Raw genomic sequence first — 144,179 nt, forward strand, 5'->3', positions numbered from 1 at the left:
AAGTCAAGGCAACTTTTTTCTCTGTCTTATTGCTCTTCTAAAAGTAATGCATTTTTGTTGAGGGAGTGTACAACAAATGACAATACACTGTCATTAAATTACACAGAGAGACAGAACTGTTCTTTTCACAGCAGAGAAGATTACGGAGAAATAGTGATCTGTAAATAACTGTGGCCCCAGCATTAATCCTATGGAACACCACAGATTGCCGTCCTGAAGATGGCCCCTTTTCCCCATTGGTTATCCAGTCCTCCATCCATGCTAATATACCAGTTCCATCATCATGGGCTCTTGTCTTATTATGAAGCATAATGTGTGGCATCTTATCAAATACCTTCTGAAATCCAAATATATTACATCCACTGCTTCTCCTTTATTTCTATCTGTCAATTCTGAAGAAGGGTAATTGAATCTGAAATGTCAACTTTCTCTAAACAGATGCTGCCAGACCTGCTGAGTTTTTTCAGCAGTTTCTAAATTTGCAAGTGCAATCCCTTACACTTCTGAAGAATAGTCCTTTCAGAATCTAAACATTAACTCTGTTTCTCTCTCCACAGTTACTACCATACCTACTGCGTTCCTTCAGCATTTTCTGTGTTTGTTTACATTTACTAAGTAAAACTTGTTTGAAAAGTGAATATACATTAAAAAGCATGTATCCGTGAGGTGCTTCATAGAATCTCTACAGTGTGGAAGCTGGCCATTTGGCCCATACCAACCCTCCAAACAGCATCCACCCAGACCCAATCCCCTATCCTATCCCTGTATTTCCAATGGCTAGTCCACCTATTCTACACATTCCTGGACACTTTGGCACGAGCAATCCACCTAACCTGCACATCTTTGGACTGTGGGACAAATGCGAAGCACCTGGAGGAAACCTAAACAGACATGGGGAGAACATGCAAACTCCACACAGCCAGTTGCCTGAGGGTGGAATCGAAACCAGTTTCCTGTCACTGTGGCTCAGTGGTTAGAACTGCTACCTCACAGCATTAGGGTCCCAAGTTCGATTCCAGCCTTGGGTGACGTCTGTGTGGAGTTTGCACATTCTCCCTGTGTCTGCGTGGGCTTCCTCCCACGATCCAAAAGATGTGCAGGTCAGGTGAATTGGCCATGCTAAATTATCCATAGTGTTAGGTGGATCAGTCAGAGGGAAATGGGTCTGGATGGGTTACTCTTTGGAGGGTCAGTGTGGACTTGTTGGGCCAAAGAGCCTGTTTCCACACTGTAGGGAATCTTATCTAATATTAAAAAAATCGCTAATCCTGGCTGAGACAATTTAACTACATACAGACAATGAATTGAATCTGGAACTTGCCAGGATTGCAAAGCTCACTATCTTACTGGAATTTGCGATTATCCACTGAGGCATTAGGGAAGCTTTTAAATCATGTCGTTTTGTAACACATCGATAGATTTGTTAAAGAATATAGAATAGATATTGAAAACCACATTATTGCATTTTTAGTTTACAAATACACAATTTATGTAAATTCATTTTAACCTTTACACTGGATTTAATATTGTTGTAATAGAATATTTCTAAATATGGTACAGAGTTAGTAATGTAAAGCTACAGAACATGAAACAATCCTTCATATACCTAGAAGCAACAAACAATCTTCACATCCAAAATACACTGGATGAAATATCTGAGTGAACTGAATAACCAACGGACTAACTTTATTCCTCTTACATTTTTGGCATTTGATAAATTTATTGTGAACAGCAGTCTGAATTATATGAATACACAATGTTATCTAACTTCCCACGCACCGTGGGAAAAATAATATGCTTCAAATAAAGTCTGTTTCTCACCCAGCAAGCGCAATTTACTAATAGTTCCAAGAAAGGTATACACATATTCCACTTTTTGTGTTACAAAGATAACATTGGACTTTGCTGCAAAACGGTAAGCTGATTTTGCTCATATTTAAAGATACCTTACAAAAGCAACAAGGAGTTTCAAAATATCACATTATTCAAATTATAATTGGTTACAATTATAAGTATAAACCTATCAATAAATAACACAAATTATTTGCCAGTTAATGTAATTCTTAAACAAAGGGTTGTTTTTCAATCTGTATAGTTTATTTCAGCCACTATTGTTCATCACTCAACTTGTACCAGGGTACGTTTGGGCACTGACAGTACTGAGGAGAATAAGATAAGTATTGTGTACTATGATCTCTAAGTTTAAAGGACAGTAATAGCATTGAATTTCTTCCTGTTAAATTACACAACTGGAGAACAGGAACCACATTTAAGATGAAATCAATTCAACAGAGTAAATGTTTGAAAAAGAATGAAATTATTGATTTATAACTATGTTTGGGTAGGTGGCTTGCATTAGTGAAACAATATGTTTGAAATCAATTTTGCAATGGGCAAGGTGTTAAAAGAGGTTTAGAAAGTTCAAGGTATTTGAAAGCTGAGAAAAAGTTAGCACAAGTAAATTTAGAAGGTTTATGGAAGGTAAAGTTGCTTTCGAACAAAACAAAGACAATAATCATATAGGATATTTCAAAGTTTATTGAATAGCATTAGTTTCAAACTAAAAAATGCATAATATGATATCAGAGCAATACATACAATTTATTCAAGGTAAGCTGAAGTCAGGGAAACAAGATGGCCACAATGATGGCTCAGGCAGCACTGCTGTCTCACAGCACCAGGGACCTGGGTTCAATTTTAACGTTAGGTGACTGTCTGTGGAGTTTGCATGTTTTGTCTACCTACATGGGTTTCTGCTGGGTGCTCTGGTTTCCTCCCACAGTCCAAATATAGTCCTCCCACAGGTTAAGTGTGTACTCTATGCTAAGTTGCCCCATAGTGTCCTGGGATGTGTAGGGTAGGTGGATTGGCCATACTAAATATAGAGATAGCATGGATGGTTAGGTCTAGATGGAATGGTCTCACAGGATCGGTGCAGTCTCTGGGCTAAGGGCCTCTCCCTGCACTGTAGGGATTATATAACTACAATTGTAAACCCGAGATTAAATCAAGCCAACACAGAAGAAAGTAAAACTACCTAATCTGAAGCTTTCGTAATGGTGTTATGAACACTTGAAGCCCATCAGTCATAGACTGAACACAATCTGTGAATTTATTACCACTATTTCCATATTACAATGTATGTTGAATGTTCATTTGTTGTGTTGCAATTAAATGAAATCCAGATAGTGCCAATACTGAAGTTGCTGCAAGATATTCAGCATGTTTAGCTTTACTATACCCAATGGTACAGAACCTCTGATGGTGTCAGCCACATAAATACGACCAAAAGAAAAGTGATACATCTCTACATTTAGCTCATTCTTTGATGCGAACTGAAAGAAGACTTCAATGGCTGTTCACCGTGTTATATTGAGGTCTTGCTTTGCTCAGCCTGATTCTGGATTTTACGTTACTCCATCAAGCAAGGAAGCAAATTAAGTCCCTGTCACCACTGCAATTACAGACGAACCTTGAATATCCAAAGGACATGGGCGGGAAGTACTTTGTTCAGCTAATCGAATTTCAGAGAATGGACTGCATTGTTCAACTGATCATCGGGACCTTGCAATCTTGCTGGATAATCTGGTAATCGGATATTCGAATGCCTGATAATCGAGGTTCCTCTGTAAATCAGTGGTGGGCTGGCCTGAAGGGACCATCTTCTGATAAGCCAATTGAAATTCTTTATGTGGGCAATTAGTAACCACTTAAGGACCTTATCCCACCACTGATAGGATTAAACCATTAATGGGAGAAGCCTACAGCAGGACAGCCATCCTGGAAGGTTTCCTCACTATAGGCTGGTGGTGGCATAACCAACGCCTGGGTCCATCGGGAGGGTCCCCAGGGTGAAATCCTATCTCCCTAGGTGCCATCAACCCTGAGACCTCAGCTGCCACCCACCCTAAGGTATACCAGATTCCCTTCTTGCTCTCAAAATACAGCACCCACGCACTTACAAGTTCTCCATCCTTTTTTCCAAATGCTCAGAAAGGTCATATCAATCACTGACATCTCCTTTAGCACCGGTGTTGTACCGGTACTGGTCAGTGCTCACTGTGGCATGCCCACATTTGAGAGCTCTCAGTCTCTGATTGTGGGAGTCAGCCCCATCAACTGATTTTTTAGCTGGGGTGTGGAGATCATGGCACATAACATTATAAACTTATATTTAACTAAGACATATCAAAGGAAAACATATGATATATAATATATGCAAACTAGCTAGAGTGAATGACATTGGCTGTTGGTCATGACAATTTCTGTATAAGATATTTGCAATGTATCAGAGGTTCTGGAACCTCTGCTCTTTGTGATTTTTACAAAAGACTTGGATGAGAAAGTGGAAGGGTGGGTTAGTAGGTTTGCTGATGATACGAAGGTTGGTGGAGTTGTGGATAGTGTGGAGAGCTGTTGTAGGTTGCGATGGGACATTGACAGGATGCAGTCCTGAGCTGAGAAGTGCCAGATGGAGGTCAACCTGGAAAAGTGTGAAGTGATTCACTTTGGAAGGTTGGATTTGAATATAGAATACAGGGTTAAAGGCAGGATTCTTGGCAGTGTGGAGGAACAGAGGGATCTTGGGGTCCACGTCCATAGGTCCCTCAAAGTTGCCACCCATGTTGATTGGGTTGTTAAGAAGGCATATGGTTTGTTGGCTTTCATTAGCAGGGGGATGGAGTTTAAGAACTGCAAGGTTATGCTGCAGCTCTATATAGCCCCAGTTGGACTATACTTGGAATATTGTGCTTGGTTCTGGTCACCTTATTACAAGGAAAATGTGGAAACTTTAGAGAGGGTGCACAGGAGATTTACCAGGCACCTCCTGGACTGGGGGGCATGTCTTTTGAAGAAAGGGAGCTAGGGTTTTTCCCATTGGAGTGAAGAATGATGAGTGGTGACTTTATAGAGGTGATCAAGATGTTGAAAGGCATAGATAGAGTGGATAGCCAGAGACCTTTTTCCCAGGACAGAAATGTCTATTACGAGGAGGCATAATTTTAATGTGATTGGAGGAAGGTTTGAGGAGATGTCAGAGATGGGTCTTTATGCCGAATGTGGTGGGTGCATGGCATGGACTGCCAGCAGTGGGACAGGCAGCATCCAAGGAGCAGGAGAATCGATGTTTCAGGCATAAGCCCTTCTTCAAGCTTATGCCTGAAACATCGATTCTCCTGCTCCTTGGATGCTGCCTGACCTGCTGCGCTTTTCCAGCAACACATTTTTCAGCTCTGATCTCCAGCATTTTCAGTCCTCACTTTCTCCTGCCAGCAGTGGGAGTAGAGCCAGATACATTCGGGATATTGAAGCGACTCTTAGATAGGCACATGGGAGATACTTCAATGCAGGATATGTATGTTAGTCTGATCTTAGAGTAGGATAAAAGACCAGCACAGGCCAAAGAACCTGAAGGAAATCAGTGTTAGTAAGAAAGTAGTGCTGTGGGAATTAATAAGATTTAGGGCTGACAAATTAATAAGGTTTAGGGCTGGATAATCTACTGCTGAATATTTAAAGAAGGGGCTCTGGAAATACTGGACACAGGGAAAATTCTAGAGTTTATATAAAAGTTTACTCTAACAACAGACCACCTGGGAAGCATTAGCATGATTAGACAAAGGCAGCATGATTTATGAAAGGCACGTTATCCTGAACAAAGAAGATAAGATAAAAAAGAACCAATAGATGTTGTGCATGTAGATTTTCAGAAGGTTTTTTTGATAGGGTCTCAGATAAAAAGTTAATAGGTAAATTTGAAGCACATGAAATAGATGGTAATATACCGAGATGGGTCAACATTTGTTGACCGACAGAAAAAGGAAAATTCAAATAAATAGATCCTACTCCAGGATATGGGTAGTCACTAGTGGGGTCAGTGCAAGGATCAGTGCTGTGCCACAGCTATTCACAACATATATAAATCACTGAGATGAGGTAAGTAAATGTAACATTTTTAAGTTTGCTAACAACACAAAGTTGAGCAGGATTGTGAGTTGTGTGGAGGATACATGGGGGCATTAAGGTGATTTAGACAAGTAGATTGAGCGGGTGAACACATCGCAGATGCAATTCAATGTAGTTAAATGTGAAGTTGTCTCAGCTCCAGGACATCTCAGCAGGAGTTCCTCAGGATAGTGGCCTAGGTCCAACCATCTTCAGCTGCTTTATCAATGATCCTCCTTCTATAATAAGGGCAGAATGGGATGTTCCTTTCCTAGTGATTGCACAAAGTTCAGCACAATCATGCTTCCTCAGATAATGAAGCAGTCCAAATGCAGCAAGATCTGGATAACATCCAGGTTTGGACTGCCAACTGGCAAGTAACATTCACACTACACAATGACAATTTCCAAAAAGAGACAATTTAATCATCACCCTTGTCGTACATTACTATCACTGAATTCCCCCCCCCCCTCCACGTTATCATCCATGGGGTTACCATTGACGAGAAACTCAACTGGACTTGTCACATAAACAGGGTGGCTACAAGAGCACATCAGAGGCTAGGTATACTATGGCAAGTAATTCACCTCCTGATTCCCAAAACCTCTCCACTATCTACAAGGCACAAGAGAGTGATATGACGGAATACTCCCCACTTGCCTGGATGGATGCAGCTCCAACAACATTCAAGAAATGTGACAGCATCTTGGTCAAAGCAGCCTGTTTGACTGGCGCCACAATCAGAAGCATCCAATCCCTCCACCACTGATGCTCAGTACTATCTACAAAGTGCATTGCAGAAATTCACGAATGATCTTTCGACAGCACCTTCCAAAGCCACAACCACTTCCATCTGGAGAAGCAATGTCAGTAAATAAATAGGAACACCACCACCCGCAAGTTCCCCTCCAAGCCGCTAACCATTCCTTCACTGGCACTGGGTCAAAATCCTGTAATTCTCTCCCTAAGGGTATTGTTGGTCAACCAATAGCATGTGGTCTGCAGTGGTTTAAGAAGTTTATCATCACCTGGTCAAGGCAACTAGGGACAGCAATAAATGCTGGCCAGCCAGCCACGCCCACATCCCAGGAGTGAACGCAAAAATAAGTTATACACTGGTGTGAAGATAGGAAAGGAAGAGTATTATTTAAATTTTGATCTACTGGGAAATGAAGATATATTAAGTGAATTGGGTGTCCATGTTCACGAGTCAACTGAAGTAGATGGGCTGGTGCATCAAGCAATTAGGAAGGCATATGGTATATTGGCCTTCATTGCAAGACGATCTGAGCTCAGAGGTAGGGATATGTTACTGCAATTAAACATGACCTTGGTGAGACCTCATCTGGTGTATTGCGTGCAATTTTGGTTTCTTTACCTACCTGGCCCAGATAAAGTGCAGCTGAGATTCACAAAGATAATACCAGGGATAATAGGAGTGTCCTATGAAAGACAGGTTGGTTTGACTGGGCCTGTCTTCACTAGAGTTAAGAAGAATGAGAAGGGATCTGTTTGAAACATACTGAATTTGAACAAGGCTGGACAGACTAGATGAGGGAGCAAGTTTCCCTCTTTTCCCTGTCTAGAACCAGGGATGTAATCTCAGAATGCTGTGTCGGCCAGAGATCAGGAAACATTATTTACTTCAAGCATATTGAACATATGGATTTCTCTATCCCTGAAGCTTGTGGAGACCAAATCCTTGAGTATATTCAAGAAGAGATAGGGTTTTTTTTAGATACTATAAGTTTCTTGCAGTATGGGGAGAATGTGGAAATATGGCATTGAGATAGAGGATCAACCATGATGATATTGAAAAGTGGAACATGGCTATAAGGTCAAATGCTGAAAATGTGTTGCTGGAAAAGCGCAGCAGGTCAGGCAGCATCCAAGGAACAGGAGAATCGACGTTTTGGGCATAAGCCCTTCTTCAGGAATCTGATCTCCAGCATCTGCAGTCCTCACTTTCTCCTATAAGGTCAAATGGCCTACTGGTTTTAGTTTCCATGTTCAATTGTTCAAAAGGGCGACAATCTGTTCATCAAGTTACAACACTGTTTTAGTCAGAACTTTGAAATAATGAAGCAGATCAACAGCAGAGGAGGAAATAAAAGGAAGCAAAAACAGAAGTTTTTGTAAAAGCTCAGCAGGTCTGGCAGTATCTGTGAAGAAAAATCAGAGTTAACATTTTGGGTCCAATGCTTAGATCAGAGTGGTGCTAGAAAAGCATAGCAGATGTTTCCGGCAAAAGCCCTTCATCAGGAATAGAGGCAGAGAGCCTCCAGGGTGGAGAGGTAAATGGGGTTGGGGAGAAGGTATCAAAGAGTACAATAGGTGAATGGGGGTGGGGATGGAGGTGATAGGTCAGAGAGGAGGGTGGGGGAAGGTAGCAAAGAGCACAATAGGTGAATGGGGGTGGGGATGGAGGTGATAGGTCAGAGAGGAGGGTGGGGGAAGGTAGCAAAGAGTACAATAGGTGAATGGGGGTGGGGATGGAGGTGATAGGTCAGAGAGGAGGGTGGGAGAAGGTAGCAAAGAGTACAGTAGGTGATGGAGGTGATAGGTCAGAGGGGAGGGTGGAGCGGATAGGTGGGAAGGGGGATTAGCAGGTAGGTCAAGTCATGAGGACAGTGCTGTCAGTACATGGTTGAAGAGCTTCGGGGCAGAGGAGATGACCAGAGGGTTGCAGTGAGAGAGACACTCACTGAGATTCTTGTGGAGGGAGGAGGAGAACTTCTTCAAGGTAGGCATCCTTGCAAGAGGTTTGTGCATTGCTACATTGAAACCAGCGTATGATTAAATTATTAGTAAGTGACTACAGTTTGTTTCCTCCCTCACTTGAATCTACTAACTCGTTTTGAAGGTTGACTCCCCAGCTCTCAGATATTTCTTCCAACTGACAATTTTTCATTTTTAAAATTAAATATGAATATTGGTGAACTTTGACCATTGACAGGAATCTAGCCTAAATCTATTCTTCCCAGTAGCTACTAAAGCTAGATAAAAGCTTTAAAAAGATCAGAGGCTCTAACCCAGGCTGATATCCATTTCCTTAAAGTTTATTTCCACCAGCTGTCCTATGCTAATTTCTATTTTGGCAGAAATAAATTAAGCACAGAGAAGGAATGGAATTAGGGACTTGTCAACTTTCCACTTATCCGCTGAGGCATTGGGAAAGCTTTTTTAAGAAGTGCAGTTTTATAGACTAATACATATTGTACCTCAATAAGTATATTTGGCATAGAATTCAGACTAAGTCCTGCAAATACATTTTGGTTACACTGTGCAGTTAGTAGTCAATCTTTACCGTTTTCAATTGTTATGGATTTTTTAGAAAGGAGTCAGCTGTGACCTGTCCTGCGTGGGTTTCCTCCAAGTGCTCAGGTTTCCTCCCACAGTCCAAAAATGTGCAGGTCAGGTGGATTGGCCGTGCTAAATTGCCCATAGGTTAGGTGCGTTAGTCAGAGGGAAATGGGTCTGGATGGGTTACTCTTCGGAGGGTTGGTGTGGACTTATTGGGCCGAAGGGCCTGTTTCCATACTGTAGGGAACCTAATCTAATCTAATCTGGGACAGTTATTATTATGTAGAAGTCTGCAAAGAATTAATAATTTAAAACTACAGTTAATGAACTCATGTCTTACGTATAGAGAATCACCATATATGAAGTACACCATATATGAAATACATCAAATGAAACGACCAGTGAACTGAATAGCCAATACATTAATTTTATTTCCAATACATTTTTCTCATCTAAAAATGTTAACAGAACAATGTACTATTGTTTTTAAGTAGATCTCAAAAATTTGAATACATATTATCTTATTTAGCTGATGTGGAAAAAAATAAACTTAGCTTATCACAGCTCTTCATATTTTAGATAAAACAAGTTGATTCTTGTTATTTGGAATAAACTAAGTAATACAAATGTCCTTCACAAACCTTTTTAAGTTGCAGTGAGGATGGTGGACTTTATCTTTGCAAAACAATATACATTAATTCAAAATTAAAGGCATAGTACAATTGGAAGTAGAAATTGTAACTTGGCAGCAATTAATATATAACAATAATACATATCCATTGTAAATAGTCATTCAGTCATAGTCATACAGCATGAAAACAGGCCCTTTGGTCCAACCAATCCATGCTGACTATTTTCCCAAATTAAACAGGTCTCATCTGCCAGTGCTTGGCCTATATCACTCCAAACCTTTCCTATTCATGAACGTATCCAAATATGTTTTAAATATTTCACTGGCAGTTCACTCAACACACAAACCACTGTCTGTGTAAAAAAATGTTGCCCATTGTGTCCTTTTTAAAACTTCCTCCCCTAATCTTAAAAAATGCCCCCTAGTTTTGAACTCCCCCATCCCAGGGAAAAGACGCTTGTCATTCATCTCATCTATGCTCCTCATGATTTTATAAACTTCCTCAACCTCCTATGCTCCAGTGAAAAAAGTTCCATTCTTTCCAGTCAGTTTCTATAACTTAAACCCTCCATTCCTGGCAACATCCTCATAAAACTTTTCTGAACCTGAATAATATGCTACCTATAATAGGGCCTTCAGAACTGCACACAGTACTCCGGAAGAGGCCTCACCAATGTCCTGCATAACCTCAGCATGATATCCCCACTCCTATACTCAAAGGTTTCAGCTGGGAAGGCAAGCTTGCTAAATGCCTCCTTAACCACCTTGTCTACATATGATGTACATTTCAACAAATTATGTACCTGATCCCCTAGGTCTCTCTCTGTTCTACAACACTATCTGGGGCCACACCATTAATTCTATAAGTCCTGCCCTTGTTTGTATTACCAAAAGCAATACCTCACATTTATCCAACTTCAGGTCCTCCTGCTTCCTCCTCCTCCTCCTCAACCCATTGACCATTTGATCCAGATCTCTTTGTAATCTTAGATAACCTTTTTTACTGTCTACTGTACCACCAATTTTGTTGTCATCTGCAAACTTAATAACCTTGCTTCCAAAATTCTTATCCAAAACATTTATATAAATAACAAGCAAAAGTTGACCCAATACCGATCCCTGTGGAACACTGCTGGTCACAGGTGTCCAGTCCAAAAAATAAACTTCCACCACTACCCTCTGTCTCCTAACATAAAGCCAACTTTGTATCCAACTAGCAAACCTACACTGAATCCCATGTGATCTAACTTTACTAATTAGTCTATCATGTGGAACCTTGTCAAAGACTTAACTAAAATCTGAGTAAACAATGTCTACCACTCTGCCCTCATCAATCACTTTGGTTGTTTCCTCAAAACACTTACACAGACAAAACGATCTGAATTTCATAGTGCAGAATATACTTACTTAACGTATGCATTTGATAGTGCTAATACTGTTTGGAATTGTTAACCACAAGGGTATGAAAAAGGGATTTTTTTTGTGATAGTTTATGGGCTACTTTCATGAGACATAAATCTGTTATTCTTATGAGAATGTGCTATTATTTGGAGGAAGATCCTGTGTTCTTTACTGGGGTTGCGCTCGATATAATTGGAAGATGGGCTCTATTGTTATGATGCAGAAATAAGTTGTGATAGTTACAGGGAAAGATAATAATTAATGTAGCTGCTGTGACATTTATGTGAGATATGATGGGATATTTGTTGAAGATTATGTTGATCATAATGTAATTGTGTCTGTGATAATCTTTGGCATTTATGTTGAGATTTTAGTGGGGCTTTTATGATATTTATGAGGTTTCTTCCAGAATATTTATGAGGCAATTGGTATTATATTAATGTTTGTGCAATGATATTCATTGAAGTCATGTTGTGATATTTAAGGGCCAAGTGTTAGGACATTCACTGGACTGTATGATAGTATTTAAGGTGGATACGCTGTTTTATATATTGAAGCTTATGCTGGGTTATGTTTGGAAATGCTTTGCAATGCTGACAGAGACATCCTTGGCTAGTTAAGATTTATGTTGTAAGATTTATGGTAGTTATAATGTAAAATTTATTAAGATTTGTGTTATGATTTTGAAGGAAATGTTCTGAGATATTAATGGAAATGTGCTCTGTTACTTCTGGTGAACATGTTATGATATGCCTCACAACATATGTGTTTGTTATTTATGAGACAAATCAATATTTGTGCAGATACATTTATACATGACATTCTGGAATATTAATGGATTTTTTAATGCTGCTTGATATTTGCAAAAGATTGCTAACATTTTGGAACATCTGTAGTTTTATGCTTTGGCTTTTATGCAGAATATGCTGGCAGCATTAAGATGGATACACAATACAATTTATTGGAGTTTGTATCGATACATTTTATAGGTTCTTTTTTCTAGGACATGTGAAGAGTATGTGCTTTGATATTTATGGGATCCATACTGGCTTAATTGATGTTTATACTGGGCGTGCTGTGATATTGTTGTGATTGTACATGAAAGGCTGAGCGCAGAATAGGAGTGTGGTCTGACCCTTATGTAAATTATGTTGACATGGTTATTGGTATTTTTGTTCCAATATTTTGGGAGTTAGCATTGTGATAAATTTGTAAATTGTACTTTTCTATTTATCTGATTACCTCAATGGCATTACAGACCTATATAAAAATAACAAGTTATAAAAATGCATGATTTTTTAAACTTACACTCCCAGTGATACCACCATTAGGCTGGTCATGGTTATCTATCCATTTAAAACTGTGTTAATTGTACCAAGAAGTAGTTAGTAGTCAGGAAATATTCCTACAGTGACTCATTGAAAGTGATACCCATTTGTTCTACACCCATCTCCTTTTACTTTGAAAACACTTTTGACAATTCTGTTTCCACCATTACTGTTGGTAGAACAATCGGCATTGTTGCTGCAAATGCTCAAAGCATTTGCTTCATTCTTTTGGTGACAATATTCATTTTAAATGGATGGAAAACTGTTAGATATCTCTATTAATAGCACAATTGTAGAGAATATTTTATCAGTTAAAAAATAGTTAAAAAAAAATAATGTTTTTCTCTAAGTTAGTCTTTAATACAAGGTTAATGCAGTAAACTACAATACCCATACTGATGGTAGCATTATTTTGGCACATGTACTTAATTAATAATTAGTCTTTGATATAACTGAGCATGTTATTCAATTATACCAAAGCCACAATGAAAAGCTTTAATTCCAATGGACTGCAGTTGTTCTAGAAGGTACTTCTCTATCAATGTCACAAGGGATGGGCAATAACTGAAAACTTGGCCAATATTAAAAATCACACAAACCAAGTTATGGTCCAGCAGGTTTAATTGGAAGCACTAGCTTTCGGAACGCTGCTCCTTCATCAGGTGGTTGTGGAGGAGCAGCGCTCCGAAAGCTAGTGCTTCCAATTAAACATGTTGGACTATAACCTGGTGTTGTGTGATTTTTAACTTTGTACACCCCAGTTGTACATCTCCAAATCCTGGCCAACATTGTTTATATCACACAAATGAATGGGAAGACAAATGTAAATTTCAAGCAAAGTATAGTTAAGTAAGATTATGCATTCATCCACTACTGCTAGCCAATCCTACTGTATCAAGTGACTTTTGAAACATCTCAAAGTGTTTCTGTTCTCTATCTTACTCAAAAGAACATTTATTTCCAAGAAACCATAAATTACTTTGATATTGATACTGAAATTGATTTTCACCAGTTTGTATGCCCGCCCCTTGACATTAATTTGAACTAAGCTGAAAGCTAAGTTGAAAGTGTTGCAAATTCATATATTTCTGATACTTAAAATTAAAAGCATTGATACACATTTAACATGTCAAGTACGATCAAATTACAAGTAAGCATTTTACTATATACACTTAGATTGAGCCATATGTTTACCCACAGGTTCAAAACAAAGATTTCCATTCCAAAATTTTACAATGTTCCTTTTCATTCATATTGGTCATGTTTCAGCAACTGCTTGTAAACTTTTCTGTTTGCCTCAGGGGAGGCCACTTTATTGAGTGGCAATTTATAAATAGCTTTGTTGTTACTGGTAATCAGCAGAAACACGAGTGCGGAAAGGCAGAAAGGCCAAGTTCCTGCAGGTAATCCAAACTGGAAAATAACATAAAAGTAGTGTTACAACAGTAGAACAACGAAAGCACATTACAAAGGCATCAGTAAGATTTTGTCCGTTATCGGGTCAAAGCAACAGTGACAGAAATGATCCATTTATGATATTTTTTGGCAATGATTAAGGGACAAATGTTTGTGAGGTTTTGATCTGCTCTTCTTCTTCTTCGAAAAAAATGTCAGGCAGGCATTGGTTTAGCATCTTATCCGAAAGACAGAATTTCCAATAATGCAGCTCTCCTTCACTTCAATACATGGCACAGTGGAATAGATTCACAAAAAGGGAGAGCAGGATTGGCCTCAGAGATGGCTCTTAACAAATAACGCAAATTTATGGTTTCCTTATGTGAACTAGCAGAATGGACAGAATTACTGGTGAGAAGAGGGCATTTTCTGGAATGCACAGGAGCTGTGGTGAGGTCCCACTGTTATTTAGAGGTCCCAACTATGGAGAGTGTGGTCCTGACCATGGTGAGGTTGGGATACAATGATGGTCAGGGGCTCAAACATGGAAATTGTTCAAAGCAAGTGGTGAGCTGAATCTGCCTGGTGCTCACCCTTGTTTCCTTGGCCAATTTGTCTGTCATTGAACTTGTTGTCAAGTTTGGTAAGATGAGAGGTTCAATATTAATAGGGTAAGTTGGGCTGTTAACAAGAAGTTTAACAAACAATAATTGGCAACTTGCCAGTACTTTGCATGAATCTTGCCACGCTGAAAAGCATAAAAGATCATGTGAGCTGTTCCTGATGTCAAATTGAGCCTCACAGCATTTATAGCTTGATACTGCCACACATCTCACCATTGACCATGTCTCTGACTCCTATAAAATTCTGCCCAATTAATCAATTAGTTCTCTGCCCTTTCTCTATTTCTCATTATAAATTCTCCTGGTTTTGCATTTAATGGACCTACATTTGCCTTAGCCAAACCTTTTCTTTTTATATATCCATAGAAGCTTTTACAGTTCATTTTTATGCTTTTTGTGAGATTGCACTCATTTTGTCCCTTTCTTAATCCTCCTTTGCATATTCTGAAAATCTCTCAACCCCAGATTTCCTACTAATTCTGACAACGTTTTGAGCATTTTCATTCAATCTTATACAATCCTTACCTTTGTTAACCACGGTTAACTGACCTTCCCTGAGTTTTTGCAGCTTAAAAGAAACATAGTTGCTGTAAGCCATGTTCTTCAAAGAAAATGCAATGCGAATGTATAGTCAAGCCTCTTAATGCATTTTCCATTCCACATCAGCCAACTTGTGCTTCATAATTTCCCTTATTCAAATTTAACACCCTTGCTTCAGAATGAACTATTTCACTTTAAGACATGATGTAAAATTCTATTGTACTGTGCTCACATGTCCCTAAAGGTTCTTTTACAACACGATTGTTAATAAATCCTTTTTTACTATATAATTTTAGTTCTAAAATAGCCTGTCCTTTGGTCAGCATCGCAACATACTGTTCGAAGAAACCATCGGTAAGAAACCCATCCTCCATGGTTTTAGTGCTCAATTGGTTATCCTTGATTTCACCCATGATTACTGTGGTGCCCATGCTAGATACTTCTCTCATCTCCTGATTAACACCATGATCCACACTATCACTAGCCTATAAATGATTCCAACAAATGAACACTGCTTTTTGCTGTTTTTTAGCTACACTCAAACAGATTTCACATATTATTCTTCTGATCTGCAATCCTTCCTTACTAATATACTAATCCCTTCCCTTACTCTCTGTGGGTTGTCACCTTGTTGTGGTGGAGAAGCTTATGTGGTCCTGAGATCTTGTGAGCGATGCCACCTGGAGCTATGTTCCTGGTAGGGTCACATGGCGGTAAGGACAAAGGTGAGGTCCCTAAAAAAGAACAATCCAACCAAGACCTCAATGGTGGTTTGAACTCAACGGCTGTGAAGGTGGATAAAACCTGCAGCAAATCCATCAGCTCCGATCATCATGGTCTCCATGTAATTGGAATCAGTTGGTTGATTTGTGAAGTATTGTGTGCTTCTTGGAGTGCAACATCAAGTACATGTTAAACAAACACCTGCATAGGCATCTTCGCTCTGTGGGCTACTTCTTCAAGTCTTTTGGTGATCAGGGGAGGGCGATGGAAGCAGGCAATGTGATGGCTGGAAGCTCCTAGTTAAGAACCAGCACAAAAGTGGTGAATACTTGATTCAGTCACTCAACCTTTGGATAGAAGCTGGAAAGTTGTTTGGTAGCAGTATTCAGGTCTGAGCAGCCTTATTTAGGATCCCCTCTGCTCACCCTGAACTTGGAGAGGGCTAGAAAAGGTATCCTACAATAGTCTGCTTTACCCCACCCTGTATGGAAAACCACGTCCGGAGGGTTCACCATTATGCGGTCGAAAAACATCGAGAAGTGAAACTATGAAATTTGGAACCTGGAATATACGAACTCTGATGGATAACCAAACCCAGACTAGCCAGAGAGGAGAACTGCCTTTGTTGCCCAGGAACTCCAAAAATTCAACTTTGACATCTTTGCTCTGAGTGAGACCTGCAGAGCTGGAGAAGGGCAACCAAAAGAAGAGCAAAGTTAATGCACCTTTTTCTGGAAAGGACTTGATCCTGAACAACTGAGGATCCATGGAGTAGGTTTTGCCATCTGAAACAGCCTACTTCAGAAGCTGACAGAGAAACTGCTGGGAATCAATGAACGTCTCATGGCTCTGCGAATCCAGCTCATCAAGAACCAACATGACACCGCCATCAGCGCCTATGCTCCAACTCTGGATGCTGAAGATGAAGTAAAGGAGAACTTCTACGCCCAACTTGATGACGTCCTTTTCTCTTTCCCAACAATGACAAGATCATTCACTTGGGAGACTTCAGTGCCAGAGTTGGAAAAGATCATAGGCTCTGGCCTCGAATAATAGACAGGGAAGGAGTTGACAAGGTCAATGCCAATGGAACACTCTTCCTCACCAAAGGTGTTGAACACAATCTGGTGATTACAAACACCCTACTTCACCAGAAAAACAGGCATAAAGTCTCCTGGCAGAATCCAGGCTCCAAACACTGGCACCTCATCGACTATATCATCGTATGATCTCGGGACCAACAAGATAACAAGAGCTGTTACTGGTGCCATTGAGTGCTGGGCAGACCATCGATTCATCTCATCCACCATGAGAATGAAGATTCAGCCCAAAAGGAAACACCAACATCAGAACACTATCAAGAAGTTCAATGTTGTCATCCTGTAAGACATCAACCATGTACAGAAGTTCCAACAAAATCTTCAAGAACTAATGCCTCAACATGTCCCACCATCCATAGAAGAACAATGGAATCAATTGAAGAACACTATCATCACCTCCTGCAAAGAAACAATTGGATTCAAGATGAAAAAAAATCAGGATTGGATCAATGATAATGACAAACTACTCCAACAACGTATCGATGAAAAGAGAAAAGCTTTCATCACCTTACAAGATCACCAGCAATCAGATACTAAAAGGAAACACTAACAGGAATGCAAGGCTGCAAGCCAGAGGAGCATCTGAAATCTGAAAAACCAATGGTGGAGGAAGAAAGCTCAGGAAATCCAACAACTAGTGGACACCAACCACACTCGAGGCTTCTTCAATGCAAATAAAGCTATTTTTGGCCTATCCACTCACAGTCAAGCCCCTTTCAAAAGCAAAGATAGTTCAACCATCCTGAAGAGCAATGCTGACATCAATTCTAGATGGAGGGAGCACTTTTAAATCTTCTAAATCAAACTGTCCCATTTGACAGGAATGTGATCAACAAAATACCAAAACAGTCCGTTGATGACTCCCCTAAGCAAAATACCAACTCTTGAAGAAGTCAAGGAAGCCATCAAAACCTTGAAAAACAACAAGGCAGTTGGACTCAATGGAATACCAGCCAAGGTCTACAAAATTGGAGGTAACCTGCTTCATTACCAACTGCATCAACTTCTCATCAAGATCTGGATAAATGAAGATGTACCAGCAGACCTCAGAGACTCAGTTTCCGCATTCAAATCGACCACCTTTCCTTTTGTAGGTGGTAACGATTACTATCATGGAATTTCCCTGTTAGTAACAGCCAGAAAGATCCTCATCTGTTTCACGAACAATCGGCTCAAGCCTTTAAAAAGAAGATCCTTCCGGTTTTAGATCATCACGTGGAATGATCAGCATGATCTTCACTGTGCAACAACTACAAGAACAATGTTGTGAACAACTTCAACCTTTGTATATGGCATTCATTGACCTCACCAAAGCCTTTGACTCGATATCAAGGCAACTCCTATGGGATGTCCTATCCCATGGGTGTCCGGAAAAGTACATTTGAATCCTAAGACTCCTCCATGATGGCATGATTGCCACAGTTATGGTCAGCAACACTTACTGTGAGCCTTTTCAAGTCAGATCAGGAGTAAAACAGGGATGCGTGATTGTCCCAATTTTGTTCAACATTTTTACTCCAACAAGAGGGAAGTTGGGAGAGATTTGCAGCATCTCCAGAGGGAGAGAGTACAGCTCCAGTGGGTGGAATAGCCCCCCAGCCCCTGTGCTCTGTGATACTGCCCCATTCACAATGAATGATGAAGCTCATCCCAGGACAGAGAGGGGACAATCCCATCACTTACCTCACAATGGGGCCTGGCTGATTGACGGCAGCTCAAGACCAATAAGGATGTGGTGCTGCAGCGCATGGGAGAGAATGAAAGGTGGAGCCAGAAGGATGACACGTGACCGTGTTGATGCCAGCTTTGCACCAATAGCAGGAGAGATGGTGTGGTCCTCCAGCCAGTAGAAGTGATGACCAGCAGGATGACACATGACCATGAGCTGTGCAGGTGCAGTGTAGCTGTGAGGAGGGTATCAGTGAGAATAAAGGGAGTGGGAGAGACAGCAGAGACTGGGAGAGAAGTGCAGTTAGAGTGGACTGGGAGGGTTTATCAACACACAGAGTAGGCTTCTAAACCTGAATGGAAGCTCCCACATAAGAAAAACCAAAAGAACTATAGATGGGCAGCACTGTGGCTCAGTAGTTAGCACTGCTGTCTCACAGCACCAGGGACCCAGGTTCGATTCCCACCTTGGGTAACTGACTGTGTGGAGTTTGCACATTCTCCCCGTGTCTGCGTGGGTTTCCTCCAGGTGCTCCGGTTTCTCCCTACAATCCAAAGATATGCAGGTTAGGGGAACTGGCCATGCTAAATTGCCCGTTGTGTTAGGTGCATTAGTCAGAGGGAAATGGGTCTGGGTGGGTTACTCTTCGGAGGGTCGGTGTGGACTGGTTGGGTCGAAGGGCCTGTTTCCACACTCTGGGGAATCTAATCATCCACATCATCAAGGACGACCCAGGAACTGAAAAAGTCTACAGAACAAATGGCAGACTTTTCAATCTTGCCTGTCTTAAGTCCAAAAACAAGACACCTATTCCAATACGCAGATGACAACAGTGTTGCAGCTCTCTCAGAAAATTACCTACAACAGATTCTGACTGCATACACAAAACTTTGGACTTACCATCATTTCCAGAAACACTAAGATCATCTATCAACCATCACCAACTGAGACTAATCGGATAGAACCATCAATTCAATTTGGTGAAACAGCCCTGGAAAATGTAGACCGCTTTCTGTATCTCGGAAGTCACCTCTCCTCCAATGTTGACCATAATGACAAGATCCAACATTGTCTTAAATGAGCAGGAACAGCTTTTGGATGTCTCCAGACATAAGTCTTTCATGGTCATGATATTGGGACAGACATTAAAATGTTAATGTACAAAACGTGGTGATCCCAATGCTCCTGTTTGCATCAGAAACGTGGACAACATATCGACAACATCTGAAGGCATTTGAAACGTTCTCTCAATGCTGCCTTTGAAACATCTTGAATATCAGCTGGGAAGATAGGAGAACCAACGGCAGCGTGCTGAATGAAGCAAAAACAACAAGCATTGAAGCCTACGTCATCAAGAACCAACTAAGATGGAGCAGTCATGTTGTTCGGATGAAAGATGAACGTCTGCCGAAACAAATCTTCTACTCCCAGCTCAAAGAATGCAAATATAAAAGAGGCGGACAACAGAAGAAATTCAAAGATGTTTTAAAAGCCAACATGAAGAAATGTAACAAGGATATCAATAATTGGGAAACCAATGCCAAGGACAGGAAACTCTGGCAAACCATCACCTGAGAAGGAACAGCAACATTTGAAGCCAACAGATGTGCAGAACTAGAAGAAAAGAGAAGAAAATGGAAAGCGAGGCAGCAACATCCAAAGCCTGAGCTGCCATCTGGAAATACTTGTCCTGAATGCAGAAGACTTTTCAAAGCCAAGATTGGACGCATAAGCCACCTGAGAGCCCATAAGTAGATCAAAGGAATGAAGACCATCATCCTTGACCTTGAGGGATAACCACGACCATGATGATGACCCTTCCCTTATTATTAGTGCAACTTCACCTTCCTTTTCTTCTTGTCTGCCCTTCCTACAAGATGATATCCTTGAATGTTCCTAGTCCTAGTAACTGTGCAGCATGTTTTCGTCATGACAATTAGAACATACCCATTTGCCTTTACTTGTGACTTTAGATCATCTGCCTGGTTTTGTATGCATTATGCTGCATGCACTCAGGTAGCAAGGCTTTAACTTTGTAATTTTGACAGCATTTCACATCTGAACCATACTTGATGCTTGGGTTTGTTTCTTCTGTCTTCTAGTCCCCCCAGCAGGTGTTCTATTTCCTGTTACCAACTTTACTTCCTTCCAATTTTGGCTATCTTTCAGGTTCCCAACCTCCTGACAAGCTAGAATAAACTTGAGTGTTGTTGAAGCTGCAACCACTGAGGCAAATGGAGAGTATCATATAAATCAGTTAAATAATTCTCATTTTGGGAAAGGCCAAATATACTAAGCTAAGATTTAATTTAATAAAATAATACATTACAAACAGCTGCATGAAGATAAATAAATTCCTGAACAATGAGAAAAACCAAAATCAAGGGTTTGAGAGTTCAGAACAAATATGCTTCTACAGAATAAAAGTTACAGTTTCCTGGATGTCAAGGTATTTCCAAGGTAGGATAAAAAGGAAGTTTAAATTCGATATTGGAGCTAAAATGCCTCCAAAAAGCTTAGAAGAGCACAGAAAGTGTAGGGGTGGAAACTAAAACATCTTGTATATAGTACACACTACTGCTATTGAACATTGATTGTGCAGAGAATGGATGTTTGTAGATGTGATGCCAATGAAGTGGGCTGCTTTGTCCTGGATGGTGTCAAGCTTTTTGAGTGTTGTTGGAGGTGCACCCATCTAGGCAAGTGGGGAGTATTCCATCACATTCCTGACTTGTGCCTTATGGATGATGGATAGGCTTTGTGGAGTCAAGAGATAAGTTATTCAGTATTCCTAGCATCTGACCTACTCTTATAACAACTCTATTTATGTGACAAGTCCAGCTGAGCTTCTGGTCAAGGGTAACCCCAAGGATATTGATCGTGATGTATTCGGTGATGATAACACCCTTGTGCCTGTCGGCCTGATTTATCCTTTCCCGTTAGGACATGTATTGGATATTTGGCTACTAAAGCAATTGGTTGTTTTAGTTTATTTAACCAGTGCTTTTTTGAAAGCAATCAGTTGTAAATCTCGAATGCAGGCCGATGGGAAAAGAACATCCCAGATGTCCTCCTTCTTCAAACACCGCAATTACCCCTCCCACACGGTTGACATTTCCCTCCAGCACATCTCCTCCACTTTCTGCCATGTTTGAGCCCCAATTCTGTCCAACTGCAACAAGGACAGAAACCTCCTGGTCCTCACCTTCCACCCCACCAACCTCCCGATACACCACATTTCCGCCCCTACATACAGACCCCACCACCAGGGATATATTTCCCTCCTCACCCCACTTGCGTTCAGTAGAGGCTACTCCCTCCATGATTCCATTGTTAAGTCCATGCCCCACCCTGCACCACCAACCAATCCACTCTCCATTCCTGGCACCTTCCCCTGCCACCACAAAAAGTGAAAAACCTGTGCCCTCACCTAACCCCCACCTCTGTCCAAGGCCCCAAAGGATCCTTCCACATCCAACAGAGATTTACCTGCACTTCCACACACGTCATCTACTGTGTCCATTGCTCCCTATGTGGTCTTCTCTACATTGGGGAGAAAGGACACCAACTTACGGGACGTTTCAAAGAACATCTCTGGGACACACGCACTAAGTACCCCACTGCCCTGTGGCTGAACTTTAACTCCCCTTCCCATAACGCCAAGGACATGCAAGTCCCGGGCCTCCTCCACCACCAAACTCTAGCCACGTGATGCCTGAAGGAATTACGCTTCATCTTCTGCCTTGGGATCCTCCAACCACACTGGTTCAATGTGGATCTCATCAGTTTCCTCATTTGCCCTCCCCTCTCCTTATCCCAGATCCAACCTTCCAACTCAGCACCAGCCTCTTGACTGTCCTACCTGTCTATTTTCCTTCCCACCTATCCACTCCACCCTCCTCTCTACCTATCACCTTCACCCCATCTTCATCTACCTATCACATTCCCAGCTACCTCCTCCCAGCCCCATCCCCTCCCATTTATCTCTCAGCCCCCTTGGGCCAGTCCCTCATTCCTGATGAAGAGCTTATGCTCGAATCGTCAACTCTCCTGCTCCTTGGATGCTGCCCAACCAGCTGTGCATTTGCAGTACCACACTCTTCGACTATGGGAAAAGATGGTTAGTTACAGCTTACTCTCCAAAATATGCTGTAGGTACTTGACAATCTCTTTGTGAAGCTGAGAACATCGAATACAGGTTTCTGATCCCTCAGGTAGATTGACTAGTTTTGTAAACATGAGTTTTAGAGAAGGGATAGGAATGTACATCATGTATGAAATATAGAACTGTTTATGATTCTCCAAATCTACTTGTACAGTGACAGCCCAAAGGCATTCACATTCAGCCAAATTAGTTGCTGAAAGTGAAATTACAGTGTAGACAAGCAGGAAGCTGGGGGAACACAGCAAGCCAGGCAGCATCAGGAGGTGGAGAGGTTGACATTTCGGATATAACCCTTCAGGAATAGAGCTCCAGTCCTGAAGAAGGATTATACTTGAAATATCGACTTCTCCACCTCCTGATGCTACCTGGCTTACTGCGTTCCTCCAGCCTCCTGCTTGTCTACTTCCAGCATCTGCAGTTTTTTTTTGTCTCTAAGAAAGTGAAGTTACAGCAGGATAAAGATAAAGGTTTGGAAATAAAAGTTATGCAGTAGAAAAATATCAGGCTCAATTAGCACTGGAGATTAATACAGCATTTAACTTACAGAAATTAACCAGAAGTTATAATGTGATGTTCGGAACCTCCTCTTGAGGGAGAGGGAATCCACTCACACAAATGCAAAGTTTAAATTTACCTTCAAATCAATATTAAACTCTTAATGTAACCTGCCCAGGAAACTGACATTTTACATTTAGTTTGATTTTATTTTCATTCAAAATAAAGTTGTTATCCAGTGGGTGTCCAAACTAATTTTTGTTAGTTTGTGCTGTATAGACCAAGTTAATATTCTACCCCTATGTTACATCCTTTTATGTAAGAACTCATTGAATGCCTTTTGGATATCTTCGTATACTATATCAACTGGCTTCCCATCATTAGAACCTCTCGAAACTTTGCAAATATGATTTCTGTTTCACAAATCATAAAACAATTTTCGAAGTATATTGCTAAGATTTGCTTAAAAATGGATTCTAATATATATTCAAAGACTGATGTTAGTTAATGTTTTGAGTCCAGTGACTCTTTCTCAGAACTGAAGGAGGGTCACTCTGATTTCTCTGTACCGATGCTGCCAGACTTGCTGAGCTTTTCCAGTAACTTCTGCTTTTGTTTCTGATTTGCAGCATCCACAATTCTTTTGGTTTTTTTTACTGACATTAGTTTGACTGATCTATAGTTCCTTGTTTTCTCATCCCTCTTGTCTTGAATCGTAATGTCACATTAGTTAACTTCCAATTTGTCGAGACGATACTAGAATTTGGGAATCTTTCAAAAGACAAGACCAATGTAACCACTTATTCTGAAATTACTTCTCTTTAATCCTGGAATATAGGCCATCAGTTCCTGGAAATTTGTCAGCTTTTCATATGTTTCACTGATACTTTTCTTTTGTTGATATAGATTATTTTGTTATTAACTCTTTGTAATTAGTCCTTTATTAATAACTTGCATTATCTATGAAAACTTTTCAGCTCTAGGTTTTCAGAACAGGTCCCCAAAGCATGCTCCATCCTTAAAAATTGTACTTTGGATTGTCTTGGTTTTTAAGAGGATTGGATTTACAAACGCAGACAAAGTAAATGCCACCTGGTAGTCAGTTATTTTAATTTCTTGTGTGTAAACTCCAAACTAATACCAAAGTAAGAGAGCTTTCCAGGAAATTCAGGCAAAATTTAGCATGAAAACTCACTTTCATAGGATCTCTAAAGTGGCCCATTTTGCCCATCGAGTCCATGCTGACCCTCTGAAGAGCATCCCAGCCAGACCCACCCATTTACCCTATCCCTGTAGCCCTACATTTCCCATGGCTAATCCACTTTGCTCACACATCCCTGGACACTATGGGACAATTTAGTTTGGTCAATCCATCTAACCTGTACAAACTTTGACTGTAAGAGGACATCAGAGCACCTGGATGAAACCTCGGAGAATGTGCAAACTCCACACAGACAGCTGTTCGAGAGTGGAATCAAACCTGGATCTCTGGTACTTTGAGGCTGGAGTGCTAACTACTGAGCCATTGTGCCACCCCATTTTGGAGATAAAGATTCTGAATAAAATGCAGGAAGTACTAACCTTCTAACTTTATAGGAAACACTGCTTTCTTAAAGTGCATCAAAAGTTTTATATTTTGTGATAGCAACTTACCACAGACATCATGTTCATCAGTGCTTCTCCTAAGTACGCACAGAACATTGCTATTGGACAAAATTGGAAAAAGATATTCAGTAAGAATGAGGGACAATGACTAGTTTTCTTTAATTAGTGTTAAATTACTGCATTACATTGAAGAGGACTTCAATATCTAATATTTCTTACTTTGAAACAATTTGTCATGTGGTTCTTGTTTAAAATGTCAAGATGAGTCAATGGGACTGTATTTTACATGGGGACATACTACTCCTTCATTCTACGCCTGTTAGAAAAGTTGTTCTCAAACCAAGGAGCTTTAGAAAAGGTTGTCCTGCTACAGGTGTTATACTACAGGTGGGCTTACCGGGTAAAGGCAAGTATTTCTCCCCCTCTGTGGAAGGAATATCTGCCCTTTAGAGCTGTCAAAAAATCAGATTGGCTGACAGTTCTTGCAGTTGCAAGCAGTGCCAGAACATAGTAATGGGCACTGTAGGAAAGAATACAGTATGGATCCTGGCAAAAGATAAATTGGGCATTTTTGGGCATTGGAGGATCAACCACCCTGGAGAGGAGCTTCATTGGCTGGGGTTCACAGGTTTTGAAAGCTAGACAGGGAGGCACAAAGGATGAACTTATGATATGATCCCCGATGTGCACAGGGCACTCACTGAACAATGCCCTCTCCTTTCTTTCTGCTTTTTCACCAGCTTTGGTGAAAATATGGCTTACCAATGTTGCACATCTTCCATTTCCCAATTAATTGGTCTTAAGTATCTCAAGAGGCTTAAAGGCATGGTGGTTAGCACCTTACTTACCTGTCACACTTTACACCATCCCCAAGAAAAAAACACCCCCATGGGGTGGCTGCAGAATTCAGACTGTGGTGAAAAGTCAAGTGGCCAAAATTGTATTGGTGCTAAGAAACCAAATTATTTACATCTTGTAAGTTGATAATAATCATTTGTTGCTAAATTAATAATAAGTTGGATGCATTATTTTATACTTATAGAAATCTCCAAAACATTTGTGATCAAATTTGCATTAATTCTGCAAAAACATTCTTTACATACAGACTTCTCAGTTATTCTTTCATCAAGTACTTTAATAGGACTACAGCTTCTCACACTGGAAAAAGCTACATAAAATGTCCATATGTAAAAACAGGCTGAGGAATACAAGTATGAATTTTATAAAGAATCTAGCCAGTGACTTGATTATAGTCATAGAAAATGAAAGTCTGGGAATTGTTTCTTTCCTGGCTTGAATCAAGCAAAAGTAACTGCATAAAAACATTTAATTTTTTTAAAATGATAGATTGCTGCTTTTAAATAATGCTATTTCTGATTGAATTCTACATATCTGCCATCATTCTATGAAAGCTATAAATGACTGGACTGTCCCTCTTCACGTTCTCACATTAAACTGCTGACCATCCAATCCTCTTTTCTGGATGCTATACCAACTGACATTGCTAATAGTTCTCTGTCTTCACATATTTACTGTCTCCATTTCAAACCTGCCACCATCACCCCCTGCTCAAAGATCCCTGTCTTCAACTCTCTGGTTTCGCAAATACCATTCCATCCCAGGTGGCATGGTGGCTCTGTGGTTAGCACTGCTGCCACACAATGCTAGGAACCTGGATTCGATTCCAACCGGTCTGTATCGAGTCCGTGTCTATGAGAGTTTTTCCTGGGTGCTCTTGTTTACTTCTGTAGTCCAAGGATGTACAGTTCAGGTGGATTGGCCATGCTTAAAAAAATTGCCTCATTGTGTGCAGGCTAAGTGGATTAGCCATGGTTGGTTGATGTGAGGTTATGGGGTTAGGGTGGGATGCTCTTCAGAGGGTTAGCGCAGAGTCAGTGGGCTGAATGGGCCCTGTCTACACTGTAGGGATTCTACAGTCTACCTCCAACTTCCTTTTCTTCTCCAATGTAGATTAACATTTATTAACCCTCAAATTCATGCCTATTCCCCCACAATTACAGGTTAGCTGGAATGGAACTGATGGATGGTCAGGTTAATGGTAGAATGCTTAATGCTGGATTCTCAATATAACACTATCACAATCAAACGGATTTGAGTTGGCCAAGATGCATCCAGAGCAGTCAGGGTATCACAAATCACACATAATTTGGAGGTCTCTGATGCAATGTTACAATTATCTCCTAATGCTATTTTTGCTATGAAACTGTTTAAGATTCGCTCATTGTTTTGCTTACAACTTATTTTGAAGATAGAAGTTGCAGTTACTGAGAGAAAATGACAGCTGAGTCTTTTTTCCTCATAAAAATTTGTGAGTAGCTAACACGTTTAATGAAAAATCATACTAACAAAACCTTTTCATGTTGCTAAATTCATTATAAATGGTTATATTTAAATACAGTTTTTCCATCATATTACAAATCTTGATATAAAAATGTTCAGAAAATGACATATGGACACTATAAGTGTGCCAGCACACATCAGAGCTTTAGTATTATTGATAATATGTACCACACATTACTGCCAAGAGGTGGGTCTGCCAAGTAAGGGCATAGAACATTCCTCCCACTGCAACACAGGCCAGAACACAGTTGTAGCTCCATAATCCGTCATAGATTTTCTGGAATGGTGAACCCAGAGATAATCCTAAAAGCAAGTGACAAAACAAATTAAGTAACCGCTCAATCTCTTAATGGAAGCTATTTTCAATTTGCTTCTGTACAAATTTGCTTGTTATGTTGTTATCACAGTAAAATAACAAACCAATGGATACCATATTGCACATCTAGTTTCCTCTTTTTGTAGGGCACAAATCTAAGGAATTTTGTGGAGCATCACAGAAGACATTCAGAAGGGAGATGATGGTATAATGGGATTGTTGCTGGACTGGAAACCCAGATTAAAATTCTACAGGTCTAGGTTCAAATCTTACCAGAGCAGATGATGGAATTTAAATTCAATACGAATCAGAAATTAAAAATCTGCTGATGACCACAAAATGATTGTTGTCAAAACCTAAATGTACCAATGCCCTTCATAGAAGGAAACTACTGGCCTTCAGCAATTTGTCTGACTTTTAACTGCACCTCCAAAATGGCTTTGTAAGCCACTCTGTTGAATCATCTGCTAAAAAGTCTAAGGGAAGAAATGAATGTGGATGGACCACTTGGCATATATTAAGGCAAACACAGTCCTGTCGATCTTGAAAAGTCACCTTATCAACATCTGGAGGTGAGTGCCAAACTTGGGAGAACTTTCTCATAGACTGACATAGTCGCAGTTATGGTACCACAACTTACATGCAATATTCCTGTTCCACAGGCATTATAGATTGAGCAGAAGTGATGGCATAGTGGCATACAGTAAGGAGGGAGTTGCCCTAGGATCCATCAACTGAATCAATTGGCTCTGGATCCCATGACATCCCATGCCATCAGATAAACCATTCCAATTACCATGTACTATCTGATGAATCAGTACCCCTCCATGTTGAACAGCATTTGAAGGAAGCACTGAGGGTGTCAAGAGTACAGAATGTACTACAGATGTTGACTTCAATATTTACCACAAACAGTGATTACACATTATTACTGACTGAACTGGTCAAGTCTGAAAGGATGCAGCTATTAGATTGCATTATAACAGGTAGTGAGGAAACCAAGAAGAGGAAAAAGTGAGCTTGACCTCAGCTTCACCAATCTGCCTGCCTCAGATGCATTTGTCCATGACAGACTCAATATTAGTGACCGCCACACAGTCATTGTGGAGAAACGTCCCATCCTCACATTGAGAATACACTCCATGTATGACATTATCACTGTGCTAAATTGAATAGACTTTGAACAGGTCTAGCAACTCAAAACTCGGCATCCATGAGATGTTGTGGACCATCATCAGCAGCATAATTTTACTCCTACACAATCTACAACTTCATGGTCCAGTATATCCCTAACTCTATTATTATCATCAAGCCAACAAACCTGGCTCAATGAAGTATGCAAAAAAGGCTTGCAAGGAGCAGCATCAGGTGTATCTAAAAAGAAGCTATCAATCCAATGAAGCTAGAACACATGGCTCAGCAACTATACAACCAACAGATGCAGTCTGGACACATCTGGTTGTGGTGATGGGCAGTTAAACAATTCACTGGTTTGGAGAAGCCTCTACAAATGTCCATATTGTCAATAATGGAGGAGCCCAGTATGTCAGTGCAATAGATAAGGCCTTAGCTTTGGCAACAATCTTCAGCTGGAATTGCTGATTGGATGATCCATTTTGACCTCTACAAACATGCTCAGAATTATAGATGATAGTCTTCAGACAATTTGATTCACTCTATGTCATATTAAGCTGGAAACACTGGATTGTGCAAAGACTAAGGGTCCAGACAACATTCCAGAAACAGTATGCTCCAGAACTTGTGCGGCTAGCCAAGCTGTTCCAGTACAGTTATAATACTAGCATTTATCCATCACGTGGAAAATTGCCCTATACAGATAAAACAGGACAAATCCAACCTTGCCAAGTATTATATTAGTCTACTCTTAATGATCAGTAAAGTGATGGGGAAGGCATCATCAACAGTTACTGACACACAGTTTGGGATTCTGCCAGGACCACTGAGATATTGACTTCATGACAGTCTTTGTTCAAACACAGAAAAAAACCCAGCTGAATTGCTGAGGTGAGGTGACAGTATCTTCTCCTGACATCAAAACCGCATTTGACCCAGTGTGGCATCAAGAAGTCTAAGCAATAGGAGTCAATAGGAATCAGAAAAATACACAGAGTCATATCCAGCACAAAGAAAAATGGTTGTGATTGTGGGAGATCAATCATCTCAATTCCAGGAATAGCTCAAGGTAATGTACAAAATCCAACCACCTTCAGTTGTTTCACCAATAGTGGTGCCAACATTGTAAGGCCAGAAATGGTGACATTCTCTGCAGAGAGCACAATATTCAGTATCATTCACAATTCCTCAGATATTGAAGTAGTCCATGTACAAATGCAGCAAGAATTGGGCAATATTCAGGTTGGTGTGGCAAACAGTATCAATTCTATTCTAATGCAGCATTAGCATTGTGTCGCTATTTTTACCGTTTGGGCTGCTTTGGTTCACAAAGGCAGCTCACCTCCTCCTTTTCAAGGATAACTCGGGATGGGCAGTAAATGATAGCCCATCTGGTGACACATACGTCCAAGAATACTTTTTAAAAAATGCTGGGGTTCATTGTTCTGGCAGCCATTTCCGATGTGCCTCTTCACCTTTAGCATTTGAAGGGAGGTGATGGACTAGTGGTATTATAGCTAGGCTATTAGTCCAGAAACTCAACCAATGTTCTGGGGACCTGAGTTTGAGTCTTGACAGGGAAGAAGGCGGAATATGAATTCAATAAAAAAATCTGGAATTAGGAATCTACTGATGACCTTGAAACCATTGTAAATTGTCAGAAAAACCCATCTGGCTCTCTCCTTCAAGGAAAGAAATCTTCCATCCTCACCTGCTCTGGAATACTCATGGAATCATTCCTTACAGACAATGTCCCAGACACCACTATCACCATCCCTGGATATGGCCTGACCCATCGGCAGGACAGACTTAGCAGAGGTGGTGGCACAATGGTATACACTAGTCTTCCAGTGCAAGATCGTGGCAGAGTAAGAGGTTCCAGCCGGAGCTCCCCTGCTTTGCCTTCTTTTTTTCTTCTCTTTTCTGTAGTTTTACTCCCCTCACCCACCCCAACTTCTTAAACTTATCTGGAGGGAATAGAGAATGGAGCAGGTGAGCCCGAGTCCAGGCCGACATGGGAGACACGTGGGAGACAATGGCGGTGTGGGAGACAATGGCGGTGTGGGAGACGAGTCCTGGAGGCGGGTCGCGGGCCAGAGCCTGGCGCGTGATGCAGTCTGAACCTAGGTTGGTCTGCGAGACGAGTACTGGAGGTGAGTCATGGGCCGGAGCCCAGCACAGGAGGTAGTCTGAGTCCAAGCAAGCCTGGGGAGATGAATCCTGGTGATAGGTCCGGGCTAGAGATCTGCACAAGGAGGCAGTGAGGCCTCGAGTTCTGAGATCCGGCAGGCATGGATTCAGTGAAAAGGACTGCAATTGGAGTACTTTTAAAAAATACTTTTATTTTTATTCTGAACTTTGAGTAATTTGAGTACTTTTAAAAACTTTGTATTTCTACACTAGACTGTACTTTTCTCCCCACTCTTTCAATTCTGTAACAATTAGGTATCTGTACCTAGGTACCCTGTACCTAAGATGTTAACAATGTTAACATTGCAAAATTTTCACAGCACTCATTCAATTGCACGTAACAATAAAGGTTATTCTATTCTACAGATGTGAGGGGGTTGCTGTGGGTATCCTTAGCATTGACTCTGGACTCATGAAGTTTCATAGCTTCAGATTACACTCAGGCACAGAAGCCTCCTGTTGATTATCATGTACTGTCTTTCCTCTGCTGATAAGCCAGGAATCCTCCATGTTAATCAATACTTAGAGGAAGTTCTGAGGACAGCAAGAGTATAAAGTGTACTCTGGGTAAGGATTCTGATGCTCACTACCAAGAATGGCTTGGCAGCAGCACTATTGTTTGAACTGGTCAGGCCCTAAAGAACATAATTGTTAGACTAGGAACGTGGCAGGTTGTTATGGAAGCAAAAGAGGGAAAAATGTGCTTACCAATCTACAAGCTACAGATACATCTATCTATGATGGCATCAGTAAGAATGATCATTGCACAGTCCTTGTGGAAATGAAGTCCACCCCTTCACATTGAGAATAACCTCCATTGTGTTACATGGCATTATCACCATGTTGAATGGGGCAAACTTTGAATTGATGTAGCAATTCAAAACTGGGCATCCATGAGATGCTGTGGGCCATCAACAGCAGCAAAATTGTATTCCAACACAATCTGAACCTCATGGCCCAGTATATTCCCCCACTCAACCATTTCCATCAAACCTGGGGATCATCCCTGGTTCACTGGAAAGTGAAGGAGGGCATGCCAGAAGCAGCACCAGGCATACTTAAAAATGAGGTATCAACCTGGTGAAGCCAGCAAACAGGACTACTTGCATGGCAAACAGCACGAGCAGCAAGTGATAGACAGAGCTAAGCGATCTTTCAACCAGTAGGTCAGATCTACGTACTGAGATCTGCCACATTTGCCTGGAAATGATGGTGGACAATTAAACAATTCAAAGGAGTAGGAGGCTCCACAAATATAATCACCCTCAATGATAGAAGGGCCAATGCATCTTCAGCCAGAGGTGTCAAATGGATCATCCATCTCAGCCTGCTCCAGCAGTCCCCAATATTACAGGTACTGGTCTTCAGCCAATTTGATTCACTCCACATGATATCAAGGAACAGTTGGAGTGACTAAATACTCCAAAGGCTATGGTCTCTAACAATAATCCAGCACTGAAGACGTATGTTCCAGAAATTACCACAACCCTAAACCAAGTTGTTGCAGTACTATTACAACACTAAACTCTACCTGACAATGTGGAAAAGTGCCTCGGTATGTCATGTACACAAAAACAGGACAAATCCAACCAAGCCGATGACTAACTCAGTCCATACTAAATCATCGGTAAATTGATGGGAGGCACCATCAACAATGCTATCAAACAGCATTTCCTTGGCAATAACCTGCTCATTGATGCCTAGTTTGGGCTCTGCCAGGGCCAGTCACCTCCTGACCTCATTACAGCCGTGGTTCAAACATGGATGAAAGCAATAAATTCCAGAAGTCAGGTAAGAGTGTTGGCCCTTGAAATTAAGGCTGCTTTAGGCTGAATGCGACATCAAGGAGCCCTAGCAAAACTGGAAACAGTGGGAATCAGGGGACAAATTCTTTGCTGGTTGGAGTCATATCCCGCACATACGAAGGATGATTGTGGTTGTTAGAGGGCAGTCATCACAACCCCAGGACATCTCTGCAGGAGGTCGTCAAGGCAGTGTCCTAGGCCCAACCATCAATAGCTGCTTCACCAAAGATTGATCCTAAATCATAAGGTCAGAAGTGGGAATGTTTGCCAATGATTGCACAATGTTCAGCACAATTTGTGACTCCTGAGATACTGAAGCTGTCCATGCTCAAATGCAACAAGGTCTGGAAAATATCCAGGCTTGGGCTGACAAGCGACAAGTAACAATTGCAACACACAAATGCTAGGCAATGGCCATCTCAAATAATGACAAATCTAACTGCTACCTTTGATATCCAATGTGTTACCATCAATGAATTCCTCACCACCTCCATACTGTGGGTTTCATTGACCAGAAACTCGACTAGACTTGCCATATAAATACAATGGCTATCAGGGTAGGTCAAAGGCGAGTAACTCATCTCCTGACTTGCCAAAGCCTATCCACCATTTCCAAGGCACAAGTCAGGAGTTTAATGGCATACTTGCCTTGCCTGGAGAGATACAGCTCCAACAACACTCAGGAAGCTTGAAACCATCCAGAACAAAGCAGCCCATTTGATTGGCACCACATCTACATACATCCACTACCTCCACGACCGACACTCTGTTGCAGCATTGTGTACTATCTACAAGATACACTGCAGAAATTCACCGAAGATCCTTCACCAGCATCTTCCAAATCCACAATTACTTATATCTTGAAGGACAAGGACAGCAGATGCAAGGGAACTCTTCCAACTACAAGTTCCCCTCCCAGCCATTCACCATCCCAACTTGATAATGTACTACCATTCCTTCACTGTTGCAGGGTCAAAGTCATGGAATTGCTTCCTAAGAGCATTGTGGACATGGATGACAGTTCAAGATGACAGCTCATGACCACCCTCTCAAGGACAACCAGGGATGGGCAAACACCCATGTCCCAAGAGTGAATAAAAAAATCCTGACACCATGAGGTATTATCTTGTGTGGCAATCTTTATTGTCGCACCTTATCTGATGCCATTTGCAAATTCAAATACTCTACATCAACTGGTTCCTTCTTATCCGTCGTGCTTGTTACATTCTCAGACAAACTTTTGCAAATTTGTCAAACTTTATTTTTCTTTCATTCTATCATGTTAGTTTTGCTTGATTAAGTCTTGCTATTACCTGCTTAATATTGTATTTGAGCATTTCTCCTATGATAGATGTTAGACTAACTGGCAGCCTTCCTGATGAAGTGCTTGTGCCCGAAATGTCGATTTTCCTGATCCTCGGATGCTGCCTGATCTGCTGTGCTTTTACAGCACCACACTCTAGCATCTGTGGTCCTCATTTTCACCTAACTGGTTGATAGCTTCCTACTCTTGATTTCTCTCCATTTTTGATAAGAACAGATGTTATTCGCATGTAGAACTTACTGGAAAATGAGCAATGCATGCACTATCATTCCAGCCACTTCCACTAAGATCATGGGATGCAGGCCATTAGGTCCAAATGACTTGTTAGTGTTTACTCCTATTATTTTTCCCAGTACATTTTCCTCTTGTGAACACGATTATTTTAAGATCTTCTCTCTCTTTTGCCTTGAGATTTTCTGCTGTCTCATCTTTTGACCTATTCTCCCATTTTATTTTAGAAAATTCTGCTTTCACACTCTTGCAGTTGCCTTTGCTTTTAAGACACTAGTTTCAGACTGAAACTTCCAGCCCTCAATTTGAATGTGAAATTCTATAACGTCTTGATTCCTCTTGCCCGTAGAATCCTTTATCATGTGGTTTTCAAATACTATTGTCTCATTACACATTACCTGGTCTAAATTAGTCTGCTCCATGAATGGTTACCGAACAAATTAATCCACAAAACAGTCCCAGATATTGGACTGGAAAATCACTAAGTAAGGCAAAAGACGGGAAATTATAAGCTGATTAGCCTGACCTCAGTGGTTGGTAAGATTTTGGAGTCCATTGTGAAGTATTAGATTTCTGAATACATGGAAGTGCATGGTAAAATAGAGCAAAGTCAGCATGGCTTCATCATCAGCATACCTGACAAATCTGTTAGAATTCTTGGAGGAAATAATGAGCAGGTTAGACCAAGGAGAGACAATGGATGTTATCTATCTGGACTTCTGGAAGGCCTTTGATAAGGTCACACAAGAGGCTACTGAGTAAGATAATGACCCATGCTGTTAGAGGCAGGTTCTAGCATGGATAGAAGATTGGCTGTCTGGCAGAAGGCGGAGAGTGGGGATAAAAGGGTTCTTCTCAGGATGGAAGCTAGTGACTAGTAGTGTTCCATAAGGGTCAGTGTTAAGACCACAATTTTCCACTTTGTACATTAATGATCTGGATGAAGCAACTTGGGCATCCAGGCTAAGTTTGCAGATGATACAAAGATAGGTGGAGGGAGAATTAGTATTGAGAAGGTGGGGAGGCTGCAGAAAGATTTAGATAGGTTAGGAGAGTGGACAAAGATGTGGCAGATGAACTACAATGTGGGAACTTGTGAGGTCATGCACTTTGCTAGAAAGAATAGAGGCATGGACTATTTTCAAAATGAGAAGGAATTCAGAAATCGAAAGTGCAAAGGGATTTGCGAGTCCTGGTCCAGGTTTCTCTTAAGGTAAACTTGCAGGTTGAGTCAGTAGTAGGCAGGCAAATACAATGTGGTCATTCATCTTGAAAGGACTAGAATATAAAAGCAGAATGTACTTCTGAGGCTTTATAAAGCTCTGGTCAGACCACATTTAGAGTATTGTGAGCAATTTTGGGCCCTATACCTCAGGAAGGATGTACCGATTCTGGAGAGGGCCCATATGAGATTCAGAAGAATGATTCCAGGAAAGAAAGGCTTAACATTTGAGGAATGTTTGAAGATTCTGGAACTGTACTTGATAGAGTTTAGAAGGATGAGGAGAGACCTGATTGAAGCTTACAGAATATTGAACTGCCTGGGCAGAGTGGATGTTGGGAAGATTTTTCCATTGGCAGGAGAGATCTGAGGGCACAGCTTTAGTGTAAGGGGAAGAACGGAGATAAGGAGAAACATCTTCAGCCAGAGTGGTGAATTTGTGGAATTCATTGGCACAGAAGACTGAGGAGGCCAGGTCATTGCGTATATTTAAAATGGAGATAGATAAGTTCTTGATTGCCAAGTGGATCAAAGCTGACTGGGAGAAAGCGGTAAAATGGGGTTGAAAAGGCTATTAGCCATGATTGAATGGTACAGCAGACTCACTGGGTGGAATGGCCTAGTTTGTGCTTCCATGTCTTATGGTCTAATGGCCTTATATAGACTCCTCCTCAAGCTTACTTCTGTTAATTTGATTAAATCAGTCTACACGAAAGTTAAAAACTTCCAAAATTATTGCAGTACTTTTCTTACATTTTAAAAAAATATGTTTTCACTTAATTATGATCAGAAGACCTTCAAACTACCTCCATCTATCAATATTTATTTTGCTGGTTATTTCCACCTAAACTAACTCACATTTTCATCCTTCAGCCCAGAGTATTTTTTTCACAAATATGCAAATCTCATCTTTTAGTAACAAAGCTAAACCACCCCACTTTTCTTTCTTCCTACCCTTCCACGTTTTGCCTTGGGACCCTTCAACCACATGGCATCAACATCAACTTCACTAGTTTCCAAATCTCCCTTCCCCCCCACCTCATCCTAGATCCAACCCTCCAACTCAGCACCACACTCTTGAATTGTCCTACCAGTTCATCCGCTCCACCCTCTCCACCGACCTATCACAATTACCCCCTGCCTGTATCCAACTATATTCCTCCAGCCACACCCCCCACCCCCCACCCTCCATTTATCTCTCAGCTCCCCTTCCCCTCCACATTCCTGATGAAGGGCTTACGCCCGAAATGTCAACTCTCCTGCTCCTCTGATGCTGCCTGACCTGCTGTGCTTTTCCAGCAACACACTTTTTGACTCTATTCTTCCGAAATGTAAAATATGAGAATATTCAAGTTCCATTTTGCAACCATGTTTCTGGGATGACTGTCCAATTATAGTCATCTATTGCTATTTCTGTTATCAAATCAGTTGTCTTATTGTGAATATAGCAAACATTCAAGAAAAGAACCCTTAATTCTGTCTTTGATTTTTTTTAACAGTATAACCTTTTTCTCTGGAGTATTATTATGTGACGCACGGTGTATGGTTAATATGTATTTTAATACCATTCATTTTAGAATTAGGAGTTTGAACTTGTGGAATGTCAGATTTAGCAGGTGTGTATATTAGATTACATTATTAGATTACATTACAGTGTGGAAACAGGCCCTTCGGCCCAACAAGTCCAAACCGACCCATCGAAGCGTAACCCACCCATACCCCTACATTTACCCCTAACCTAACACTACGGGCAATTTAGCATGGCCAATTCACCTGACCTGCACATCTTTGGACTGTGGGAGGAAACCGGAGCACCCGGAGGAAACCCACGCAGACACGGGGAGAACGTGCAAACTCCACACAGTCAGTCGCCTGAGGCGGGAATTGAACCCAGGTCTCAGGCGCTGTGAGGCAGCAGTGCTAACCACTGTGCCACCGTGCAGCCCACAAGGATATGAAAGAGTTTACTGATGAATTTATAAATATTTCTGGAGTCAGTGACTTAATGTAGAGGCAACAGGATGGTGCTGATGGGAGATTTTAATTTTCCCAACATTGACTGGGATACACTTAGTGTCAGAGTTCTGGATGGGGCAGAATTTGTAAGGTGCGTCCAGGAGAGTTTTCTAGAGCAGTATGTCAATAGTCCGACGAGGGAAGGGGCCATATTGGACCTGGTGTAGGGGAATAAGCCAGGCCAGGTGGTCGAAGTTGTAGTGGAGGACTTTTTTGGGAACAGTGACCACAATTCTGTTAGTTTTAGAATACTCGTAGATAAAGATGAGAGTGGTCCTAAGGGAAGAGTACTAAACTGGGCCAAGGCCATTTATATCAAAGTTAGGTAGGAGCTGGGAAATGTAGATTGGACACAGCTATTGGAAGGGAAGTCCACATTAGATATGCGGGTGGCTTTCAAAGGTAGGTTAAAGACAGTGCAGGATAGGTATGTCCCATTGAAAGCAAAGGATAGGAAAGGCAAGATTTGTGAATCGTGGATGACAGGAGAAATCATACGACTAGCCAAGAGGAAGGAAAGCGCACATAAGGTCCAGGCAGCTAAGAACAGAACGGGCCCTGGAGGAATATCGGGAAAGTAGGACCAGTCTTAAACGAGGAATCAAGTAGGCTAAAAGGGGTCATGAAATAGCTTTAGCAAGCACAATTAAGGAGAATCCCAAAGCCTTTTCTTTGTAGCAGTGTTCACTGAGGAGAGGGACGTGATGAATGTTGAGATTAGAGATAGAAGTTTGATTGCTCTGGATCATGTTGACATAAGTAGGGAAGATGTGTTGGGTAAGCTAGAGGTTATTAAGGTGGACAAATCCCCACGACCGGATGGGATCTATCCCAGTTTGCTGAGGGAGGCGAGAGAGGAAATAGCTGGGACCCTGACAGATAACTTTGTAACATCCTTAAATACAGGTGAGGTGCCAGAGGACTGGAGGGTTGGTCATGTTGTCCCCCTGTATAAGAAGGGTAGTAGGGATATTCCAGGTAACTACAGACCAGTGAGCCTGACATCAGTGGTGGGAAAGTTGCTGGAGAAGGTACTGAGGGATATATTTATATTTGGAAAAGAATGGGCTTATCAGTGATAGGCAACATGGTTTTCTGTGGGGGAAATTGTGCCTTACCAACTTAATAGAGTTCTTTGAGGAAGTGACCAAGTTGATAGATGAAGGAAGGGCTGTAGATGTCATATACATGGATTTTAGTAAGGCGTTTGATAAGGTTCCCCGCGGTAAACTAATGGAGAAAGTGAAGTCACATGGTGTGCAGGGTGTTCTAGCTAGGTGGATAAAGAACTGATTGAGCAACAGGAGACAGAGAATAGTAGTTGAAGGGAGTTTCTCGAAATGGAGAAAGGTGACCAGTGGTGTTCCATAGGGATCAGTTCTAGGGCCACTGTTGTTTGTAATATACATAAATGATCTGGAAGAGGGCACTGTTGGTATGATCAACAAGTTTGCAGATGACACGAAGATTGGTGGAGTAGCCGAAAGCATAGGGGTCTGTCAAAGAATACAGGAGAATATAGATAGACTGGAGAGTTGGGTGGAGAAGTGGCAGATGGAGTTCAATCCAGGCAAATGTGAGGTGATGCAGTTAGGCAAATCTAATTCTAGAGCGTATTATACAGTAATTGGAAGAGCCTTGGAAAAGGCTGATGAGCAGAGAGATCTGGGAGTTCATATCCATTGTACTCTGAAGGTTGCTGCACAGAGTGGTCAAGAAGGCATATGGTATGCTTGCTTTCATTGGACAGGGTATTGTGTATAAGAGCTGGCAGGTCATGTTAAAATTGTACAAGACTTGGTTCTGCTGCATTTAGAGTATCATGTACAGTTCTGGTTGCCACAATACCAAAAGGATGTGGACGTTTTGGAGAGGGTGCAGAGAAGGTTTACGAGGATGTTGCCCGATATGGAAGGTGGTAGCTTTGAAGAGAGGGTGAGTTGGTTAGGATTGTTTTCATTAGAACAAAGTAGATTAAGGAGGGAACCTGGCTGAGGTCTATAAAATCATGAAAGTTATCGACAGGATAGATAGAGATAAACTTTTTCCCAGGGTGAAGGATTCAATAACGAGAGGTCACGCTTTCAAGGTGAGAGGAGAAATGTTTAAGGGGGATACATGTGGCAAGTACTTTACACAGAGGGTGGTAGGTGCCTGGAACGCATTGCCAACAGACATAGTAGAGGCGGGCATGGTAGATTCATTTAAGAGGCATCTGGACAGATGCATGATAGGTGGGAAGCAGAGGGATACAGATGCTGAGGAATTGGGCAACAGGTTTAGACAGGAGATTTGGATTGGCTCAGGCTTGGAGGCCCAAAGGGCCTGTACCTAGGCTGTAAATTTTCTTTGTTCTCTTTGTTCTTTTAATGTAAAAGAAACAGTATGTGAGATATAAGTCTTGGGGCTAATGGCAATTTGTTTACATTGGGGGAGGTTTTATGAGCAAACAAAGTAAACAGTAATGTGCATTTAGCTTCAGTTAGAAAGATGAGGAGTTGTATTTTTTCAGTTTAAGGGAGATTAACAGTTATTAACTATGAATATATACAAACTAGTTAAACTCTAAAAGCCTTCTAACACACACACACACTCACAAAATAATTGTAAGGAATAAAAACCCTGGGAAACAGTTCAATGATGGGGTGTTCTTGTTTCCCATGTGGTTCAGTTCTCTGATCTTTTCCTTTGCCTTTTCACAGGAGGTAGTGACTAACTGGTTCACAAATTATAAAGTATCTGACTAACTCATTAAAAGTAACAGTTTGCAGTTACTGGTAGCGAATAAATACTGGATTTCTTCAGGCATTCGGCATTTTATTGAAATGAACATCATCTGCCTTTCAGCAGTCTGAAGGCTTCTTCTAGTATTGTTTACAGCCCCAAGCTGTTCACCCACCAACAACTAATCCAATTATTGTTGTCAGTCTGGTGGCCTTTGGCGTCCACAACTAGCCACAATTCCACAAACGAATCAACAAGTTATTGCAGCTAAATCTCACTGTGTTCACAGGCAGTCACCAGTTATGAATGGTTCCATCCTCAAGTTTATTTGTAAGTCAATTTATAATGTAAGTCAGAACACAATAAAATACAGTTCAATATAAAATAGCCATTTATAAGTACAAGCAAATGTTGGCACATCAGATATTTAAAAATATTACTAATATGGCATCTTGTGTGTAAGTATAAGCATTCACTCATAAGTCAGACATTAGTAAATTGGGGACCCCCATCCACACACTCAAGCTATGCCATCTCCTCTGACAACTCTTCCCCCTGTTTGCAAAGCAGCAGTGTAAAAACAACTTAAAATGAGTTTCAGTAACTCAGTTTTCAAACGTACAGCAATTCCTTCTGCAATTCTTTGCTCTGAAGCAGTCACTTTCCCAATTCAGTCAAGATAAAATATGAAGTAAAATTTAAAGATATAGCCTTTACAAGTGAAGCAAGAGTCTGATCATTCTCGTGGCACGAAGTGTATATAGTTATTAGAATGTGAGTAAGCACATACATTGAAAAGACAATTGGCTCCACCAATTTCTCTTTCGTAAAGCATCCAACCTCCTCCAAGACTTCTCATACAACAATACATTTTTAGCTGACAAAAGTATCAAATGAAAAGTAAACTAGCCAGTTTAATATCTGCCAAATGAAAGACAAAGGCTAAGCTCATGGAAATTTATGTAAGAATATAAGAACCAGGAGTAGGCCATCTGGCCCCTCGAGCCTGCTCCACCATTTAATAAGATCATGGCTGATCTTTTCGTGGCCTCAGCTCTACTTAACCACCCTCTCAGCATAACCCTTAATTTCTTTACTGTTCGAAAAATTATCTATCGTAGCTTTAAAAACATTCAATGAGGGAGACTCAACTACTTTACTGTACATGGAATTCCACAGATTCACAACCCTCTGGGTGAAGAAGTTCCTTCTTAATTCAGTTATCAATCTGCTCCCCCTAAATTTGAGGCTATGCCCTCTTGTCCTCGTTTTACCTGCCAGTGGAACCAACCTCTCTACTTAAATCTTATCTATTCCCTTCATAATCTAATACATTTCTATAAGATCCCCCCTCTTTCTTTTAAATTCCAATGAATGTAATCCCAGTCTACTCAGTCTCTCCTCAAAGGCCAACCCGCTCAACTCCGGAATCAACTTAGTGAACCTCCTCTGCACTTCCTCTAGTGCCAGTATATTCTTTCTCAAGTAAGGAGACCAAAACTGAATGCAGTACTCCAGGTGTGGCCTCACCAGTACCCTATACAGCTGTAACATAACCTCCCTGTTTTTAAACTCAATCCCTTTAGCAATGAAGGACAAAGTTGCATTTTCCTTGTACTTATCTGTTGCACCTGTAGACCAACCTTCTGTGATTCATGCACAAGGACACCCAGGTCCCTCTGCACAGCAGCATCCCACAACTTTTTAACCATTCAAATAATAGACCTTTTTACTATTATTCTTACCAAAATGGATGACTTTACATTTATTAGCATTGTACTCCATCTGCCAGACCTTTGCCCACTCATTTAAACTATCTATGTCCCTCTGCAAAGTTTCATAGTACTATGCATACTTTGTCCTACCACTCAGCTTCGTGTCATCCACAGACATCACACGTGGTCCCCAACTCCAAATAATCTATGTAAATTGTGAATAATTGCAGTCCGAACGGTGATCCCTGAAGCACACCACTAGTCACTGATTGTCAACTAGAAAAACACTCATTCATCCCCACTCTTTACTTCCTGCTAGTTAATCAATCCTCTATCCATGCTAATACATTACCCATAACACCATGCATCTTTATCTTATGCAGCAGTCTTTTGTGTGGCACCTTGTCAAATGCCTTTTGGAAATCTAGATGCACCACATCTACTGGGTCCCCATTGTCCACTGTGCTCATAATGTTTTCATAGAATTCCAGTAGATTAGTTAAGCATGACCTGTCTTTTATGAACCCATGCTGCGTCTGCCCAACAGAACAATTTCTATCTAGATGTCTTCCTATTTCTTCCTGATAATAAATTCAAGCCTTTTCCCACTACAGAAGTTAAGCTAACCAGTCTATAATTCCTTATCTTTTGTCTACCTCCTTTTTTAAACAGTGGTGTCACAGTTGCCGTTTTCCAACCTGCTGGAACTGCTCCAGAGTCCAGTGAATTTTGGAAAATTACCACAAGTGCATTTGCTATTGCTGACTGAGGAGGGAGCGTATTCCTGGGCTGGGGGAGAAAAGTAGGAAGCGGTGGTGAGGGTTAAAAGAAAGCGGGTTGGTCAAAGAAACACATTTAAGAAGTAATTTAAAGGAGGAAATATTGGTAGAATGGCAGAGGGATTTAGGGAGAGAATTCCAAAGTTTAGGATCTGGACAGCTAAAGGCATGACAATCAGTGGTGGAGCAATTAAAAATAGGGGTGTTCAAGCAACCAGAATTGGAAGAATGCAGAATGCATAGTGCTTTTAAGCAGGTGAAAATTACAGAACTAAGAAGCTGGTAAGCACATGGAAGAATTTAAACAATAATGAGATTTTAAAATCAAAGCATAGGTTTACTGGGACCCTCTGCAGGTTAGATAACTCAGAGGAGATAGGTGAATGGAACTTGCTGTGAATTAAGATATACACAGCAGAGTTTGGGATGACGTCAATTTTTCAATTATAGAGCAAGTTGGCCAGGAATGTGTTGGACTAATCATGTCTAGAGGTAACAAAGGCATGGATGAGGATTTCACCAAAAGATGAGGCAAACAGGAAGGCCATCGTTGACTGTGGCACATTTTAACCAATTCCAGATAATATTTGATTCTTTACTTAGTCAAGAATCTATTCATATCTGCTTTAGAAATATTCAGTGACACTGCCTCCGTTGTTCACTAAGCAAAAGAGTTGCAAACACCCACCATCTACAAAAGAATCCTTATTTTTGTCTTAAATGAGTTATGCCTGTTTTTTAAACTTTGTCCCCTGATCTAGTTCATCCCACAAGAGGATACCTTCTTTTCAAGTATACACCTTTTCAAGTGTCCTCAATATAATATCATTCAAGTAGATCAACTCTCATTCTTCAAAATTCCAATGAATATAGGTCTAACCTTTCCTCAGAACATTTTACTCCTTATTCTAGGAATCATTCAAGTGAAACACCTCATGTAACTGAGAAATAGGAGGCAGCTAATGATAGATTCGAGGGGGTGACCAATGGTTTTGCTGTGGGATGAAGAAGAGAAGGAATTGCTGGTTATATTCTGGGTGTGATTGGATGGCCCTTCTTCACAATTTATAGTTATGTTGTAGCTACAAGTTGAAATCTGAATTGCAATTTTAATAAGATATACTTAATTGAAATAAACACATCCACAAAAATCAAACTGCAACTAATTTAATCACATATGAAGTGTCGTATGGGATTCACATCTCTGCTAAATCTTGCTTTAGTAAAAGTCACACTGTCTCACAAATTAATCCTGTGTTGCTGATGAAGTTAGCACACTCACAATAATGATGTGCATAATTTGACTGCCATATCATAAGGTCCAGGCATAACATTATTTACCTCATTAGTTTGAGCTGTTTGATTATCATGATTTTTGTATCAGCTTTGGCTCAGTTGTTACTGTGCCAATAGATTTGGTGATTCAACTTTCATGTTAGGACATCAGCAAAGAATGTAGGAAGGCACTTTAGGATGAAACAGGCACGTCATTTACATGAAATATTAAATTCAGGTTAAAGTGGATACAATAAATGGCATATTACTATCTCAAAAAATGGCAACCTCCTAGTGTTAAGTCAATACTCAACTCTCAACCAAAAATAGATATTGAGCCATTCATTTCACTTTTTAATTGTGGTACTTTGTTATGGATTGCATTAATGAAAAGTAATTTATAAGCGTGAATATCTTAAAACTTGTGATTGTGCCTTAATGGGAAGGCCTCACTGCCATAAAAAAACCTTAAAATTCTCTTTTACTTGATCTCTGTTTAAGTGTTGATTCTTCTCCTTCACACAGATAATGCTCAAGACGTTGTGTTTCTCAAGCTTTTATTTTTCTTATTTCAGATTTCCAGCATCCACAGAATTTTTCTTTAATATTAAGCTTAAATTTGTATCTTCTGTTAGATCGTTCTACCACTGGAAACAATTGTTCCTTATTTACTCCATCAAAGCTTTTAAAAGGGTGTAGTTTACTACATAATGATTTGCCAGTAATACAAAGAGGCCTTTACCAGATATCACAATGGGATCCTTGGAGTGATGTGAGTGGGGCAGGATTGGGGTTTGAGGACAACGTATAGATAGTGTGGACCGGAAGGTCTTTCAGATTTAAAGGCAGGGGTTTCCTAATACCAGCTTCTTTGATTGGGTGCTAAGTGCCTTTGAAAGATGGACCTCCTGGAATACTGCTGGTAAACGTGACAAAGTTTGCTTTCAACCTTCATGATGAAAGGCTACCTCATGCAAGGTGGGGAAAGTCCCTTAAACACAGATAATGACCTTAGTTGGCTAAATAATGGGTCTAAGCAGCCAGCAAGCAGATTCCCTACACTGGCCTATTTTCACCATGGACTTAACATCACTGTTTCTGGAATCTTCTGGTGCAATCTTACCTGCCAGTATACCGAGACAGGATCCAATTGTAGCTTGTAGGCATATAATTGGAGATGAGATTATTAATGCAATAAGGAACATGCCACCAGTCCAGGGATTGTCACAACCAAACACCTGGGCAACACCCACTGGGACAGCTCTAAGAAGCTGATTAAAAAATAAACAATAAGTCATTATTTGATTGATGTAAACATGATGCCATGGAAGCTTTGGCATGTAATCAAAAATGTTGTTTAGGATCTTAAAATCATTCAGTTTCACATGTAACATTTTGTTGCAAATACTTAATACTGCTGACATGTAAATGTATATTATATAAATAACATATGTACATTTGTCGTTAATTAAAATAATTTTTCCACAATAAACAAGTTAAGATTCTCCAGAAGATTTGCTCACCATGGTAACACTGAGATCTGGCCATGTGACATTGAATGGTCCAGTCACAGGCTGAATGAGAACCTGGGGAAAATGTTGGTTGTTATGTCCTGTGGCAGCCATAAACATCGACAGAATAATATTAAAAGGCAGCGTGAAAATAGGCAGATCCCATTTTTCCATTATGGAGGCCAAAGCACTTGAAAGCACAGGGCTGCAACAGAGAAATTATTTTACTGCAAATATGAATTGACTACCTAATTAATTTATCGAATACTTAGTTATGTTTCTAAAGTTCAGGAAATGGTAAATTTTGCATTGCAAGTAATTCCTTCTTTAAAGAACAGTAACAACAACTTGCATTTAAACAGAACCTTTACATCCCAGGGTGTGTCACAAAAACTAGGAGAAAATGAGGACTGCAGATGCTGGAGATCAGAGTCGAAGAGTGTGGTGCTCGAAAAGCTAATGTTTGAAAAGTCAATTCTCCTGCTCCTCGGGTACTGCCTGACCAGCTGTGCTTTTTCAGCACCCCACTCTTCGATTGTGTCACAAAAGCATTATCAAACAAAAAAAGTCACATATAAAGATATTAGACAGGTGACTAAAAGTTTGCTGGAAGACATTTTGCAGGATGGGATATAAGAAAGTGACTGAGATCATTGGAATAATTGAAACTGCAACTAAAATATGGTGAGAATGAAGGTTGGTATGTAGATGAGAAAGAGGATGCGGTCGATGATTGCTTGGTCATCTCCGAAAGCAACAATGTAAGAAACCACCATAGGAAGTCCTCTAGATATTATCGGAATTGTATTGAGTTATTAATACTTCAAATAACATTTTGAAAATTGTGTTGTTTTTTGTCAGTGGTGAACAAAACATAGGACCTCATCATTTTAAGAGGTAAATGAAATACAAAGGTAGCTTAATATGAAAACCAAAGAAACTCCTCTCAGACAACTCCACATAACAACAATAAATTTGTAATCTGATTTTCTATGAACAGAGCTAGAAATATGATGGTCATTATTTTGAAGAAAGATTGAAAAAAATGCATGAAATGGATGCTATTACAAGGTAAGCTTGTTTGAAAATGTGCTTGCAGCATGGAATTTTGGACTTATTCACTGATTAATATCATTTGAACTTGCCGAGAGCTGATAAGGCAGACTCCTGCTGATTTAACACTCGGGCTCTAATTAAAAACAGTTTTCATGGAGCAGTGTACGTGGACCCCAAGCATTCACTTCAGTGAAGGTGAGTAGTGTGATGACTGATGCAAATCAATATATGGGATGAATGACTCAGAGTGTAAATGAGAGGGCACATAGGTTTTTAGATTCAACATTAGAGATCCTGCTGGAGAAAGCCCAGAGAAGGAGTAATATGCTGAAGGTATAGGGGAGAAGGGATCCAAGTTGGTCTCCTGTTCCCATATCACACTGCAGCTGATGCTCATCTGTCTGGCCTCATGTCCACCTCCCATTCTCCTGCAGACTAAGGGGGTTTTGTAGCAAGATGCAGATAATCATCTTCCTTCTTGTGATTCCTGTGAAGTGCCCTATCTGATAGAATAGCACAGCATTTACCCCTGTATTCCTTTCAGACAAAGTCCTCAGAGAAATGCCAAAACAAATGCTGATAAAGTTCTGAAGGATCACTGGACTCAAAATTAATTCTCTTTTCTCTTCACATGCTGCCAGACCTGTTCAGTTTCTCCAGCAATTTATGTTTTTGTTCCAGATTTCCAGCAGCTGCAGTTCTTTGTTTTATACAATTATGTTGAAAAAGATGTTGGAGAAGATTTGACAAAGTGTCCCATAGAAATTCCTGATGTGTTTCAAAAGTTTTCTTCAAAACTTCAGCAACATCTGAATAGTAAAAGGTGATTTTTGCCTTTAAGTCACTCTTGTGATCAGTGATAGGATGCAGTGCTATTCAACAGAATGACACAGCCCCTTCAGGTTCATATATCTTTAAAATGTCACAAATAGGTGCAGAAAATAAATAAGAAAGCTAATGGAATGCTGGGTTTTATATCCAGAGACTAGGATGTGGAAGTTATGCTGTAGTTTTACAAAACCCAGATTAGGAAAAGCACACCAGATCAGGCAGCATCCGAGGAGTAGGAGAATCAACATTTTGGGCATAAGCCCTTCATCAGGAATTAGGCTGGTGGGCCGGGGGGGCTGAGAGATAAATGGGAGGGGGATTGGAGTTGGGGAAGGTAGCTGAGAAAGCGATAGGTGGATGAAGATGAGGGAGAAGGTGATAGGTTGGAGAGGGTGGAGTGGATAGATGGGAAAGGTGATGGACAGGTCAGGAGGGCGGTGCTGAGTGGCTTGGGACTGGGATAATGTGGGGGGAGGGGAAATGAGGAAACTGTTGAAATCCACATTCATCCCGTGTGTTTGCAGAATCCCAAGGCGGAATATGAGGTGTTCTTCCTCCACGCGGTAACAGTTTGGCATTAGAGGACACCCAGGATCTGCATGTCCTTGACGGAGTGGGAGGGGGATTTGAAGTGTTCAGCCACGGGACGGTGGGGTTGGTGGGTGCGGGTGTGCCAGAGATGTTCTCTGAAATGATCGATTCCACAAGGAGTACTGAGAGCATAATTGGGCACCACACCTTCGGAAGGATTCTTGACCTTGGAGGGAGTACAATTTAGGTTTACAAGGATGACAGACTTCAGGGGTTAAGTTACGAGGAAAGATTATAAAAATTTGGCCTGTTTTCTCTAGAGTTTTGAAATATATGATCAAAGTCTTCAAAATATTAACAGCAAAAGATAGGGTAGATAAAGATAAACTATTTCCACTGGTTGAGGATTCTAGAATTAGAGGCATAGTGTGAGAATTAGGGCCAGATCGTTCAGGAGAGATGTTAGGAAGCACTTCTATAAACAAAGGGTGGTAGAGGTTTGGAGCACTCTTCCACAAATCACAGTGGCTGCTGGATTCAGTTGTTAATTTTAAATCTATCAGAGATGAACTTTTGTTAAGTGAAAGTATTAAGGGAAATGGGCCAAAAGCAGGTATATGGAGTTAGGCCACAAATCAGCCATGATATCACTGATTGGTGGAACAGACTCAATGGTCTAGTCCTGCTTCTATGTTCATATGTCGTTATGCTCCTAATGGTGGAGCAGACTTGATGGGCTAAATGGTCCACTTCTGCTCCTGTGTCTTATGATCTTAAATTGTAGAACAGAACCCATGGTCTGAATTTGTTGAACTCAGTGTTGAGTCCTGAAGGTTTTAAAATGCCGAAATGTAAAATAAGGTGCTGTTCCTTCAGCTTGCATTGGAATACTGCAGCAGACCTCAAACAAAAAATGGTTAGCACGGCAGCAAGATGGTGTATTAAAATGGTAAGTGACAGAAGGTCAGGTCTTTCTTGAGGACAGAGCATACTGAGGACAGGGCAGAATCTGTCAGGCAGTATGCATTTTGTTTCACAAATGTTGAGAAGACCCCATTTGTGAGCAGCCAACACAGTAGACCAGTTTGATTTAAGTACGAGTAAATTGTTGATCACCTGGTTAGTTTGGAGCCTTGGGCATTGAGGAGAGTGGAAGGAAAAGCAAAAGCATTACACCTTCTAACTAGAACTAGGAGGCATAGCTTCAAAATAAGGGGGCGCAGATTTAGGGCTGAGTTCAAGAGGAACTTCTTCTCCCAAGAGATTGTGAATCTATGGAATTCCCTACCCATTGAAGTAGTTGAGGCTACCTTGTTGAATGTTCTTAAGGCAAAGATAGGTCGATTTTTGAACAGTAAAGGAATTAAGGGTTATGCTGAGCAGGCAGATAAGTGGAGCTGAGTCCACAAAAAGATCAGCCATGATCTTATTGAATGGCGGTGCAGGGTCAAGGGACCAGATTGCCTATGTCTGCTCCAATTTTGTAAGTTCTTATGTGATAGTATGGCAAAATGCCACCCAGAGGTGAAGAGATGTTGGGAGTGACAGAGGAGTGGATCAGAGTGTAGTGGAGGGTCCCTGCAAAATGTTGACAGGGAAGGTAGGCAAAGATATTTATGGTGATGACATCCTGATGGAAGTGGCCAAACCGGCAGAGAACGAACCTTTGAATATGGAGGCTGGGTGGGGTGGAAAATGAGGACAAGAGGAACCCTAAATTGTTCTAAGAGAGAATGGAAAGGTCAGTTTGGATAACTTAGAGAATGGGGAGTTCTTGGAATTCTTTACCCCAGATGGCTGTAGAGGCTTGGTGATTGAGCATATTCAAAATAGAAATCAGTAGATTTCTGGATATTAAAGTGGTATGGGAATTGTGTAGGAAAATGGCAGGAGGGCGGGGGATCAGTCATGACTCGCTGAACGGTAAAGTAATTTCAAGGGCCAAATAGGCTAATCCTGCTCCAATCTCCCATGTTCCTATGTAACAGGACCTTCTGTAAATGTCTCAGTTTGGCTGGAGGCTAAAGTGTGGCTAATGAAGCAGCAGATAAGAAAAATGTTTCATTTCTTCCAATAACTCCGTATTAACAAAATCTGCCATGACCTGCTGAATATCTCCAGAATTTCCTGTTTGTTTCCGATTTCCATCATCCGCAGTATTTTGCTTTTACTGTTTATTTCAAATCACACCACAGCAGCAGGATATTTCACATTTAATTAAATAAGTTTGGAATAAAAGCTAATCATGGTGGCCATGATGCTAACAGACTGTCAGAAAATTAAATCTGGTCCTGTCCTACCCAGCCTAGATATGACTCGAAACCCACAATAATGTGACTTTTATGATTAACTGTCCTCTGAAATGGCCTTGAGTCATTTGTATGTAATTATTAGCTGGATGCCTAAAACTTCCTCCTTACAGCACTGTTGGTACATATGTCAACATGTTTTAATTGGAGAAAATCTGCAGAAAGCTACAGAACAGAAGGATTTGGAAATCCTCAGCCATGAATCACAAAAAGCTAGCATCCAAGTTCAGTGGGTAATATTGAAGAAATATGGAATGTCGGCATTCATTTTAAAGACAATGCAGTATAAAAATAGGATGGTTTTACGAAAACTATATAAGGCCATGAATGTGACCATAGCTAGATTACTGTGAACAGTTTTGGTCCTTGTATCTAAGAATATTCATGAGGCTGAAAGCAGATGTATAAGGACTGTCCAATGAGGACAGGTTGAGTAAATTGGACCAGTACTTATTGCTATAGAGAAGAATGAGAGGCAAACTCAATGATACATTCAAGATTCTTAGGGGGCTTGACAGAATAGATGCGAAAAGGTTGTTTCCCATTGTGCAATGGTCTAGAACCAGAGGATATGGTTTCAGAATAAGGGGTCTCACATTTAAGACAGAGGTGATGAGGGATTTCTTCTCTACGATGGTTGTGAGTCTGCGAAATTCTTTACCACAGAGAGCTGTTGTGACATTAAGTATATTCAAGGCTGAGATAGCCAGATTTTTAATCAGTAAGGGAATTGAGGATTCTGGGGAAAAGGCAGGAAAATGGTGTTGAGGATTGTCAGATCAGCCGTGATCTCATGAATAGCGGAGTAAACTCGATGGACTGAACAGCCTACTTCAGCTGCTACATTTTACAACAACTGCGATCATAGAGTCATAGAGATGTACAGCATGGAAACAGACCCTTCAGTCCAACCCGTCCATGCCGACCAGATATCACAACTCAATCTAGTCCCACCTGCCAGCACCCGGCCCATATGCCTCCAAACCCTGCCTATTCCTATACCCATCCAATGCCTTTTAAATGTTGCAATTGTACCAGCCTCCACCGCTTTCTCTGGCTGCTCATTCCATACACGTACGATCCTCTGTGTGAAAATATTGCCCCTTAGGTCTCTTTAATATCTTTCCCTCTCATCCTAAACCTATGCCCTCTGGACTCTCCGACCCAGGGAAAATACTTTGGCTATTTATCCTATCCACGCCCCTCATGATTTTGTAAACCTTTATAAGGTGAACCCTTAATTTCCGATGCTCCAGGGAAAACAGCCCCAGCCTGTTAAGCCTCTCCCTATAGCTCAAATCCTTCAACCCTGGCAACATCCTTGTAAATCTTTTTTGAACCCTTCAAAGTTTCACAACATCTTTCCAATACGAAGGAGACCAGAATTGCACACAATAGTCCAACAGTGGCCTAACCAATGTCCTGTACAGTCACAACATGGCCTCCCAACTCCTGTACTCAACACTCTGACCAATAAAAGAAAGCATACCAAACGCTTTCTTCACTATCCTATCTACCTGCGACTCCACTTTCAAGAAGCTATGAAGCCGCACTCCAAGATCTCTTTGTTCAGCAACGCTCCTTCAGACCTTACCATTAAGTGTATAAGTCCTGCTAAGATTTGCTTTCCCAAAATGCAGCACCTCGCATTTATCTGAATTAAATTCCATCTGCCACTTCTCAGCCCATTGGCCCATCTGATCAAGATCCTGTTGTAATCTCAGGTAACCTTCTTCGCTGTCCATTACACTTCCAATTTTGGTGTCATCTGCAAACTTACTAACTGTACCTCTTATGCTCACATCCAAATCATTTATGTAAATGACAAAACGTAGAGGACCCAGCACCGATCCTTGTGGAATTCCACTGGTTACATGCCTCCAGTCTGAAAAACAACCCTCCACCACCACCCTCTGTCTTCTACCTTTGAGCCAGTTCTGTATCCAAATGGCTAGTTCTCCCTGTATTCCATGAGATCTAATCCCATGGGGAAACTTGTTGAACGCCTTCCTGAAGTCCATATAGATCACATCTAGTGCTCTGCCCTCATCAATCCTCTTTGTTACTTTTTCAAAAAACTCAATTAAGTTTGTGAGACATGATTTCCCACGCACAAAGCCATGTTGACTATCCCTAATCAGTCCTTGCCTTTCCAAATACATGTACATCCTGCCCCTCAGGATTCCCTGCAACAACTTGCCAACCACTGATATCAGGCTCACTGGTCTCTTGTTCCCTGGCTTGTCCTTACCATTCTTCTTAAACAGTGGCACCACGTTTGCCAACCTCCAGTCTTCCAGCACCTCACCTGTGACTATCGACGATACAAATATCTCAGCAAGAGGCCCAGCAATCACTTCTCTTGCTTCCCACAGAGTTCTAGGATACACCTGATCAGGTCCTAGGGATTTATCCATCTTTCTGCGTTTTAAGACATCCAGCACTTCCTCCTCTGTAATATGGACATTTTGTAAGGTGTCACCATCTATTTCCCTATATTCTATATCTTCCATACCCTTTTCCACAGTAAATACTGATGCAAAATACTCGTTTAGTATCTCCCCCATTTTCTGTGGCTCCACACAAAGGCTGCCTTGCTGATCTTTGATGGGCCCTATTCGCTCCCTAGTTACCCTTTTGTCCTTAATGCATTTGTAAAAACCCTTTGGATTCTTCTTAATTCTATTTACCAAAGCTATCTCATGTCCCCATTTTGCCCTCCTTATTTCCCTCTTAAGTATACTCCTACTGCCTTTATACTCTTCTAAGGATTCACTCAATCTATCCTGTCGATACCTGACATATGCTTCCTTCTTTTTCTTAACCAAACCCTCAATTTCTTTCGTCATCCAGCATTTCCTATACCTACTAACCTTTCCTTTCACCCTAACAGGAATATACTTTCTCTGGATTCTCATTATCTCATTCCTGAAGGCTTCCCATTTTCCAGCCGTCCCTGTACCTGCAAACATCTGCCCCCAATCAGCTTTTGAAAGTTCTTGCCTAATACCGTCAAAATTAGCCTCCCTCCAATTTAGAACTTCAACTTTTAGATCTGGTCTATCCTTTTCCGTCATTATTTTAAAACTAATAGAATTATGGTCGCTGGCCCCAAAGTGCTCCCCCACTGACACCTCAGTCACCTGCCCTGCCTTAATTCCCAAGAATAGGTCAAGTTTTGAACCTTCTTTAGTAGGTACATCCACATACTGAATCAGAAAATTGTCTTGTACACATTTAGCAAATTCCTCTCCATCTAAACCCTTGACACTATGGCAGTCCCAGTATATGTTTGGAAAGTTAAAATCCTCTACCATAACCACCCTATTATTCTTACAGATAGCTGAGATCTCCTTACATGTTTGTTTCTCAACTTCCCTCCGACTATTAGGGGTTCTATAATACAATCCCAATAAGGTTATCATCCCTTTCTTATTTCTCAGTTCCACCCAAATAACTTCCCTGGATGTATTTCCAGGAATATCCTCCTTCAGCACAGTTGTAATGCTATCCCTTATCAAAAACCTTACGCCCCCGACCCCACTCCTCTCTTGCCTCCCTTTCTATCCTTCCTGTGGCATTTGTATCCTGAAACATTAATCTGCCAGTCCTGCCCATCCCTGAGCCATATTTCTGTAATTGCTATGATATCCCAGTCCCATGTTCCTAACCATACCCTGAGTTCATCTGCCTTCCCCGTTAGGCCCCTTGCATTGAAATAAATGCAGTTTCATTTATTAATCCTACCCTGTCCCTGCCTGCCCTGACTGTTTGACTCTCTTCTGTTCTCAACTGTACCAGTCTTAGATTGATCTCTTTCCTCACTATCTCCCTGGGTTTCCCCCCCCCCCCACCACCACCTTACTAGTTTAAATCCTCCTGAGCAGCTCTCGCAAATTTCCCTGCCACTGTATTAGTACCCTTCCAATGTAGGTGCAAACTGTCCTTCTTGTACAGGTCACTTCTATCCCAAAAGAGATTCCAATGATCCAAAAATGTGAATCCTTCTCCCATACACCAGCTCCTCAGCCATGCATTCTCTGCTCTATCCTCCGATTCCTGCCCTGACTAGCCCGTATCACCGGGAGTATTCCAGATATTACTACTTTCGAGGACCTTCTTTTTAAATACCTGCCTAATTCTCTTTAATTCCCCCTTCAGAATCTCAACCTTCTCCCTTCCTATGTCATTGGTTCCAATGTGTACTATGACCTCCTGCTGGCCCCTCTCCCCCTTGACAACATTCTGCACCCTCTCTGAGACATCCTTGATCCTGGCACAAGGGAAGCAACACACCATTCTGACTTTTAGCAGCATATCTCCAAAGATAATGAGAAATAAGCAACAAGTATGGGCCTTGCCTGTGGTATCCAGGTCTCCTGAATATTTTTGTACTTTTAAGAGAAAAGACAATGCTGGCTCTTTTGTTTCTATTATCTTTTAATATTGCATTAAGGCTCCTGACTCTTATAATGTTCATAATATAATAGACCACTAATCACATACTTTTAATTGTTCACTTTCAATTGCATGAAGAAAATAAGGATTAATAATGGAAAAAAACCTAAAAAGCAAGTGATTAAAGTTTAAGAAATTAATTACTCCAGATAGAATCCATTAAATGCTTGCAACATAAAGGTTGAACATGAAAACTGTCTTAAATGCACTGTAGCTCGTTAAAAATAGGAATAAAAAGATTAGAAAATAGTATTCTGATTTGTTTTAGAAGGTCAAATTTATAATCCTGTGTAATATGAGCCAGCTAGCACGACATTAAAAACACTGAAGTTAATTACAAAGGAAGGAAGTCAACCTTATTTAACACGAATAAAGGGAATAACTTGATGCCAAAATAGGGATTATGATAGATGAGCAGATCATGCTTAACAAATTTATTGCTAAGACATTTCTCATAGAGTCACAGAGTCATACAGCATAGAAACAGACCCTTCTGTCCAACTGGTCCCCGCCGACCATGTTCCCAAACTAAACTAGTCCCACTTAAAGTCATAGAGTCATAGAGATGTACAGCATGGAAACAGACCCTTCGGTCCAACCGGTCCATGCCGACCAGATATCCCAAACCAATCTCGTCCCACCTGCCAACAGCCGGCCCATATCCCTCCAAACTCTTCCTATTCATATACCCATCCAAATGCCTCTTAAATGTTGCAATTGCACCACATCCTCTGGCAGCTCATTCTATACACGTACCACCCTCTGCGTGAAAAAGTTGCCCCTTAGGTCTCTTTTATATCTTTCCCCTCTCACCCTAAACCTATGCCCTCTAGTTCTGGATTCCCCGACCCAGGGAAAAGACATTGTCTATTTATCCTATCCATGCCCCTCATAATTTTATAAACCTCTATAAGATCACCCCTCAGCCTCCGACGCTCCAGGGAAAACAGCCCCAGCCTGTTCAGCCTCTCCCTGTAGCTCAAATCCTCCAACCCTGGCAACAATCCTTGTAAATCTTTTCTGAACCCTTTCAAGTTTCACAACATCTTTCTGATAGGAAGGAGACCAGAATTGCATGCACTATTCCAACAGTGGCCTAACCAATGTCCTGCATTTGGCCCATATCTCTCCAAACCTTTCCTATACTTAGCCAAATATCTTTTAAATATTGTAATTGTACCTGCATTTACCACTTCCATTGGTAGTTCATTCCACAGACAAACCACCCTCTGTGTAAAAAGGTTGCCCTTCATGTCTTTTTTAAAACTTTCTCCTTTCACCTTAAAAAATGCCCCTAGTTTTTATGCCACTAGATATGCAATCTGGAGATCTTAGTTCAAGTCCTATTATAACAGTTGTGGAATTTAAATTCAGTTAAGAAAATAAATAAAATTTTAAAATTACTCTCACAAACTATCTTTAGGGAAGAAAACATACTATTCTTACCTGGTCTGGCTGCAGTCTACTGCCCTCACAAATGGCTCACAATTATATCAAACTCTTTGTAAAAGTATAAAATGAATATAACCAGATGGATGACTCAATTAAAACAGAAGTACTAAATATGGTGCATCCAGCATGTGACCATCGTAAATCATCCTCATTAACATTTGAGGATGCAACAGAATTGTGGTGTCTCACATAGGTCCATAACAAATAGAAGAAGTGGGCCAATTAGCCCCTCAAGCCTGTCCTGCCATTCAACAAAATCATGGTTAGAGACAAACAAAAAACTGCAGAAGCTGGAATCCAAAGTAGACAAGCGAGTTGGAGAAGTTGATGTTTCGGGTATACCCGAAACATTGACTTCTCCACCTCCTGATGCTGCTTGGCTTGCTGTGTTCTTCCAGCCTCCTGTTGTCTACATTCAACCAAATCATGGCTGATCTGTCCTTAATCAGGCTCCAAAATTTCTTTCATGCCAGCTCAGTATAGCCATCAACTCCCTGATATTTCAAAATTCTATATACTTTGTTTTTAAATATTTTCACTGATCTAACTTACATAACTTTCTCGGGTTGAGAATTCCAGACATTTACTACCCTCTGGGAGAAAAAGTTCCTTTGCATCTTGGTTTTAATTTAGTCTCCCCTTATTCCGAATGGCCCCTAATTCAAAATTCCCCAACTAATGGAAACATTTTCTCAACATGCACCTTAAAATCATGTTTGCTCCAATAAGATCATCCAGCATTATTTTAAATTCTGAAGCAAAAAGACCTAAATTGTTTATGCCTTCTTGATAAATCAACTTCTTCATCCCAGACATCAGTCAGTATATCCTTTTTAAAATATGGGAACAATAACTATACCCAATACTCCAGTTGTAGCTTCAGCAACATCTTGTACAGTTGTAAGAAGACTTCCCTGGTTTTAAACTCCAACCCGCTAGCAATGACAGTTAAAATTCCATTTGGTCTCTTAATTACTTGCTGCATCTGCATGCTATCTTTTGTGTTTCACACACAAGAACATCCAGATCCCTCAGTACTGCACTTTGTTGAAGTCTCTCTCTTTTCCAACTAATAGTCTGTCTTGGAGTCTCTCTCCTTCAAATAATAGTCTGTCTTTTAATTTTTCCTAACAAATTGCCTGACATCACATTTTTCTCTATTAACACCAGCTGCCATTTTTTCCCCACTTAGTCAAGCTATTTATATTCCCTTGCAGATTCCTTATGTCTGTATCACAATATGTCCTCCCAATAATTTTTGTATTGTTATTGAATTTGGTTGCATTTTACCCTGCCCCTCCTCCAAGTCACTAATAGAGATTGTAAATAGTTGAGACACACAGACTGATCCTACATCACTCCACTAATTACATCTTTCCAACCATTAGCCTCATTAAATTGACTCTCTGTGTCAACTTATTCTCAATCCACACTAAACATTAATCCCAATACTGGGAGCTCCTACTGTGTGTAATAACCTGTTTTGGAGCACCTTCTAAAGATCTGCTGGTTCTTCTTCATCAATGCTTGTTATATCCTCAAAGAATTGTAACAAATATGTCAAACATAATTTCCCTCTCACATAACCACACTAATTCTGTTTGGTTGCATTAATCTTTTCTAAATGTCCTGCTATTTCTTTATCAATAATGGACTCTAGCATGTTCCCATCACAGAATTACAAATTTTCATACTTGCAGAATTAGAACTTTTGCCCATGTCTCAGAAATTTGCATCATTATTTCCTTGTACGGGTGCTCCAAGTGGCCGGGCAAATTGAGCAGAGTTGCCAACAAAATCAGGAGAAAGCATTTACATTTTAAATTATTAACAAATATTAAATATGAAAAAGAACATGAGGCCCATAAAATGAGCATACTGGAATTTTTGCTTATGTAAATTTTTAAAATAAATCTTAGAAATTGTAGAATCTCATATCCTTGTAATGGTCAAAAATAATGTCCTATCTGATCATTGGACTTTTAAGGGTTGCATCTCAATTCATGCAGCAAGTAAGGATTAGTAACGGCAAAAATGAAAACAAACATGAATGTTTAAACTTTTAAAAAATCAATTAAACTAGATTGGACAAAATAAAGATCTGATGACATGCAGGTTGGAGGAGGGAGAGCTGTGTCTGAAATTGTTGTAGCTCATTAAATGCAGGAAAAGTACCAGAGATAAGAAAATAGAATTCCAGCTTGCTTTTGAAAGGTCAGGTTTATAATCTTACATATTTCCAGCCAGTTAGCACAACATTAGAGGTTGAAAAAAACTGAGGTTAATTACAAAGAAAGTACTTCAAGCATACTTAACATGAAGAAAGGGAATATCTCCAAGCTAGCAAAGGGATTGCAAAAGGTAAATCATGCTTAACAAATTTATTGTAAAGGCAGTTGTTCTTTGGAAATTCCAGACGTGCAATAAAATAAAGAAATATTTCTCTCTTTACCAAATCTCTTTTCATCCACATCCATCACATTTCTGATGCTCTCCATTATTGCAGTTAATGAGAGTATTCAATCTCTCCACACCCATATAACACAGGACAGCATGATCACTCTCCACATTTTACCTGAACAAGATGTATAAAGTCCTCATGCAAAATTATCTGACTCAACTTATTGTCACATTTAATAACTTCTCCTTTAGCTCCAATCAGTCCTATCAAACCAACGTTTGGCTATGGGACTCAATGTAGATTGTAGATGTGCACACTTTTAAACAAAACTTGCAGAACATCAACTTTTTCAGTTCAAATCAGGCCCCTCCTTTGATCTCATTTTCTGTTTCGTTGATGGAAGTGGAAATTTTCATCAACTTTTCTTGCGACTGCCACTTTTCCTTTCTTTTCACATGCCCCATCTGAATCTTTACTTCCATTATTCAAATTCTCTGACTCATTTTCTAGGAATAGACTATTAACCAATATCCACTGTAAATCCATTCACTTTCACAACTGCCTTAGCCATACTTTTTCATATCCTTCCTTCCGTAAGGATTTTAATTCTGTCAACTGCTCCATCATATCTTTTCCAACATTGTCACCTTTATACCAATGCTCTCAATGTGCCTTTTCTTTTTCTCACCCAAAGATTCTCCCACAGTGTGGTTTGCAAAGTCCACAAATATGTCCTTTCCAATTTAGGCACTTCTGCTTTAACTAGAGCTAAGTGATTCCACAACCAATGGATCACATCTTAGAGCTACAGTCCTGCCACATCCAGTTGTGAATGGTGGTGGAAAATTAAACAACTTACTGAAGGAACTGGCCCCACAAATATCCTCATCCTCAATGATGGGGGAGCCCAGTACATCGATGCAAAATGGAGAGCTGAAGCATTCACAATAATCTTCAGCCAGAAGAGCCAAGCAGATGATCTATCTTGGCCTCCTCCAAAGGGCCCCAGCATTACAAGATCATCTTGAGTCAATTCAAATTTCTTCAATTGAGAACAAGAAACAGTTGGAGGCACTGAACACTGCAAAGATTATTGGCTCCAATAACATTCCTGCAATAGTACTGAAGATTTGTGCTTCAGAACTCTTCAGGATCCCAGGCCAAGCTGTTCCAAAACAGTTACAGCTTGGCTGACAAGTGAGAAGAAACACTTGCAACATAGAAATGCTATGCCTGCCTCTTCGTCGGATCCCAGCTATGCCTGCCTCTTCGTAGGATATGTGGAACAGTCCATCTTCCGCAGCTACACTGGCACCACCCCCCACCTTTTCGTCCGCTACATCAATGACTGTATCGGCGCTACCTCGTGCTCCCACGAGGAGGTTGAACAGTTCATCCACTTTACTAACACCTTCCACCCCGACTTCAACTTTACCTGGACCGTCTCAGAGTCTTCCCTCCCCTTCCAAGACCTCTCTATTTCTATCTCGGGCGACCGAATCAACACGGACATTTACTATAAACCGACAGACTCCCACAGATACTTAGATTACACAACTTCCCACCCTGCCCCCTGTAAAAACGCCATCCTATATTCCCAATTCCTTCGCCTCCGCCGCATCTGATCCCAGGAGGACCAATTCCAATACCGAACAACCCAGATGGCCTCCTTCTTCAAAGACTGCAATTTCCCCTCAGACATGGTTGGCGATGCTCTCCACCGCATCTCCTCCACTTCCCACTCCTCCGCCCTTGAACCCTGCCGCCAGGACAGAACCCCACTGGTCCTCACCTACGACCTCACCAACCTCCAGATACGTCGTATCAACCTTCGTCATTTCTGCCACTTCCAGACAGACCCCACCACCAAGGATATATTTCCCTCCCCTCCCCTATCAGCATTTCGGAAAGACCACTCCCTCTGTGACTCTCTCGTCAAATCCACACCCCCCACCAACCCAACCTCCACTCCCAGCACCTTTCCCTGCAGCTGCAAGAAATGCAAAACCTGCGCCCACACCTCCCCCCTCACTTCCCTCCAAGGCCCCAAGGGATCCTTCTTTATCCATCACAAATTCACCTGCACCTCCACACACATCATTTACTGCATCCGCTGCACCCGATGTGGCCTCCTCTACATTGGGGAGACAGGCCGCCTACTTGCGGAATGTTTCAGAGAACACCTCTGGGACACCCGCACCAACTAACCCAACCGCCCCGTGGCGGAACACTTTAACACCCCCTCCCACTCCGCCAAGGACATGCACGTCCTTGGCCTCCTCCACCGCCAGACCATGGCAACACAACGCCTGGAGAAAGAGCACCTCATCTTCCACCTAGGAACCCTCCAACCACAAGGGATGAATGCAGATTTCTCCAGCTTCTTCATTTCCCCTCATCCCCCCTACCTTATCTCAGTCTCAACCTTCGGACTCAGCACTGCCTTCTTGACATGCAATTTTCTTCCTCACCTCTCCGCCCCCACCCCCTCTCTGGCCTATCACCCTCACCTTAACCTCCTTCCACCTATCGCATTCCCAATGCCCCTCCCCCAAGTCCCTCCTCCCTACCTTTTATCTTAGCCTGCTTGGCACACCTTCCTCATTCATGAAGAAGGGCTTATGCCCGAAACGTCGATTCTCCTGCTCCTTGGATGCTGCCTGACCTGCTGTGGTTTTCCAGCAACACATTTTTCAGCTCTGATCTCCAGCATCTGCAGTCCTCACTTTCTCCACATAGAAATGCCAGGCAATGATCATCTCCAGTGAGAGACAATCAAATCTTTTCCCCTTGACATTCAATAGCATTACCATCACTGAACCTCCCAACATCTTGGGGGTTACCACTGATCAGAAACTGTACTGGTTTAGCCATATAAATACTGTGGCTAAAAAAGCAGGCCAGAGGCTAGGAATACTGCAGAGAGTAACTCATCTCCTGACTCCCACGAGCCTGTCCATCATCTATAATGCACAAGTGAGGAGCGTGATGGAATACTCCCCACTTGCTTGGATCAGTGCAGCTCCAACAATTCTCAAGAAGCTTGACACCATCCAGGACAAAGTGGCCTGCTAGTTTAGCACCACATCCACAAGGACCCACTCCCTCCATTAACAACGTTTAGTAGCAACAATGTGTACTATCTACAAGATGCACTGTATATAAATCTAAAGATCCTGAGATAGCACTTTCCAAAACAATGACCACTACCATCGAGAAGTACAAGGGCAGCAGATGCATGGAAACACCAGCACCTGAAAGTTCCCTTCTAAGCCACTTACCATCTTGACTTAGAAATATATCTCTTCCTTGACTGTCACTGGGTCAAAATCTCTGTGGGTCAACTACAGCACATATGGACTGCAGTAATTCAAGAAGACAGCTCATCACTATCTCTTCAAAGACATCTATGGATGGGAAATAAAGCTGACCCAGCCAGCAACACCCACATACACTCATAGAGTCATAGAGATGTACAGCTTGGAAACAGACACCTCGGTCCAACTTGTCTGTGCCGATCAGATATCCCAACCCAATCTAGTCCCATTTGCCAGCACTTGGTCCATATCCTCTAAACCCTTCCTATTCATATACTATCCAGATGCATTCTAAATGTTGTAATTGTACTGGAGTGGTGGATGGAGTTTGATTTAGACAAATGTGAGGTGCTGCATTTTGGAAAAGAAAATCAGAGCTTATATACTTAATGGTAAGTCTTGGGGTGCGTTGCAGAACAAAGAGACCTTGGAGTGCAGGTTCGTAGTTCCTTGAAAGTGGATATGCAAGTAGATAGGATAGTGAGGAAGGAATTTGGTATGCTTTCCTTTATTAGTCAGAGCATTGAGTTTGGAGCTGGCTGGTCATGTTTGCAAGTGAAAAAGAAAACTTCCTTTCCATCCCAAAATCATGAGTTTCCCTTGACCTCACCTCCCACTCCACCAGCTTCCAGATGCAATGCCTCATCTTCTTCTTCATCCACCAGCTTCAACGTTATGCCATCACCAAACACATCCCCTCCATTCCCTTTTCCATTCCCTAAAGGGAGGATTCCCTTCACATCACCTTTATCAACTCCTCAATGAGCTCCATAAGCGTTTCATTTAGCAATTTTGCATCTTCAGTAGCTCAAGAAAGCAGCTCACCATCACAGAAGAGATCCAACATCTTGAGTTGTCAAGAGTGCAATGTTTTAACTGGGACTGAGTTAATCAAGAACTCCATTAATTTATTAAAAGCTGAACTGTAGGAAAAAGTGCTAGATTGACAACTCTGAAATTCCTGACTCCTACAATCCTTCTCAAAGATGAAAATGCAGGCATAAGTGGTTGCCATGTAAGCTGACAGCAGATATATTTAATCATTTAGCAACCTCAAGGGTGCTTCTTAGTCCCACCAGTGAGCTATAGGCTAAGCGTACTCTGTTTCAATTTTGCCAAACATAGCTGCTGATGAAAGTCCTTGGCTAGCTTATGTTAAGCAAATGAGAGTTTCAGTTATTTCATGGGTGTCAGGTAAATGTCTGAAGTGTTAATTGTACTTATCCATCCCATGTTAAGGATCCCTTCCAATGATATCAGAACCTCTAGGGAATAGTACAGGGCACAATTATAATGCCTTATGAAGTTTTGGAATTTTGGTATTTGTTGTAATGGGTTATATTAACAAGGGGTTAGAATGCACAGCAGTCAAAATTTCATCTTGTTTATAAAGTCTCTCAAGTGTATTGATTCACACCCCATGATCTTCATCCTATTTTCTTTGTGCTTTGTTTGAATCCACTAGAGAATTTCTATCAAGTGGACATTGCTGCAATTCATTCATGTAGAAGAACATTCCCTTCAATTCAATTAATATAAAAGCGTATTTCAGCTGTGACAAAGCATGCTTAGGTTAGGATTGGACTTGATGAGAACAACTGAAGGTTACAAGAAAAGGAAGTAACAGAAAGGTCAATTTGGTAAATGAGCCATAGCTCATTAATTTAGCAATCCTCACTACATTCTTTTTCTTTGGACACATGCAGAGTGACGCCAACAGTGTGGGTTCAATTCCTACACCGGCTGAGGGTTACCATAAAGTACTCTCCGTCTCAACCTCTCCCATCCCCTAAGGCGTGGTGACCCTCAGGTCAAACCATCACCAATCATCTTTCCTATCGTTTGGTAAGACTATAGCGACTTTGCTTACTTACTTACTTCCCAACATCATCATCTGAAAATAGTATAATGCGCAAAGAACAACAAGCTCATTTACATATGCCACAATTTTTCTTGTGTTTCAGAACTATTTGATATTTAGCACAGGATGAGCAGAGCATTTCTCCAAATAAACATTGGGAAGACTGAAGCAATTATCTTCAGTTCCTAGCATACACTGTCCCCTAATCACTGATTCCATTCCTTGGCAACATCAGAGGCTGAGCCAGATCACTTCTAAGCTTGGTGTCATGTTTGATCCCAAGATGAATTTGCTCTTGCACACTTGTACAATCACCAGGACTTGACCAAGGACCAAAAAAGGAGCAACCATTGAACACTTTGAACCTGTTCCAAACCACTCTGTGTGACTCTGATTGGTTTGTGACATGACTTCATATACTCACCTCTGTCCCTTGTTCCGTAAGCTTTAAATTGACAAAAATCTTTGAATCAACTTGATATTAGGCTATTAGATCATTAGGTTATATCAAAACATATTCAAACCAGACAGCATTTGGGAGGACAAATAAATCAAAGGAATATCCAATAAGTGGTAAATTTATGAAAAGTGTGGAATAAGAAGGACATTGGAGTACATGTCTACAGATTCAAGGAGCAAGATGGATAGATAAGATGATCAAGAAAGCATTCAGGATTTGCTTTATCTTTGCTTTATCACTTGAAGTTTAGAATATAAAAATAATGATGTTCACTAGAACTGTATAAAAGTTGAATTAGACTATGGCTTAATTACTGTATACAGTTCTGCTCACATTACATGAAGAGCATGATCACACCACAAAGGGGAGAAAAGAGATTTAAAATGTGACCAAGAATAGAAATTTTAACTATGAGATATGATTGGATAGATTGGGATTGTTTTTTAATAGAACATAGGAGGCTAAGTGGAGATTGACTGTGGTCTATCAAATTATGAGGGCCCTAAATAAAGTGGAAAGGAAAGGTTAATTTTCATTTGCAGAGAGGGCAAAAAATTTATGTAGATTTATAGAAATTTATAGATGACGGATGAGTTGAAGACCAAATTTTCCTTCAGAGAATGGTGGGAATCTAGAATTCACTATCTGAAAAAATGGTTGAGGCAAGAATTCTCATTGCATTTAAAATACACTTGGACATGCAGTTATGGTGATAGAAACCACAGGGAGGTATGAACCAAGAGCTGGAATGTAAGATAAGACTTGTTAGGTCTTCCTCCTCGGGCCTAGAGGCAATTGAGTGATGGTTACACATCTTTTTACATAAATCCTTTGACATTTAACTTAACAATTAATCTGGCATCAATTGTCATTTGCAGAGAAGAGTTTGAAGCTTCATTTTGTGTGTAGAAGTTTTTGACCATGCCCTTCAGATAATTGTAAAGCTGAACATTACACGGTCCCACTGGGGGTGATTTCGATTCAGAGAGTCACAAGAAACAGGTCGGGTGTCAAACTCATAATTTTCCCAATCACTCCTGAGCTTGTTAATCCAGTATGGTTATTAACCAAATGTTGCTGCATATGGATCCGATTGGAGGAATTGTGAATTGTGTAATCATCACCTTGAAGAACAAGGGCAGCAGATACAAGGGAACACCGCCACCTGCAAGTTCGCCTTTAAGCCACTCACTATCCTGAGTTGGAAATATATTGCATTCCTTCAATATGGTTGGAACAAAGTTCTAAAATTGCCTCCCTCATGGCACTGTGCGTCTACCCACATCACATGGACTGTAATGGTTCAAGAAGGCAGCTCACTGCCACATTCACAAGGACAAATAAGGATGGGCAAGGGCCAGTCAATGCTATAGACCCACACCCCATAGTAGAGCATTTAGAAACACGTACTGTAATCAAGCAGTCAGCATGTCTTCATGAAGAAGAAATCTTGCCTGAAAAATTTATTAGAGCTCTTGAGGAGGTAACAAGCAGGATAGTGAAAAGGGAACCAGTAGATGTCATATGTTTGGATTTCCAAAAGGAAATTGATAAGGTACCACACAGAAACTCACTTAATGAGAAAAGAGCCAATGGTTTTAAAGGGAATATATTAGCAGGGAATGGAGGATTAGCTAACTTATAGAGGATAATGAGTTAAGATAAAAACATTTTCAGGCTGGCAAGGATCAGTGCTGGGCCTAAAATTATTTGCAATATGTATTAATGACTTGGATGAAGGAAATGAATATACTGCAGATGACACAAAATTAATTGGGAAGTCGAGTAGTGAGGTTGACACAGGAGTGTACAGGCTGTGAGTGGGCAAAACATGGCAGATGGAATACACTAATAATGGGAAAATTTTGTTATTTGTTAATTGAGTTTTATACTTTTTCAGGAAAAATAAATCAGAATATTATTTAAATTAGTAAGATTGCAGAATGCTGCAGCACAGAGGGCTTCAGGGTCCTAATGCATGAATTACAAAAAGCTCGCATCCAAGTTCAGCAGCTAATAGGGAAGGTAAACGGCTCTGGCTTTTATTTCAAAGGAAATGGAATCGAAATATAGGGATATCTTGCTAAAATGATACAAGGCATGAGTCTGGCTGCACCAAGAAAACTGTGAACAGTTCTCCTTATCTAAAAAAAGGTAAACTGGCAGTGAAGTCAGTCCATGGAAGGCTCACCAGGTTAATTCTAGGTATGGGGGGATTTTCTTATGAGGAGCTGAAGATGAGTAGGTTGGACATGTACTCATTGGAGTTTAAAAGAATGAGAGCGACCATATGAAAATATAAGATTCTTAGAGGATTTGGCAGGATAAATGCAAAAATGTTGTTATAAACCTAACCGTGTGGGCCAAAGGGCACAATCCCAGTGTAAGGGGTCACCTATTTAAGACAAAGATGAGGATTTTTAAAATCAGTAAGGGAATTGATGGTTATAGGAAAATGGCAGAAAAGTGGAAGTGAGGTTTATTAGACAAGCCATGATCTTATTGAATAGTGCAGCAGACTTGATGCACCAAATTGTCTACTTCTGCTGCTACTTCTTATTGTTTGCTCTGTGGGGCAGCTCTCTCCTGAGATGTTGGGAAGTAGGACTATGCAGGGTAAGCAGGGTTGTGTTTGCCATTGATGTTTCCAGTGCACAATTACATGCTAGATATTCGTGTGACTTAATTAGTTTCAAAGGGCAGTTAAGAGTCATCCAATTTTTATTTATACATACCATCACACGCTGGCAACATAAGAAAACAATGGCAGGCCCCCTTGCATTCCCCCCCCCCCCCACCCCCCCAGGACAGTAAAACAGATTAAATCATTAATTGTCAATGGTTATAATATAGTTAATTCCAGATTTTATTGAATTCAAATTTCACTCTCTGCCATGGTGGGATTCAAACTATTTTCTGAATTAATAGTGTCGTGATATTACCGTTAACCACCAGCCTCATCTTATTATTGCCATCGCCCTTCAACTATATTCAACAGGGCAATCCTGACGGCATGTAGATTTCAGACTCTTTCTGTTGCTATATTTTAGCGATACCTTTTATTGTAAAGTTTAAAAATACTCAGTTATTCATAAACAAAATAATTAATTTTATTCTCAATGACTAGAATACATAAAAATGTTGAATATAGAATATGTGTTTCAACTTTTCTACATGTAAAAATAATTTGCTTCTCATACCATAATGATGACATCACAGTCACTGGCAATAGCAGCCACCAATACCAATCACCTTTACTGGAAAACATTGCCAGTACGAAGCCAACCAAGATACCATTGTATCCATGAAGCCCTGCTGCAATATCAGATCTGTAAAAAAGCAACATAATATAGTCTAATATTTGATAACACAACATTTAAGGGAACAATTAATCTTTTTATTGATTTTTGTTTGGAGTCACTGCAAATGGGTTATAGCACTGGTTCAGGACCATACTGTGCTGGAGGAAATTCAGCCTTCCAAAGAGTGGAATCTTATTTAATCCATCGGAGATGGTCACAAATAATAGGCGTTCTATATCTGCCGAAAATCTAATTGAATTTGTATGGAAAACTTCAAGTTTCAATTAAAATTAAAACATTGTCACCATCCATGTTTTTAAACTTTACAGAAAATTGCTCAATGTACTTTCAATAAAATGTCAAAATAATCCAATTAGATAAAAATTATGTTGTTTAGTATATCAAAATTCTTGACATTTGCATATGCATTCTCTCTTCCTCCTGAAGCTATACTTCCTTACTGTACACACTAGTTTTAAAAAATAGTTTAATGTCCAACAATTTGCACTTTTATAATGCCTTTACATACTGAAGTGTGACACTCTACCCTTCATGGATAATATCTGCATTCTTATACTCAAATTTTCTTGTAACAAAGACGAATATATCATTTGTTTTCTTAATTACATTTCTGAACTGTTTGCTGCACCTGTATGTTAACTTTCAATGACTCAATAGCTGGCATGGTGGATTGGCAGTTAGCACAGCTGCCTCATAGTGTCAGGGTCGAGAGTGCAGTGCTGGAAAAGCACAGCAGGTCAGGCAACATCCAAGAAACAGGAGAATCGATGTTTCAAGGAAAAGCCCTTCATCAGGAATGAGGCTGTGGGCCGGGCAAGTGGTGAGATAAATGGCAGATGGGTGGGGCTGGGGGAAGGTAGTGGAGAGTGCGATAGGTAGGTGGAAATGGGGATAATGGAAAGGAGGGTGGAGCAGATAGGTGGGAAGGAAAAAGGACAGATAGGACAGGTCATGAGAGTGGTGCCAAGTTGGAAGGTTGGAACTTGGATAGGGTGGAGGGGAAGGGGAAATGAGGAAATTGATGCCATTGGGTTGGAGGGCCCTGAGACGGAAGATGAGGCGTTCTTCCTCGGGTGGTTAGAGAGTGGCAACTCTAATTGAAGGTATATGGAAAATAGATTAATAGGTTAGATTCCCTACAGTATGGAAACAGGCCCAACAAGTAGACACCAGCCTTCTGAAGAGTAATCCACTCAGACCTTTCTTAAGCAGTGACACCACGTTAGCCAACCGCCAGTCTTCCAGAACCTCACCTGTGACTATCAGTGATACAAATATCTCAGTAAGAGGCCCAGCAATCACTTCCCTAGCTTCCCACAGGTTTCTAGGGTACACCCGATCAGGTCCTTTTGCGTTTTAAAACGTCCAGAACTTCCCCCTCTATAATGTGGACATTTTTCAAGATGTCACAGGAAATCATTGAGTTCATTGGCTGGTAAGGAACTATTATTTGGGATCACCTCAAATGAGAAAACTGTCAGGGATAAGGATACATCATCTGGGGTGCAGAGTGGAAGGGGAAAGATCCAGCTGTCATGGTCCATATAGGTACTAATAATATAAGTAGAATGAAGAAAGAGGTTCTGCTGAGGCAACATGAGAAATTAGGTGCTTAATTAAAAAGCAGAACCACAAATAATAATCTCCAAATTACTACCCAAGTCACAAACATATTGGCACAGGGTAACTAAGATTAAAGAGGTAAATACATGGCTCAAAAGATTGGTACAGGAGAAATGGGTTAGAATTCATGGGACTTTGGCACTGATACTGTGGAAAGAGGGCACTGTTCTACTGAAAGTTTAGACGAATGAGTTGGGGAGATCTCACAGAGACTTATAAAATTCAACAGGGGTAGACAGGGTAAACGTAAGAAGGTTGTTACCGATGACCAGGGTGTCAAGATCCAAGACCATATGAAGTAGGCCGTTTAGATCTGAGAGGAGGAGAAATTTCTTCACCCAGAGAGATTGTTGAACCTGTGGAATACTTTGCCACAGAAAACATTTGCAGCCAAAATTTTGAATGTTTCTGAGAAGGAGTAGATACAGTTCTTAGGTCTAAAGGGAACAAAAGTTATGGGGAGAAAGTAGTAACATGTTTAAGAAAGGTGGTAAGCACAAGCCAGTGAACGAAAGACCAATGAGCTTGACGTCGGTAGTGGGCAAGTGGTCGGAGGGAATCCTGAGGGACAAGATGTACATGTATTTGGAAAGGCAAGGACTGATTAGGGATAGTCAACATGGCTTTATGCGTGGGAAATCATGTCTCACAAACTTGATTGAGTTTTTTGAAGAAGTAACAAAGAGGATTGATGAGGGCAGAGCGGTAAGCGTTTGACAAGGTTCCCCATGGGAGACTGGTTAGCAAGGTTAGATCTCATGGAATACAGGGAGAACTCACCATTTGGATACAGAACTGGCTCAAAGGTAGAAGACACAGGGTAGTGGTGGAGGGTTGTTTTTCAGACTGGAGGCCTGTGGCCAATGGAGTGCCACAAGGATCGGTGCTGGGTCCACTGCTTTTTGTCATTTATATAAATGATTTGGATGGGAGCATAAGAGGTACAGTTAGTAAGTTTGCAGATGACACCAAAATTGGAGGTGTAGTGGACAGTGAAGAAGGTTACAATGGGATCTTGATCAGATGGGCCAATGGGCTGAGAAGTGGTAGATGGAGTTTAATTTAGATAAATGTGATGTGCTGCATTTTGGGAAAGCAAATCTTAGCAAGATGTATACACTTAATGGTAAGGTCCTAGGAAGTGTTGCTGAACAAAGAGACCTTGGAGTGCAGGTTCATCGCTCCTTGAAAGTGGAGTCACAGGTAGATAGGATAGTGAAGAAAGTGTTTGGTATGCTTTCCTTTATTGGTCAGAGTATTGAGTATAGGAATCGGGAGGTCATGTTGCGGCTGTACAGGGCATTAGTTAGGCCATTGTTGGAATATTGCATGCAATTCTGGTCTCCTTCCGAGTGGAAAGATGTTGTGAAATTTGAATGGGTTCAGAAAAGATTTACAAGCATGTTGCCAGGGTTGGAGGATTTGAGCTATAGTGAGAGGGTGAATAGGCTAGGGTTGTATTCCCTGGAGCGTCGGAGGCTGAGGGGTGACCTTATTGAGGTTTATAAAATCATGAGGGGCATGGATAGGATAAATAGATAAAGAATTTTCCCTGGGGTGGGGGACTCCAGAACTAGAGGGCATAGGTTTAGGGTGAGAAGGGAAAGATATAAAAGAGACCTAAGATGCAACTTATTCACTCAGAGGGTACGTGTATGGAATGAGCTGCCAGTGGAAATGTGGAGGCTAGTACAATTGTAACATTTAAAAGGCATCTGGATGGGTGTATGAATAGGAAGGGTTTGGAGGGATATGGCCAGTTGCTGGCAGGTGGGACTAGACTGGGTAGGGACATCTGGTCAGCATGAACGAATTGGACCGAAGAATCTGTTTCCATGCTGTACATCTCTATGACTGTATGAAAAGGGATATATATGAAAAATGTGAAGGAATGCAACCAGGTGAACTGCCTTTTGAAACAGTACCTCGGGCCAAACCCCCTTCAGTGCTGCACTATTTTAAGTTTCTATGATGAACGGTCACCTCAAGTTTTAGCACTCCTGGGTTACATTTTTTTTTGATACTTTGCAGCAATTATTACAAAGGACCAGAATGCTAAGGCAGTTCAGAAGGCAGTCTGGAGCCATCCATGTTGCTGTGGGTTTGGAATCACATGTACGCCAGACAAGATAACAGCGGCAGATTTCCTTCCTTAAAAAGTATCATTGAATTCGATGAATTTTCCCCACAATGGTCAATTCCAATTTTTCTTTTTATTGAATTCATATTCCACTATCTGCCATGGTGGGATTCAAACCTGGGACCCCAGAACATTACCCTGGTTCCTGGATATTAGTTTAGCAATAAAATCACTGGATCATCACTTTTCCAAATCACCATCACTTCACCGTTGCTGGATCAAAATCCTGAAACTTCCTTCATAACAGCACTGTGGATGTATCTACCCATTGTGGATTATTGTGGTTCAAGAGATTGGTTCACCACTATAATATTGGTGCTTCCTTTGGAACCAGACATTATATACCAGGTAGATAAATCTGAACAGGAACACCTCATCAATGATGCTCATACCTCTCCAGCTGGTTCAGGACTGGACCCAAGCTCTGCCCCTCCAGATCACTTGACCAGCTTTCCTAAACGGGTGGCACACTATACTACACACATACACCCAGAACTGTGTACATAGAAGAGGCAACAGCTGTGTGGTTTTATCACTGGACTGTTAATTCATAGACCCATGTAACATTCTGGAGACCTAGGTTCAAATCCCACCATGGCAGATTGTGGAATTTGGATTCAATAGAAACCTGGATTTCATAGAATCTCAACAGTGCTGGAACAGGCCCTTCAGCCCAACAGGTCTACATCAACCCTCCGAAGAGTATCCCACCCAAACCCATTCCACTACCCTATTACTCTACATTTACCCCTGACTAAATGCACCTAACCTACACATCCCATAACACGATGGGCAATTTTAGCATGGCCAATTCATTTAACCTGCAATCTTTGGATTGTGGGAGGAAACTGGAACAAACCCACGCAGACACAGGGAGAACGTGCAAACTCCATACAGACAGTAACCTGACGCTGGAATCGAACCCGGGTCCCTGGCGCTGTGAGGCAACAATGCTAACTACTGAGCCACTGTGCCGCCAGTGGTAGAACATAGAACATTTCAGCACAATTCAGGCCCTTTGACCCTCCATGTTGCTCCGCCCCGTGAAACCAATCTGAAGCCCATCTATCCTACATTATTCCATTCTCGTCCAGATGCCTATCCAATTACCATTTACATGCCCATAAAGTTGGTGAGTCTACAACTGTTTCAGGCAGTGCATTCCGTGCCCCTATCACTCTCTGAGTAAAGAAACTACCTCTAACATCTGTCCTATATCTATCACCCCTCAATTTGAAGCTATGCCCCCTTGTGCTAGACATCACCATCCTAGGAAAAAGGCTCTCACTGTCCACCCTATCTAACCCCTTTGAATATCTTATATGTCTCAATTAAGTCACCTCTCAACCTTGTTCTCTCAAATGAAAACAACCTCAAGTCCGTCAACCTTTCCACATAAGACCTTCCCTCCATACCAGGCAACAGCCTAATAAATCGCCTCTGAACTCTTTCCAAAGTTTCCACATCCTTTCTATAATGCGGTGACCAGAACTGTACCCAATAATCTAAGTGCAGCTGCACCAGAGTTCTGTACAGCTGCAGCATGACCTCATGGTTCCGAAACTTGATCCCCCTACTAATAAAAGCTAACACACCGTATGCCTTCTTAACAGCCCTATCAACCTGGGTGGCAACTTTGAAGGACCTGTGTACATGGACACTGAGATCTTTCTGCTCATCAACACTATCAAGAATCTTATCATTCACACAGTACTCTGCATTCCTGTTACTCCTTTCAAAGTGAATCACCTCACACTTTTCTGGATTAAACTCCATTTGCCACCTCTCAGCCCAGCTCTGCAGTTTATCTATGTCCCTCTATAACATACAACATCCTTTGGCACTATCCACAACTCTACCTACCTTAGTGTCATGTGCCACCCATCCTTCTGCACCCTCATTCAGGTCATTTATAAAAATGATAAACAGCAGTGGACCCAAAACAGATCCTTGCAGTACACCACTAGTAACTGAACTCCAGGATGAACATTTCCCATCAACCACCACCCTCTGTCTTCTTTCAGCTAGCCAATTTCTGATCCAAACCGCTAAATCACCCTCAATCCCATGCTTCCTATTTTGTGCAGTAGCCTGCCATGGGAAACCTTATCAAACACCTTATTGAAATCCATATACATCACATCAATGGCTTTACACTCATTCACCTGTTTGGTCACCTTCTCAAAGAGCTCAATACGGTTTGTGAGGCATGACTTACCCTTCACAAAAATATGTTGACTATCCCTAATCAACTTATTCCTACTGAGATGATTATAAATCCCATCTCATATAACCTTTTCCAACACTTTACCCACAACTGAAGTCGGGCTCACTGGTCTATTATTACCATGGTTGTTTCTACTCCCCTTCTTGGACATGGGAACAACATTTGCTATCCTCCAGTTTTCTGGTACTACTCCTGTAGACAATGATGACATAAAGATCAAAGCCAAAGGCTCTGTAATCTCCTCTCCGGTTTCCCAGAGAATCCTAGGATAAATCCCATCCGGCCCAGGGGATTTATCTATTTTCACGCTTTCCAGAATTTCTAACACCTCCTCCTTGTGAACCTCAATCCCATCCAGTCTATTAGCCTATGTCTCAGTATTATCCTCAATGACATTGTCTTTTTCGAGTGTGAATACTGACGAAAAATATTAATTTAGCGCTTCCCCTATCTCCTCTGACTCCATGCACAACTTCTCACTAATATCCTTGATTAGCCCTAATCTTACTCTCATCATTCTTTTATCCCTTATATACCGACAGAAAGCTTTAGGATTTTCCCTGATCCTATCCACCAACAACTTCGCATGTTCCCTCCTCGCTCATCTTATCTCTCTATTTAGTTTTTTCCTGGCTAACTTGTAACTCTCAATCGCCTTAACTGAGCCTTCATATCTCATCCAAACATAAGCCTTCTTTTCCTCTTGACAAGAGATTCAACTTCCTTAGTAAACCACGCTCCTGCACATGATAACCTCCTCCCTGTCTGACAGTTATATACTTATCAAGGACACTCAGTAGCTGTTCCTTGAATAAGCTCCACATTTCTATTGTGCCCATTCCCTGCAGTTTCCTTCCACATCCTATGTATCCTAAATCTTGTCTAATCGCATTGTAATTGCCCTTCCCCCAACTGTAGCTCTTGCCCTCCGGTGTATACCTATCCCTTTCCATCGCTACAATAAACATAACTGAATTGTGGTCACTATCACAAAAGTGCTCATCTACATCCAAATCTAACATCTGGCTGGGTTCATTACCCAGTACCAAATCTAATATATCCTTGGTCCTTGTTGGACTGTCTACATACTGTGTCAGAAAATCCTCCTGCACACAATGGGAAAAAAAACCTGACCCATCTAAAGTACTTGAACTATAGTAGTGCCATTCAATATTTGGCAAATGAAGTCCCCCTTAACAACTACCCTGTCATTCTCGTTCCTATCCTATTCTTTCCTCTAAATCTCTGGAACTATTCGGAGGCCTATAGAAAACTCCCAACAGAATGACCTCTCCTTTCCTGTTTCTAATTTCAACCCATTCTACCTCAGTTGGCAAGTCCTCAAAAGTCCTTTCTGCAGCCGTAATACTGTCCTTGACTAACAATGCCACACCCCACCTCTTTTACCATCTTCTCTGTTCTTACTGAAACATCTAAATCCTGGAACCTGCAGCAACCATTCCACGTGTCAGAAATGGCAAAAGCATTGAAATCGCAGGTATCAACCCATGCTGCAGGTTCACCCACCTTATTCTGGATGCTCCTGGCATTGAAATAGACACACTTAAAACTAACTTCTTGGTTGCTGGTGCCCTCTTGTGACTCTGAAACCTTATTTCAAACCTCCCTGCTCTCAACCTCTTGTATACTCAAACTCTAGTTGGGTTCCAATCCCCCTGCTAAATTAGCTTAAACCCACCCGAACAGCAAGTTTCCCCTGGAGTATATTGGTACCCCTCTGGTTCAGCTGAAGACCATCCTGTTTGTAGAGGTCCCACCTAGCTGGAAATGTGTTGTTGGAAAAGCGCAGCAGGTCAGGCAGCATCCAAGGAGCAGGAGAATCGACATTTCGGGCATGAGCCCTTCTTCAGGAAACAACATTGAAGAAGGGCTCATGCCCGAAACGTCGATTCTTCTGCTCCTTGGATGCTGCCTGACCTGCTGCGCTTTTCCAGCAACAGATTTTCAGCTCTGATCTCCAGCATCTGCAGTCCTCACTTTCTCCTAGAGGTCCCACCTACCCCAGAATGAGCCCCAATAATACAGGAATCCAAAACCTTCTCTCCTGCACCATCCCTGTATCCACGTGTTCAACTCCTCTCTCTCCCTATTTCTCATCTCGCTAGCACATGACACAGGTGAAACATCAATTTTCCTGCTTCTCTGATGCTGCCTGATGTGCTGTGCTTTTCCAGCTCCATACTCTAGACTCTGATTTCCAGCATCTGCAGTACTCACTTTCACCTAACACACCAGAGGTAATAACTCTGTCCTAGCTCTAGCTCCCTGAATTTCTGCCTTAAATCCCCATCTCTCTTCCTATCAATGTTGTTGGTGCCCATGTGGAGCACTACCTGGGGCTGTTCCCATTCCCCGCAAGGATCCCGAAAACACGATCAGAGACATCATGAACCCCGACACCTGGGAGGCAACACACCAACAGTGAGTCTCTCTCTTGGTCCCACAGAACCTCCTGTGTGTCCCCCTCACTATGGAGTCCGAAATGACAAATGTTGTTGATTGCCAGGAAAATGCCCATCTAGTTCACTGATGTCCTTTCGGGAAGGAAGTAGCCATCTTTATCTGGTCTGGCCGACATCTGACTCCAGATGCACAGCAATATGGTTGACTCTTAACTGCCTTCTGGGCAATTCGGGTTGGGCAATAAATGCTAGCCCAGCCAGTGATGCCCTCGTCCCATGGATGAATTTAAAAAGTCCCTTTTTTTAAAAAGAATTCCTGTTAATAAACATATATGTTGTACCCAACATCTGGACATAGACAGAAATATTTAGAAAAGCATGGCAACCATAGAAAAAAAGACCACTGCCCCGCATACAAGGCATTTTGTCTTTAGACGACATCGATGTGATTAAGTCTCTCGGGAGTTCAGAGAGGACTGTCTTCTCACCTCAGGAAAGTTTTCTAATTAAGTCTCTCAGGCCTCTGGAAGTTCCTGTTGTTCTGCAGATACATGCCCTCTCTAATTGGCTATTGTTGCCTTTTGAGCTGCTGTTGTCTCCCCCTTGGGTATGACCAACCCTGGCTTGGAGACAGATGTCTCAGTCGATACCTCTGGTTCCATCTGGACCGGTTCAATATTCTGAAGGACTTCCCTCCATTAGTGAGGTGTGATGACCAGCTGGCCAGTCTGCCTCCTCCAGACTAATTCATCCCTCGTCTGTACCACATATGGCAATGATCCTGTTTGAGCCACCACCAATGCTGGGATCCATTTCTCCCCAGATGTACAATTCTGGGCCAACGTGATCTCTCCTCTTTGGAATACCCTTGACCTTGAGGTGCCCCCTCTGGCCATCTGTCCTTCTTGGTTTGGCTCTCCCATATTTCTGGTCTCTTCCAGCTGAAATAAGTCAAACATGGTTGTCAGCTGAGAGTTGAACATAAAGGACTTCGGCGATCACTGAGTGGTCACATGTGGTGTCTTCTTATACATGCTGAGGAACTTGTTGATTCACTGTCCTAGCGACCTCTCCACTCGTGAAGCCTTTGAGGCCTGTTTCATGGTTTGAACAAATCTCTCCTCCTGGCTGTTTGTCGCAGAGTGATATATGCAACCAATCTCACAACACATGTCTAACTCTGATTTTCCAGGTACTCCTTGAACCCTTGCACCACAAACTGTAGGCCATTGTTACACCTGAATAAAAACTGAAAGAACTGCAGATGCTGTAAATCAGAAACAAAAACAGAAGTTGCTGGAAAGGATCAGTAGGTCTGGCAGCATCTGTGAAGTTAATGTTTCAGATCCGGTGACCCTTCCTCAGACCCTCAGTTCTGGACACCTGCACTATCGGGCTTCTCTGCCTGTCAGTATTTGATCTCATATGAGTAGGCCATTGACAGAGTCAGAGGCAATCTCTACAGGCGTGCTGCTGCCATTGACAGTATTCCTGTATATGGGCACAGAATGGAGGTTAGTGGTCTATGGTTGTTCTGTGGCATGGAGTGTTTGTTGTAAAGGAAATGGGTGAATTTCTTAATGCTGAGCATGATGATCAATCCTTCCTTTTCCACTTGGACATAATTCTCTTCTGTCTTCGTTAATGACCTCAACATAAACATGATGGGTCTTTCCCCTACATTCAGTAAGATGTGTGACTGTACAACACGCTCACCCCCAAAGGAAGATGTGCAACTGCGTGGCAACTTGGTGTCAGACTGTGTTAATGCTGCTGACCTTTTCAAGGCTTGCTTCACTCCTGTAAGCCACCTCACATTCCTGAGTCCATTTGCATTGCTGCCCTTTTCCCAGCAATGAATATAGGTGTTTTAGCATGATTGTGCTAAGATCAAACATGAACTTGTCACAGTAATCTATAATTTCCTCAACTGAGGCTCATTCCCTGGTCTCAGGACTTTCATGATAGCCTCTGTCTTCTTGGGCACCTTCTGTAATCCCTCACAATTGACTACATGGCCTAAGTACTCTATGGAGTCTTTTGAAAACTTGCATTTCTCCATTTTCACTTGTAGGCCGTGCTCCTGCAATCTTTTTAGGTTTCCTTCTAAATTTTTCAAAAGCACGTCTTTGAATGATCAATTAATCAAAGTATTGTCCAGATAACACTGCAATCGTGACAACCCACTTAATATCTGATCCATAGCCCTCTGGAATAGAGCCAGTGCTGACATGATGCCAAAAGGAAGTCACTTGTAATGGAAAAGACAGTGTTTGTCACTATTGTTAGTAATGGCTGAGATGGCTTCATGACCCCCATCTGTTAGTGGGCTTGCAACCAATCCATTTTTGAACATTTTTTTCTCTCTGCCAGTCCACTGAGTAGATTTTCTATGCGTGGAAGTGGGCTGTTGGTCTGCATTCATGGTTGAGTTGATTGTGACTTTAAAGGCAACACAAATCTTCACCACATCATCTGTTTTTAAGACTGGAATGATGAGAGTTGTCCATTCACTGGTGTTTACTGATTCCATCACTCATAGATTCACCATCCATTCAAGTTCTGCCTCCACGTTAGGCCAACATAGCTTTAGACCCCTATGATGAGCCTCTGGCTTCAGCAGTAATTTAATTTTGACTCCTTTCATTTCCCCCAGGGTTCCTTTAAAGACATTTTTGTACTTGTCCAGGATCTCTTGAAAACTCATACTTGAGTCCCCCAACTTATTAACTACACCCCAGCTCAACCTTAATATTTTAAATCAGGACTTTCGAAATAATGACAAGTATTGACCTTTTATTAATTGTGCGCATTGGTCCCTTAATTGTACTTTGACCAGTATATTTCCATTCAATGGCACCACTTGTTTCTATGTATGTCTGTAGTATAATCTTGGTAGGCTTCAACGATAGTGCCCTCAACTTCTCCTTATAGATAGATTCAGCAATCAGGGTCACTACTGCATCCGTGCTAACTTTCATTTTTACTATCTTCCCCTCTACTTTGCGAAGAACCCAGAAACGATCAGTTACACCTCATACTGAAGAATAAAAGAAAGTGAATGCACTTTAATAATCAAATGTTCTTCATGAAGCTTTTCAATAGAGCTCCTGGGAGGAAAATACATTAATAGGTGGAATTATTTCAACAATCTTCTAGAATGGTTAGATATTCTTTGCAGTTACCATATACTAAACAACCAGACAATGAAAGATGATTTCAGAATATGAAATATTAAGGACTAGGTTCTCCTCTGATTCTGGTGACTTTCAAAAAGATTAAATATAATCTCCTCGTGTAAATAATAGTTTCACATATAAAAGTAAATGCAGTAAAAAGTACTGTAATGTCTTCTTCAAAAAATAGTAATACAGTAATAAAATACATAATAAAAAAGAAAATTACCTGTTCTGACTGAGCAGAAGTGCTGTCATGTTTGAGAACACCAATCCCACGAAGCCATTAAGTGCCCACCATCGATTTTGGAAAATCAATCCAACCAAAATAATTAACCCGCTCAAAGAGTTGTTGACAAACATCACTTGAGCAATCCCACGCAAATTCCAGTCAATAAATAGAAATATAACATTTTGCCCTACAATATTTTCCAAACAAAAAAAGGGTTAGAAGATCTACTTAGTGTTCTTCTAGTTCACCTAATATTTTTACTTTCTTGTACTATAAGCAATTTATACACCAACACTTCAATGATAAAATTATTAGTAATCAAAATTGGGCATGTTTGCTACTACCTGAAACTAAAACATTGCAAACTGAAAATAAATCAAGACAAGCTATTGGTTTTTATAGCATGGACTACATACACTGGCATTACATTCAGTGGTAATCTCAGTGAAAAATTATAACCCTACTTTTCTGTCTGCTGTATTTATTCTACTGGTTGCAGCATGGATCCAATGGTGAAGTGAGTGGAGGGGCCTTTTGGCACAGTGCAATGCAGATAATGCTATTCCCCCAAGATGAAGACACACTCCTTGAGTGCTGTGTTCAGTTCAGTGCATGTAAGTGAACGGTAATGCTTTCTTATTTGTTGTAATGATAGCTACCCCACCTCTTCGCTCCAGGTTCCCAACCCACCAGAACTCTCCAAACTCACTCTTACCACTCCAACACCCTGGCTCTTCTCCACCTCTGCTCTTTGGAACAATTAATGGCAGAAACAGCATTTGACTTGTTTCTCTCCTCCTCCACCAAGTAGCTAAAATTGTATAGACGCACTTCTATATGCATACTGTGGCACTGGAATATGTGCAGTCTCTACCACTCCCAATGCCATGGGTGTGTGCCTGTCTATACTGGTGCAACTCAGGAAGTTATCCGTTCACTGCTGCCTCAGTTTATACATTACCTTTCATTTGCCCATCTTCTAGCCCTCAGCTTCGCTCCCCCATCTGCAGTCCTACTTTTTAATTTATAGAAATACCCTGGCCAATACACACTTCTCCTCTGTTCACAGATACTCCCGAAGATTTTCCAGTACTAGCCATTACTCCAAGGGTTTGCCGCTAACAATGCACTTTCTACTTGGGATGAACTTGAGACACTATCTTGCTTTCCACCCCATTCTCTCTTTGGCTGAATTAGTTGACTGTGGCTATCTATTATATTGCTAGCTTTGATTTCACAGGCACTGCAAAAACATGTGTAACTCTGGCACCTTTTGTTATTGTGGCATCACTAAACTCAGTCTTGTTACAAGCGGTACATTCTTTCATAGGCTGTTGCTCTTCAGCCTGCCTGTAATTTTCCTCTTGTTGCTCAAATGCATTATTAGTGACCTTGGCTTGTTGTTCACGTTCATCAATACTCTTCTTGCTGACATGGAATAATCTAGCGCTGCACACCTTGTTAACTACCATAGGCTATTTTACAAGGAATAATGTTATATAAATGTCACTTTATAACTTAGTAAAATAGTTCCTGATAAATACATTACATTTTACATAAATCTTTTTTTTGTTTAAAGTTAGCAAAGACAATAAGCTCAGTTCTGTATTTCTTACCTTTCAGCCAATCACCAAACCTTTTGACTTTATCAGGGAAGGTTATAATAAGTTGACAATTACATCTGACAATGTTTTTATTATGTTTTATGGCTGTGGTTTCTCCTCCGTGATTTTTTATTTGCTGCATGTGTTCCTTTGACTCCAGCTTAAAATCAAATTCAGAAGAGGTTTAAATAATCTTTAAAGTAAGCAAACTGAAGCTATCAAAATACTCTGGAAAAGCTTACAGGCAATTGCAAAAAATGATGATAGTAATTTGAACTGTGAGCAATATCATGTAACTTTTACACTTGAAATGTCTAAAGGATTCAATACAACCCAAAACTCTGTAGCAGTTGAGACAAAGAAGTATACAGAATTAAATGTATTGTTTTAAATCTAAAAATATCATTGAGTTAATATTTGATTAGACAAAGTTTTGAATTAAATTACCTTGGCCACGTTCAATTTTTGGAAACTAAATCTGATAGTGATCACAATAAATGAATAACTGATGCTGTTGATTGCAATGTGACATTAAGCAGGCTTCTCACTGCTTGTTGGTTTACATTACTGAAATGTTCCAGCTGCATTAACCATGCAGTTGTTTAGCCAGTTGTCTAAACAAAACACTACAGTTGTGACTGGGTAATGCCAGTAGCTTGGCATCTCTTAAAAGGGAAGATGCACTATGGTTGGGGCAGGTGCTAGGAAACCTTTGTGAGCTGAGTATGGCCTTGCAGAATTAGAAGAATACCATATTATAGGATACTGGGTTGCAAAGTTTTCCAAAACTACTCAGATGGCCTTGTTGGAGTAGGTGTAAAGGAGGAGCAATGAACTATACTTGCAGGGGGTCTGGGAACTTACCAAATACAGGATCAGGAAGCATAGCGAGAAAAAGTTGATGCTGTTTAATGCCAGGAGTCAATCCCCTGGCAAGTGGATGCATCCATGCCGTTGCAAGAAGATCAATGACTTCACAAAATTTGAAGTTAGTAAATTTATCTTCAAATATGATATTGTATCAACTGCATCAGAAGCTTCACACATTGCTCAATTCATCAGGGATTCTTTGTCAATACCTTTAAAACCTGTGACCTCTACTTCCTAGAAGGACATAAACAGCAGAGGTAAGGGTGCACCACCTATGTTTATTCTTTATTATTCTCCCATTTAGGATACCTCTTGTCAAGAGCTTTGCTGAAATCCATTTAAACTACATCGAGGCACAACACTGATTCACATGCCGGGTCATCTTCCCGAAACTTTCAATCAAATTTGTGAGGCAAGAAAAGGCCATGCAGACTATCTCTGAACAAACCTTGCCTCTCCAAGTGGAGATTCATATTCTCCCTCAGAATTTTCTCCAGTAGTTTCCCTAATACTGAAATGAGACTCACAAGTCTGTAGTTCCCTTGTTGATCTCTAGTAACCTTCTTGAAAACTAGAACCACGTAAGCTGTCCCCCATTCCTCTGGCACCTCCCCTGTATTCTGTATCTACATCCAATTTCTCCAAAGTGAAGAACTTGTTTGACACCGTGCCATGCTCCATGCTGGTGGTCCTCTTGGTTCCTAATGTGCTCCAACCTTTTCCTGGTTATCCCCCCTCTTCCCCTTGATATGTTAATAGAATATCTTGGGATTCTCACTAATTTCACCCACCAGTGTTTTTTCATACCCCCCTCTTTGCTCTCCTAATTGCTTTCTTAGATTTCTACACTCCACTAGGGCCTTTGTTGATTTGCTCTTCTTTTTATATCTGCTAAAAGCATTTCTTTTCATTTTTATCCAGTCCTGAATATTCTTAGACATAAAGGATTCTCTAGGCTTTTTTTGCCTATATTTCACTCTAACAAATACATGTTGGAGCTGTACCCATGCCAAATCAATTTTGAATGCCCTCCACTGTTCTGCTATAGATATATCCAGACGTAGCTTATCTCAGCCTATTTTGGCCAGATCCTGCCTTAGTTTAATAAAATCTGCCTTCCCCAATCCAACACCCCTTTTGGCAGACAATCTTTTTTCTTTTCATAACTAACTTAAAACTTATGGTGTTGTGGTTGCTATCACTAAAATGCTCTCCTACTGTCACCTGAGTCATCTGTCCAGCTTTATACCTAGAATTAGGTCCAGCACTGCACCTAGTAAATACATCTTCTTGGACCTTGTACATGTTCATATAAGATCATAATACCATAAGACATAGGAGCAGAAATTAGGCCATTCAGCCTATTGAATCTCCTACAGCATTTAGTCATAGCTGATAGGTTTTTCAATCCCATTTTCCCGCTTTCTCCCTGTAACCGTTGATCCCCTTGGCAATCAAGATCTTATTTATCTCTGTTTTAAATGCTCAATGACTTGGCCTCTAAAAAGCTCTCTTGAATATATTTCAAGAAATTTGTGCCGTTCTAAACCCTTTACACTATGATTACCTCAATTAATACTGGAGAAATTTAAATCCCCTGATATAATTAGACTTAGAAGAAATGGGAAGGGGAGCAATGTCAAGTCAGAATGCAGATGATGTGAAGATTGGCTGGGTGGTTCGCAATGAGGAATAAGTCTTATTTTACTGGACAATATAATTGGATTGGGCAGATATGGAGCTCAGTAGCAGATGGAATTTAACCCTGAAATGTGTGAGGTGATGCACTTTCGAAGAAGGAACAAGACAGTGGACCATTCAGTGAATGACAGGACACTAGTAAGTTCAGAGGAACAGAGGAATCTTGGGGTGTTTGTGCACAGGTCCCTGAAGGTAGCAGGGCAAGGTGATAGGGTAATTAAGAAGGCATATGGAGTACTTGCCTTTATCAGTCAAGGCATAAATTATAAGAATAGTGAGGTTATATTGGAACTGTACAAAACTTTGGTTAAGCCATAGTTGGAGTACCGTGTGCAGTTCTGGCCACCTTACCATAGACAGGATATGATTGTAACAGAAAGTATATTGAGGAAATTCACAGGATGTTGCCTAGGATTGGGCATTTTAGCTATTAAGAAAGATTGGACAGATTGACATTGTTTTCTTTACAGCTGAGGGGTCATGATTGAGGTGTATAAATCAGGAGAGGCATGGACAGAGTGGATACAATGTAACTGTTGCCCTTAGCTGAAGGGTCAATAATTTTAAGGTGAAGGGGACATCATTTTAAAGTAAAAGGCAAGATGTTTAGAGGAGATTTGAGGAAAACCTTTAACCCAGAGTTTTGTGGGAATCAGGAATGCACTGCTGGGAAGGTAATTGAGACAGGAAACCTCACAACATTTAAAAAGATACTTGGTTGAGCAATTGGCCATGTGCGGGAAATTGGGATAGCACAGATAGGGCAATGTAGCCTTGATGGGTCAAAGGGCCTGATCTGTGCTGTATGGCTATAATTTTAAGCAATGATTCCAACCGTTGACTGTGTCCAGGGATTGCCAATAGGAGGGATAAAAGAGGGAGGCTGCAGTGCAGCTGGACAGAAGAATGCTCCAGAACAAAGAAGGAACCTTTACAGGAGTCAAAGTAGGAGACTTCAGGGAAGTGAGAGCCTTCAAGAGTTTTTGGGGTTGGGGTGGGGGATGGGGGTTGCAGGAGCAGAAAGGAGGCTGCAAGGTGAAGCAGGATTTTTGGTTCAATTGAAATGGGAAGCATGAGGGCTGGGGCTGTTCAGCATGTGCGGCAGCATCAGAAAGAGAAACATCGGTCCGTGAACCTTTGTCAGAACTACACCAGATGGATCTGAACCTTTAATTCTGCTTCTCTCATACAAAACACTCCGAAGACAGCTGAGTATTTAGCGCACTTTCTGATCTAATTTAATATTTCCAGCATCTGCAATTTCTAATTATACAGTCAAGGTGGATATTTGTAAGTATAGTTAGTTTTAATTTAAATAAGAAAATATTTATCACTCAATGCAGTGTGTATGTTTTCTATTAAAGTCCACTTGTGTGGATAGAAATAAAGCAGATAAATTGGTTGGTTGAAAATACTGAACCATACTTATACAGAATCTAACATTCAATTTAATGAAATATTGTATTCTTCAATTTCTTTAGGGTACCACTGCTAGTCTTTAAAGAAGTTTTTCCAATTCATATGATCAATATCTTAAGTGGACATAAACATAACAGCTCAGCCAAACATCTGGGTGGCTTCTACAAAACCTCCTTGTCGCTGGGCTGCAGTGTCACCCTCCATCAGTCTCCCCCCACCTCCTCTCTCCCTCCATCAGTCTCCCCTGCCTCCTCTCTCTCTCCATCAATCTCCCCACCTCTTCTCTCCCTCCATCAGTCTACCCCACCTCCTCTCTCCCTCCATCAGTCTCTCCCCCACCTCCTCTCTCCCTCTGTCACTCTCCCCCACCTCCTGTCTCCCTCCATCAGTCTCTCCCCTGCCTCCTCTCTCCCTCCATCAGTCTCTCCCCTGCCTCCTCTCTCCCTCCGTCACTCTCCCCCACCTCCTCTCTCCCTCCATCAGTCTCCCCCGCCTCCTCTCTCCCTCCACCAGTCTCTCCCCCACCTCCTCTTTCCCTCCGTCACTCTCCCCCACCTCCTCTATCTCTCCATCAGTCTCCCCCGCCTCCTCTCTCCCTCCATCAGTCTCTCCCTGCCTCCTGTCTCCCTCCGTCACTCTCCCCCTGCCTCCTGTCTCCCTCCCTCAGTCTCCCTCCTGCCTCCTGTCTCCCTCCCTCAGTCTCCCTCCTGCCCTGTCTATTCCACCCCCGTCTATTTGTCTCGACTCTGCCCTGACTCTCCAGCACCCCCCCCCCCTCCATCTATTGGTCTCTTCACTGCCCTGTAGCGCACACCCCCATCTATCAGTCTGCCCCTTGCCCTCTCCCTCTGCCCTGTCTCCCCAATCCCTCCACCAATCTGCCTCCGCCTCCCTTCCGCCCACCCATCCATCCGTCTGTCTGTCTGTCAGTCAGTCTCTCCCCTCCTCGTGCCCCGTCTCCTCCCATCCACGAGCACGCGGCGAGAGGAACCCGGTGCCTCTTTAAACCCGGCGGCTGTTGCCGCACATGCGCTAATAGCTGACCTCACGAGGCGTCAAACTTCCCGCGCCCACGTCTTGACATTATCTAACGCTACCGTACTCTTAAAAGGCACAAGAACACATGTTAAAACAATATACACCACATGATATTGTCAGTATGCAGATGCATTATTTGACATAACGTTACCTGGATCACCTTGGTTTGAAGCATTGCTCGTGTTCCCTAATGAACACTGAAATAACGGTTTGGATGTGATACAGACTGAGAGCTCAGTGCTGAATTCTTCATCAGTGTGCGGTATTAACACCACAGCATGTGCCCGGCTCTGGATTAACGGGCAGCTTTATCAACCCACATGACTCCGCACTCAGCCATTTGGCAAATAGTTGAAACGCAGGCCACCGAAGTGTTCGGGAGGAGTGAGAAGTCCAGCTTTTACAGCTGGAAGGCACAATATGAAAGTGACTCGATATTCGACTGATTGCCCGCAATAGCGTTTAGTTTAAAATTGTGCAACAAATTTAAAACGAGAATGATCAATCTAATGTGAGAAGTATCGAATGACAAGGAAATCAATGAAGTTTAGGAAATCGACTGCAGATGATTTCTAATTCCCACGTCATTAAATCCGGAAATTTAGACATGGCAATGCCGTAATCGTGAAAGCCTCATTGGAAAGTAAGACAGTGCATTATTTTCACAGGCGTGTTCTTGTGACATTTAACCTATAAATACCAACTGGGTCCAGTCAATGGAAGCAATTTATTTCAAAATAGGGGAATATCTTGAATACTCTCTGATATTTAGTATACGCTTGGATGATAAAAAAAAAGATGCTAGACCCTTCTGGAGTGTTGAGGCAAAATCATTTCAATTGTAATAAATTAATGTTCTGGTGCACAGGTTGATCCCAAGATCCTGACCGAGCACATGTGGAGAGGATGTTTCCTCATGGGAGAATCTAGACCTTGGGGTTACTTTTTAAAAATCAGTGTTTGTTCATTCAAAACTGACAAGGTTTTTTTTTATCTCAGAGGGACAGGATTCTTTTGAACTTTATGAAAATGCTGTGGAGGCAGAGTCCTTGAATATTTTTAAGGCCGAGGTAGATAGATTCATGTTGAACAAAAAAGAGTTTAAAAAGGTATTAGGGCTAGGTTGGAAGGTGAATTTGAGGTTACAATCAGATCAGATGTAAACTTATTGAATGTGGAGCAGGCTCGATGGGCTGAAAAGCTGCTGCGACTTGAAATTCGATGTCTTGCCGTGGTATTTTTGCTGCCTCTGAGCCTGATGGTTTGGGGAAAATTCCTCGGGCAGTACTTGATGGTCATGGAAAGTGCACTCATATAAGATTTACTATAAGTCTGCAAATTCTTCCAACATGAGCTAGTGACATATAGTAAGACCAGGAGAGATTCCTGATCTGTCTCTGTTAGCACTATTCATGACTCCAACGACGTCAACTCAGGGGAAACGGCTGGTGAATAAAGAGAGTTGTTAAGTGAATGAATAGAGGGAGAAGGGGTTTTGGAAGAGGAATTGCTAATTGAGGGGAAGGAGAGTGGGAAAACAGGGTTGGTGAGGGTGATTGTGAAGAGGGACTGTTAAGTCTCTGTGGGAGTGAGGGGGATGAGGATAAGGCATATTAGTCATGGCGGGGTGTAATGAATACAGTTGTGCATGAAATGCTGAGGCTTCACTCAGGCTTCTGTCACCAGGAAATTTGGAGCATTTGGTTGAATCCTACATTAATATACAAAAAAATGCTTAGAAATACTTTAATTTTTTTCATCTTTATTTCAGGTATTATTATATGTTGCTGGATAATGCACAATTTACTGAATGTTACTTTGCTGTTTTGTTTTAGCTAGCATCTGGGATTACATTAATTTACACTAATTTTAATTCATTCATGTCAATGAAGGCATCATCTACGAAGCTAGCAGTTAGTGCACACTCCTAATTGCCCACTGGGTGGTTAAGGGTAAAAAGAACATCGCTGTGGGTCTGGTGTCACATGTAGATAAAATCAGATAAGGAAGGCAGATTTCCTTTCCCAAAGAACATTGCTGAACCAGATGGGTTTTTAAGACAATTGATAGTGGTTCTTGGTCACTGTTAGAACAGAAATTGTATCCATTTTGTTTAGGGTGTATTTAACTTTTGCCATCGGCTAAGGTGGGCTTTTACCCATGTTCCTAGAACATTAGTCCAAGAATCTGGATTACTAGTTTAGCGACGTTATCATGATGCTTCCACCTCCCCCACGTACTGAAATGGATTCCATTAGCATCAAAAATGTATAGATCCCTGTCGAACAAATTCAATGACTGACGGTTCACTGACCCATGAGATAGCAAATTCAAATTCTTCACAATTTAAGTAAACATTCTTTTCATTCCCTCTAATGCAAGTATATTCTTACTTGACTATGAAGACTAAAATTGTACATAATACTCCAGATGTGGTGTTACTAAAGTTCTATATGCTTGCAGTGAGACTCCTTTCCTCTTGTATTACAATCTCTATTGGGTAACATATCATTTACGTCACTAGCTATGGCCAATCTCCTGTGATTAATGTACAATGACATCCAAATACCGTTGACAGTCTCTCACCTTTTAAAAAAAACTGTACCATGAATTTCTTTTGTTACTGCCACTTCCAACAATATCAATAGTTCTTGAAGGTCTTGTAATTTGCTGTTTTACAATGTGACTTCACTGTGTTTCAACTCTGTGACTACTTATTACCCTGGTCAGTCTGCAAACCTGATCCTGACCTCCTGGGTTGCTTGCCATTTTAATTCTCCACCTCAGCTTAAGCACATGCACTATATAAAATAAGGTAAATACACTTGCAGCGCAAATTGAAATTGGCAGATATGACATTGTGGGTATCCTGGAGACGTGGCTGGAGAGTAATGAGCGCTGCAAACTAAATATCCAAGGATACATGTTCTAGCGAAAGGACAGACAGATGAGCAGAAGGGGCAGGATTGCCTTGTTATTAAGAAATTAAATTAAATCGATATCAAGAGTGACATAGAGTCAGAAGGCATAGAAGCTGTGTGGGGAGAGTTTTGGAGCCGCAAAGGAACAAAGATCCTGTTACGAATTGTGAACAGGCCTCTGAGCAGTAGTCAGGATGTGGGATGAAAATAAATCAGGAGATAAAAAATGCATATAAGAAAGGCATGTTACAATAATCATGGGGAGCTTCAATATACAGGTGGACTGGGAAAATTAAGTTGATAGTGGATGTCAAGAAAAGGAATTTATTGGAGTAGCTTGTGGTAGAGTCCACTAAGGAACAGGCAATTCTGGATTTGGTGTTGTGCAATGAGGCAGACTTGTTTAGGGAGCTTAAGATTAAGGAACCCCCGAGTGACAGTGACGATAATATGATAGAATTTCCCCTGCAGTCTGAAAAGGATAAGCTGGAATCAGATGTAACAGTATGACAATTGAGTAAAGGTAACTGCAAAGACATGAGGGAGGAGCTGGCCAAAATTGATTGGAAGGGGAGGTTAGCAGGGAAGATGGTGGAGTAGCAATGGCTGGAGTTTCTGGGGTAATTCAGAAGGTACAGCAGAAATTCATTCCATGGAAGGAAAAATATTGTGACAACCATAGCTGACAGTGGAAGTCAGAAAAAGCATAAAAGAGAAGTAAACAATGTGGTGAAGATTAGTAGGAAGCCAGGGAATTGGGAAGTCTTTAAAAACCAGTAGAGGATAACTAAAATAGCAGTATTGGGTAGAAGATGAAATATGAGAGTAAGCTTGCCAGTAATATTAAAAAAAGAGTCTTTGGATATCTAAAAGATCAGAGAGAGACAAAAGTGGACATTGGGTCACTGGAAAATGAGGCTGAAGAGGTAGTGATAGGGAATAAAGAAATGGCAGAGGAACTGAAAAGGTACTTTGCATCAGTTTTCATAGTGGAAGATACCAGCAGCATACCAGAACTTCAAGAAAGTCAGGAGGCAGAGTTGAGTATAAATGCCATCACTGAAGAGTAAGTGCTGGGGAAGCTGAAAGTTCTGAAGGTGGATAAATCACCTGGATGGATGGACTACACCCAGAATTCTGAAGGAGATAGCTGAGGCGATTATAGAGTCATTGTAATTACTGCAGTCAGGCAGGGTGCCATTGGACCAGATCTTGGCTAATGGCCCTTGCTTAAGAAGAGAAGGAGGAAGAAGACAGAACATTATAGGCCAGATAGCCTGATCTTGGTGTAAAGTAAAAGTTTAGAGTCTATTATTAAGGATGAGATTGTAAAGTAATTGGAAATGTGTGGTAAAATGGGGTGAGTCAGCACGGTTTCATCAAGGGGATGTGATTTTGTTAGAATTCTTTGAGGACATAGTGAGTAACTTAGAAAAAGAGGAGCCAGTGGAGATGATCCAGTGGGATTTCCAGAAGGCCTTTGAGAAGATGCTGTACAAGAAGATAAGAGCTCATGGTATTAGGGCAAGCTACTGGCATGGATAGATGATTCGCTGACTGGCAGAAAGCAAATTTTGGGGATAAAGGGCTGGCAGGATGGCAGCCAGATGGAGTTCAACAGGGATCAGTGTTAGGACCACAACTATTCACATTATGCATTAATGAGCTGGATTTAAGAACTGAGGGTGTTGTTACTAAGTTTGCAGGTTTTTTTCTTTTTATTCATTCATGGGATGAGGGTGACATTGGCTAGGCCATCCCTATTTACAAGGTAAAAACAATGACAGCAGATGCTGGAAACCAGATTCTGGATTAGTGGTGCTGGAAGAGCACAGCAGTTCAGGCAGCATCCGAGGAGCAGCGAAATCGACATTTCGGGCAAAAGCCCTTCATCAGGAATAAAGGCAGAGAGCCTGAAGCATGGAGAGATAAGCTAGAGGAGGGTGGGGATGGGGAGAAAGTAGCATAGAGTACAATGGGTGAGTGGGGGAGGGGATGAAGGTGATAGGTCAGGGAGGAGAGGGTGGAGTGGATAGGTGGAAAAGGAGATAGGCAGGTAGGACAAGTCCGGACAAGTCATGGGGACACTGCTGAGCTGGAAGTTTGGGACTAGGGTGAGGTGGTGGAAGGGGAAATGAGGAAACTGTTGTAGTCCACATTGATGCCCTGGGGTTGAAGTGTTCCGAGGCGGAAGATGAGGCGTTCTTCCTCCAGGCGTCTGGTGGTGAGGGAGCGGCAGGTGAAGGAGGCCCAGGACCTCCATGTCCTCGGCAGAGTGGGAGGGGGAGTTGAATTGTTGGGCCACGGGCGGTGTGGTTAATTGGTGCGGGTGTCCCGGAGATGTCCCGTAAAGCGCTCTGCTAGGAGGCGCACAGTCTCCCCAATGTAGAAGAGACCGCATTGGGAGCAAGGGAAACAATAAATGATATTAGTGGATGTGCAAGTAAAACTTGGATGGATGTGGAAGGCTCCTTTAGGGCCGTGGATAGAGGTGAGGGAGGAGGTGTGGGCACAGGTTTTACAGTTCCTGCAGTGGCAGGGGAAAGTGCCAGGATGGGAGGGTGGGTTGTAGGAGTGCGTGGACCTGACCAGGTAGTCACGGAGGGAACGGTCTTTGCGGAAGGCGGAAAGGGGGGGGAAGGGAAATATATCCCTGGTGGAGAGATCTTTTTGGACGAGGCGGAAATGTCGGCGGATGATTTGGTTTATGCGAAGGTTGGTAGGGTGGAAGGTGAGCACCAGGGGCGTTCTGTCCTTGTTACGGTTGGAGGGGTGGGGTCTGAGGGCGGAGGTGCGGGATGTGGACGAGATGCGTTGGAGGGCATCTTTAACCACGTGGGAAGGGAAATTGCGGTCTCTAAAGAAGGAGGCCATCTGGTGTGTTCTGTGGTGGAACTGGTTCTCCTGGGAGCAGATACGGCGGATGCGGAGGAATTGGGAATACGGGATGGCATTTTTGCAAGAGGTAGGGTCGGAAGAGGTGTAATCCAGGTAGCTGTGGGAGTCGGTGGGTTTGTAAAAAATGTCAGTGTCAAGTCGGTCCTCATTAATAGAGATGGAGAGGTCCAGGAAGGGAGGGAGGTGTCAGAGATGGTCCAGGTAAATTTAAGGTCAGGGTGGAATGTGTTGGTGAAGTTGATGAATAGCTCAACCTCCTCGCAGGAGCACGAGGTGGCGCCAATGCAGTCATCAATGTAGCGGAGGAAGAGGTGGGGAGTGGTGTCGGTGTAATTATGGAAGACGGACTGTTCTACGTAGCCAACAAAGAGACAGGCATAGCTGGGGCCCATACGTGTGCCCATGGCTACCCCTTTGGTCTGGAGGAAGTGGGAGGATTCGAAGGAGAAATTGTTAAGGGTGAGGACCAGTTCAGCCAAACGAATGAGAGTGTCAGTGGAAGGGTACTGTTGGGGACGTCTGGAGAGGAAAAAACGGAGGGCTTGGAGGCCCTGGTCATGGCGGATGGAGATGTAGAGGGATTGGATATCCATGGTGAAGATGAGGCATTGGGGGCAGATGAAACGGACGTCTTGGAGGAGGTTCAGGGCGTGGGTGATGTCTCGAACGTATGTGGGGAGTTCCTGGACTAGGGGGGATAGGACAGTGTCAAGGTAGGTAGAGATGAGTTCAGTGGGGCAGGAGCATGCTAAGGCAATGGGTCGGCCAGGGTGGTCAGGCTTGTGGATCTTGGGAAGGAGGTAGAACCGGGCAGTGCGGGGTTCCTGGACTATGAGGTTGGAAGCTGTGGGTGGGAGATCTCCTGAGGTGATAAGGTTCTGTATGATCTGGGAGATGATTGTTTGGTGATGGGGCGTGGGGGCATGGTCGAGGGGGCAGTAGGAAGAGGTGTCCTTGAGTTGGCGTTTGGCTTCAGCGGTGTAGAGGTCAGTGCGCCAGACTACCACTGCGCCCCCTTTATCTGCTGGCTTGATGGTGAGGTCGGGATTGGAGCAGAGGGATTGAAGGGCTGCGCATTGTGAGGGTGAGAGGTTGGAGTGGGGCAGGGGTTAGACAGGTTGAGGTGTTTAATGTCCCGGCGGCAGTTGGAAATGAAGAGGTCGAGGGCAGGTAATAGACCAGCACGGGGTGTCTGGGTGGATGCAGTGTGTTGGAGGTGGGGGAAGGGGTGCTTGGAAGGTGGGCGGGAATCCTGTTTGTGAAAGTAAACTCGGAGACGGAGGCGACAGAAGAATTGTTTGACGTCACGGCGTGTATTAAATTCATTGATGCGTGGACGGAGGGGGATGAAGGGGAGTCCTTTGCTGAGGACTGATCGTTCGTCCTCAGTGAGGGAGAGGTCTGGGGGGATGGTGAAAACTCGGCAGGGCTGGGAGCTGGGATCTGGTGTGGGTGTGGAGCTGGGAGTGGGGATGGAACCTGTAACTGGAGTGGGTGTGATGGTGGGGGAATGGGGGTGGAGTCATGAGTCCCTATTTACAGTCGAGAGTGTGTTTCTCGGAAAGCACAGCAGATCAGGCAGCGTCCGAGAATCAGGAGAATTGACATTTCAGGCATAAGCCCTTCATCAGGAATGAGGTTTATGGGCTAGGGATGATAGATAAATGTGAGGGGGGTAGGGTTGGGGGGGAAGGTAGCTGAGAAAGCGATAGTGGATGAAGGTGAGGGAGAAGGTGATAGGTCAGAGGGGGGAGTGATGGGCATGTCTGGAGGGCAGTGCTGAGTTGGAGGCTTGGGACTGGGGTAATGTGGGGGTAGGGGAAATGAGGAAGCTGTTGAAATCCACATTTATCCTGTGTGGTTGCAGGATCCCAACTTCCGCATTGAGACCTTGCAACCACACAGGGTACATGTGAATTTCAACAGCTCCCTCATTTCCCCCCCCCCACAGTGCCCCAGTCCCAAGCCTCCAACTTGGCACAGCCCTCCGGACCTGTCCGTCACTCCCCCCTCTGACCTATTACCTTCTCCCTCACCTTCATCCACCTATCGTTTTCTCAGCTACCTTCCTCCTAACCCCACCTGCTCCCATTTATTTCTCATCCCCGGCCCACAAGCCTCCTTCCTGATGAAGGCCTTATGCCTGAAATGTCGATTCTCCTGCTCCTCTGATGCTGCCTGACCTGTTGTGCTTTCCCAGAAACATACTCTTGACTCTGATTGCCAGCATCTGCAGTCCTCAGTTTCTCCTAGCTGATTTCATCCCTATTTATCATTAAGAATTAACCACGTTATTGTGAATTTGGAATTACATGTAGGTCAGACCAGGTAAGGATGACAGTTTCCTTCTCTGAACTAGGTGTGTTTTTCCTGACAACTGACAATGTTTATGGTTACCATCAGACTCTTTGTTCCAGATTTTTATTGAATCCAGAACATAAGATGAATTTCTGGATTAATATCTAATGATAATACCACAAGCTTTTGCCTCCCCCAACACAAAGTTAAGTAGAGGGACAAATAATATTGAGAAAGCGGGGAGGCCGTAGAAGGCCCTGCTATGTGAGTGGACAAAAATAGTGGCAGATAGAATACGGTGGCACAGTGGTTAGCACTGTTGCCTCATAATGTCAAAGACCCGGGTTCAAATCCCGCCTTGGGCAACTGTCTGTGTGGAGTTTGCACATTCTCCCCGTATCTGTGTGGGTTTCCTCCCACAGTCTAAAGATGTGCAGGTTAGGTGAATTGGCCATGCTAAATTGCCCGTAGTGTTAGGTGAAGGAGTAAATGTAGGGAAATGGATCTGGGTGGGATGGTTGGTGTGGACTTGTTGGGCCGAAGGGCCTGTTTCCACACTGTAAGTAATCTACTATGGGAAAGTGTGAGGTTTTGCACTTTGACAAGAAGAATAGAGGCATAGACCATTTTCTAAACAGAAAAAGGCTTTGGGAATCTGAAGAACAAATAGACTTGGGAGTCCTAGTTCAGGATTCTCTTAAGGTTAACATCCAGGTTCAGTTAGGAGTTATTAAGGCAAATACAATATAAACTTAATTTCAAGAGGGCTAAAATAGAAAAGCAGAGATGTACTGTTGATCATACTACATTTAGAATATTAGGAGCAGTTCTGGGCTCTGTATCTAAGAAAGAATGCACTAGCATTGAATTGAATACAGAAAAAGGTTTACAAGAAGTATCCTGGGGATGAGAGGTGTGTCATGTGAGGAGTGGTTGAGGACTCTGGTGGTTGAAGTCTGTAGTCAATGGAGTTTAGAAAGATGAGGGGGACATCTGACTGAAACTTAAAGAATTAAGAGAGGCCTGGTAGAATGGAGTGGAGAAGATTTTCCCACTAGTAGGAGAGACTAGGACCTGAAGGCACAGCCTCAGAGTGGAAGGATGAATCTTTAGAACTAAGATGAGGAAGAATTTCTTAAACCAGAAGGTTGTGAATCTGTGGAACTCTTGCTGTAGAGGGCTGTGGAGGCCAAGTCATTGAGTGCATTTAAGACAGATATAGATAAGTTCTTGATTGACAAGGGGATCAAAGGTTACAGGAAAAAGGCAAGACAATGTAGTTGAGGAACATCAGCCATGATCGAGTGGTGGATATTTTAAAAAGCATTAAGATAGATGAGTCTCCTGGACTTGATGGGATCTATCCCAGCACACTGAGCAAGACAAGGGAGGAAATGTCTGGGAAATTATGAAAATCTTAGTATTCTTTTTTGTCACAGGCGAGTTCCCAGAAGACTGGAGAATAGCTAATCTTGTTTCTTGATTTAAGAAGAACAACAAAGACAATCCAGGAAATTGAAGACTGGTGAGACTTACCTCAGTGGTAGAGAAATTATTGGAGAAGATTCTTAGGGACAGGATTCTTAGGGACAGGATTTACTCACATTTGGAAAAATATGAACTTGTGCAGGGGAGGTCATGTCCCACAAACGAGATTGATTTATTTGAGGAAGTAATGAAGATCTTTGAGGGCAGAGCAGTGGATGTTGTCTACATGGACTTGGACAAGGGCTTTGACAAGGCCTCCCATGACAGGCTAATACAGAAGGTAATACACATGGCATCTGTGGTGAGCTGTTAAGATGGAAACAGAATTAGTTTGGTCAGAAGATAGAGAGTAGCCGTGGAAGGGTGTTTTTCTGACTGGAGATCTGTGACCAGTGATGTTCTTCAGGAGTCAGTGCTAGGACCCCTATAGTTTGTATAATATATAAATGATTGGAAGAGAATGTAAGTGGTCTAATTAGTAAGTTTGCAGAAGACACAAAGTTTAGGGGAGCTGATGATAGTGAGGAAGATTGCCAGAGGATACAACGGAATATAGATTGGCTGGAGACTTGGGCGGTGAAATGGCAAATGGAATTTAATCTGGACAAATGCGTGATGATACATTTTGGAAGATTTTTTTAAATTTCAAAAATATACTTTATTCATAAAAATCTTTACACATATACAGAGGAACCTCAATTATCTGATGGATACGAGCAGGGAGTATTTTGTTTGGTTAATCGAATTCTGGGTAATTGAATGCCGGATAATCGAGGTTCCTCTGTAAAGATAGTCACTAGAGCATTTTAATTCTGCCCACAGTCTTTACATATGTAGAATAAACAAACCCAAAACATTCTTAACTTATACAAGATCAAATTTATTGAGGGACCGGGAGGGTTCACTAACTGAACAGACCATTATAGAAGGACTATTACAGGAGGGAAGTATACAGTAAATGGCAGAACCCTTAGAAGCATTAACATAGAGAGGGATCTAGGTGTACAGCTCCACAATTCACTGAAAGTGATACACAAGTAGATAAGGTGGTCAAGAAGGTAAATGGCATGATTGCCTTCATTAATTGGGTCATAGAATCCAAACATTGACAAGTCATGCTGCAGCTGTGTAGAACTTTAGTTAGTCCATATTGGAAATATTGCATACATATTCCACACTATCAGAAGCTTGTGAAGGCATTGGAGAAGGTACAGAAAAGGTTTACCAGGATATTGCCTGGTTGGAGGGTATAATCCGAGAAGAGATTGGACAAACTCGGTTTGTTTTCATTTGAACGTCAGAGGCTGAGGGGCAATATGCTACATGTTTACAAAATTATAACTGACATGGATAGAATGGATAGTTGGAGTCATTTTCCAAGGTTAAAAATGTCAATTACTAGGGGACATTGGTTTAAGGTAAAAGGAGGAAGGTTTAAAGGAGCTGTGAGAGGCAAATCTTTTACACAGAAGGCAATAAGTGCTTGGAATGCACCGCAGAGGAGGTGGTGGAGCTAGATACAATTGCAACATTTAAGAAGCATCTTGACAGATAGATGATTATTTTTAAGATTTATTTATTTGTGAGATGTGGGTGTTGCTGGCTGGTAGGCATTTATTGCCCAACTCCAGTTACCCTTGAGAAGGTATTAGTGAGCTGCTTTCTTGAACCGCTGCAGTCCACCTGCTGTTGGTTGACCCACAATGCCACTAAGGAAGGAATTCCAGGATTTTGACCCAGCGACAATGAAGGAACGGTGTTATATTTCCAAATCAGGATGATGAGTGGCTTGGACGGGAACTTGAAGGTGGATCTTTCTAATATATCTGCTACCGATGTCTTTTGAGATGTAAGTGGTCGTGGGTTTGGAAGGTGACATTTGGTGAATTCCTGCACTGCATCTTGTAGATAGTACACACTGCTGCTACTAAGTGTAGGTGGTGAAGGGAGTGAATGTTTGTGGATGTAGACCCAATCAAGCAGGCTGCTTTGTCCTGGATAGTGTCAAGCTTCTTGAGTGTTGTTGGGTCTGCATTCATCCAGACAAGTGAGAAGTATGCCATCACACTCCTGACGTCCCTGTGCATGATGGACAAGCTTTGGGGAGTCAGGAGGTGAGTTACTTACAGCAGTAACTGTAGTAGTCACTGTTTATGTGGTGAGTCCAGTTGAGTTTCTGCTCAATGATAACCCTCAGGTTCTTGACAGTGGGTTATTAACTGTTGGTAACACCATTGAATGTCAAGGGGCATTGGTGACATTATCTGATATTGATCATGGCCATAGCCTGGCATTTGTGTGGAGCAAATGTTATTTACCACTTGTCAGCCGAAGCCTGGATACTATCCAGATCTTGTTGCATTTGAACATGGACTGCTTCAGTATCTGAGGAGTCACAAATGGTGCTGAACATTGTGCAATCATTGGCAAACGTTCCCACTTCTGACCTTATGATGGAAGGAACATCATTTATGAAGCAGCTGAAGCTGATTGAGCCTTGGACACTATTCTGAGGAATTCCGGCAAAAGATGACCTGGAGTTGAGATGACTGACATCCAAAAACCATGTTTGCCTCATTGATTCCAGGGCCAGGGCCCCTGGATGCCACATTTGGTCAAATGCAGCCTTGATGTCAAGCACTCTCACTCTCACCTGACCTCTGGAATTCTGTTCTTTTGTCCATGTTTGAACCAAGGCTGTAATGAAGTCAGGAGCTGAGAGGCCCTGGCGGAACCCAAACTGGGCATCACTCAGCAGGTTGTTGCTGAGCAGATGCTACTTGATAGCACTGTTGATGACACCTCCCAACACTTTAAAGAACAAAGAAAATTTACAGCCCAGGAACAGGCCCTTCAGCCCTCCAAGCCTGAGCTGATCCAAATGTACTGTCTAAACCTGTTGGCCAATTCTTAAGCATCTGTATCCCTCTGCTCCCCACCTACTCATGCATCTGTCCAGACGCATCTTAAATGAACCTACCCTGCCTGCCTCTACCAGCTCTGCTGGCAACACATCCCAGATGCCTGCCACCCTCTGTGTGAAGTACTTGCCGTATGTATCCCCCTTAAACTTTCCACCTCTCACCTTGAAAACGTGACCTCTCATTATTGAATCCTTTACCCTGGGAAAAAGCTTGTCTCTATCGACCCTGTCTATACCTTTCATGATTTTGTAAACCTCAATCAGATCCTCCCTCAATCTCCTTCATTCTAATGAAAACAAACCTAACCTATTCAACCTCTAACACCTTCCATACCAGGCAACATCCTCGTAAGGAGAAAGTGAGGTCTGCAGATGCTGGAGATCAGAGCTGAAAATGTGTTGCTGGAAAAGAGCTGAAAATGTATTGCTGGAAAAGTGCTGAAAATGTGTTGCTGGAAAAGGCTTATGCCCGAAACGTCGATTCTCCTGTTCCCTGGATGCTGCCTGACCTGCTGCGCTTTTCCAGCAACACATTTTCAGCAACATCCTCGTAAACCTTTTCTGCACCCTCTCCAAAGCGTCCACATCCTTTTGGTAATGTAGCGATCAGAAATGTACACAGTATTCCAAATGTGGCCGAACCAATGTCTTGTACAATGTTAACATGACTTGCCAGCTCTTATACTCAATAGCCCGTCCAATGAAGGCATGCACACTATATGCCTTCTTGACCACTCTATCCACCTGTGCAGCAACCTTCAGGGTACAATGGACCTGCATTCCCAGATCTCTCTGCCCATCAATTTTTCCCAAGGCTGTTCAGTTCATTATATAATTCACTCTAGAATTAGTCTTGCCTAAATACATCACCTCACATTTGTCTGGATTGAAATCCATCTGCCACTTTTCTGCCCAACTCTCAAGTCTATCGATATCCTCTTGTATTCTTTGACAGTCCTTATGTTTTCTGCTGCTCCAACAATCTTCGTGTCATTTGCAAACTTGCTGATCATTCCAACAGTGCCCTCTTCCAGATCATTTATGTATATTACAAAAAGCAGTGGCCCCAACACTGACCCCTGTGGAACACTACTAGTCACCTTTCTCCATTTCGAGAAACTCCCTTCAACTACTCTGTCTCCTGTTGCTCAACCAGTTCTTTATCCACCTAGCTAGAACATCCTGCACACCATGTGATTTCACTTGCTCCATTAGTTTACCATGGGGAACCTTATCAAATGCCTTACTAAAGTCCATGTATATGACATCAACAGCCCTTCCTTAATCTATCATCTTGGTCACTTCCTCGAAGAACTCTATTAAGTTGGTAAGGCATGATCTCCCCCACACAAAACCATGTTGCCTATCACTGATAAGCCCATTCTTTTCTAAATATAAATAAATCCTATCCCTCAGTACCCTCTCCATCAACCTTCCCACTACCGATGTCAGGCTCACTGGTCTGTAGTTACCTGGAATATCCCTACTACCCTTCTTGTACTGGGGGACAACATGAGCAACCCTCCAGTCCTCTGGCACTCCACCTGTGTTTAAGGATGCCACAAAGATATCTGTCAGGGCCCCAGCTATTTCCTCTCATGCCTCCCTCAGCAACCTGGGACAGATCCCATCTGGTCCTGGGGATTTGTCCACCTTAATAACCTCTAGCCTACCCAACACATCTTCCCTACATGGGTCGACATGATCCAGATTAATCAAACTTCTTTCTCTAATCTCAAGATTCATCATGTTCCTTTCCTCAGTGAACACTGATGCAAAGTAATCATTCAGAATCTCACCCACATTCTCAGGTTTGACACACAGCCTTCCTTCATTATCCTTTAGTGGATCAATCCTTTCTCTAGTTATCCGCTTGATTTTTATAGAAGAACAAAATGCTTAATTCTGCTGGCTAAAGCTATTTCATGACCCCTTTTAGCCTGCTTGATTCCTCACTTAAGACTTGTTCTACTCTTCCGATATTCCTCCAGGGCCCGTCTGTTCTTAGCTGCCTGGACTTTATGTCTAGTTTCCCTTTTCCTCTTGGCTAGTCGTACAATTTCTCCTGTCATCCACGGTTCATGAATCTTGCCCTTCCTATCCTTTGCCTTCAATGGGACATGCCTATCCTGCACTATCTTTAACCTATCTTTGAAAACCTCCCACATATCAAATGTGGACTTCCCTTCGAATAGCTGTGTCCAATCTACATTTCCGAGCTCCTGCCTAATTTTGATATAATTGGCATTGGCCCAGTTTAGTACTCTTCCCTTCGGACCACTCTCATCTTTATCTACGAGTAGTCTAAAACTTACAGAATTGTGGTCACTGTTCCCAAAGAAATCCCCCACCACAACGTCTACCACCTGTCCTGGCTCATTCCCCAGTACCAGGTCCAATATGGTCCCTTCCCTCATCGGACTATTGACATACTGCTCTCGAAAACTCTCCTGGACGTTTCTTACAAATTCTACCCCATCCAGACCTCTGATGCTAAGTGTATCCCAGTCAATGTTGGGAAAATTAAAATCTCCCATCACCACTACCCTATTGCCTCTACATCTTTCCATAATCTGTTTACTTATTTGTTCTTCTACCTCACACTCAGTCCCAACAATGTAATTGCACCCTTCTTATTTCTCAGCTCCACTCATAATGCCTCACTACCCAAGACCTCTATAGCGTCCTCCTTTAGCACAACCTGATATCATCCCTGACCAGCAATGCAATTCTACCCCCCCCTTTTACTTCCCTCCCTGCCCTGTCTGAATCGTATATATCCAGGATCATTTAGTTGCCAATTATCATGCCCTCCCTTCAACCAAGTTTCTGTGTTTGCAATAACGTCATACTCACAGGCACCAATCCAAGCCCTAAGTTCATCTGCATTACACACCATACTCTCGCAATAAAGTAGATGCATTTCAGGTGACCAGTTCTTTTGCGCTCATCTGCTCTCTGCCTACTCTTCCCTTTATTAATACTATCTTCATAATTCTTACAGTCTCCAGTCCTTACCTCGCTGCCTACTTGTTTTCTGTTCTGGTTCCCAGTCCCCTGCCACATTAGTATAAAATCTCCCCAACAGCAGTAGCAAAAACTCCCCCAAGGACATTGGTTCCGGTCTGGTTCAGTTATAGACTGTCCATTTTGTAATAGTCCCACCTTTCTCAGAACCGGTCACAATGTCCAACAAATCTGAACCCCTCCCTCCTACACCATCTCTCAAGCCACGTGTTCATTCTGCCTATTTTTCCATTTCTACGCTGACGAGCACGTGGCACTGGTAGTAATGCCGAGATCACTATCTTTGAGGTCCTCCTCTTTAACTTCTCTCCTAGCTCCCTGAATTCTTATTTCAGGACCTCATCTTTTTTCCGACTTATATCGTTGGTGCCTATGTGCACCAAGACAACTAGCTGTTCACCCTCCCCTTTTAGAATGCTATGCAGCTGATTGGTGACATTCCTGACCCGAGTACCTGGGAGGCAACATACCATCCGGGAGTCCCGGTTTCGGCCACAGAACCGCCTATCTACTCCCCTCACAATAGAATCCCCTATGACTATGGCCCTACGAGTCTTTTTCCCGCCCTTCTGAACAGCAGTGCCCTCCACAGTGCCATGATCTTGACAACTGCTGCCCTCTCCTGGTGAGCCATCTCCCCCAACAGTATCCAAAACGGTATACCTGTTTTGGAGGGAGATGACCACAGGGGACAGCTGCACTGCCTTCCTACTATTTTTCTGTCTTTTGGTCACCCATTCACTGTCTCCCTCAGCAATTCTAACCTGCGGTGTGACCAGTTCACTAAACGTGCTATTCACAACCAACTCAGCATCGCGGATGCTCCACAGTGACTCCATCCACAGCTCCAGAGCCGTTATGCGGCCAAACAAGAGCTGCAGCTGGACATACTTCTTGCAAGTGTAAAAGTCAGGAATGTCAGATACATACCTAAGCTCCCACATCAAGCAAGAGGCACATGCCATGGGTCTGAGGTCCCCTGCTATTGTAAGCTTAGCTTTATATGAACTAACTAAAACCAAACAATGCACTTAAATATATGAAAAAGAAAGATAAGAAAGAAATAAAAGCCTTACCTTACAGAGTCTTTTACTTCCGGTTAGAGGAGGGGGCGGGAGGGAGATACTACACGTGTAGTATCTCTGGTTTAGCCACTGCTCAAATATAAATTAAGCCCTAAACTTCCCCGCTTCACGTCACCTTCTCTCCTTGCTGCTCTATCAGCATGGAGGCCTGACTTCCCCCTTTTTATGCGGGAAAACTTACCCTTCCCAGCAGTCCTTGCTTCACCTCACCTTCTCTCCTCGCCACTGATATTTGAGGGTAGATTGAAAGGATGGTAATTAGCAAGGTTGGATTTGTCCTGCTTTTCATGCCGAGGACATACTTGGGTAATTTTCCACAATGTCCGGTAGATGCTAATGTTGTAACTGTACTGGAACAACTTGGCTAGGTGAGCAGCAAGTTTTGGAGCACAGCTATTGCCAGATTGTGGTCAGGGCCCATTGCCTTTGCAGTATCCGATGTTTCCAACCGTTTCTTGCTATCATATGAAGTGAATCAAATTGGCTGAAGATTGGTTTCTGTAATGCTGGGGACCACTTGAGGAGGCTGAGATGGATCATCCACTCACACTTCTAAGCGAAGATTGTTGCGAATGCTTCAGCCTTATCTTTTGCACTGATGTGCTGGGCTCTTCCATCATTGAGGATGGGGATATTTGTGGAGCTTCCTCCTCCAGTGAGTTGTTTAATCGTCCACCACAATTCACAACTGGATGTGGCAGGTCTGCAGAGCTTAAGTCTGATCCATTGGTTGTGGGATTGCTTAGCTCTGTTTATCACTTGCTGCTTATGCTGTTTGGCATGCAAATAGTCCTGTTTGGTGGGTTCACCAGATTGAAAGCTCATCTTAAGGCATGCCTGATACTGCTCCCGGCATGCCCTTCTGCATTCTCCAGGGCTGATTCCCTACCTTGATGGTAATGGTTGAGTGTAGGATATGCTGGGCCATGAAGTTGCAGATTGTGCTAGAGTATGATTCTGCTGGTGTTGATGACCCACAGCACCTCATGGATGCCAGTCTGAGGGATGTATGAGGGATGGTTTCTATGACCAATATCTCGAGGAACCAATTAGAGGGCAATGCTGAACTTAAAGAAAGCTAACTTTGATAGTATGAGGCATGTATTGTCTAGGATAAGCTGGCCAAGGATAATTAAGGGGTTGATGGTGGATAGACAATGGCAGACATTTAAAGAACACATAGATGAACTTTAACAATTGTACATGCTTATCTGACACAAGAGTATGCAGGGAAGATGGCTGAACCATGGCAAACAAGGCAAATCAGGGAAAGTACTAAAGCCAAAGAAGAGGTATATAAATTGGCCAGAAAAAGCAGCAAACCTGAGGACTGGGCAAAATTTAAAATTCAGTACAGGAGGACAAAGGGTTTAATTCTGAAGGGGAACATAGCATATGAAAGTAAGCTTGCAGAAAACATAAAAACTGACTGCAAAAGCTTTCTTGATGTGTGAAGAGAAAAAGGCTGATGAAAACTAATGTAAGTCCCTTGTACTTAGAATCAGGTGAATTCGAAATGGAGAACAAAGAGATGGCAATCCAGTTGAACAAATATTTTGGATCTGTTTTCACTAAGAAGGACACAAATAACCTTCAGGAAAACAAGCATGAAGAAGTAACTGAAGGAAATCCTTATTAGTCAAGGAATGGTACTAGGGAAATTGATGGGATTGAAACCCACTAAGTCCCCAGGGCCTGATGCTCTGCATCCCAGAATGCTTAAGAAGTGACTCTAGAAATAGCGGATGCTTTGGTGATTATTTTCCAGCATCTGGAAGAGTTCCAGTGGACTGGAGGGTGACGAATGTAACCCCACTCTTTAAAGAAAGGAGGAAAAGAGAAAATGGGGTGTTATAGGTCAGTTAGCCTGACATCAGTAGTGGAGAAAATACTGGAGTCAATTATCAAGGATGTAATAATTGAGCATTTGGAAAGTAGTGACAGAATCGGGCCAAGTCAGCATGGATTCACGAAAGGGAAATCATGCTTGACAAATCGTCTGGAATGTTTTGAGGATGTGACCCAGTAGAGTGGACAGAGGTGAATCAGTAGATGTTGCATATCTGGACTTTCAAAAAGCTTTTGACAATGTTTCACACAAGAGATTAGTAAGGAAAATTAAAGCACGTGGTATCGCAGGTAATGTAATGTATTGATGTGGATTGAGAATTGGTTGGCAGACAAGAAGCAGAGATTTGAAATAAACAAGTTATTTTCAGATGGCAGGCAGTGATGAGTGGGGTATTGCAGGGTTCCGTGCTGGGACTTCAGCTGTTCATAATATAAATTAATAATTTGGTTGAAGGAATTGAATGCAGATGACACTAAGCTGGGTGGCAGTGTGTACTGTGAGGAGGATGCTTAGAGGCTTCAGGGTGACTTGGACAGACTGGCTGGGTGGGCAAATACTTGGTAAATGCAATATAATTTCGATAAATGTGAGGTATCCACTTTGGTCACAATAACAGGAAGGCAGATTATTATTTGAATGGTGGCAGTTTTGGAAAAGGTGAAACGTGGGTGCCATGGTGGAACAGTCACTGAAGATTGGCATGCAGTGAGGAAAGCTAATGGCATGCCGGCATTCGTAGCGAGAGGATTTGAGTTTCGGAGTAAGGAAGTCTTGCTGCAGTTATACAGGGCCTTGGTGAGGCCATACCTTGAGTATTGTGTCAGTTTTTCCCAGTCTGAGGAAGGACACTCTTGCTGTTGAGGGAGTCCAGCAAAAGTTCACCAGACTGATTCCCAGGATGACAGGACTAACATATGAGGAAAGACTGGATCGACTTGGCTTGTATTCATTGGAATTTAGAAGAATGAAGCGGGATTTCATTGAAACATATAAAATCCTGATTGGACTGGACAGGCAAGATGCAGGAAGAATGTTCCTGACATTGGAGAAGTCCAGAACTAGTGGTCACAGTCTAAGAATAAGGGTTCAGAACTGAAATGAGGAAGAATTTCTTCACTCACAGAGTTGTGAACCTGTAGAATTCTCTCCCACAGGAAGCTGTTGGAGCCAGTTCATTAGATATATTCAACAGGGAGCTGGAGATAGCCCTTGCAGCTTAAGGGATCAAGGGGCATGGCAGAAAAATGGGAATGGGATACTGAGATTGCATGATCAGTCATGATCATTTTGAAGGGGGTGCAGCTACTCCTGCACCTACTTTCTATGTTTCTATGTCTTAAGTTGCTAGATCTGTTCAAAATCTGCCACAGTTAGCACAGTGATAGTGCCACACAGCACGATGGAGGTTATCCTCAATGTGAAGGCAGGACTTTGTCTCCACAAGGACTGTGTGGTGGTTGCTCTTACCAATATTGTCATGGAGAGATGCATCTGTAGCTGACAGATTGGTAAGGATGGGGTCAAGTATGTTTTTCCCTCTTGTTGGTTCCTCCACCACCCAGTCTAGCAGCTATGTTTTCTAGATCCTGATTCGATCAATAGTGCTGCTGCCAAATCATTCTTGGCAGGGAATAGAGGGATATGGACTGCTTGGAGGCAAAAGATATTTAGTTTAGTTTAAAAAGATATCAAGTGTCAGCCGAGGCTTGGTGGGCCGAAGAGCTCGTTCCAGTGCAGTCCTGTTCTTTGTTCTATGAGAGGCACATTATCTTGTTATTTGCACATTGAGGTGAATGACGCATACATTTCAGTGATTCCTACTTGATTTGCATGCTGCACTTACTTTGACCTTGGACATAACACTTGGCAAATTTCTTTTTTAGGAGTCAACCACGAGTAAACTAATGCACAATGACAGAAGCATCAAATAAATCAACAATTAAGGAAGTGTTGACTGAAATGACTAACTGACAATCTCCCACATAAAATTCAAATGTTCTCACAACACTTACGTGTCTCTTGCTCACATTCTTTTGTTAAATTCATGAGCTTCAGTAATGTGACACGAGGATGGAGTAGCTTTTGGTAGTCGTAGCCTCTACGAGGAAAAGAAAGGACTCTACGGGATAAACCAATAATCTTTACCTGATTCATCGGATTTACTAATCAAGAGTCAACTTAGAAACTGCAGAGTGGCTACCTGCTGATCCTTACTTCTATGGCAATGTACAAATCTGAAAATTTAATTTAGCAATGCTTTTGATTGCTTAGCTGTAACATAATTAAGTAAGCTGTAAATACCAGCAATGTCATGCTAAAGCCTAGAAGGAAAAGAATCTAATGAAAATAAATTCTGCTCTAATCTTCACAGCCAGAGGTACTGCAATGGCAATTCAAGAGGATAAATATAAGTCATTAATCTACATATGAAAAGAAAATGACCGTTTGCCACTAATTGAAATTCATTCACTCCTCAATGCAAATAACACACCTCCATGACACCATCCATAAGGTTGTTAATAGCTCAGGCAGAATATAGAACATGCTGAATGTTTCATCCTGTCATTTGTAAGCATTATATTTTGTGTATTTTCATCATTCCATAGATAACCTATCTTTTATCAAACATACTAGTTCAAGCAGTTTATTAGCAGATTGAAAACTGTAAGTGCCACAATTACAAATGGATCATGGTTACCTGGGTTTCCATATGTTGCCATAATTAAGTTACTTGAAATTATGTACAAAGTGGTACAGTTAGTAAATTTGCAGATGACACGAAAATTGGAGGTGTAGTGGACAGCTAAGAGGGTTACCTTAGATTACAACAGGATTTGGACCAGATGGGCCAATAGGCTGAGAAGTGGCAGGTGGAGTTTAATTCAGATAAATGCGAGGTGCTGCATTTTGGGAAAGCAAATCTTAGCAGGACTTATACACTTTCTGGTAAGGTCCTAGGGAGTGTTACTGAACAAAGAGACCTTGGAGTGCAGGTTCACAGCTCCTTAAAAGTGGAGTCGCAGGTGGATAGGATAGTGAAGAAGGCGTTTGGTATGCTTTCCTTTATTGTTCAGAGTATTGTGTACAGGAGTTAGGAGGTCATGTTGCAGCTGTACAGGACATTAGTTAGGCCACTGTTGGAATATTGTGTGCAATTCTGGTCTCCTTCCTATTGAAAAGATGTTGTGAAACTTGAAAGGGTTCAGAAAAGATTGAGAAGGATGTTGCCAGGGTTGAAGGATCTGAGCAACAGGGAGAGGCTGAACAGGCTGGGGCTGTTTTCCCTGGAGCATCGGTAGCTGAGGGGTGACCTTATAGAGGTTTACAAAATTATGAGGGGCATGGATAGGATAAATAGACAAAGTCTTTTCCCTGGGGTCGGGGAGTCCAGAACTAGAGGGCATAGGTTTAGGGTGAGAGGGGAAAGATATAAAAGAGACCTAAGGGGCAACGTTTTCACGCAGAGAATGGTAGTGTATGGAATGAGCTGCCTGAGGATGTGGTGGAGGCTGGTACAGTTGCAACATTTAAGAGGCAGTTGGATAGGTATATGAATAGGAAATGGTTTGGAGGGATGCGGGCCAGGTGCTGGCAGGTGGGACTAGATTGGATTGGGATATCTGGTCGGTATGGACAGGTTGGACCGAAGGGTCTGCTTCCATGCTGTACATCTCTATGAGTCTATGAAAAAGTGTGTAAATCTGACATTTTAGTTTTAAAAAGTCATAAAAAGCAGGCTGGATTTTTACCCCATGGCAGCCAACATGAAGTTGGGTGGTTCCATAAATAAGCGTGAAAGTGAGGACTGTAGATGGTGGATATCAGAGTCAAGATTGGAGTGGTGCTGCCCGAAACGTCGATTTTCCTGCTCCTTGGATGTTGCCTGACCTGCTGTGCTTTTCCAGCACCACTCTAATCTTGACCCTGATCTCCGGCATCTGCAGTCCTCACATTCGCCTAGTTGATTTTAACCTTACTGTGAATCGTCTTCCATGGATGCCTACCTTGAAGAAGTTCTCCTCTCTCTACAAGAATCTCAGTGAGTCTCTCTCTCACTGCAACCCCCAGGTCATCTCCTCTGTCCTGAAGCTCCACCTATCCACTCCACCCTCCTCTCCAACCTATCACCTTCATCCCCACCTCCAGCCACCTATTGCACTCTAGCTACCTTCTTCCCAGCCCCACCCCTCTCCCGTTTATCTCTCCACCCTGGAGTCTCCCTGTCTCATTCCTCATGAAGGGCTTTTGCCCGAAAATTCGATTTTCCTGCTCCTTGGATGTTGCCTGACCTGCTGTGCTTTTCCAGCACCACTCTAACCTTGATTATAAATTAGTACCACATGCCAATTTGTCATCATTGTTGTGACTGCCAGTAATTTTGGTCAGGAAGGTGGAAAGTTCAATCAAATGACCTGCCTGGTTCAGATTATTGGGCAATCAAGCTCATTGTCAAGCTCCTTGTTAGCTCATTAAAATCCAGTTTGGAATTTTGTTTGAATATATGGATTATTTGGACTCTTAGAATACACAGTGTTATTGTCCCTATCTCTGGGCTCGGCAACGTAGGTTCAAGTCGCATCTGTTCCAGGAGTGTGTAGTCACATCTCTAAATAAGCTGATTGGAAATATTATATATATATATAGATTGTACTATGGATCTGGAACATGGTGGGGAACCAGTCATGACCATACCATGCAATTAGGTGAGCTAATAGGTTCCATTGAGTGAGCAACATTATGGAGTAAGTGGTTGGGCAATCGAAATAGTCATGGCTTTCTAGGTTTTGTGGGCATTTAAGAGGGTGTTACAATTATGGTCAGTGCAGCTGGATATGGATTTTTAAAAAAAATTCTTTGTTAGGTATATCAGCATTCAATATCCATCCCTCATTGCTCTTGAGCTGGTTTGGTGAGCTGTAATTTTAAACTGTTCTCCCCTTGGGGTGTAAATGCACCTACAATGTTGTGAGGAAGGAAATTCCAGAATTTTGACTCAGCGATAGTGAGGAAATTATGATTTGGTTCCAAGTCAAGATAGTGTGTGAAGGGGAGCTAGCAAGTGATCATGTTCTCTTGTATCTCATGCCTTTGGCCTTCTGGGTAGTAGAAGTTGTAGATTTGGAAAGTGTTGGCAAAGGTGATGAGTTACTGTAGTGTGTTTTGTAAATTGCACACACCAATGAAAGGAATGAATTTTGAAGCTCATGATTGGTATGCCAGTCAAACAGGATTATTTATCCTGAATGATGTTGAACTTCTTGAGTGTGGTAGGAGTTGAACTCATACAAACAAGTAGAAAGTCTTCCATCATGTGCCTTGTAGATGGTAGTCAGGTACTGGGAAGGCAGGAAATGATTATTGCAACAGAATTAATCATTTCTGATCTTTTAGCTATTGAGTTTCCATGGCTGGGTCCTTTTAGAGTCTGTTTAATGGTAACTCCCTGGATTTTGCTAGTTGATTATTTATTGATGCTAATGCCCTTGAACATTAAGGGATATGGTTAGATTCTCTCTTGTTTGAGATGGTCTTTGCCTGATTGAATGTTACTCGCCAGTTATTGGTTATGGTTTGGATGTTGTCTGACCCTGCTGGTTTTGGACACAAGCTTTTTCAGTACTAGAGATCACAAATGGTGCCAAAATTGGGCCATCATCAATGAAAGTTCTCAATCCTGACTCTGTGATGGACAGAAGTTCACTGTTGAAGCAGCTAAAGATGCCTGAGCCCGGGACACTACAGTAAAGGACTCCTGCATTGATATTCAGAGACTGAGATGATTGACCTCCAAATAAATCAGCATCCTTTGTGCTAGGTATGACTCCAATCAGTAGAGAACTTTACCCTGATTACTTCAGTTTACTTGGGCTTCTTGATGCCATTCTGGATTAATTGGTGCATTTATGTCAAAGGTGGTCATTATCAACTCACATTTAAAAGTCTGCTGTGCACTTGAACATGCATTGGTAATCCACATTGCCCCTCATCGGCAACATAATAGCACAGCAGTCACAGCACATCCACGCGATCACAGCACATACGTGGCATGGCTGACACTCCCTCATGCATACAACCCTATTCTGTCAACCTGGTTAGTAATTTAAACACAAGGCCACTCAGTTTAATTATCTTAGCTACACTCCGTCAAAACAACCTCTCTAACAGTGGGGAAGCAATGGCCTAGTGGTTTTATCACTGGATCTGTTAATCCAGAGACCTTAGTAATGTTCTGGGGACATGCATTTGAATTCAGTTTAAAAAATCTAGAATTAAGAATCGAATGATAACCATGAATCCATTGCTGATTGTTGGAAAAACCCATCTGTTCACTGATGTCCTTTAGGGAAGAAACTGCCATCCTTACCTGGTCTGGTCTACCGTGATTCCAGACCCACAGCAATATGATTGACTTTTAGTTGCCCTCTGGGCAATTAGGAATGGACCAGCGATGCCCTCATTCTGTGAATGAATAAAAATATCCTGTTACTCAAATGACTACTGGAGACTTGCTGTCTGTCATTGTCCAGTAGGAAAACTTCACATACATGCAAGGAATAGTCCAATCCCAAACATGAGCCGGCAAATGAGTAGACACTGCAGATTGTTCCCACAGTCCAACAAAATGCTGGCATGATGAAAAACTATTTGACAGGCCATGATGGTTTGCTGTACTCAGCTCTCAACTACTGGAATGAGTTAGGCGAAAGTGAGGACTGTCAATTAGACCCTGTGTGGCTTGAGGTGCCGACGCTGTTGAGCTCTGTCATGTACAGTGAGCTTCCTGTGGCTTAATGTCTAGATCCTTCTCCTTAGATAACTGCTGCCAAAGTGTTGGATCCTCAGCCTCTATCGTATTTACTTGATCCAATTGTACAGAGCAATGATGATGAAGCAACATCCCCCTAATTCCTTAGCACTTGAGGAAGTCTCACAAGTAATGTGATGCTTTTAAGTCATTGCTTCTTACTTCTATATCACTGAGACAATGTTAGATTTGCAAGCACCATAGGCATAGCACAGTCTGCCTTTGACAGCATTTGATGCCTAAACATGTGAATTGTTCACATGTTGCAATTATGTGGAACAACGATTGCAGATAAAATTTAGTGGAAATTGTGCAAACACATGTATTAAGTTTTTGCACTCTCAATATCCTCGAGTACAGCAGACATATATCCCATACGTCAGCGTATCAAAGTGACACTGACTTTATCCACCCTGGGAATTATGCCTGGTAGCATCTAGAGAATGGTAAGTGATGGCAGGGAAGCCTGATAAGTGTCCAGATAAATGTGAAGAATGCAGCTCAGAGAATCCTGACTGGTGATGATCAAATCCACCTGGTGCCATAATCTTGAATGTCTCCAGAACACCTTGTGGCATGGTTTATGAAGTAAGGTGTTAATTGTACAGAACTTATGGCAACAGCAAAGCTCACATAGTCTCTGTCCTTTGTCATTTATCTTTTCTAGGTCATGGTGACCAAGGAAAGGTAACCACTCTTGAATTGAAATTCAGCAGCAGGAAAAGGCTCCCTGACATAGGGATTCTGTTGTTTGCAGTATCAAGTTCCTCATAGAAACTGCCTTTCACATCTGTGGTGGAACATACGTAGTTGGAACATGGATACTGATATGGTTGATTGGCCCTGTTTGAGTTGAGACCTCCAGCACATGGATTGCAGCAGTTCAAGAAGGCAGCTCACCACCATCTTTTCAAGGGTATCTAGGGACAGGCAATAAATGCTAGGCGAAAGTGAGGACTGCAGATGCTGGAAACCAGAGTTTAGATCAGAGGAAAAACACAGCAGGTCAGGTAGCATCCGAGGAGCAGGAAAATCGATGTTTCAGGCAAAAGCCCTTCATTAGATATAGGTTAGGTGCCGGCGCATTGCTGTGAGTGTGGAGCGGAGGATCTGGAAGGAGAACTGTTTTTGGTGGTTTTGAATCTGTACTCTGTACTGGTTGTCCTGTTCGGTTCCTGGGTTGAATGTAGTCCGGAGTCCATGTGGGATCAGTTGATTACAGAGGCAGGCACTGAGGAAGCAAATGTGGCTGTGGTAGCGAGTCTATTTCAGAACATGGTTGAAGAGCTTCAGGGCAGAGGAGATGACCTGGGGGTTGCAGTGAGAGAGAGACTCACTGAGATTCTTGTGGAGAGAGGAGGAGAACTTCTTCAAGGTAGGCATCCTTGCAAGAGGATTTGCAATAAGGTTAAAATCAACTAGGCAAAAGTGAGGACTGCAGATGCTGGAAACCAGAGTTTAGATCAGAGTGGGGCTGGAAAAGCACAGCAGGTCAGGCGGCATCCGATGAGCAGGAAAATCGATGTTTCAGGCTAAAGCCCTTCATCAGGAATAGCAGGAATCAGGAATCCTCTAGAATAAATGCTGTCTAGCCAGTGATGCCCACATCCCTAATGAGTGAATTAAAAAAACTGAACAATTTATCGGTGATTTTGTTATCAAGTGTAGTGACAAACACTACACCTTGCTCATACATTACCCCTGAATTCTTTCCCTTTTGAATGAATATGCAAAAACATATATTTCTGTGATCCATTCTTGGCAAGTCTGAACTCTTGTAGAAAAACTAATGTTGACTGTGAAACTACCAGATTACCATAAAACCCACAATATTGGTTATTGAATGCAAGAGTTATAACATCTTGCCTGATATGGCCTACATGTAAGTCTGGATTGACATCACTATGATTGACTCTTAACTGTCCTCTGAAATGACCGAGCAAGCCAGCAGGTCATATTCAACTCCATACAAAATTAAAATAAGAATACAATTGGGCGAGCATCGGCACAAGAAATGATAAAACACAGAACTGGCCCTTTATCCCTGGATGTTGTGCCAAACATGATGGCAAATTAAACTATTCCTTTCTGTCTGACCTTAGTCCATATTCCTCCATTCCGTGTACATTCAAGTATTAATAAAGAAGTCTCTTAAAAGCCCCTATCGTATCTGCCTCTACTAGCACCCCTGACAGTGTGTTCCAGAATCCTGCTGCTCTCTGTGTAAAAAAACTCGCCCCTCACATCTCCTTTGAACTTTCCTCCTCTCACCTTAAATGCACTCCCTTTAGTTTTAGACATTTCAACTGTGGGATAAAAGCTTCTGAGCATCAACATAATCCCTGCATTTCAAAATTTTATAGGCTTTATCATGTGTCTCCTCAGCTTTTGCCGCTCTGGAGAAAACAAACCAGGTTTTTCTAGACTCTCCTTATAGCTCATAACCTGTAATCCAGGCAGCATCCTGGTAAACTTCTCCTGCACCCTCTCCAAAACCTCCATACCCTTTCTGTAATGTGGCAACCAGAATTTATTGCAATACTCTTAAGTGTGGCCTAACTAAGGTCTAATAAAGCTGCAATATGACATCCTGACTCTTGTACTCAATTCTCCAAACAATAAAGGGTCATCAATTCCCCAACCATCAAGCATGTCATACGCCTTTATCATCCTATCTATTTGCATGGCTACTTTCAGGGAGCAATGGACTTGAATCCTGTGATCCCTTTGTACATCATTGCTGTTCAGGGTCCTGCCATTAACTGTATACTTTTCCTTAACATTTGATTCCCTAAAGTGCAGCACCTCACACTTACCTGGATTAAATTCCATCTGCCATTTCTCTACCCATATCTGCAACTGGTTTATATCCTGCTGTATCCTTTGACAACCTTCTACAATGTGCACAACTCCACCAATCTTTGTATTGTTTGCAAATTTGCTAATCCACCCATCTGTATTTTCATCTAAATCATTTATATATATATCACAAACAGCAGAGATCCCAGTAGGGATCCCTGCGGAATACCACTAGTTACGGACATCCAGCCTGAAAAACAAACTTCCACCGCCACCTTCTGCCTTCTATGAGCAAGCTAATTCTGAATCCACGTGGCCAAGTTGCCATGGGTCTTGTGGATGAGCCTTCAAGATGAGATCTTATCAATGCCTTACTAATCTCCATGTAGACAACATCCACTGCTTTACTGGCATCGATCACCTCAGTCATCTCCTCAAACAATTCAATCAAGTTAGTAAGATATGACTTGCCCTGCACAAAGCCATGCTGACTGTCCTTAATTAGGGCATGCTTTTCCTATCCCTAAAGACTTCTCTCCAATAGTTTCCCAACCGTTGACATGAGACTCACCGGTCTACAGTTTCCTGGATTATCCCTATTTCCTTCTTGAACAGAGGAACAACGTTAGCTCCTCACCAGTCCTCTGGGACCTCTCCAGTGGCTAATAAGGATACAAATATCTTGGTCAAGGTCCCAGCAACCTCTCGCACTAACCTGGGGTAGTTACCATTGGGCCCTGGCAATTTATCCACCTTAATAGAGGTACAGCAAACCTCATCACTAACATCTGAAGACTTGTGACAAAATTGGAAAATCTGTCCCAAAGACAATTCAAGCAACAGCCATAATCATGAAATCATGTCTCAAAGCTATTGTTCCATCTCATTTCACCAATAACCTTTTTTACTATTGCTCAGTTTGAGTCCTGCCAGGACTACCTGGCTCCTGACTTCTTTGCATCCGTGGTCCAAATATGAACTAAAGAGCTAAATTTCAGAGGTGAGATGAGAGTGACTGCCCTTAACATCAAGGTAGCATTTGATTAAGTGTAGCATCAAAGAATCTGAATAATATTGAAATCAATAGGGGAAAGGGGAAAGGTTTTTCACTGGCTGGAGTCATACATGACACCAATGGAATATGATTCTGGTAATTGGAGACCAATTATCTCATCCATGCAGGATATCAATGCAGGAGTTCCTGAAGGTCCAAAAATTTTCAGTTTCTTCATCAATAAACCCTTCCATCAGCATATTGTTTTCCATTAGTAGATATGAATAAAATAATTGAATAGTGTTCAGTTCCATTGCAACTCCACAGATAATTAAGCTTCCCTACCTGCATGCAATAAGACCTGGATAACATTCTGACTAATAAGTGGCAACTGACACTTGTGCCATCTAAGTTTAGGTGAGGCTACCTACAACCTACCTTTTTTCACTTGATGTCGACTGGGATTAGTATTGCTGAATCCCCATCTTGGAAATCTTAGGGATCTGCATCTGCATCTGCAGTCCTCACTTTCTCCTCTAATCTTAGGGATCATCACTGATCAGAGATGTAAATACATCAGCTACATAAATTGGCAACTAAAAGATCAGATCAGAGGTCAAACATTCTGCACCAAGTAACTCACTCATCTGTCTACCATCTACAAAGCACAAGACATGACTGTGATAGAATACCTCCCTTTTGTAGCTCTCAAGAATCCTCAAAGAGCTGAGTGCCATCAGGACTAACCAAACTGCTTGATCAGCATCCAACCATTACATATTCACTCCTCCAACACCACACTGGTGTGCATACCATTCACAATATGCACTGCAACAACTCAGAAAATCGTCTTCAACAGCACCATCAATATCCACAATTCTATCACCCAAAGGTCAAAGGCAGAAGCCGTATTGGATCACCATCACCTGCAGGTCCTCCTTTAAGCCATACTCCAATTTGATGTGGATATATGTCCCTGTGCCTTCACTGTCATTTGGTCGAGAAATTGAAATTCCTTTCCAAACAGCACTGTGAATGTATCTCCACCAAATGGACTGCAGAACACCAAGAAGGTGGCCAGTGACACCAACATCCCATATATTTGTTTTTTTTCCTCATATTAATTCATGGGAAGTGGGCTTTGCTTGCTGGGACAGCATTTTTTGCCCACCTTTAATCTTGAGAAGATGAGCTACCTTCATGAACCTTGTCAGAAGTCACACGGCACTTGATTATAGTCCAACAGGTTTATTTGAAATAACAAGCTTTCAGAGTGCTGCTCCTTCATCAGGTGAAAACTGTTGGATTATAAACTGGTGCTGTGTGATTTCTGAAGTTGTCCACCTCAGTCCAACATTGGTAAGTCCACATTATGGGTATTCATGAACCTTTGCAGTGCATTTAGTAAGTGGAGCCATAAAACTATCCAGAGTTTTACCTAGTGGCATTGAAAGAACAGCAATATATTTGCATGGCATAATGGTAAATCTCTTGGTTGGGAGCTTTTAGGTGGTGGTGTTTCCAAGTATCTGCTGCCCTTGTCCTTCCAGTAGTTGTAGTCTTAGATTTCAAACTTGCTTTTTAAGAAGCCTTGGTGAATTTCTGCAAAAGGAATTTACAAAGTGTTTAGCTCCATGAGTAATGGTTTGCAGCACGGCGGCTCAGTGGTTAGTATTGCTGCCTCAGCACAAGGGAATCGAGTTTGATTCCAGCCTTGGGCGACTGTCTGTGTAGAATTTGCACATTCTCTCTGTGTCTGCGTGGGTTTCTTCCTGGTTTCCTCCCACAGTCCAAAGATGTGCAGATTAGATGAATTGGCCAAGCTAAGTTGTCCAAAGTGTTCAGTGATGTGTAGGTTAGGTGCAGTAGTCAGGGGAAACGTAGAGTGGTAGAGTAGGAGAATGGGTTTGAGTGAAATGCTCTTTGGACAGTCAGTGTGGACTTGTTGGGTCAAATGGCCTGTTTCTACACTGTAAGAATTCTGTGAAAAAGAAGTCTAGCAGATTTGTCAGGCATGACCCTCCCCTTGGTGAAACCTTTCAACCATTCTCACCACTAGATGGCACACCAGGTGATTTTACTTCGGATAACTTGGGAGTGAAACGTATTGTCATTTGTGAAACTATGCAATACTCCTTCAAACGACATTTTATCCAACGTAATACAGACATATTTATGATTCAAGGATATTTTTTCAGTAGGTAGAAATTATAATATTTAATTGTTAGGATAACAATCCTAAATAATAGAAAACTCTTCAAATAGTCCTATTAGTTCCTGGTGAGCACAGCTGGTAGGCAAGAAGATGTAGGTATGTTACCAATGGTGAATTGAGCTGTTAGAGTTAAGTGATCAATTATAAAGTGATACTAGGTCTGAACAGAGTGTTATTTTAACTTTTGAAGTGTTCACAGATATGAACGTAATAGATTTAGTATTCAGATTTTGAACAGGATGAGTGTGAGAAGAGCAGTATACTAGTTAGAGAAAAAGGTTGGAACAATTTAATTTAGAAATCTCCTGACAAGTCACCAAATTGACTTTGCAACTTTGCAACAGCAGGAGAATTGCAGCATGCTACAGTACAGAAGAAGGCCATTCAGCCCATCATGTGTGTCCTAACTGTCTGCAAGAACAATTCACCATTTGCTAACTTTCCCTGTAATCCTACAAACTTTTTCCTTTCAGATAATAACTCAATTTCTTCTGCAAACCACAAATGAATCTGTTTTTAACACATTATCTGGCAGTGTATTCTGGATTCTAATGAATCATTGCATAAAAACTTTCAATATCTTGAATCCCCTGGTTTTTGATTCTTCTATCAGTTTAAATAACCAAAAGAGAAAATGCTGGAAAATCTCAGCAGGTTCGGCAGCATCTCTAAGGAGAGAAACGAGCTGACGTTTTGAGTCTAACTGAGCTTTGACAAAGGGTCAGTTAGACTTGAAACATCAGCTCTCCTTACAGATGCTGCCAGACCTCCTGAGATTTTCCAGCATTTTCTCTTTTGGTTTCAGATTCCAGCATCCGCAGTAATTTGCTTTTATCAGTTTAAATAATTTCTCCCCATCCATTCTTTCCAGATCTCAAATGATTTTGAATACTCTATCAAATCTCTTCTGAACCATCTCTTGACCAAGGAGAACAGCCTATATTCTGCAATCTATCCAAGTAAGTGAATTTCCTCAAACCTGGAACCAATCTTGTGTATCTCTTTCTGTGTCCTCTCTATGCTTTCCGATCCTTTCTGTAGTGTGCCAGCAAATTCTGATCTCATACTCAGAGTTAAGACATGGATTTCTATTCAATTAGTTTGCATTTCTGGACATAGAACTGCATTGCTGCTGCCTTTTGCAGAATGGCTCACTGGAAAAGTCCCCTTCTTTTACCATCTGCCTCACAGCGCCAGAGACCCGGGTTCAATTCCCGCCTCAGGTGACTCTCTGTGTGGAGTTTGCACGTTCTCCCTGTGTCTGCGTGGGTTTCCTCCGGGTGCACCGGTTTCCTCCCACAGTCCAAAAATGTGCAGGTTAGGTGAATTGGCCAAGTTAAATTGCCCGTAGTGTTAGATGAAGGGGTAAATGTAGGGGAATGGGTCTGGGTGGGTTGCGCTTCGGCGGGTCGGTGTGGACTTGTTGGGCTGAAGGGCCTGTTTCCACACTGTAAGTAATCTAATCTAAAAAAAAAATTATAGGCTGCCAATCAGCTTGTTTGGCCATGTTACAGATGCATTTTCCATGACCAACAAGTTCTGGTCTGGGACATGAACCGAAAACTTCTGTCCCTGCTGTGGCGATACTGTTATTGGGGGAAACGTGAGGACTGCAGATGCTGGAGATCAGAGCTGAAAATGTGTTGCTGGAAAAGCGCAGCAGGTCAGGCAGCATCCAAGGAGCAGGAGAATCGATGTTTCGGGCATGAGCCCTTCTTCAGGAATGAGGAAAGTGTGTCCAGCAGAGGAAGAGAGCTTCTTCAAGGAAGGCATCCTTGCAAAAGGATTCGCAGTAGGTGGACACACTTTCCTCATTCCTGAAGAAGGGCTCATGCCTGAAACGTCGATTCTCCTGCTCCTTGGATGCTGCCTGACCTGCTGCGCTTTTCGATACTGTTACTGGGCAAGAATACCTCCCTATAAAGTAGGTGGCCTACTACTCCTTCTAGATCTTGTGACAGTGCAATCTTCCAGTGACTTAGACACATTACTTCAGTGTTTTTGACTTGTAGGTGCATTGGCATCCTGCTTATTAATGTATTGAATTCCACCTGCTACTTTGGCCTGTTTCTCTGGGTTTAGCCGATATGCGTTTTGATTGATTGGGTCTCAATTACCTGCATCTATGTCATATTTTTAATGTGGTACATCCAAATGTGTCTTTGCAAACTTTTGTTTTATTTTCTCACAATATTCTTCTGTTGATCTTCTCTAAACATGAAAATGTAGTGTCTGAATTTTCGAATACCTCCAAATTTGTTAATTCAATAGTAGGAAGTTCACTTTGGGAACTGACCAATTCTCTTTGGTCTCAACCATCTTTCATATATCCTCTTTAACTACATTTAGACACCTATACACAGCCAATTTCAATTGTTTAATCCCCAAACTATGAAGGATATCTTGAAAAAGATTTGACATAAAGTTTCATCCTTGTTCAGCCTATACTTCCACTGGCAGACTGTATCAGGTGAAAAACTGTGTGAGTTTTTCCATTACCACTTAAGCTTTGATTGTTAGCTTCTGTGTAGTAGTATCCATAATGGTGAAGATCTTTTCATTTCTGGGGTTTTTTTTTAGGTAATGCTCCTACATTGTAGAATTACATAGAGTCATAAAGTCACGGAAACAGATTCTTCAGTCCAACTCATCCACGCTGACCAGACATCCTAATCTGACCTAGTCCCATTTTCCACATTTGGCCCATATCCCTCTAAACTCTTCCAATTCATATACCCATCCAGATGACTTTTAAATGTTGAAATAGTACCAGCTTTCACCACTTCCTCTGGCAGCCTGTTCCATACACTTACCACCCTCTGCATGAAAAAGTTATTCCTCAGGACCTTTTTTGCATCCTTCCCCTCTCACCTTAAATCTATGTTCTCTACTTTTGATTTCTCCCACCCAGGAAAAAGACCTTAACTCTTCAACCTAATCGTGCTATCATGATTTTACAAACCTTTGTAAGGTCACTCCCCCAGCCTCTGATTGAATGATTCTTCAAAAACTGGTATAGGAATGAAGGGTGCTGGTTCAACCACTTGTATATTTACCTACAACTTGACAAGTATGAAATGTTTTACAAAACCACATCACATTGCTATGCAATTTTGGCCATTTATAACATCTGGTTATGGATGCCTGAGTTTTCTGAAGCTCCATGTATCCTACCACGGGAATATCATGTGCTAGTCGTAATATCTGGGTAGTTACAACCGACATTCTTCATCTGCAGGTCTATGAAGGGATCTCCACTTCCTCATCAGTACTCCAGTCTTAAGCTAATGGCACTCTGAAACTCTTTTGGCCTGTACCTCAGTATGAGCTGACTGAAGCCATACTTGTCTGAAAATGCCTGATTTTGTTTGATCACAGGGGCTAACCAGACTCAGGTCTGGTTAGTACTTGGATGGGGGATGTCCTGGGAATACCAGGTGCAGTACACTTTGGGGTCTTGTGGCACAGTGGTAATGTCCCTAATTTTGTGCCCAGCTTCAAGTCCCACCTGTTCAGAGGTCTGTTAAAAACATTAGCCCAGTCCATCACGCAAGCTAACCTTCCATCCATTGACTTTATTAATACTTCTCATTGTCTCAGGAAGGCAGCCAACGTAATCAAAGATGCCTCCCGCCCTGGTTGTGATCCCTTCCACCCTATTCTATTAGATAGAAGATACAAAAGCAAAAACACACGTACCAACAGATTCAAGAACAGCTTCTTCCCTGCTATTATTAGACTTCTGAATGGACAGCTCAAATTTTAAATTTAATGTTGATCTCGCTCTTTGTCCACCTTCCCTGCAGTCATAACATTGTATTCTTCATTCTGTTCTATTACCCTAATGCAATTTGTCTGGTATAATCTGCCTGTACTACACACAAAACAGAAATTTTCACTGTACCTAGGTACATGTGACAATAATAAATCAAATCAAATCAATCAAATGAAATCACTGAGCAGGTTGATTAGAAAAAGGGTGAGCTAACTGCACCAATTTATTTAATTCAGGATCTGCTTTTTGTGCTGTAATTACGGACATCATATGAAACACTCTACCTGGATTATCTTTGCCTTTCAGGAAGGTTTCAACTATGTTTTCACTTGCTTGTGGTGTCACATCAATTATTATTGATGGATTTTGTTTAACTATTGCCCTGATTACCACAAATGCAGGAAAGATACCAGGAACTTATTCCTGTAATTCTGTTTCTTGTACCTCCTTTGGGAGTCCTGTAATTATCAGCGAAGCTATTACCTTTAATTCTGCCAAATCATTACCCTAAAGTAAAGCTATTCCCTCAACAGGTAATATTTCAACAATTACTCCTCCTGATAACAAATCACATTCTAGTGAGAATGGATGTAACAGAACTGGAAATTATGCTCCACCTTCCTATTTATTATTACCTTAGGTCCCATCGAGCTGTCTGGAAGGAAGATATTATTTTTTTCTCCAGTAAAAATGATCGTTTGTCCCTGTACTTCTTCATATAGTTATGGATTTGGCTACCTCACCTTTTTTTAAATTATCATTTGTGGGATGTGGGCATTGCTGGCTGGCCAGCATTTATTGCCCGTCCCTAGGAGCCATTGAGAAGGTGGTGGTGAGCTGCCTTTTTGAATAGCTGCAGTCCTGAATATAAAGGAGTCACCAGGCCTTTTGACAAATATCTGCAATACCTCTTATCTGCCTTATAACTTCCTTTACGAATGACAGATTTCACCTCTTGGCTTTTTTTGTAGTTAGTGATATTATCAATTTGTGTTCCCTTCTCTGACTCATTTTTACTAATTCCTATAAGTCCCATGGATCTAATTCACAACTTCTGTCATTCTAAATTGCTCATGGCCCACCAGAAACGCTTAAGCTTCTGAACTTCACTTCCACCCTCAGCAATTTCCTTCTTACTCTGAGAAGTTCTTATGGGAATTCCCTACTCTCCACCCCCTACTCTGGCCACTCACCTCCCTTTCACTCTCCCACCTTTTATTCTCCTCAGGTTTCAGAGGGTGATCGTTTATAGATCAGTTTATAATCGTAAACTTCTTTCGCTGCGTGTCTTGCCTTTGATACTCACTTTCGGTACCAAAATCCAATTTCAGACCTATGTGGTCTGCATTTCAAGGTCCCAGTTGTGTTATGACATGGAGATAGATATCCAGACCAAATTTGCTATTCCACCTCTGTATTCACAACACAGTAGTATTAAAACCATAGAGACACTGAATAGTTATTCCAATGGTTTTGGAACAAATGTTTTAATAACTAACTTTGTGAATAATTAATTCCAGCCAGTGGTTTTCATTCTTAAACAAAAGACTTAACCATTTATTAAATACACAATTAGTTTAGCAGAGAGAATTAAATAACAAGGTAATCTAATTAGTGTCTATGCCTTAAACTCAAAACATTTGTTTTCACTCCCATCCACAAAAGATAGACGAACAAACATAGTTAAGGGATAAATAAAGCAAGATAACTAAACAGGCCAGATTTCTTAAATGGTTTTCACAATGAGTTGTTTCACAGGCATAGTTATAGAGTCATAGAATCATGGAGTCCTACAGCATAGAGACAGGCTTTTTGGCCCAAGCTGGTCCATCCCGATCAAAACGTCCATCCATACTAACCCCATTTCTCTGCACTTGGCCCATATTCTTCTAATCCTTTCCTATCCATGTAATTGCCAAATGCAATTTAAATATTATTAGTGTACCCCTGCTATTATTAGACTTCTGTTGGCAGCTCATTCCATATGCGTACCACCCACTATGTAATAAAGTTGCTGCTCAGGTTCCATTTTATTCTTTCCCCTCTAACCTTAAACTGATGCTCTATAGTCCTCGATTTCCCCAATCCTTGGAAAAAGAGTAAGTGCATTCACCCTATTCTTGCCTCTCATGATTTTATACACCTCTAAAAGGTCCTCCCTCAGTCTTCTACACTCCAAAGGAAAAAGTCCTAGCTTGTCCAGTCTCTCCCTCTTATTTAGACCATTGAGTGCAGGCAATATCCTAGTAAATTTCCTCAACACTCTTTCCAGTTTAACAACATCCTTCCTATAACAAGGTGACAAAAACTGAACACAATACTCCAAATGCGGCCTCACAAACTTCCTATATAATTGCAACATAACTTTGCAATCTCTATACACAATGCCCTGATCGATTAAGGCCAGTGTGCCAAAAGCCTGTCTACCTGTGACTCCACGTTCAGAGAACTGTGAATCTGAACTTCAAGATCCTCTGTGCCACTACACTCCTTAAGGCCCTACCATTCACCATGAAACTCCTACCTTGATTTGACTTTACCAAATTGCAAGACCTCGCTCTTACTTATATTAAACTCCGTTTGCCATTTCTCGGCCCACTTCCCGAGCTGATCAAGATCTTGCTGTGATTTCTGACAACCTTCCTCATTGCCCATGATACTGTCTACTTTAGTGTCATCTGCAAATTTACTAATCATGCCTTGTACAGTCTCATCCAAATCATTGATATAAATAACAAACAGCAATGGGCCGAGCACAGACCCCTGAGGCACAGCAGTAGTCACAGGCCTCCAGTCCGACATGCTTCCTTCCACTATTACCCTCTGCTTCATACCATCAAGCCAATTTTGTATCCAATTTGCCAGGTCCCCCTGGATTCCATGTAATCTAATCTTCCAGATTGGAACCTTATCAAAGGCCTTACTGAAATCCATATAGACTACGTCTACCGCCCTGCCCCCGTCAACCTTCCTGGTCACTTCATCAAAGAACTTTAACAAATATCTGAGGCATGATCTTCCACTAACAAAGCCATGCTGACTACTCTAATCAAACCCTGTCTTTCCAAATGCATGTATATCTTGTCTCTCAGAATCTTCTCAAGATGTTAAGCATACTGTTATATAGTTCCCAGGCTTTTCTTTGCAGCCTTCTTAAATAATAGCACATTTGCTACCCTCCAGTCTTCTGGTCCCTCACTCGTGGCTAATGATAATGCAAAAATATCAACCAGGGCCACTGTAAATTCTTCTCGAGCCTCTTGCAGTCTTCTTGGATATCTCTGATCAGATGAAAGTGAGGACTCCTGATGCTGGAGATTAGAGTTAAATGTGTGGTGCTGCAAAAGCACAGCAGGTTAGGCAGCATCCGAGGAGCAGGAGAATTTGGGCAAAAGACCTTCATCAGAAATTAGGCTGTGAGCCAAGAGGGTGGAGAGATAAATGAGAGGGGGTGGAGCAAGGGGGAAGGTAGCTGAGAGTGCAATAGGTAGATGGAGGTGGGGGTAATGGTGATAGGTTGGAGAGGAGGGTGGAGCAGATGGGTGGGAAGGAAGATGGACAGGTAGAACAGGTCGTGAGGGTGGTGCCGGGTTGGAAGATGGAACTGGGATAAAGTGGGGGCATGGAAATTAGGAGACTGGTGAAATCCACATTGATGCCATGGGCTTGGAGGATCCCAAGGCAGAAGATGAGGTGATCTTCCTTCAGGCATTGGGTGGTTAGGGAGTGGCGATGGAGAAGGCCCAAGACTTGCATGCCCTTGGCAGAGTGGGAGTGGGAGTTGAAGTGTTCAGCCACGGGGTGGTGGGGTTGGTTGATGCGGGTGTGCCAGAGATGTTCTCTGAGGCACTCTGCAAATAGGCGTCCTGTCTCCGCAATATAGAGGAGACCGCATCGGGAGCAATGTTTACAGTAAATGACATGCGTGGAAGTGCAAGTAACTCTGATGGATGTGAAAGGCTCCTTTGGGGTCTTGGACAGAGGTGAGAGGAGAGGTTTGGGAGCAGATTTTGCAATTCCTGTGGTGGCAGGGGAAGTTGCTGGGAGGGGAGGGTGTGTTGATTGGAGGTGGGGGCGGTGGCATGGACCTGACAAGGGAGTTGCAGGAGGAATGGTCTTTACAGAAAGTGGATAGGGGTGGGGAGGGAAATATATCTCTGGCGGTGGGGTCCATTTGTAGGTGGCAGAAATGGTGGAGGATCTTGTGATATATGCAGAGGTTGATGGGGTGGAAGGTGAGGACTGGGGTTTCTGTACTTGTTGCGGTTGGAGTGGGGTGGGTGGAATTCAAGGGCAGAGGTTCGGGAAGTGGATCAGATGCGGTGGAGGGCATCATCAACCATGTGGGAGGGGAAATTGCCATCTGCTGTGTTCTGTAGTGGAACTGGTCCTCCTGGGAGCAGATGCGGCGGAGCCGGAGGAATTGGGAATAAGGGATAGTGTTTTTACATGAGGCAGGGTGGGTGGAAGTGTAGTCATTTCAGTTCCACCACAGAACACACCAGATGGCCTTTTTTAAAGAACCCAATTTCCCCTCCAACTAGGTTAATGATTCCCTCCAGCGCATCTCATCCACTTCCCACATCTCCGCCCTCGAATCCCACCACTCCAACTGCAACAAGTACAGAAATGCCCTGGTCCTTACCTTCCAACCTACCAACCTCCGTATATATTGCAAGATCCTCAGCCATTTTTGCCATCTACAAATGGACCCACCAGAGATACATTTCCCTCCCCCCCATCACCACCATCTGCTTTCCGTGAAGACCATGCCCTCCGCAACTCCCTTGTTAGGTCCATGCCCCCACCAACACACCCTCCCCTCCCGGCACTTTACCCTGCCACAGCAGGAATTGCAAAACCTGCGCCCATACCTGCCCCCTCACCTCCGTCCAAGGCACCAAATGAGCCTTCCACATCCATCAGAGTTTTACCTGCACTTTCACTAATGTCACTTTAATATGTCCATTGCTCCTGATATGGTCTCCTCTACATTGGGGTGACAGAATGCCTACTTGCAGAGTGCTTCAGAGCACATCTCCGGGACAACCGCACCAACCAACTCACAGCCCCGTGGCCAATTACTTCAACTCCTCCTCCAACTCCATCAAGGACATGCAGGTCCTGGGCCTCCTCCATTGCGACTCCCTAACCACCCGACGCCTGGAGGAAGAACGCCTCATCTTCCGCCTCGGGACCTCATGGCATCAATGTGGATTTCACCAGTTTCCTCATTTCCCTCCTCCCACCTTATCCCAGTTCCAACCTTCCAACTCGGCACTGCCTTCATGACCTGTCCTACCTGTCCATCTTCCTTCCCAGCTATCCGCTCCACCCTCCTCTCCGACCTATCACCATTACCTCCATCTCCACCTACCTATCGCACTCTCAGCTACCTCCTCCCGAGCTCCACCCCCCCTCCCATTTATCTCACCACCCCCCCTCGGTTCACAGCCTCATTCCTGATGAAGGGCTTATGCCCGAAACGTTAATTCTCCTGCTCCTCGGATGCTGCCTGACCTGCTGTGCTTTTCCAGCACCACACTGTTCACTATCTCTGATCAGGACCAAGAGATTTATCCACCTTCATACATTCTAATGCACCCAACACCACCTCCACTGTGATATGGACTGTCCCTAAGATATCAGCACTGTTGTTAACCCCTTGGTTGCTTTTCTGGAGGCGTTGATCAAAGTCACTTTTTCAGTTCATTCAGGTGCAGGCAATGATATTTCTAACTCAGCTTTCTACTCTCTGGGCTTCTGAAGCTGGTGTGGGAGATTAGGCAGGGAGCTTTCAAATCTTCATTTTGTGTCACCAACAGTTAAACTAATCTCCCAGAAAACACAGTTCAAAACAAACAACTCTGCTTCCACACCTGATGGTCTCAATTACTATTCAACATTGGCTCTCTGCTTGAGTATAGGGTCTCTTCCACACTTGTCAGAACAAATTCTAAAATACTGACCTTATTAATAGCTAACCTCTGCTAATTGTTTAAACACAATGCTCTTACCTAGGTCGCTGTGTCTGTAGGAACTCTTTTAATCCAAGAAACACCCTGATATTAAACTTCATGCCTGGCCTTACAAGCAAACAAAAGCTTGTTTATAGATTAGTGGTGCTGGAAAAGCACAGCAGTTCAGGCAGCATCCGAGGAGCAGCAAAATCGGTGTTTCGGGCAAAAGCCCTTCATCAGGAATACAGGCAGAGTGCCTGAAGGGTGGAGAGATAAGCTAGAGGAGGGTGGGGGTGGGGAGAAAGTAGCATAGAGTACTATAGGTGAGTGAGGGAGGGGATGAAGATGATAGGTCAGGGAGGAGGGTGGAGTGGATAGGTGGAAAAGAAGATAGGCAGGTAGGACAAGTCATGGGGACAGTGCTGAGCTGGAAGTTTGGGACTGGGGTGAGGTGGGGGAAGGGGAAATGAGGAAACTGTTGAAGTCCACATTGATGCCCAGGAGTTGAAGTGTTCTATGAGGCGTTCTTCCTCCAGGCATCGGGTGGTGAGGGAGGGGCGGTGAAGGAGGCCCAGGACCTCCATGTCCTCGGCAGAGTGGGAGGGGAAATTGAAATGTTGGGCCACAGGGCGGCGTGGTTGATTGGTGCGGGTGTCCCAGAGATGTTCCCCAAAGCGCTCTGTTAGGAGGCGTCCAGTCTCCCCAATGTAGAGGAGACCGCATCGGGAGCAATGGATACAATAAATGATATTAGTGGATGTGCAGATAAAACTTTGATGGATGTGGAAGGATCCTTTAGGGCCTTGGATGGAGGTGAGGGAGGAGGTGTGGGCACAGGTTTTGCAATTCCTACGGTACTAGGGGAAGGTGCCAGGATGGGAGGGTGTGTTGTAGGGCGTGCGGACCTGACCAGGTAGTCACGGAGGGAATGGTCTTTGCGGAAGGCGGAAAGGGGTGGGGAGGGAAATATGTCCCTGGTGGTGGGGTCCGTTTGGAGGTGGTGGAAATGTCGGTGGATGATTTGGTTTATGCGAAGGTTGGTAGGGTGGAAGGTGAGCACCAGGGGCATTCTGTCTTTGTTACGGTTGGAGGGTGGGGTCTGAGGGCAGAGATGCGGGGTGTGGACGAGATGCGTTGGAGGGCATCTTTAACCACGTGGGAAGGGAAATTGCAGTCTCTAAAGAAGGAGACCATCTGGTGTGTTCTGTGGTGGAACTGGTCCTCCTGGGAGCAGATATGGCGGAGGTGGAGGAATTGGGAATACGGGATGGCATTTTTGCAAGAGGTAGGGTTGGAAGAGGTGTAATCCAGGTAGCTGTGGGAGTCGGTGGATTTGTAAAAAATGTCGGTGTCAAGTCGGTCGTCATTAATGGCGATGGAGAGGTCCAGCAAGGGGAGGGAGGTGTCAGAGATGGTCCAGGTAAATTTAAGGTCAGGGTGGAATGTGTTGGTGAGGTTGATGAATTGCTCAACCTCCTCGCGGGAGCACGAGGTGGTTCCAATGCAGTCATCAATGTAGCGGAGGAAGAGGTGGGGAGTAGTGTCGGTGTAATTACGGAAGATGGACTGTTCTACGTAGCCAACAAAGAGACAGGCATAGCTGGGGTCCATACGGGTGCCCATGGCTACCCCTTTGGTCTGGAGGAACTGGGAGGATTCGAAGGAGTAATTGTTAAGGGTGAGGACCAGTTCAGCCAAACGAATGAGAGTGTCGGTGGAAGGGTACTGTTGGGGACGTCGGGAGAGGAAGAAATGGGGGGCTTGGAGGCCCGGGTCATGGCGGATGGAGGTGTCGGGACTGGATATCCATGGTGAAGATGAGGCGTTGGGGGCCGGGGAAAAGGACGTCTTGGAGAAGGTGGAGGGCATGGGTGGTGTCTTGAACGTATGTGGGGAGTTCCTGGACTAGGGGGGATAGGACAGTGTCGAGGTAGGTAGAAATGAGTTCAGTGGGGCAGCAGCATGCTGAGACAATGGGTCGGGCAGGGTGATCAGGCTTGTGGATCTTGGGAAGGAGGTAGAACCGGGCACTGCGGGGCTCCCGGACTATGAGGTTGGAAGCTGTGGGTGGGAGATCTCCTGAGGTGATGAAGTTCTGAATCGTCTGGGAGATGATGGTTTGGTGATGGGTGGGATCATGGTCAAGGGAGCGGTAGGAAGAGGTGTCCTCGAGTTGGCGTCTGGCTTCAGCGGTGTAGAGGTCAGTGCGCCAGACTACCACTGCGCCCCCTTTATCTGCTGGCTTGATGATGAGGTCAAGATTGGAGCAGAGGGATTGGAGGGCTGCGCGTTGTGAGGGTGAGAGGTTGGAGTGGGGGAGGGGGGTAGACAGGTTGAGGCGGTTAATGTCCCGGCGGGAGTTGGGAATGAAGAAGTCGAGGGCGGGTAATAGCCCAGCATAGGGTGTCCAGGTGGATGCAGTGTGTTGGAAGCGGGCGAAGGGGTCTTCAGAAGGTGGGCGGGAGTTCTGATTGTGAAAGTAAGCTCGGAGGCAGATGCGACGGAAGAACTGTTCAACGTCACGGCGTGTATTAAATTAATTGATGCGTGGGCGGAGGGGGATGAAGGTGAGTCCTTTGCTGAGGACTGATCGTTCATCCTCAGTGAGGGGGATGTCTGGAGGGATGGAAAAAACTCGGCAGGTCTGGGAGCTGGGACCTGGTATGGGTGTGGAGTTGGGAGTGGGAGCGGAGCTGGTAATTGGAGTGGGTGTGGTGGTGGGGGAACGGGGATGGAGTCATGAGCAGGGATGGTGTTCCCCTCAGGTTCTGGGGGGCGGGGATGGTGACAGTGGTATCTGTGGGGGGCGTGTCAGCAGAATGCAGGTGAGTGGTGTTGGTGCGGGCGGAAGTGGTGGCACAGACGGCAGTGGGGTGTGGAAGTCACTGGGTGTATGACATCAGTGGTGAAGTGATGTCACGTGTGGCGCATGATGAATTGTGAGGCGCGGAAGTGACATCATCCATTACCGTGGGGATGGTGGCTGCAGCAGCCGCATGGCTAATGGCGTCCGAGCAGTTCCAGAGGCCGGGGGAATCTACTGGAATGTTTGAGGCGTGCTGGTTATGGAGGTGGGTAGATAAATGTTTGTTGTACTTACAGTTTTTGGTGTTTGAAATGGAGTTGAAATACTGTTTGTTGACAGTATGAATTCTCCCGAGGATGTAGTACAGAAGGGGTCCTTTGCAGTTCTGAGAGAGTGTGGCCCTCAGCTGAGGCAGGACTGACTTTTTTAGTCTGTTCTTTTCCTTTTACCACAAACTGTTGTGCAAAGTCCATAAGTAAAATCCAGCTCAAAACCAAAATTAATAAAAGAATAAAATAATGTAAAATCAGCAATGGTTCTAGCACTTGGCTGAAGGGACCAAAGGTCTCATTTGCAAAGATATGAAGGCAATGATATGAATGAGAGGGCGGCACTTTGGCACAGTGGTTAGCACTGCTGCCTCACAGCGCTGGAGATCAGGGTTCAATTCCCGCCTCAGGTGACTGACTGTGTGGAGTTTGCACGTTCTCCCCGTGTCTGCGTGGGTTTCCTCCGGGTGCTCCGGTTTCCTCCCACAGTCGAAAGATGTGCAGGTCAGGTGAATTGGCCATGCTAAATTGCCCGTAGTGTTAGGTAAGGGGTAAATGTAGGGGTATGGGTGGGTTGCGCTTCGGCGGGTCGGTATGGACTTGTTGGGTCGAAGGGCCTGTTTCCACACTGTAATGTAATCTAATCTAATCTAAGTAGTGTTAGCCCAGCTCGTGATAATACTGGACAGGTCAGGTTCCAGAATCAGACTTGGCTTAACAAGTTATATATTTCATTTTTACATAGTGGTTAGTCACACACACATAGTTATGTGAGGCTACATATGTTTTTTAACAACAAGACCTTTGTTGCACAAAAGAATTAAACAAACATATATAGAAGTCAGTTGGAACATTCTTCACACAAATATCAAAACAAAATTTCAACCTGTTTCCTAAAATCATTCATTTCCAGAAACACCATTTGAGAGAAATATCACAACTATCTCAGTTTTTAAAAATCTTTACTTCACTGATGCTTTCCAGTTTTTTTACCGTTGGACTGCTAATACATTTTAAAAATGATTTCTTTCTGAGTTTGTTGGCATGACTTTCACAGTTTTGATGACCTAAACCTTCTACAATCCTAGTAACTGGAAGATTTATCTTTAAAATATCTCGGTTTGTAAGCTCCAAAGAGAAGGAGCCTCATGTGCCTAAGTGAACTGTTCACATGAACTGAACTGAAAAACCTGGTTCTCCTGCAAGAGAAAAACTGTTATCTTCTGAATAGAACTCTGGGTTCTTCTGAAATTAAACCTTCTGTTCTTAACTCAAAACTGAACTAATTGCCTATCTGCATTTGATGTGTATCATAAATCAAACAATATAATAATTTTATTAATTAACATTGGGTTCTCCAGGCACTCTCCTGCAATCATACTTTTTCTTTGAACTGATGCATTTAAGTTATTGTTCCAAAATGACTTGGTGACCTTTAAGAAAAGCCTTTACAGAACTGACTAAAATGTATCTGCTTCAATCTTGAAACTTAAAATGGAAAATATAATATAAATAGTATACCTTTCATTAGATTAGAAAACATAGAAACATAGAAAATAGGAGCAGGAGTAGGGCATTTGGCCCTTCAAGATCGCCATGCCATTCAATATAATCATAGCTGATCTTCTAACTCAGTACACTGTTTCCATTTTCTCCCCATGCCCTTTGATCCCTTTAGCCCTAAGAATGATATCCCATTCCTTCTTGAAAGCACTAAATATTTTGGCTTCAATCAGTTCTGTGACATAAAATTCCACAAGGTGAAGACATTTCTCCTCTCAGCCTTAAATGGCCTACCTCATTTTCTTAAAATGTGATCCCTGCTTCTAGACTCCATGGTCATTGGGAATATCCTTCCTGCATTTACCCACTCTAGTACTGTTAGAAACCTATAGGTTTCCATAAGATTGCCCCTCGTTTTTCTAAACTCCAGTGAGTATATTCCTAAATGATCCAAGCTCTCCTCATACACCAGTCCTGCCATCTAGGAATCACGCTGGTAAATCTTTGTTGCATTTCTTCCATAGCCAGAACAACCTTCCTCAAATAAGGAGACCAAAACTGCACATAGTACTCCAGGTGTTATCTCACTAAGGGCCTGTACAGTGCAGCAAGACATCCCTGCTCCTGTACTCGAATCCTATTACTATGAAGGCCAAGATCCCATTTCTCTTCTTCACCGCCTGCATCTTTTTCTATTTATTTAATATTTCCTTTTCCCTTTTCAGTTCTTTTTCTTATATTTCAAGTTGTTTATTTTATTCATTTCACTTTCTTTCCTTTTTCCATTTGATTCAAAATTTTTGTTCATTTCAGTCATATTGGTCAGTGCATTTAGTATAGGAGTTGGGATATTATGTTGTAGCTGTACACGATGTTGGCTTGGCCATTTTTGGAATATTGCATTCAATTTTGTTCTCCCTGTTATAGGAAAGACTTTGTTAAATTTGTTGCCAGGGTTAGAGGATTTGAGCGATAAGAAGAGGCAGAATAGGCTGGGGTTATTTTCCCTGAAGCATTGGAGGCTGAGGGCTAATCTTATAGAGATTTATAAAATCATGAAGGAAAAGGATCGGGTGAATAGCGAAGTCCTTTTTCCCACGGTAGGGGAGTTCAAAACTGGAGGGAAAATGATTAAGGCGAGAGGGGAAAGATACAACAGAGAACTATGGGGCAATGTTTTCATGCAGAGGTGGTGCATGTCTGGAACGAGCTGCCAGAGGAAGTGGTAGAGGCTGGTACAATTACAGCATTTAACATGCATCAGGATGGGTATATGAAAAGGAAGGATTTAGAGGGATATGAGCTGTATGCTGGCAAATGGGAGTAGATTAATTTTGTATATTTGGTCAGCAAGGACGAGTTTGATTGTAGAATCAGAGATTGCTGCAGAATTAGTTTTATTTTTGAAGTGAAATTTTATTCTGGACTCTTTACTATTGGATTTGACCTGTTTCTACTGTCTTCTCACAATTTGTTTGGTTGGCCTTTTGGACAGCTATAGACAGCAGACCTCCTTATTCGTTTCCACCTCTTCCATCAACACAGTTAAAATAGTATTTGAGAATGGTAAAGCATCCGACCTCTCCTGCTTAATTCTAATTCACTCCTTTTCCTGGTCAGACTCCATTCCATAAATGATTAAAGTTCTGGAGTGTTCAGTTATTTTTGAAAACATTTTATTCTATATATTTTGGTGTCATGGATGTGTTTGTGTAGAGATTGAAGTTAGGTTGTGAATATGTTTAATTTCTCAGCATGAATGAGTATAGTTTCTGTGGTGATTGTAATGAGGTCAGCCAGGTGGGTCTCAGAGAATATCCCGTGGCTACAGGGCTGGTGCAGGAGGGAGGGCTTCAGATACATAGATCATTGGGGTACCTTCTGGGAAAGGTGGGACCTGTACATGAAGGACAGGTTGCACTTAAACTGGAGGGGCACCAATGTCCTGGGCGGGAGATTTGCTAGAGCAATGTGAGAGGGTTTCAACTAGTTTGGCAGGGGAATGGGAACCAGAGCTCCAGATCAGAGGAGAGGTTGGTTGTTGAACGGGCAGAAATAGAATGCAGAGAGCATGTCAGGAAGGTTACACAATTGATAGGGTAAAGGGATGGGTTAAGGTGTGTCGGTGATAAACTTTAGAACATGGATCAGTATTAGGAACTATGATGTTGTGGCCACAATGGAGACATGGATTTCATAGGGGCAGAATGGTTGCTGGATGTTCCATGGTTTAGGTCTTTTAAAAAGAACAGGGAGGAGAGTAAAAGAGAAGGGGGAGTAGCATTGTTAATTAGATAGTGCATCACAGCTGCAGAAAAGGAAGTTGTTGAGGAGGGTTTGTCAACTGAGTCAGGATGGGTGGAAGTCAGTAACAGGAAAGGAGCAGTCACTTCATTGGATATTTTCTGTAGCCTCCCCAATAGTAGCAGAGAAATGGAAGAATAGATTGGACGGCAGATCTTGGAACGGTGCCAATGTAACAGTTGTTATGGGTGAATTCAATTTCCCCAATATTGATTGGAACCTCCTTAGTGCAGATGGTCTGGACGGAGCTGATTTTGTCAAGTGTGTCCAGGAAGGATTCCTGACTCAATATGTAGATAGGCCAATTAGGGGAGCGGCCATATTGGATTTGGTGCTAGGCAATGAGCCGGGCCAGGTGTCAGATCTCTCAGTAGGAGAGCATTTTGGTGACAGTGACCACAACTGCCTCACTTTTACCATAGATATGGAGAGGGATTGGAACAGATAATATGGGAAGTATTTAATTAGGGGAGGTGAAATTATTCTGCTATTAGAAAGGTGCTGTGGAGTATAAATTGGGAACAATTGTTCTACAGGAAATTCACAACAGTAATGTGGAGGCTGTTTAAGGAGCACTTGTTGTGAGTGTTGGATAGCTTTGTTCCATTGAGACAGGCAAGGAAAAGGTAAGATGAAGGAGCTTTGGATGACAAGAGAAGAGGAGCTTCTCATCAAGGGGAAGAAGGATGCTTACTTAAGGTTGAGGAAGCAAGGATCTGACACAGCTTTAGAGGATTACAGGGTATCGAGGAAAGAACTCAAAAATGGACTGAGGAGAGCTAGGAGGGGACACGAATAAGTTTTGGCAGGAAGGATTAGGGAAAACCCAAAGGCGTTCCACACTTACCTGAGAAATGAGAATGATCAGAGAGAGGGTGGGGCCGATCAGGGATAGTGGAGGGAACTTGTGTCTGGAGTCTGAAAAGGTAGGGAAGGCCCTAAATTAAGTTTTTGCTTCAGTGTTTACGAGAGAGAGGGACCTTGTTGGTAGTGATAACACCGTGGACCAGATTAGTAGGCTTGAACAGATTGATATTAAGAAGGTGGATGTGCTGGAAATTCTGGGAAGCATCAAGATAGCTAAGCCCCAAGGGCCAGACCAGATATATCCAAGGTTACTCTGGGAAATGAGGAATGAGATTACTGCGCCTCTGGTGATGATTTTGCAACCTCACCATGGGAGTAGTACTGACTGATTGGAAGGAGGCTAATGTTGATCCTCTGTTCAAGAAATGGAATAGGAAAATCCCTGGAAAATGTAGACTAGTCAGTCTTATGTCTGTGGTAAGCAAGGTACTGGAAAGGATTCTGAAAGGATTTAAGACTATTTGGAAAAACAATTTGATTAAAGATAGTCAGCATGGTTTTGTGAGGGGCAGGGCATGCCTCACAAGCTTTATTGAGTTTTTGAGGATATGACAAGACAAGTTGACAAAGGTCAAGCAGTGGATGTGGTGTATATGAATTTCAGAAAGGTATTTGATAAGGTTTTCCACGGTAAGACCATTTGGAAAGTTAGGAGGTATGGGATACAGGAAAACTTGGCTGTCTGGCTACAGAATTGGTTGGTCTAAAAAAAACGAGTGGTAGTGGATGGAAAGTATTCCACCTGGAGCTTGGTGACCTGTTATCTGTTCTTGGGCCTCTGCTATTTCTAGTTTTTATAAATAACTTGGATAAAGAAGTGGAAAGTTGGGTGAGTACATTTGCCGATGACACAAAGGTTGGTTATGTTTTAGATAGTGTTGAGATCTATTGCAGGCAATGACAGGATGTAGAGCTGGGCTGAGAAGTGGCAGATGGAGTTCAAACTGGATAAATGCAAAGCATTTTATTTGGAAGATTGAGTTTGAATGCTGAATACAGGGTTAAAGACAGGATTTTTGCCAGTGTGGAGGAACAAAGGGATCTTGGGGTCCATGTACATAGATCACTCAAAGTTGCCACCTAAGTTGATAGGGTTGTAAGAAGGCATATGGTGTTTTGGCTTTCTTTAACAGGGGGATTGAGTTTAAGAGCCATGAGGTTTTGCTGCAGCTCTATAATACTCTGGTTAGACCACACTTGGAATATAATGTCCAGTTCTGTTTGCCTCATTATAGGAGGGATGTAGATGCTTTAGAGAGAGTGTAGAAGAGATTTACCAGGATGCTGCCTGGACTGGAGGGCTTATCTTATGAAGAGAGGTTGAGTGAGCTCGGGCTTTTCACACGAGAGAAGGATGAGATTTGACTTGATAGAGGTGTACAAGGTAATGAGAGGCATAGATAGAGTAGAGAGCCAGAGACATTTCCCCATGGCAGAAATGGCTGTCACGAGGGGTCATAATTTTAAGGTAATTGAAGGAAGATGCAGAGGAACCTCGATTATCTGAAGAGGTCCCGATAGAAACATTACGTCAAAGACATGTTTCCAGCAGTGATCGCGTCTTTTGTTTACAGTTATTAAACAGGCACCGTTTCCAAATAATTGCCTGCCCACCCTCTTTCTCTTCCTACATTTTCCCTGGAGTTCTACAGAAGGGTGTACACTAAATCCCGCCTTCCCCACATAATCTCTCCAACATTGTCCTGTACTGGGCAAATGTGGAACTGTCAAAAAGGTGCAGTAAATAGTTAGGAGAAAGTGAGGACTACAGATGCTGGAGATCAGAGCTGAAAAATGTGTTGCTGGAAAAATGCAGCAGGTCAGGCAGCAACCAAGGAGCAGGAGAATCCTGAAGAAGGGCTTATGCCTGAAACGTCAATTCTCCTGCTCCGTGGATGCTGCCTGACCTGCTGCGCTTCTCCAGCAACACATTTTTCAGCAGTAAATAGTTGTGTGTGTGTGCGCTATTTGGAGACATACCCACAAAGGCAGCAGCAGTTTTAATCCTGGTGTCTAGTCCAGCTGCCCCAGAAGGGGGGCGGGGGTGGATGGGAGGTGGCGCATGTGGGTGGTGGTGGGGTGATGTTGGGTGGGGCAGAGGGCGGTGGTGGGGTCAGGGGGGGGGCGGTGTTGGGGTCGGGATCCTGTGTTGGGTGGGGCAGGATGGGGGGCGATATTGTGGCCGGTTGGGTGGGGGAGTGTTGGGCAGGGCAGGGGGTGGTGTTGGATGGTGTTGGGGTCAGGGGGCTGTGTTGGGTGGGGAGGCAGGGGGTAGTGTTGGGTTTGGGGCACGGTGTTGGGGTCAGGTGGCAGTGTTTGGCGGGGCGGGGGTTGGTGTTGGGGTTCTGGGGTCAGTGTTGGGGATGGGGGCAGGGGGGTGGTGTTTGGCTGGGTGGGGGCGGGGGGTGGTGTTGGGGCCACAGGGTGGTGTTGGATGGTTGGGTGGCCGTGTTCGGTGGGGTTGGGGGCAGGGTCTCATGCGCTGTGCGCTACTGCCGTCTCCTGAATGACGAACAGACTTTTAAAAACTCCTAGCCCCAGAGAAAAAGCATTTAATCGATTAATCAAATAATCGATTATCCGAATGAAATAGTGCCTGCCCATCTCGTTCGGATAATCGAGGTTCCCCTATACTGGGGAAATTTCAAAGGTAGGTTCTTTACACAGAGAGTGGTGTGTGCATGGAATGCACTGCCAGCGGTGGTAGTAGATTCAGAGACATTAGGGACATTTAAGCGACTGCTGGACAAGCACATGGATGTCAGTAAATTGAGAGGTCTGTAGGTTAGATTAAGATAAATGCTCGGCACAACATCATACTGTACTGTTCTATGTTCTAATATGAGTTCCCTGATTGGGGCAGTTAACCTGTTCCAATCAGGGATCTCTGGCTAACAGATAAGAACAGGAGTGTCAGACATTCTGTTCATTCTTATAGCTGGCTCTGAGGGAGCTGGATCATTGTCAAGGACTCTCCATGTGTAAGTAGAGGTGACCTGGTGATGGAGTTATTTCAGTGACAATGAGAGAAAAGCATGCTCCTGAAGAAATTCACTTGCATCAGTCATCTTTGAATTGGGGTAAGCATTTTTGGCACCATGCCGTTATTTGGGAAGCTTGACTTGTGCAATCCTGCCATTGAAGACTGGGCCTAGTATCTAGAAAGAATGCATTAGTTTTTACTGGGCAAATGACATTGGGGCAGTTGAAAAGCAATGAGTGATTCTTCGGACTGCTTGTGGACACACAGTTTTGTCGGTTTTCAGGAGCCTAACTTTCCCTGAGGCACCAGATACTAAAACCTTTCAAGAGTTGATGGATTTAGTTAAGGAATATTACAATCCCAAGTCTCTTCTATTTCTAAGATTCCATCAGTTTTACTCAACAGTTCAAGAACCGCAGAATCCATATCAGGACTTTTGATTAGGATAAGAAGACTGGCAGAGGCATGTGATTTTGGTTTAACCTTTGATGAGATGTTGAGAGACTGTTTAATATGTGGGATTAATGATGTAACTATACAAGAGCTCCTACTCGCTGAAGCCCAACTGAACTTCAAGCAGGCACTACAACCGGCTTTATCATTGAAAAATATGGGCGAATGGGGTATTCCATTGGAAGGAGACCCCCTCGTCAATCCTACTAAGCTTGGGGAACACCACTTGAGTGAAGGTAATTGCATAGCTTCACTCAGGACAGATGTTGAACAGAGGAACTCTAGGTCAGCTCACAGCAAAACCTTAAAACAAAACCAAGCCTTAGCCAACTAGTTAAAATTGTCTTCAGGATTCAGGCTGACATCCTATTGTTGCTGTTGCTGGTATGTGGACTTGAGATAGCAAAACAATCCCACCAGACCTAAATTGAGTAAAAGAACTCATCGGCCTCTATCCAGGAGAGTGCACACACTGGAAAGCCCACCTACATCTGGTTTAGAACAGTTAAATGCTTTGCAAAATCCAAGTCCGAGCCAATCAAATAAGGGCCTGGTTAAATGGTTGCCCAGTTCCAATGGAGGTTGATACTGGCACAGCCTTTTCAGTCTTTAGTGAAATTTGCTCTTGATTCCTATCCTTACATTAGCACAAGACCTCAACTAGACTGAGAACCTATATGAGGGAACCTTTATCGATAAAGCGTACAAATTTGGTTCCGGTCTCTTATGAGAAGCAGCTGGTTCAGTTACCTCTAATTGTAGTAAAAGGCTCAGGCCCAAGCTTGATGGGATATAATTGGTTGAGAAAGATTTACCTAGATTGGCTCTACATGTTTTGATTAGAAAATAGTTGCCTGAGTGAAGTCCTAACTAAATACCTAGAAGTTTTTCAGAAGGTCTGGGGACTATCAAAGGAGCCAAGGCCACCTTGGTTGTCCCAAGAAGCAATTCCATGATTCTATAAGGCCCATCCAGTGTCACTTGCCTTATAGGCAAAAGTAGAGGCAGAAATCAGGAAGCTGGAAAGTGAAGGAACCATCAAATCAGTCCAGTTTGCGGGGTAGGTAGCATGATTGTACCAATTGTGAAACCTGATGGATTGGTTCACGTTTATGAGGATTTTAAACAAACAGTAAACTGCTTTTGGCAGATGGATAAATACCCAATCCCTTTATAGAGGATTTATGAGCAAAACTGGTGGGGGTTGCTGTTCTTTACGAAGCTGGACACGAGCCATGTGTATTGGAATCAATGGGTATCAGGGCTAAACTCTCCAATGGTTGAAGTCATACTTAGCACGGAAGAAGATGGTCTTAGTTGTTGTAGGTCAGTCATCTCAGCTCCAGGACATCTCAGCAGCAGTTTCGCAGAGTGGTGTCCTAGGCCCAACTACCTTCAGCTGCATCATCAATGACCTTCCTTCCATCATAAGGTCAGAAGTGGGGATGTTCGCTGATGATTGCACATTGTTCAACACCATCCACAACTCCTCAGATATTGAAGCACTTCAAATTCAGAAGCAACAAGATATGGACAACATCTAGGGCAGACAAGTGGGAAGTAACATTCTCGCCACATAAATGCCAGGCTATAACCATCACCAATAAGAGACAATCCAACCACTAGATCTTGACATCTAATCGTGTTAACATCACTGAATCCCCAATGTCAACATCCTGGGGGTTCCCATTGACGCTTAGTCTCCCAGAAACTCAATTGGACTCACCACATAAACACAATGGCTACAAGAGCAGGTTAGAGGCTAGGAATACTGCAGCAAGTAACTCACCTCCTGACTCCCCAAAGCCTGTCAGCCATCTACAAGGCACAAATCAGGAGTGTGTTGGAATACTCCCCACTTGCCTGGATGAGGGTAGCTCCAATAACACACAAGAATCTTGATACCATGCAGGATAAAGCAGCCCATGTGATTGGCTCTACATCCACAAGCATCCCCATCGTCTGCCACAGAAGCTCAGTAGCAGCAGTGTGTACTATCTACAAGATGCACTTGCGAAATTTACCAAAGATCCTTAGACATTAACTTCCAAACCCATGACCATTTCCAGTTGGAAGGACAAGAGCAACAGGGACATGGGAATACCACCAACTTCAAGTTTCCTACCAAGCCACTCACTATCCTGAGTTGAAAATATTTCGCCGTTCCTTCACTGTTGCCAAATAATAATCCTGGAATTTCCTATCCACTGGCATTGTGGTCAACCCACCGCAGGTGGACTGCAGCAGTTCAAGAAGACAGCTCACCACGCCTTCTCAAGGGCAACTAGGGACGGGCAATAAATGCTGGCCAGCCAGCGACTCCCACATCCCACAAGTGAATTTTAAAAATCTTGCATTTGTGGTTTGATGAGGATTCCCAGAGGTATGCTACAATTAATACCCAGAAGGGTTTGTACCATTGTGCGAGACTTCAATTTGGGGTATCATCAGCCTGTGCAATTTTTTTTAGCAGAAGATGGAGAACATTTCATCAGGTCTACCCCAGGTTGCTATTTATCTAGTTGCCGTTCCAATAAAGAGAACTTAGTCATAATCCTTAGACATTTTTCCCATTCGAGCGTATGACTTGGAATGTAAAAATATGTGCTCCAGGCATCTGAAATAACCTACATGAGCTACACTGTTGACAAGACCAATTTGCACTCATTGGAAGATAAAGTAGAGTGATCAAAGCTGCCTCGGTTCCCATGTCTGAACCTGAGCTTCGGTCTTTCCTTGGGCTGGTGAATTAGTAAGGAAAGTTTGTACATAACCTGGCATCCATCCTAGTACCTTTACATCAACTCCTAAAAGTGGCCAGCTTTGGAAATGGTCGCATAGCCAACTCATAGCTTTCAGAGATGTGAAGAAACAGCAATCATTCTGTAAAAATCACATAACACCAGGTTATAGTCCAACAGGTTTAATTGGAAGCACACTAGCTTTCAGAGCTTTGCTCCTTCATCAGGTGGTAGTGACGCTCCAAAAGCTAGTATGCTTCCAATTAAACCTGTTGGACTATAACCTGGTGTTGTGTGATTTTTAACTTTGTACACCCCAGTCCAACACCGGCATCTCCAAATCATCATTTTGTAAGGTGTTTTGGCACACTATGATCCCAATTGAGACATGCTCATACATGGCCCAATGGAGAGGAAAGCTCAACAGCATATGCCTCCAGGACTTTGGCTAATGCAGAGTGTAAATATGCCCAGATAGAGATGGAAGGTTTGGTTGTCATATTTGAAGTCAAGAAGTTCCACCAATACCTGTACGGATGTAGATTTCTAATAATAACAGACCACAAAACCCTGTTAGGTCCACTTAAAGAGGAGAAGCCAGTGCTGCTCATAGCTTCAGGCCGAATTTAGCAGTGGGCTCTAATACTCAGTGCATATAATTGCAAGTTGGAACACCTTCTGGGAGGCTAAGTGGCAAATACAGAGGCATTGAACTGTCTCCCACTGGCAGATACACCACCAGTAGTACCGCCACTGGAACAGTTGTAATAGTTTTAAATCTTCTGGGCACCCTTCCTGTCACAGCTGACAAAGTCAGACTTTGGACAGAGAAAGATCCGATCCTGGTAAAACTGAAATAGCTGGTAGTGATTGGGGAAGCCAAAGGGCCATCACAACCAGAATTGAAACCTTTTTGTACCTGAAGATACCAGATCAAAGTAGAGAATGGCATATTATTACAGGGAGCAAGAGTGATTGTCCTGAGCAAAGGTTGCCACTAGAAACTGGATGAACTCCAGCAGGGGTCATCCAGGAGTTTCAAAAATGAAGGTGTTGGTGAGAAGTTACGTCTGGTGGTCAGGATTGGATGCAGACAATTTAGTGCCCAGAGTGCTAACAATGATGATATTACTGCCAGAAGCTCCTCCATATTTATGGGAATGGCTGGGTAAACCCTGAATTCAGTTACATGTTGACTATGCATGTACTTTCATGGGCTCAATGTTCTTAGTAATTATGGATGCCCAGTCAAAGTGGCTAGGCATGCATAGAGTTCATTTATCAAATACGGAGACAATGATAGAAATACTATGCCCATCTTTTGCAATACATGGGTTCCCAGAAGTGTTGATCACAGATAACAGTCCATCGTTGATGTTCTGAATGTTCTGAAACCCGTGGTTTCCCCCTCTCCATCAAGCATTGAAGATACCTCAGAATCTGAGATGAACACAGTGGTTGTTGCTGCCTGGATGTCTTTGACACTTGAAGAAGAGAATGAATTTCTTCTGAGATGCTCCAGGCACAAAAGACGAGCTACTGTGTGTTACACACCACCCATATCAGAGGTAGAGTTGCGGAAATTGATCCAGTGCTAAAACACCCCTGGAGGATCTACAAAAAAGAAGAGCTCGCCTTTGTCATGGGGGGGCGATGTAGTGATTGTAATGAGGTCAGCCAGGTGGATCTCAGAAATTGCTGGATAAGCTTATCAGGTCTGGCAGCATCTGTGGAAAGAAATCAGAGTTAACATTTTGGGTACATTGACCCTTCCTCAGCACTCAGATTTCATAGAATATGAATTCCCTGATTGCATCTTTTAACCTGGTCCAATCAAGGAACCTTGGCTGACAGAATGTCAGACATCCTGTTCACTCCAAGAACTGGCTCTGAGGGAGAAGGATCAGTGTCAAGGACTCTCCACATGTAAATAAAGTTTGACTTGGTGATGGGTTACTGGCCTCTGTGGAGTTATTTCAGGTTCCACATAAAATTTCAAGTTCACATAAATACTTTAGCAACCAGCCTACAGAGTTCGCATTTTTCTGGATTAAATTTGATTTATCACTACCACCTGACCAGCCAATCTATAGTACTGTGTTTTCTAAGACTTTTCTTCTTGCTTTTTTGTGACATCTGTGAATTTACTCACTATACCTCCTACGTTCAAGACTACATCATTAATGTATAGTACAAATAGTAAGAGACACAGTGACCCTTGAGGTAAGGCACTTGACACAAACTTCCACTCACAAAATCAACCTTCAATCACCATGCGCTGCATCCTGCCATTAATCTAATTTTGGATCCAATTTACCAAATTGCCATGGACCCTATAGGGTCTACCCTTCTTGAGCAGTTTCCCATTTCTTGTCAAAAGCCATACTGAAGTCTGTGTGGACTATATCAAAATGCACTATCCTCATTTAAACACCTAGTCATGTCATCAAAAAACTTAATCAGATTTGTTAGATATTATCTCCCCATGAAAAAGCCATGTTGTCTATTCTTGATAAATCGTTGCCTCTCCAAGCGGAGATTAATTCTGTCCCTTAGTATATTTTCCAATATTTTCTCAGCTCCAAGGCATATATATATTCAAGTTCCCCAGGGTACTGTCCTAGGCTCAACCATCTTCAGCTGCTTCATCATTGATCTTCTCTCCATCATAATGTCGGAAGTGGTGAAGTTTGCCAATAATTGCATGATGTACGGCACCGCTCACAACTTCAGCAGCTTGACACCATCCAGGTTAAAGCGTGACACCATTCAGGAACTAGATGCACTAGCTTGAAAGCATGATTTATTTGATAAATTGTATTTGTTTGAATATCTGAAAGGGGATTTATGGTGGATTTAAAATACTTGAACAGAATAAATATTGAGATGGAGGAGTTATCAGCAACTTTAGCATGCTTAAAAATGGATAAATGGCAACATCCTTGTAAATTTCGTCTGCACTCTTTCTAGTTTAATAACATCCTTCCTACAGCAAGGTGACCAAAATTGAACACAATGCTTCAAATGTGACTTCACCAATTGATTAAATTACTTACAGTGTGGAAACAGGCCCTTCGGCCCAACAAGTTCACACCGACCCGCCAAAGTGCAACTCACCCAGACCCATTCCCCTACATTTACCCCTTCACCTAACACTACGGGCAATTTAGCATGGCCAATTCACCTAATCTGCACATTTTTGGACTGTGGGAGGAAACCAGAGCAAGCCCACGC

The 144,179-nt window shown here is 42.4% G+C and overlaps 1 protein-coding gene across 1 annotated transcript; it reads right to left on the bottom strand.

Annotated features, from left to right (window-relative positions):
• Nucleotides 1-13,350: 13,350 nt before the first annotated feature.
• On the bottom strand, nucleotides 13,351-86,222 carry LOC122547714 (urea transporter 2-like). The gene is made up of 9 exons (XM_043686332.2): nucleotides 86,131-86,222; nucleotides 80,964-81,111; nucleotides 79,345-79,534; nucleotides 67,404-67,532; nucleotides 45,540-45,732; nucleotides 45,140-45,287; nucleotides 27,454-27,588; nucleotides 24,973-25,022; nucleotides 13,351-14,022 (listed from the first exon to the last, which is right to left on the bottom strand). The coding sequence occupies exons 1-9, from the start codon at nucleotides 86,152-86,154 to the stop codon at nucleotides 13,855-13,857; spliced, it is 1,185 nt and encodes a 394-aa protein (XP_043542267.2). The 5' UTR covers nucleotides 86,155-86,222; the 3' UTR covers nucleotides 13,351-13,854.
• Nucleotides 86,223-144,179: the final 57,957 nt, after the last annotated feature.

This window comes from Chiloscyllium plagiosum, unplaced genomic scaffold (genome assembly GCF_037043375.1).
Source record: "Chiloscyllium plagiosum isolate Xiang-an unplaced genomic scaffold, Cpla_swu_hap1 HiC_scaffold_1, whole genome shotgun sequence".
Lineage (NCBI taxonomy): Eukaryota > Metazoa > Chordata > Chondrichthyes > Orectolobiformes > Hemiscylliidae > Chiloscyllium > Chiloscyllium plagiosum.

What these genes read in the sequence shown, in the direction of transcription:
- LOC122547714 (XM_043686332.2), bottom strand. Translation starts at nt 86,154, where the DNA reads ATGCTTCAAACCAAGGTGATCCAG. An exon ending in CTGTCTCGGTATACTGGCAG is followed by an intron (nt 27,589 to 45,139) that starts GTAAGATTGCAC and finishes ACTTGCTTTTAG; the next exon opens with GATTATCTCTGGGTTCACCA. An exon ending in CCTCTTGGCAGTAATGTGTG is followed by an intron (nt 25,023 to 27,453) that starts GTACATATTATC and finishes TTTGTCCAATAG; the next exon opens with CAATGTTCTGTGCGTACTTA.